Below are 140,983 nucleotides of genomic sequence, written 5' to 3'. Positions count from 1 at the left end.
GAAATACCTAGCTCATTTGAGGGCTTGTCTAGCCTACTGGTGTGCAATTTTTCATACAATGATCTCTCTGGCCCTTTACCGTCCGCGCCACTTTTTCAGCACATGCCCATCAGTAGCTTTATTGGGAACAAGGCACTCTGTGGTGAGCCGCTCGGCAATTGCAATGCGAACCCATCTTCTGAATCCATCCGACCTTTGACAAGTGTGGATATTCCAAAGGGTAAAATTATCACTATTGTTGCGGCTGTTGTAGGTGGCGTGTCTCTTTTGCTAATAGCTGTCATAATTTATTTCATGAGACGGCCATCGGAGACGGTTGCTTCCATGGAGGATAAGGAATCGCCTTATCCAGAGAACGATATTTATTTTCCTCCAAAGGAGGGATTTACATTCCAAGATCTGATTGAGGCTACGAATAATTTCCATGACAGCTATGTTGTTGGAAGAGGCGCTTGTGGAACAGTTTATAAGGCAGTCATGAATTCGGGACTAATAATCGCGGTGAAAAGGTTAGCCTCGGATAGGGATAGTAACAACATTGAGAACAGCTTTCGTGCAGAGATTTCAACTCTTGGAAAGATCCGGCATCGAAATATTGTGAAGCTGTTTGGTTTTTGCTATCACCAGGGCTCAAATCTGCTTCTGTACGAGTACATGGCGAAGGGTAGCTTGGGTGAATTGCTTCATGGTCCAACGTGTAGCTTGGACTGGCCAACTCGGTTCAGCATTGCTCTTGGCTCTGCTGAAGGCCTTGCCTACTTACATCATGACTGCAAACCTCGGATAATCCATCGCGATATAAAGTCCAATAACATTCTTCTTGATGAGAATTTTGAAGCCCATGTTGGTGATTTTGGTTTGGCGAAAGTCATTGACATGCCTCAGTCTAAATCAATGTCGGCTGTTGCAGGATCTTATGGATACATTGCACCTGGTAAACATTCTCTCACCAAAATCCAGTTTGAACTAACTCTCCTTCCCCTTTTCTTTGAAGAAATTTGAAATGCTCCGATATTCTTTTCTAATTATTTGCAATTGTCCATTTTGCAGAGTATGCATATACTATGAAGGTCACGGAGAAATGTGACACATACAGCTACGGAGTTGTTCTACTGGAGTTGCTCACTGGAAGGACTCCAGTTCAGCCGCTGGATCAAGGAGGCGATCTCGTCACCTGGGTAAGACAGTACATTCGGAATAACTCGTTTTCCTCTGGCATGCTTGATGCTCGGTTAGATCTGGAGGACAAAGCCACCATCGGCCACATGATTACCGTCCTTAAACTCGCTTTATGGTGCACAAATTTGTCTCCTCTTGAGCGGCCGTCAATGCGGGAAGTTGTCTCGATGCTTGTCGAGTCTAACGAGCAGGAGGGAAACCTTATTTTGTCTCCGACTTACAATTCTTGTTCAAAGGACAATCCTTCATGAAGGTATCTGATTCTCCACCATGGGGATTAGATGGAATGATTCTTTTCTCAGTATTTATTCTTCGTTTTTCTACGTGAATAGCTAAATGAGAATACCATGTAAATTTTACCAAGCAAATAGCATTGGTGAAGTCATTCAATGTTCACATCACATAATACGGGAGTTCCAGTGACATCTTCATTCCTGTGCTGCGTTTGCTCTCCCAGAACGTAACATCAGTGTACAGTTAGCTTCTGATTTCACATTGTTGAGATCTCCCTGGCAATATAAGGCATAACAAGCATTGTCGACTTATCATCCCTATTGAATTGCTTTGGTCCTTGATGTGCATAAATTTTGGAGATATATTTTGTCCAGGGATGCTCATGCCAAACTATGTCTTTTGACATCATTTTCTGTGATGCCTGGCAAGTTTATTCTTCGAGTAGGGCTCTCTTTATATGAGCAAGGGACCTCGAAGGGTCATTGCGATTGCCAATGCCTTTGGGTGTTTATGGTTATGGCAATTTCATTCTGTTAATATGCGTCGTGTGGATTATCTCCTGCATTCATGCTCGTTCTTTTCCATTTGGCAACCCGTTTATACTTAAACTGAGAGATAATCGGCTTAGTTGACTAATGTTGCTGCGAAAGGAAAATCTCTCCGTGGCTCTTGTTGACCGATGCGCTCTACACGATGATTTATGGGCGACATTTGGCATCCCGTCGCATGTGCATTCTAGCTGTATGCAACCAAGGTTTTCAAACGCTTGTGTATTGCTTTTTATTGCACTGATTTGCTCCATTTTAGCATTCGACCTTTGTGCTACTAGTATGTGAGAAAACATGCACTTGTATGGTTTTTTCTTTCTCCTTTCTTTCTTTCTTTCAAGTCTTTATTCGACATGCAGTGTTCCAATCCTTCGGCTTCCCTAATCCGATGAATGCTTACAAAACACGGTCCATGTGCATGTTGCATTGAATTGGAGCGTTCGGTGATTTTGCACGTAAGATCTGCGGCATCCCAACCAAAATGCTTAGTTATTTAGCCAAACTTCCTCGGAATTCTTATGTATTGCTGAAATACTAGTGTTTACTGTCTATTTGCATGGTCATCACCTGTTTAATTTGGCTGGCAAATGGTCCTTCAAGTAAAATCCTCTCTACTTTCCCTTCTCAAGCAGCGATCGCTTTTTGTTGCTTTCATCCTTGCTACTTTGTTGTCTCCTAAATAGTTCACCGAGCTATGAATTTATAACACATTGTGTGATTCAGTCAGTATGCCATATGCACTTAAATTGCCACAATCAAAGGACTCACTCATCACGGATTGACGAGATGAGCTCGGTTTCATTCATAGCTCATCTAGATTTCAGAATGATATGACTCGAGATTCTGCGAGTCAAATGGCGAATAAAAGAAGAAGGTTAAGTGTGTGTTTCGTATAGCCGTGATGGGTTTGTAATTTGCGCGCCTTCTAATTTTGTCGTAAAGCGTTGTAACTTGTATGCTTGACTATATTTCATAGAATTCTAGCATTTTAAAGTTGGGCGAAACAGCTTTCTAAAAGCGGACTAATGTATGAGCAAATTGACAAATATCTTGGAAGAACAACTCATTTTACACTTGTAGCTGTTGTGACAAAGCTTAATGAAGCAGGCTTTTTAAGTTAGGTTATGTTTAGTCACATCTAGCTAATAGATTGCGCCTTAAAATCTGAAAAGAGTACCCAGACAATTCGTGCCTTTTACTCAAGCCATATTACCAAATTTAAGAATTTATAGATTTCGCTAGTCAACTCACTTATGGATATATACACGTACAAATAAATAAAAAAAGAAATCTTACTTTAGTAAGATTATGGCTTGAGAGAGAGAGAGAGAGAGACTTATATCATTTCGATGTTCATCATAATCATGAATGAAAGAGACGCTAGATCATGTAGTACCCTTTTACCTATCTCATTCACCGAATCGCGAAAGGTGTCCATACCTCGGGGTGAGAAGTGAGGCTTACAAATCCTCATTTCTCTCACTTCTCTCTTTTAATACTTAGTAGCCCACTGATCACCGCCACGGCTCCGACCTACTATCGTGCCGCCGCTGCCGTCTACCCCTCTCTCATCGATGGAGCTTCTTGTTGTTGCCGAAGTAGTAAACTTTGCCCTTGCGCTTGCGCATTGGATATATTCATGTGAATATACCCGTCCACTTGATGGACTATGATCTTGAGAATTGCATGTTTCAAGCATTCATCATCCCTCACTGTTGATCCATGCCGATCTTATCTTCAAGTTGGTTCTCCTTGTGATTTCTTTGTGATTTTGTATGCTTCTAAGGCTACAAAAGTACAGCAGGAGTACCAATATTTATGTACGGCGCTCACTTAAGTGCCAAATCGAAGAAAAAACGATTACTTAAATGTCAATTCCAACAAAAAACGATCAATTAAGTGCCAATTCCGGTGAAACAATACACGTGGCATTTTTTTTATTAATTTTTTAATATTATGTGGAATTTTTTTTAAAAAAGTCTATCCACATGGCGTCCATGTGGCAATTTTTCTTTTAAAATTCAATCCATGTGGATTTTTAAACTAAAAATTAAGTTAATTTAAAAAAAATTAAAATTAAATTGAAAAATAACTTTAAAAAAAACATTGTAGTTGTAGCGGCGAGGGCTGTGAACCCCCACCACTGTCGCCTACCATCGCCAGCCAGCAATTGGTGGGGGAGTGCCCGGGGGGTCGCGGAGCCCCGGTGACCCCCACCGAGGCCTCACCCGGGGTCGGCGAGGCTTGGTCGTAGCTAGTCGAGGCCTTGCGGACCCCACCGCGAGGCCTCGGCGGGGCTTGGTGACCCCCTTGGGCACCCCCTCACCCATCGCCAACGAGGGCTCACGGCCCTTGACGCTGCAACTTAACTTTTTTTTTAGCTTATTTTTAGTTTTTTAGTTTATTTTTACTTTTTTTTTTAAATTATGTGGATTTTATTTTATTTTTAATTTGTTTGTTGACTAGGATGTTCCGGCGAGCCACGCAGATGCCATGTCAGATTTTTAGCAAAGCTCACTGGAATTGGCACTAAAATAACCGTTTTTCAAAAAAATTGACTTTTAAGTGGTAAAAAAAAAAATATTAGCACTAAAGTGAGCGCCGTATGGCACTCCTAGTGTATTTTTGCCCTTCTAAGGCTTTGTTTATTTTGCAAAAAATGAATGACTTCGAAAATATTTTCTTAAAAATTATCATCCGGTCTTTTTGCCTAGTACTAAGCGTGGAAATATTTAATTAGGGAGACAAAATTAGGCCCGAAAATATTTGAACTCATACCTCTTGCTCCAATATTTGTGAGACCACTATCAACTATTCTAAAAGATTAAGCTGTCGGATAAAGACGTGATTAAATATGTAATTATTCTATCAAATAATTATTGTCAATAATAAAAACATTTTTATTGACTAATCATTTCAATCGTTCATTTTAGGAAAATAATTTTCAGCTCATTCATTATTTGCGGAACCAAAAGAGCTTAAAAGCAGACAAAAATATCTAATTAGCACTTATATGATGCCCTGTCTATCTCTCTTAACGAAACCTTGCGAGAATAATGCACGGTATAGTTCTTCCAACATATCCGTACGAGGTGGCTGTCGCATAATTTCGATACCTCATAGATATAGTCTCAAGAATAGCTAATCAACTGTTTAGTTTCCATGCGAGCATTCTAATGGCATGATTGATAGCATTTTATTACTTCATTAGTACATTAAACTTGAAACACATTGGATTCATGAAATAGGATGTTACTACCAAACTTGTTTTAGAGGCTCTATATAGTCAAATGAATCCAAATATAATTCCCTCTGTCCCCCTTTTCCTTTTGGGTCTCGTGCTTATCAACATCATCTTTGAAATCATGGCAAAACGAAAGAGACTTGTGTTTCTATGGTGGGTGTGATTGTAATGCCCCTTATTTAGTTCTAAACTAGCTAGACATAGCCGAAACGAATTGGAAAGATGACTTATGCAGAGCGAAGTAGCAGATGATTCGGATTAAGCCGTTGAATTAATTAACGGGCCCGATAAGAGAATGGTGATCCAGTGGCAGGAGGTTGGGTCGGGCCCACTATAAAAAATTTCGGCCTAAATGAATCTAACTGTGTAGGACCCATCGAAGAACTACGGCCCAAATCCGATTTAAGACGGCGGAGCTGTACGGAGGACTTGCTCGGGCGAGAACCGACCTAGTTCAATAGGACGACCGGTCTATGATAAAAAAAAAAGAAAAAGAAAAAAAAGAAAGTGAGAGCTAGCTTGGACTTTTTATGTAGCCAGCAGCCGCATATTTCCCCAAATGTAAGGCCCAAACATTTCACTCTAGCAGTAAATACAAGCCCAATTTTTACAAACTTGAATAAGGACCCATGTGGGGCAACAAAAGCATAAGAATGTGAACCCATCCGCCCCTTCTCATTTTTTCCTCGGTGGTGTTGCTAGCCAGCATGCTTCTTTTCTCTTTGGCTCAACTTTCTCCTTCTAGTCGATCGTTCTGCGCACCGCAAGGGAACCAACTCGACAAGCTCAAGTTCAGGTGTGCGACAAAGACTAAGGCGAGTTGATTCTCTAACCCATTTACTAACTTTTTCCAATGTGAGTTGGGAATAGTGAGCTGAGTAGCGGATGAGCTACTGGTCGGCCTTGCCCTTAGAGTAGCGGGTAGTAGTTTATCGAAGCTAACCATATGTATGTCAAGGCGAGGCAATGGGTGTTGCGAATCGGGTATTTGGTTGCGAAAATGTGATGGCGTGACAGAGAATTGTAGCCCAGCTCATGTCCAGCAAGTCCAATTTTGAATTCTTCAATCGTTGGTAGTCGATCTTAGTTGCATGTCTTAGATTTTAGTAGAATAAATATCCTTGAGGCTTGGGCAAACTGGATGGGTAGTTGAATCGTCACAAAAAGCGACGTGTTTCGAAAGCGTAAGAACCGAGGTGGAAGTGTGGGTGTGCACGATCATAAACTTGTTGCATGTCACATATTATGACTAGATGAGATCCTTGTGGCGTCGGGTTTGTGGATTTGGAGGTTGGACCGTTGAAATTGAATAACGAATAGGTTGGCTGTGAGAGGACATATTCGGTTTTTTTTTTTGGGTGGTATAGATGTGCTATTGATATTGCTAGAATAGCCTACTTATAGTTCGGAACTGGTTGCATGAATGAGTTAATGAAGTACGACGGGTGATGATTTGCGAAGGTGTAGCAAAGGATTGGTGGCCGAGAAGCTCTAGGAGGTAGAATTCGAGTTAGGTGGTGAGGGTTAGCGTGGACAGCCCTCTAGGAGACTTGTGTTCCATTCGGTAGTCGATTGGTTTAATTTTGGTTAGTTATTTCTAACTAATGTTTAGGAATAACGTTACTATGCTAGATCGAATTAACCGATAGGCCCATATTCGCTTGATAGATGGTATTGCCATTATGGTAGTAAAAACTGTTATTGTGGGTACGGCATGTCATGACATAAAGCACGAATTGATACTACACACCGATATGGTTTTGCATATCATGAATTTGAACCGAATAATGTTCGTGGAGAGGGGCCTCGCGTTCAGTTTTATACACCCCATGGAGTTATGGGAAGATCCTGCTATGTGACTGGGTCGGTCTCCGAGGCGGTATGAGACAACATCGAAATTGCATATGGTCGAAATGGTCGGGTTACAATAATGCCCACCGACATGCTTCATGTGCATATAGTCATGATTGTCACTCATAGCATCACGTCCTATTATGCTACCACTCATGGCATGTTACCTAGCGAATACTAAGTTTGTGGTCGCTTAGACTACTTATGGTAATGTTTCCGTTCTCGGAACAACTTTCGAAACAGAAATACTTTTTTATGTTTCTGTTCTCGGTAACAATTTTTGGAAACAGAAACACGTTTGGTAACCGCAAAAAAATTCTGTTTCCGAAAAAAAAAAAAAACAGAAATGCGTTTTGTAACTACATAAAATTTCTATTCCCGGAACAAAAAAGAAGAAGAAAAGAAATCCGTTTGGTAACTGCAAAAAAATTGTTCCTAATTTTTTCATTTAATTAATGGGACTTTATATATTATAATTAAGATGTCTTTATCTATTTAACTTACTAAGTCAAATTAAATCTCATTTGTTCAATTTACTAAATCAAATTAGACCAATATCTATATAAGTAATTTATGCACGATTTATCAAATTACAATATGAACGAGATCAAATATAAAAAAAAAGAAAAAACTAAAAAAGAAGACGAATTGGAATTGGACAACGAGAACATCATATATGTTTTCTATAGATAGAAAAAATTACAATTATGAGTCACATGTAAATGTTCCCAAGTAGTTAAAAATATGATTACCTTTAAATGGGGACCCATAGAAAAATATTAATTGCACTTTGAGTGAAACCGGGGGCTAAAATGAAAAATATTTGTGCATTTAGGTCCTTTTAGTCCAATTGTGCAATTTTTTCCAAATATGAGGACTGAAATGAGATGTAGGGTATCAAAGTCTCATGTCATGACTCTAAAAGTAAACAAAAATTGGCTAAAATGATTTAAAATAAAATTTTTTAGTCAATTTAGCATTTTGTTCAATGAAGAGGCATGTGGTCTCAAACTGAATTTTTAAAAATTTAAGAGGCCAAAATGAAAAGGGAATTAAAATAAAAATATGGACTATTTTTGCGCATTTTTGTGACCATGAATACTATTTTTCCTGATTTTCGGCTATTTTTATAATTAAAATAAATCCCAAAAATGTCAAAAATTACGAAAAATAATTTTTTATTTAAAATTAATTCATAATGCTAGGCCAAAGCTTCCAAGGTTGATTTAGTAATTTTATGAATTTTGTTGGTATTTTTAATTACTTTTCTAAATAAAATGATAAAAAAACAAGTGTTAACATCGTGTAAGAACAAAAGAGAAGAGAGTGTCTTCAGAAACAAAATTATTCCCAATTGTTTCTAAAAATTATTCCAAATGTGTTTCTAAAAAATGTTCCAAGAACACATAAGCAATTTTTTTTTTGTTTCTTGTTTCTGCTAAAAAAATGTTTCTGTTTCCTAAAAGAGTTCTCGAAACACTTTGGGAACACTTTTTTACCATACGCGTTTTTGTTCCTAAAGTGTTGCGGGAACATTTTGGGAACAGAAATACTTTTTCTGGAGCATTACCATACGCAGCATTAGAACTTTGCTGTTTACTTGAATTATTGTTGCTCGTTCATTTCATTGGATAGATTACTCGGTGATTTAGAGAATTAACTTACTGAGTTTTATCTCACTCTTTTATTGTTGATATTATGTTTTTAGATAATTAACTATGGCCAACCTCCTCACTCTTCCCTCCGCCTCTTATGGCGTGCCCGTTCATCTTACGTGGGACCTTACTTCCTTCACTATTCTTGAGCCTCTGGGCCTCGAATTCGTGCGACTCACTTGCCTCCCGGGTCCACGGAGGGATAGATGTGGGAATTGTCCCACACCGTTTTATGACCATCTATGGCCGGTTGGAGAGTGGCCCCTTCGGTCCGTTACCTTATGATTATGTAGGCGATGGCAACAATGGAGGAGCAAGTGGCTGCTTGGTCTAGGAGGATCCCAAGCTACTTAGATGCGCGCACGCGCGCGCACACACACACACACACACACACATATATATATATATATATATATATATATGCATCTTATGTATATGCTGACCGACACTTTTGAACCATAGATCGACTGACTTTAGAGCTGGGGAGCTTTTGGGGTTTTTGATGTTGTATATATTTGTCTAGTTGGGTGTATCGGGGTAGAGGCGATAGGCACCTTTTTGAGGCCCTCCCGAGATTATTCCCCAGGATTGTACTTAAATCTGATTTGATTCTAGTCGATTATAAACTAGTGATGTACTAATCTATATATGACTATGGTACAGGAACTTTATGGTAGTTTGACCGTGATGACTTGTCTCCATCTCCATGTGATCTCTTTTGAGATTGGATCTCCCTTATCTCTAACCTGCTTCCCCTTTTAGATGCAATTTGTGGAGACATACTCCTTTGTTTTTCCTTATGTTAGATGCTTTTTTTCTTTTTCCTTTCTATTTCAATTTAATGGCGACCATTCGTTTTCAAATTGGATGTAGATTTTCCATCTAACGCCACTATTTTTGCTTGATGGATCGACGACTACCTCTGTTTGGCCTGCCACTCCATAGCGTGCGCTTCCTCTTGCCACTTCAAGCAGCTAAAAGGGAGCAATATTTACCTCGCAGGATAATTATCCAAAAGTCTGAAACCTATTACACAACATTCAAATCAGTCCTAAATCTTTTGGCGATTTGCCAGTTCGGTCTTAAACTTCTCGATTGTGTCAATTCAGTCTTAAATCGTATGAAATATCACTAATATAACGTCTTCTCTCCATGCGAGGGTAGACAAGGCTTACTTAATCCACTCTTTTCGTGAATTTAACTCGCGTTCTCTTGGAAGACAAAAATGGACGAGACAATAATTGGACCTGTCATGTTTGGTGGTTCATTCCTTGGCATCCTTCCAAAAGAATCATTATCATGCAATTGCTTGATGAAATGGGCGGGAAGGGATAATGCAAACGATCTTCTCTGTTGAGGCCATCTTTGGCGTTTTGTGATGTGGAAGATAATCTGGAGGAACACTAAGGTTGAACATGATTTATGATCGTATAAAATGTCACTAGACAGGGACAACACAAGACAAGACCATTTGGTTGTTGCTCCTCACGAGTCATTTTCTCTGTCAAAAGGTTCCCCAATTCTACACATAAATGGAAGTGAAATGGGGCAGGAATAGTAAAATGGTGAGTGGCTTGGTCCACAGTTTTTCAAGTTTGATGTTGTGTTTTCATTTTTGGTGGAGAGCTGGTAGGTGAGTTCTTCTTATAAGTTTAATAATTTGTTTTTCCTCTAGTATTTGAGCTCATAGGTTGTTGATTTTTTCGATTATATTTATTTTCAAATATCCACTGCAATTTTCAGAAAATAAAATTATGCTATTTTTTCCCCTTTAATTTAAAAGCTAAAGTTAACAAAATGATATGCATTTGATCATTCCAGAACGATTATCTAAACGTGACATGTTTGTCCACGTAGTCGTACCCCAATTTCCAAGCGTTAGAACTGACAATTTGCTCTTTCAATTTAACTTGAAAATGATTATTATTTGGTGCGGCAAAAAAGGACATCAGAAGTGTCAAAAGTTATGTACAGTGCTCACTTTAATGCGATAAGTTTTCGGCGATTCACTTAAGTACCAAATCGAAAAAGAAAAAAAACGATTACTTAAGTATCTCCGGGGAGAAATCCGACTAAAAAAATACATGACATTTGTAGTTAAATTTTTTAACTGACATGTCCTTTTAATTTCTTTTTCTTTTTTTTAAGTGACGTGTCGGTTAAACTTTTTTTCTTGTTTGTTCTTAACTCCTTCCTCGAGCTAGTTGCGAACTAGAGAAGGACTAGAGGGAAGGTGGAGGACCAGCAAGGGCGAGGCTGACCTCGCAACCTTGTCGGCCCTCCCTTTGGCTAGTCGGTGGCCAGAGGAAGAAGGGAAGAAAAAAATAAAATAAAATCAAGTAAATATGCCTTAACGACATCTTTTTATGCCTTAGATGCCGACTAGACCTCTGGCGAGCCACTTTGGCTTCAGATATCAACAAAAGAAAAGATCACGTAGGATTTCCAATCAAACATATCAGAATTAGCACCTAAGTGATCGTTTTTCAAAAAAATTGGTACTTAAGTGATCCAAAAAAAAAAAAAAAATGGGCAAAGTGAATGCCCTACACAACTTTTGGTATTCCTAGTGTCTTTTTGCCTATTTTGCACTATCGACTCCAGAATATTAAGAAATTAGTATGCAAAGCATCTTATGATGGATTTTAACTTTACTAAATACGAGACTATAAATAATACATCTAGTTACATGTTAATACAAATTTTGTAGTTCAAATGAACATGAAATATTGAATTTTCCGCTAGAGAGTTCGAAATAAGAAGTGTTTGATGAATCACTTGCTCAATAGAAAGAAATTGACTCTCTTATGATAGTCTGGTGGTCAATCTGACCAAGGATAAACTAGTGCACTTTCTTTTCAAAATTTTAAAACGCAATACCCTTGAGAACACCAATAATAAGTGATAATATCTACTACAGGATTAATATGCCAGCTTTTCTGTAGATATTTTCAGTCTTATCTAATGAGATCTTTACGACTATATTTTGATAATTTGACCAACATATATACGTATAATCCGTTGTAAGTATTTAACTATTGATCCTTAAGCATTGAGGGAAAAAAAAACGTAATGGATTTTGAAAGGAATCGATTAAAGATATCTAATTCTTTCAAATGTCAAATGGTATAAGTACGCTAGATTTGTTCATGCCACCTGAGCAATCCGCTTTTAATATCTTTCTTTTAGCACAATTTATTAATTGCTTTGATATGATCAAAGGAAAGTCATGATCAAGAGAAACTTTACTAGCACAAACACAAAAGAAATTTTACTGCAATTTTAATTTTTAAGACTGTAAAAAACTTATTAATCTCAACAGTCACGATAAAACTCCACCATACATCACGCCCACATGCATAATTTATGATTTACATTTTCAGAGATTTTTTTTTTTTTTTTTGCATTTTCCTGCTGTTCTGGCTGTATGTTCTTTTATTTTAAGTTTTTTTTATGTACTTTATGTGTTGTTTTTTTCTCTACTTATGAGAGAAATTCCAATATGAAAGAAATGGGTTGGCGAGTACTTTTATAATCAGTCTCGTGAATCTGTACAGCTTTAGTTCGACCGAAAAAAAAAAAAATCTGTACAGCTTTGGATATTTCCCGTGACATACTGACATGTATCAATTTTTCCTTGTGGCAGTGGTCCATTTGCAAATCTGAGAGAAATCTTAGTGATGAAATAATTAAGTCATAATTCATTGGATGATTGTATCATAATTTATTTTTTGCGGGAGGGGGGCGCGATTGCCATGGCGAAGGCAACCGCCACACGATGGTCGCTACCGGTTGAGGTTTGGCGAACGGGAGCGTGATCCCCTCTTTGTGATGGCCTTCTCTTTGTGCTAGCACACTAAAGCCGTCGTCACCTCCGGCTCATGAGATGATGACCACTGCCATGCAGCGCCACGCTATCTCGGAGGCTTGCAGCCACGACAACAGCGTGGTGGTGGCGGTCTTATGACATTCCAAATCCTATGTTGGATGGGAGAAGTCCTGTTAAGTTATTCACAACTTAACACTTGTTAAGAAATCATATTAGATTTTGAAGAAAACAAAATTACTATACTTTATTGAAAAGACTTTGTGACATAGTTATATAAATATATCTTTGCATCTTTTGTACTTAATATGCTTAAGGCTTTTATTCGAATAGAAACAAGATTCTTGAATAGAGGCGGACTCATACGATATATTTATGGTGAGATGTATTTCGATAATAAATTAATCTTTACTGTTAATTCAATCTTAATTTAATCTTATTCTTAATTGTTTAGCAAATTAAATTTTCCTAACTAAAGGCCAATTATCTTGTTAGGATTTCGTTCCTAATTTATATTGATTGATTAAAAATCACAAAAATATTCTCATAACTTTCTATATCACGACTCTTGATTGATTGGCAATCATCCCTAGATAATTTCCTTTATCGGAAGCTTGATTTAAGGATTCTAGGCTTTGATTGTTTGGGCAAGCAAATCCTCTCAAATCTCTAATTCCCCGTTGAGAGGATTTACTTGCCCAAACAATCAAAGCCTCGAATCTTCTGTGTGGTTCTATCTAGCGGGAAGCTTGATAGGAAAAAAAAGCTACGTGATCTTTGTTCGACAATCAACCAATGACTAGTTTTGGAGCTTGATTCTCCTTGTGGTTCTATCGAGCCGGAAGCTTGGAGATGAGGAGTATGTAAGAAGCATGAAGTTTGAAGTGAAGAGAGATCAACATTCATATTTCAAGAAATGTATACTTGTTCTTGAAATCTTGTGAGACGTGTAATATAGAGTTTTAGTGTGTAGAGTGAAATAGCTTTGGTAGAGGCAGCACTCACTTCTGTAAGAGTGCTTGTGGCAATTACATCTTTCTGTAATCTTTCATTTGATTACCTAGTAAAATCCAGTCAGTAGTCTATTAGTGTGAGAGAATTATAAACTGTTGTGCATTGTTTCCATTCTTTACTCGCATCTACGTAGCTTTTGATAGAAGTACTGCACAATTCTATTTCAATATATCCGATTCCATCAAATTTGAAGTTTTTATTGCTGCGTTATTTTATCAAGTCTGATTATAATTACCTATTCACCCCCCTATTTGATAGGGTTAGCAAACAACACTTATGTCTAAATGGTTATCACTTTGTGCGGTTATTTTGAATACTCTTTTTGAGGGTTTAGTTTAGGACGAGATCGTTACAGATCTTTGTTTCTACATCAAGGAGAGAGAGTCCACATCGATGGGCGACCTTATATTTCAAGCAAAGCAACAGTACAGAAACTACCAGTATTGTTATCCCCCTCTTTTCAAATAACGTGAACTATGGAGATAGATACCCTACCAATGAAATATCAGACTAATCTCATGGACTTGATAAGGCACAAGTGAAAATCCGAGGGAATGGTGACATCAGCATAAATCATAATTAGTCACAATAAGTAAAATTTTTAGGGTGATATATGAAAGGTTTCAACATATTGTCAAATATTTTTCACTGATTTGAATGAAAATTAGTGCCCCCTCTCGACTTTGGCATTATTTCCCAATAGCTCCAGCACTTTGAAAAGTTATATATTACCCGTATGATCTTTGGCATCGTTGCGCAATAGCTCTTGTACTTTACAAAAATGACAGATTGCCTCTTGAATTATTTTTATTTTCGTTAAAGCCGCTAGTTTTCCCATCTGCATTACTATTTGGCGTCACATCAAAATGAAACTCATTTTCCATTACGAATGTATCCTCAACTATAATATTGTTAATGACGAACAGTAAATCAAGAGTGTTGTGTGGTTAATGAAGTTAAGAAAATTTAGCAGAGGTTATTTTTTACAAGAAAAAAGGGAAAACTTATCAAAAAAGTTCTAAATCTATTATAATCGTGTCAATTCAGTCCTAAACATTTTGAATTTATGCCAATTCAATCTATTTAACCGGCCGGCACTAACAGGGCCAATTTTTAATATCATCTTAACATTTTTTTTAATTTTTTAATTTATTTTTATCTTTTTCCTTTTTGCTTTTATGGTTCTTTCTTTTTTGTTCTTCCTTCGGCTCGAGGAGCCGCTAGAGGAAGTAGAGAGAAAAAAAGGAAGTAGATAAAAAAAATTGAGAAGCTAATAAGATATTATTGAAATTGGCATAAATGCAAAAAATTTAAGACCGAATTGACACGATTATAATAGGTAGTTCATATTCATGTAATATTTAATGGATATGTACATGGAGAAACTAGAGGAGTAAAAAAAAAAAAAAAACTGAATTCAAATATGAGAAATCTTTTATTGCGGGTTCCACTCACTTTGCTGGACCCTTTTCTCCCTCCCACCCCTCTTTCTTCTTTTCTTTATTCTAATTGTAAGTCCTTTACATTAAAGGTTGGTTTTAGAAAGTTTTCTCTCGTGGAGAAAACATGACCCAACTTTTAAATAAAGAATTTCTGTCCTTTCACGTAATCATCAAGTTCTCAACTATTGACGTTTGCAATCATATACTCCAAGATAAATTATACCCATCTTGATGAATGATTATGGCCATTGAGTTTCGATATGAGAAAACTGAATGGAAAATAGAGGATCCCATCCATTTAAATCATTTCAACAGAATTTCTATCCAGCCAATTTTATCTGAAATTCACCGACGTGAATTTTTTATTTTTTATTTTTCTTTCTCTTTTTATTAAGGGAAGAAAATAAAAAGAAAGAGAAATAAAAAAATTCTAAAAAATATTAAAATATTATTAAAAAATTTCACATAAACTCTAATAACGTCACGTCGGCGTTCGGCCTAACTTGACCAAATAGACTGAATTGATACAAATACAAAAATTTTAGAACTCAATTAGCAAAAAAAAAAAAAAAAATTTATGACTAAATTGACGTAGTTGTAATAGGTTTATAAATTTTTTGGTAATCCTCCCCTAGCTAATATCTATGAAATGGGGCTAATACCACGGAAAATACCTACTCGCCCAAACTAATTTTTTGACCAATAAAAATCTCAAATTGGTACACTTGTGATAAATTTATCCTTCATTAGTTCTCGTTAAATTTTATCCTCAAATTGCTAAGTTAAATAATACATGACAATTGACGGATGTACTAGTTTGAGATTTTTACCATCCGTTTATCACATGTGTGCTACTTTGGGGTTGTTCGCGGTATTAATCCAATTTAACGGAAACTAACAGAGGGTAAATTTATCATAAGTATATCGGTTTGAGGTTTTTAGTAGTCAAAAAATTAATTTGTAGTAAATTTCTCACAAGTGTACCAGTTTGGATTTTTTTGAGGTCAAAAAATTAATTTGAGATAAATTTGTCACATGTGTATCAGTTTGAGTTTTTCGTGTATTAAACTTATGAACTACTTTAAATCACACTAATACTCCGATGCTGGAGTTTCTAACAAAAGTAACACGTGCATCTCAACAAATAACTTAATTTTTTGGATTGATAATTCTAATATGGTATCAAAGTAAGGTTCTACCCCAGTTTATTTCTTGTGATAGCCCCCATTCGTCAAATTCCAAGTGTTGTTGCTCATCCGATTTGGATGTAACAGGAGTAGCCCATATTGCTTGTCTATGAGATTTATGTATCATTTATATTTATATAATCTCCTTCCACTTGTTCGCTTAAAGTTTTTGACTGGACATTATAACATGAAGAGTCAGTGATTACAGTAGTTGGGTGTTCTAAAATTGATATGGAAACTAGCCGACCGTAGAAAAACGCAATGAACATTTCTTCATCATTTAGTAATTGCCGTGTTATAATTTATTTTTGCGCGCGCGTCACGATTAGACAATCACATGGGTGGGTCGGGTAAAACATCTTGTGACCCAAATTGACCTATTTTATTCATGTTGATTTATTTTCATACAATACAAATCTAGCGATCCATATCTAACCCGACTCATATCCAATCATATATCAGACCCGACCCGACCCGACCCATATTGTTAAAACACTTTCATATTTAATCAAATCTAACAAAACTCATATCCAAACTTAGATGAAAGCACAAAATAAGTGAATGCGAGATTAAGAAATCTCAAACGAGTCATAGATGTGAGTTGAGCCTAAATAAGTTACGAATTCATTTACCACCCACATTATTTATGACTTTATTATTCCAAACTAATGAATATAACTAACTCGTATAATAACTCATTCTGTTAAATATGTATTAACAAATGGTTCTAGGTTGAGTCACCATCGAGCGACAAGTGATCATGTTATCCATTCCAATCCCAGTTCAATTTCCCATCAGTGGACCTACTCACACAGCAACCTGTCGGACCCCCCCAACATTTTGCATGCCTAGTCCTATTCGAACTTATCTCTTACCATATGAACATCACATGAAATGGACAGACGTGAACATCACCCCCACAAAACCAAAGTCATTAATCTAATCAAACACTTAGATAAAAAAAAAACACTAATATCGTCCTTGCTCATATGGTACAAGCAACAACACAACCTTTCTAAAATTAAAAGAAAATTACGGCGCACGCTCAAACTCGACTCATAGAATTAATACACGAAAAAAATGCGAGACGAAGTTTTGTAAATATTAGCTTACAATCTGTCGCATCATTTAGTACACTCATTTTAATGTGCCGGTTTCCTCGTACTTAGGTGTTATTCTTAAATGGAATGAACCATACATAACCTGCCAAAACTCAGTCCTAAAACCACGAGAAGTCCTTCTTCCAGCTGACCTCATCGCTGCTGAAGTAAAACCCGTCTTCCCTCACGAGCCAGGAGCACTTCCTGAGGGGGCCGCACCGGCGGCCATCTCGCCCGGCCACAAACGCGTCGAACCGCTTCCTCATGCCGTCCCACTTGACGGTGCAGAGGAAGTGGGCCGCCGCCCCCCAGAAGTTGGCGCGGGCGACCCAGCCGAAGTCGTCGCCCTCCTGGAGGGCCCGTCCGCCGATGTCGCCGTGGTCATCGGAGGAGCACCAGATCACGAGGGGGAGGGAGGAGTTGGTACGGAAGCCGTTGATGACACGGACGTCGAACTCAGCGCTGGAGAAGTACTCGGGCTCGAGGAACTTGGACAGGAGCAAGCAACAGAGGGAGAGCGAGGAGGATACGAGGAGGAAGCCTGCGAGGGGTTTCATTTGTGGTTGATGAAGAAGATGGAGAAGGCAGGCGGTGGGAGAGAGAGAGAGAGAGAGAGAGAGAGAGGAGGGGGGGGGGGGAGGGGGATGGGAGGAATGAGAATTGGAGAAGAAGGTGAGTAATAAAGGAGCAAAATCTTATTCTCATTTCTCTGTTTTGGGAAGTACGTTTAAAGTGCAAACTCTAGTGCCACGAGATGTCCACTAGCGACACTGGTAAAATTTCACTGTGTTGCACGTGTTGCGTTGGTTTCATGCCACCATGGCATGCCCAAAAATTTGTGACCGAATTTTTTTTCACTTTTACATTTGATTTTTTCTGTTGGATTTTGAGGGGGTACAGACTTTTGATTTATATTCGACACAAAATCACCGGAACCTTTAAAAATGGTCTTATATGGACATGTTAAAACCGCATCATAACTTTTTCAAGGTCTCTTTTGAATTTCGATAATATATTGAATTTTAGGCTACGTTAATTTCGCGAAAAATTGTGGTATTTCTGAAAAATATTTTCCAACAAGTCATTTACCTAGAAAATGAATATATTTTCTGGTATTTGGCTAAAATCTGAAAATGAACTAGAAACTATTTTCCTCCATGCACTCATTTTAATAATTTCTTATTTTTATTTTATCTTTTCTTTTTTAAATCATTTTAAAACTATTTAAACAATTTTTTTATTTTTTATTTACTTTGTCTTTTCTTTTACTTTCTTTTTGATTTTCCTTCTTCGACCGGTTGCAGCAATGGCTAGAGATCACCCTCACGTGAGGCGTAGCCAATCGAGCGTCGTCATTCTCTGGGAGGGCTATCGGCGAGCTTCGAGCCTCACCTGATCGGCAAGGCTCTGCCTTGCATGAGTCTAGCAAGGTCGAGCTTGCATCAACCTCGAGCGAGGCTCAAGCTAGCCTTGCCGGTCGGATCCCTAGTTGGCTACAGAATGGGAGCCCTAACGCCGCCTCGAGGCAAGTGCTACTTCAGCTTCTCAAGCATCGGCACGAGAAACTACGGTCTTGCCGGATCCGGTCCTAGCCATGGCCACGATCTCGGCATCAGAGAGCATGAGAGGCATGGTCTTGTTGGATCTAGCGAGGCTCGAGCTCTCCAGCGAACTCAACCTCGAGGCCGGTCGCCATAACCGGGGACCAGCCGAAGAAGAAAGAATAGAAAAAAAAAACAAAAAAATAAATTAAAAAATAAAAGAATTAAAAATAAAAGAAGTGTGAAGTAGTGAAGGAAAGAATGAGAAAAACATTTTCTCCACTTTTGTAGAATTTTTTTTTATGGACGAAATATGTTTTCCTTGACTAGCTTATTCTCCATGAAACGAACGCTAAAAATCCGAAAAATATTTCCATAGAAGTTATTTTTCACGAAATAAATGGAATTTTAAATAAAAACTTGAAAAAAGAGAGAGTTATATTTTGACTTTTAAGAAGCACAAACAAATTAGTGAGCCATATTTGAAGATCATTTTGGGGGCTTTAATGAGGCGATCAATATTCTAAAGTGTCCAAAACACAAATATGGCATTTGCCGGCACATGGCAAACTTCCCAATTATGCAAATCCCAATCGAATCCTTCAATCTTGTCAAGCTCAAGCTCATTAGAAGGACTTTCCAATAGACAATAAAGCCAACTAGGTCAGTCATGAGTTTCTTTTTATCTTCGAGCCAACAAAAAAAAAAAAAAACCCACTTCCTTTTTATGCTTGCCTCCACAAAATATCCATTTTTTTGGCAGTGATGTATCTATTTTAATCACTGCTTTCTTAGGTGCTTTGATATGGGAATGAGATGGGGCCGGTTGGTGGAGAGGCATGTTCCCTCCTTTATTGTTTGCCGTAGAGAATGTCTTTGATAAATCTTTATCACTTCAGCTTCTCTTTTCCTTTCAATTTTTTATTATTTTTTTGGAAGATTATCTCCAGATCATTCCACCGCAATCATTAGGGTTTGTGGGCGAGGCACGTCTAGTCCTGTTACGATGTTAAGAGTCGAGCGCATGATTATTTTCTTCTTTTTCCATAAAGAACAGAATTCTAAATGCTGAATTCTAACGGCACGATTTGCGTTTTCATTTTCTCATATGTCGTTCATCTAAGAGCAATTGCGTGTGCGGATATATTGCGAAATCGGAATGACCTCGTATCTATTGCGAAATCGGAATGACCTCGTATCTTTCACCAATCCTAATTCCGATGAGGAAAGGAATGTGGGCGCCGTTATCTTATGTCCTACATGGATTGCATTTACTTTGTTTTTAGTACACAAAGGTCGGCCTCTAAGACCACTTCATAGGAGAATCCACACTTTTGTCTGTGAGAAAAGAAGGGAATAGAACGAAAGAACACTAGAATAGCTTACCTTTTGCGGCGTGCTGAAATGATTAGGACCTCTTATAAAGAGGAGAGATCATTACGATAATCTCAACTTGGGTAATAATGAAGATCAAGACTGGCCACTACTTGCCCTGTCTGCTGTCTTTATAAAAACAAAGAAAGATAGGCGAATAAATTAATAAAACCTGGAACTCCCCTCGATCGCCAAAAGCAGCATCGAAATCTATGGACTTTATTCTTCGGGATCAAGAAAAAGTCGATTGGAATGTTGAGATATTTTCAGTTCAGAAATAGGAAATTATTAAAAATTGCTCTAGGTTATGACTATTTGTTTCGGATTAGGTTCATGCTCCTCTCGTTAGGAAGGCACGCAAGTCCTACTCCCCGGTGAGCGAGCGGGGCTCGAAAGTGGAAGTGCCCAGATAAATTTTATAATTTGGATCCGCATTTATTGGTAGTTTGAGCTTGGTCCAATAAGTAGCTCCTGTGTAACCTATAGAGAGGAGGGAGGTGTATAGGAGAACCTTCCGTTGGTATCGGGATAAATCTTGTGTTTCGATTTCTCTTTCTCGCCTTTACTCTCTTTTTCTTTATGTCTGTTCATAGATCAAATGTATACACCTAATCGATTCATGAGGCTTACGAGGTGTTCCGTGGGCTCATCACGGGTCTTCATGTTCGTGCTCCGGGATTATAAGTAGAACAAGGAAATCCATGGAATTTGAACAGAAAATCATTGCAGAAAGAGAGAGCGATGATATAAAGTTGTTGTCTAAGCCGAAATAGTCTTTGATAAAAAGCATCGGTTCAGGGTGCCCCTCTTTTTAATAGCTCTTTTATAACAGATGGGCGGTTCTTCTTGATCTCGGAACGATGCCAAAGCAAAGTTAAGGCGAAGGATAAATGTGATGTCAGTGGTGACTAGTGGTTGCCACGCCTCCACTTGCCCATTCCCTTTTGTGGGCTTTGCAAATACAAATGAGTACATCGAAAAGGCAACCCCACCACTTGGCACTAGGGCAGGGGTGAGTCTGATTTTAAGGAAGTATCGAAAAATCAGATCGGTGGCCGGTTCTATTCCAAATTTCAGGTGATGCAAGGTAGATGTCAGATTTTAAAAAATTGGAGAATTGATTTCGATGAGTAGGTTACGACAAGACTTTATATTTTTCTTTTTTCATGTCTTCGCGCAATCTTATAGCATTTCATGGCATCCAAATGATCTTTCATTTCCGGGGCTATTCGAATCGAAAACTTTTATTTTATTAATATTTGATATTTTTAATGTGTCGAAATAATGAGTTAGGGCTAATAGATTGTAGCAGTAAATGGTGATTCACAGCAATCATTCAATTAAGAATATAGATAAAACCTATGCTGACCTTAGAATCGACTCTAGAATCCATGAGAGAATAAGTTCCAGGTTCCAAAAACTTGAGAATCGTTTATAACAAGTAGACTCCAGGTGGAACCTGGACCGATCCTCGAACCACTCACCACTACACTAGAGGTCATCTTTGACAGGGTTGGACGAGGCCGGTTCCTTGGGTCAAGCTCGACTAGTTGTCTAGATTTGTTATAGAATAGAAAAAAATGTTCTCCGAGCTCGACCAACTTGATCTACGCTATGAGGTTGACGATGGTGATCAATCATAGATCGTCCGGAGTCGTACCATTGGTCGGTTAGAGATAATTAGTAATTATTTAGGATAATTTCCTATTTTCGAGATATTTGATTATTCTGTTGATTCTTTGTATTTTTCAAGATTGTGGGTATATCTCCTTTGATTGTGCGTATCTTGATGGGTAGGATGGCGTCGAGAGATTTGCACAAGTTTGACGATTGAGTAATGGGCTGGACCTGATGTGGCCTAATCTATTGGGCTTTTTCTCCTTTTCTTTGTTGAATTGCAGACTTGGGCTTCAAAAATTGGTGACATCTCTAAGCCCCAATTCGAGTTGACGAGTGGAAATCCTTCAGGCTAGGGCAGTTGTAGTTGTAAAGTTGTGGACAACAGTAATTTAATTTCTGATTTGGGGGTGGAAATGAGGGCACTTTGGAGGCAAGCTTGGGGACATTTGAAATTGGGCCTAGTGGGCTGAGGCCTGGTTTTTGAAGAATATCTCAAGTGAAATGGGCCTTTCGAGACGGTTCCAGCCATTCGGGTTGCTTGTGACCCGGGCGCGCCCTAGAAAGCCCAATGGAGGAATTATTCTAATCAATTTTTGGGAAATGCGATCATCAAAATAGATAGAGGATTTCAAAACTAATGGAGGAATTTCTTCATTAATCGAGTAACAATAACCATCATGTAGCCACGGTTGACATCAATAGAGAAAGCGCTACGACTCAAACTCAAACCCGCTTTCACTCAGATTCCCAAACGGCCTTCCTGACCCAACCCGTCCCATTCACACCGAGGAAGAACCCTTCCTCCCTCACCAGCCAGACCACACGGCGCAGGCCCACGTCGCGGCGGGGCTGGAACGCGTGCCAGGCTGCAAACATCCTCGTCCAGACCGCCTCGCACCGGTACAAGGCCTTCTCCCGGGCCGTCCAGCTGCATCCCCGCCCCGCGCTCAGCGCCTGATCGATCACCGCAGCCGAGCCCTCGGACCCGCAACGGATCTGCATGGCTCCCGTGCCGTTCGGCAGCGCACTGACCACACTGACGACGGGCTCATCGGCGGTTGCTCCTTGGACGTTTCCGACAAGTTTCTGCGCACCTGTGATCGTCGTTGTGAGCAAGACTAAGAGGAGAGCAATGCCAAGAGAAGTCATTGTGGCTTTTCTTGACTTTGGTTTGTATGGATTCGGTTAATATAGGCGAACGGAAATCAAGAAGATGGTACCGAAAATTGAGGCGATCGTAGGGGCACCTTCCGTAACTGGTGGATAACTGCGAGTTCCGTGGGGGACATAGCTACTAAAGTATTTATTTTGTTTATTTTTTAGTATAATTTTTAATTTTTTTATATATATTATATTGATTGGTGTACGAGTTGATTGAATTTCCTTGTTAAGTTAGGCCTAATCCTCTAAAAAACCCTCAACCCTCAACTTTATGTTCAGTTCCAAATTTACCCAGGACTTTTTTTTGTCTCAGAAAAACCCTCAACTTTCATTCTAGTCTTAAATCTACCTCGAACTTTCTTTTTATCTAAAAAAAACCCCAAACTTTAGGTTCATTATCAAATCCCCCCTCAATATTTTTTGTCTAAAAAAAAAAACAAACTTTAGGTCAAGTCCAAAACAATCTCACTAATTTTTACTCTAATCTAAAAATTAGTGATTTTTCTCTTAGAAAAAAAAATGTTCAAGGTAGATTTTAGACTGAAATTAAAGTTTGGGGCTTTTTTTGAGACAAAAAAAAATCGGGACAAATTTGGGACTGGATTGAAAGTATGGGTTTTTCTTTTAGACAAAAAAAGTTCAAAGTAAATTTGGGACTGGACCTAAAGTTGAGGGTTTTTCTAAGACATAAAAAGTTCGGGATAGATGCGGAACTAAACCTAAAGTTAAGGGTTTTTTAGGGAATTAGGCCAAAGCTAGTAAACCATTTCGGCTGGTTGAGTGCGCGTTCAAGATTTCATTACCTACTTTCAACTCCAACATCCTTCTTTTTTTCTTTTTTTTTCTTTTTTGTCTTTCTATGTACTTTGTTTGTCTTTATTATTTAATTATCAAAAAAACGTATCCCCATTTTCATGTTAGGCTTAAGAAAAGAAGTAGTCGTTATAAAAGGTTGCTAACCAAGACAAATGAAAATTGGTCACTCAATAAAGGAGTTAGAATGAATGATTAAATGTTGATAAGTAACTCAGATGAGAGATGAGAGATGAGAGATGGTAATCCAAAACTAGCCAATAGATTAATCTGATAAAAAATAGTAATCACTTTAATTTAGGGAAATTATTTAAAAAGTCCTAAACCTATTGTATTTTTGTCAATTCAGTGCTAAACATTTTAAGTTTACCGATTAAGTCTAAAACTTTTCACATTTTGTCAACTCGGTCCTATTGTCCAAAAATCGCCGACGTGGATGTCGACCGTCTAATATGACAACGCCGGTAATGACGTGAACAATTTTAGTTATACTCTAATATTTTATTGAATATTTTTTTTCTCGTTTTTATTATTTTCTGTTTTTCTTCTCTTTTTTCCCTTTTGTCCTTTTATGTTTTCCTTTGTCGGCCATCGTTAGGGCCTCAACCTCTGCTGAGACCAAGCGAGGGGCTGCCATCTCCATTAGGCGGGGGCTGCTCATACCCATTAAGGCAAAGGTGACCTCGCCAAGGGCCAACGAGGGCGGCCCCCACCAGATTGAGTGACGGCTGTTCGTACCGAGGGCAAGCAAGTGCGGCCCTCACCTGACGCCGGCGGAGGTCGATGCTAGGTGATGGCCCGAAAAAAAAAAAAAAAGAGAAAAAGGGGGAAAAAAAGAAAATAAAAAAAACAAAAAGGGAAAAAGGGAAAAATAAAAATATTTGAAAAAATATTATTAAAAATTGCCGACATCGGTGCCGGTAGTGGCACATAGGATCGCTAGCGTTCACGTCGGTGATTTTCAACCAATAGAACTAAATTGGCAAAAGGTGAAAATGTTTAGAACTGAATGAGCAAACTCAAAAGGTTTAGAACTAGAGTGAGAAAAAACGCAAAAGGTTTATGGCTTTTTGACAATCTTCTCCTTTAATTTAAGATGGTAATTTCATGTTATAGTTGGTAAATTCAAAGAATTTGGTAATTCATGCAAATAAAAGTTAGTAAATTAGTAAACAGAAATGCTAATTCGTAAAATATCAAAGGAGTTGGTAATTTTCTAGTGGTGTTAATAAGTTACCAACATTTTTGCTGGAAAAAAAAATGCGAGTCATTTTGGTTTATCAAAAGTTTTTCGACACTTACAAAGACTTACCAGAGTTTATCAGCAGGCAATGAATTCGTATTTTTAGATAACAGAACAATGCAATTTTGCTTATATAACAAGAGATGATATCATCACATGACTACATTCAATTTGTTAGTTTACACATTTATCCTTCCATCAAGATATATTTTTAAATAAATCGGTATCGCTTTTCGAAAAGAAAGAATCAAAAGATCCCTTGAGAATAAGAAGTGTCTCTTCTCATAATACAATGCTCCATTCGTTTTGGGAGAATGTACTAAAAAATGTTTTTCAGGAAATCATTTTCCAAGATAAATCGGCTAAAATCTAAAAAAGATCCGGAAAATATTTCCCGTCGTTTATTATGGAAAATTGAATTTGATTTTCCTCTATGCACTTCTTCTAATAATTTAATTTATTTTCTTTTTTATTCTTATTTTTTCCCTTCTAACTTAGTCGGTCAAAGTCCGGCTACAGGTGAGCTAGCTCGAGGCTAACAAGCTTGAGCTTGCTTGAGGTCGGCGAGGCTAGAGCTCTCTTAGATTTGGCAATCCCCAAGCTCGTAGGGATTGGCCGAGCCTCGAGCTCGCCGACCCGTATCATGGGTAATCATCAAGCTGTCGATCGTAGCGAGGCAAAGGCGGCCGGCACGAAAGAAGGAGAAAGGAAAAGAAAAAAATTAATATAAATATAAATATAAATAAATGTAAAGGAATCCATAGAGGAAAGCGAAGGGAAAATGTTTTCCTCATTTTGAAGAGGAAATCATTTTTTCCTTGATGGAAAATATTTTCTTTGACTCATTTATTTTCTGTGAACCGAACGCCGAGAAATCTAAACTTCATTTTCTTATAAGTTGCTTTCTACGAAAGGAATGGAACCTAAGTGTTGCATTTGTTTTATTGAAAAGGGAAAATATTTCTCATGAAATCATTCAAAAAAAAAAAAATACTTAGTTTTTATTTGTTTGGCGGTGTAAGGAAAATGATTCCTTTTTGTTAGAAGGTAAGTCGTTTTCGCCTTATCTAAAATTATTGTTGTCAGTTCATGAAAAATATTTTCAGTAAATCAATTAGTATTTTTTCATCCAAACACTGAAAAGTCGAAAAACAATTTCTCCAAAACAGCCTTTCTTTAAACAAATGAACCCTCCAATCTCATCTATTTCGCCCGACCCCCTTTAAGGATCGGAAGTGTATCTTCTCCTCTTTTGATCTCGTGCTTGATAACATCAAAAGAGGAATCCATCTTTTCTTACCCGGCCGTGCAATCTAGCACACCAATTACTGATCAATAGCGAAAGAGAAATGAACAGCAGTGCCTTTCCATCAAAAGCAGAACGACTGGACCCAAAAAAAAATCATCACTCCCCTTTATTCATGTTGCAGTCAATTCTAAATCCCCAAGAACCAACTCAACAAATTCAACTAAGGCCAGCGAAATTGTAACTCGTAATCATCATCCCTTTTGATGTAGAGGTACAAGCCATCCCTATCGATGCGCCAATAGCACTTCTCGTCGCCACACCTTACGGCATCCCTCGGCTCGTAGAACACCTGAAAATCTCCATGGGAGCTGGCCCAGCTCATGTCGCACCAGTACTCGGCCACATGCCCGATCGGGACATCGGTGTCCCAATCGAAAGCCGCTCCGAATTCCAAGACCCGAGTGCCCAAATCGATCTCCTTCGATCGGCAATGCGCGGTCAGATTTGTGTCGTCTCCCAAGTTGTTTATGACATAAACATGGAAGGCCGTCGCCATGTGAATCTTGAAAAGGGTAAGTGCCAGGAAGAGGAGAAGATTTGTCTTGGGCGTTCTCATGCTCTTCGTCACTCTGTTTTTTTTTTTCCCCACCTTGCTAGTGATGGAGAAGATGCAAGACCAAGGTTTTACGCAGCAATTATATGGAGTTGTCATTCGGAGATCGTGTTTTATGTCATGACCATAAATGCTAGATTCTTCATACCCCCATCCATTAACAACTGACCTGTATTTCTTTGCAAGAGTTTTTTGCTACTGTTTTTTTTTTTTTTCAATACTTTTTTGGGACAAGTTTTTTGCCTTTTCAAGATTTTTTTTTTTGCCACTCTTTTCTTTTTCTTAATAGTTTTATTGGGCCAAGCTTTTCCTTTTCAGGATTAATTGGGCAAACACAAGCCATAAGCAAAAGTCCCTTAAGTCATAAATTAGCTTTGGCTAGTTCAGGGTGGCAAACTTGGTAGTACATGCATTCTTAAAATCAAAATTGAGGGGGAAAAGCAATAAAAAAAATTGTAAACTTATTGCATTGGAATCAATTTAGTCATAAACTTTTCAATTGTGACGATTTAATCCATCCTTCAGAATTATTTCCGTCATAAACCTTTCAATTGTGACAATTTAATCCATCCGGCCAATTTAGGTCGGATGGATTGAATTGGTATCGCAAACGGCCAATTTAGTCCCACACATGTTCCTATCGGTACAATTCAATCAATCTTGCTAATTTAGGTTGAAAATCATCGACGCGAATACCGGCAGTCTTACATGGCACAACCGACGCTAACGTGGATATTTTTAACAATTTTTTTCTCTTTTTCTTGCCATTGGGCATAGGCCATGGTCGGTCGCCGGCCATCGGCCTCTTCGGGCCACGCTTGGGTGACGATGCAAATTTGGTAGAGCCACCCTTGCTGGCCATTGATTGTTGCCAAGGGAAAGAAAAAGAGAATAAAAAAAAGGAAATTTTTTGAAAATTATAAAGAAATGCCACGTCGTTGTCGGTCGTGCAACGTAGGGCAGCCGGCTTCTGCATTAGCAATTTCCGGCCGAAATTAACCAGCTGAACTGTATTGGTATCAATATGAAAAGGTTTGAGACTAATTGACCCAATTGAAAGATTTAAGATTAAATTGGTATCAATGCAATAAATTTAAGACTTTTTTTTTTAATAGTTATCCCAAAATTAAGGCCTAGAAGTACTAAGCCTATTGCTAGGAAGACAAGACCGTGATAGCTGTGCTCGCACCGAGGTCGAACCCAAAATGTGATTTCTAGAGTTTAGACGACAGTGGATGAAACAAAACTCTTCATTTGGAAAGACAAGTTGTAGTAAGAGATTCTAACCTACTAGGCAATGGAGAATACCTCCCACTAAATGACGACGGAATAGAAAACTATACGTGAAGACTATCATTTAGAAACAAAATGTAAAAGCACCTTATGGAACGCTCGTTCACGATTAGACGTTGAAACATCCAATCATCCTGAAAGCAAAACACCAAGACCTGCCAGATATTTTTAGAAACTGGGATCGAAGTGCTTGTCCCAAATACTCCCAAATGGATCTCAACCTCGGCCCCTCCACAAAGGGGAAGGACAAAATCTCGACCCTTGCTTTGTTTTTTACTTGCACGACTTTGACCTTTCAACGAGCGCACATGAGATCCCTCCGCGCCTCATTTATATATTAAGCATATACCCGTCAATGTCGATGCAGATTTGGGCCAGGTCGAGATGCACGACTCGTTCAAGGCCGAGTACCGTGGAGACTCTCTGATTTCACGACCTGCGTGATGAACAGGACCGGTCGCGACATAGTTAACACGCTCAGGTTTGATTGTTTCATCGCACGCAAAGAGACTCAGTCTTGTTTCAAGAGTGTTATCGAGTGCCCGAAAAAAGTTGAATGTCAAAGCCTCTTAAACAACCCGACTAGTCCCGTGGTCCGTCGGTGAGATTAGAAATTATTGAGTACTGGCCGCATAAGGCGCTGTCCACACCCGTGACCCAGCCTGTTGTAGATATTGAATATTGACCATATCAAGGAGCCAAACGATGACCAAGACCAAGCTCGTGGACATTTCATATTATCGTTCGCAATGCTCGGAAACAACGTTTCGGTTCATCTGGTTTCCTCCTCTTCGCCTGCAAAGCAACCACATTGGTGGATTTTCTCTGTTAGTGCCTCTTCGGAAGATCCGACCCGACAGAAGCACAACAATGGAAGAGCATGTAGGCAAGAAATCAAATCAACTGGCGCCTTTCGTCGTTCTTGCAGCCGTCACAGTCCTAGCATTTGCTTTTATGTGGGGCGTGTTGTTTAAGAGGAAGAAAACAAGCACAGAGCACAATCTGGATGAGTCGTGCGCTGCTACGGACGACCCGCCACCGGCTGCACCGAGGCAAGGGATCAATTACGAGGTGTTCTTGAGTTTTAGAGGACCCGACACTCGCAAAAGCTTCACCGATTGCCTCTACCAGGACCTGGTTCATTCCGGGATTCGCACCTTCAGAGATGCAGAAGAGCTCCGAGTTGGAGAACACATCGGTGACAAGCTTCATCAAGTGATCCAAAACTCGAGGATCTACATACCCGTTTTGTCCAAGAACTATGCCGATAGCGAATGGTGCCTGAGCGAGCTTGCACAGATGGTGAAAAGCAAGAGAACGTTGGCTCAACGACAGATATTTCCCATCTTTTATGACGTGAAAGCCTCCGATGTTAAGCTCAAGACTGGCACATACAAGAGAGCTCTCCACCAACACGAGAAAAAGTATGGCTCTAGAACAGTCCTGGAATGGAGGGAGGCTCTTATGGAAGTATCGAAATTGAAAGCATGGGAAGCAAAATCTAGAGGGTAATTCCTGATCGACTCTTGTTTAGCCTTTTTCTCAGTGATCAGGCTTGCGAATTTTTTTTATAGTTTTGCGTCACTGCATTATACAACTGATGATTCTGTTAATTCATCCTTGCTTTTAGCCTATGTTAAATCAAAGATGTCGATTACAGCATTTTAAAACGACACACCCCATAGTAGCCTCTTGCAACTGTAATTTTATCTACCATTGTAACAAGAAACCATTCGGATTGATGGATTTATATCAGGATCTGGAAAGAGTAGTTCAGGGCCGTACTTTGACAAAACTCAACACGGCATGTTTTGGGCAGAATTATAGGCACAAATGACAGAACTAATGTACCTTATGCGTTACAACCTAAATGTATAATCTCCCTTTCTGACTTATTCTTCTGTTACAAATTTCATGTTTGTTGCAGACATGGAGAACTCATAAAGTTGATTGTTCAGAAGGTTTTGACTGAATTGAAGATCAATTATCTAAATGTGAGTGATCATATAGTGGGAATTGATGATCCCGTTGAACAAGTAACCAGGTTGCTAGAGGCTGGTTCAGAGGGTGTACGTATGGTTGGAATTTGTGGAATGGGAGGGATCGGCAAGACGACTCTAGCCAAGGTTGTCTACAACCGCCTTTCTTCTCATTTTGAAAATTGCAGTTTCATCGCTGATGTCCGGGAAACAACAAAATCCCGTGGTCTTCCAACTTTACAGAAACAACTAACATGTGACATCCTCAGTTCTAAATGCATAGAACCTCTTAATGTAGACGAAGGGATCAACATGATCAGAAAAAGATTTCAGAATAAGAGAGTTCTCATTCTTCTCGACGATGTTGACCACAGGGATCAACTCAAGGCACTAGCAGGAAAACATGATTGGTTTGGTTCAGGAAGTAGAATTCTAGTTACAACAAGAGACAGGAGCATCTTTAGCGCTAGAAGGGAAGGTACCCCTGAAGTTCCAGATCACTATGAAGGTGACTGGATCTATGAAGTCCCCGAATTAAACCGTGCACAAGCTTTGCAACTATTCAGTAGACACGCCTTCAGAACAATCTCTCCTCCAGAAGACTACATGACCCTGTCAAAAGAGGTAGCCCTCACCACTGGAGGGCTTCCTTTGGCAATTGAGGTCATAGGTTCCTTTTTGTGTGACAAAAGCAAGGCAGTATGGGAAGGTACTTTGAAAAGGTTGAAAGATATCCCACATAAGGAAGTTGAGAAGAAACTGATGATAAGTTATGAAGCATTGGAAGACGAGCAAAAACAAATATTTCTCGATATTGCGTGTTTCTTTAACAAAAGCAACAGAACAAATGCTTTTTATATGTGGGATGACTGTAAATTATATCCAGAGTATGGTATAGAAGTTCTTCTCCTAATGTCGTTAGTTAAAATTGGAGATAATGATGAGCTATCCATGCACGATCAACTTAAAGACCTTGGTAAGGAGCTCGTTCGCCGTGAGAATCGCAAAGATCCCGGGAGACGTAGTAGGTTGTGGATTGACAAGGAAGCACTAGATGTGCTAAAAAGTAAGAAGGTAATATTTGACTTCATCCTCAATGCTATTTACTGGATAAGCTACTTGTCTTCCTTCCTTAACCGTGAGTTCTCTTTCTCATCATGAGACATACTCCATGTTCACAGGGAACAGACGCCGTCGAAGCACTTGTTTTGAACAATTATACTCACGGTTCTGATACTGCCTTGAAGATTCATAATTTCACTTGTGGAGACTTTTCAAGCCTCTCAAATCTAAGATTTCTCCAAATGCATAGTGTGAACTTTGTTGGAGACTTCGAGCACCAATTCTCAAATCTAAGATGGCTTTCCTGGAAAAATTGTCCTCCAGATTTTCTAGCTACTAATTTTCATCCTAGAAATCTAGTGGTCCTTGACCTGTCATGGAGCAAAATAACAGAAAAGTGGAAAGGCTGGAAGCAGATTGATGTAAGTTGTTCAGGAATAAATTTTGCTGTCTATTTTTGCTATGTTTCATATATTCTCTCTGCTTCATCCATTTTAATAAAATTTATATGCAGATGGCCAAGAAACTGAAAGTTCTGAATCTTTCCCATTGCAACAACTTGAGGAAAACTCCAGACTTATCAGCTTATAAAAGTCTGCAAAGATTGATTCTCCAAGGGTGTTCGCGTTTGTTTTATATTGATCCATCAATTATTCACTTGAAATGCCTCACTCATTTGAATATCCGAGGATGCTATTCTCTGAAACACAACTCCCGGCATAACCTAAGCTTTCTGGAGAATCTTGAAGAGTTCATCATGGATGGACCTTCTCAGAAAGATGACCCTATGCCGGAAAGTATGGAGAAGCTAGATACTCTAGATGCTACCCGTTGGAATCCAAGAGTATCAACGGTCTCACAAGTGAATCACAAGATCAACCCGAGAGAGTACACATCAAAGTGCGCTCTTCATCGACTGTCAACTAATTCCACATACCCAAGTAAGTATAGAACGTAACAACAATTTTAGAGTTTTATATGGTGAAGAAAATGATTATGGGTTGAAGATAAACTCTGATTGTCTGCTAAGCATATATTAACCTCTGAAAGTTTACTGTAGGCACAGGAATGACACAGTCTAGAGGTTTGCCAGGAGTGAAAGCGGAACATGAAGATTCGTCTTCAAACCAAGTAGAGTGGGTGGAGAGACTTCCAGAATCAGTGGGGTATTTGGAATCACTAGTTGAGCTGGATTTGTCAAGCACAGGGATTACCGAATTACCTGATTCGCTAGGTAACCTGAAGAATTTGAAAGTGCTGAGAATTGATGGAAGTTGCATAAGAAAGTTACCTGATGCTCTAGGAATGGCAGAGAAACTCGAGGAACTACATGCCTTAGAGAGTGAGAGCTTAGAGGAAATCCCTAGTAATTTTGAGTGCCTTCCCTCTTTGAGAATCTTGAGATTATCAGGAATTGCCATAACTAGAATACCTAAACTTCCAGCAAGCCTAACCAGTCTACAGATTGAATCAGGATCAACAAACACTATTCCTGATCTGTCGAACCTCGTCAATTTAAAAGAATTGGACTTGAATTTGAGGATATTTTCCTCTACAGAACCATCTCACCTTCTACAAACTCCCAACCCCGGTTGGATTGGAAACTTATCCAAATTGGAGAACTTAAAATTGTCCCTTTCAAATATTACCTCCCTGCCTACATCTTTAGGCTCACTTTCAGGTCTCAAGAAACTTGAGCTCTGGTCCTGTGTAAACCTCAAATCCCTTCCACTGCTTCCCACTAGTTTGACAGAGCTATCCATCAGAAATTGTGTATCAGTAAAAACATTACCATCACTTTCAAATTTGGAGAACCTGTTAATATTTTCTCTCATCGACACACAGGTGACCAAGATTGAAGGATTTCGGGGTTTAGTATCACTCAAACATTTGGATATACAAAGATGCAAAATAGATAATCTCAAAGGGCTCGAACAACTGACAAATTTATCCACACTGAAAGTTTCGACCTGTGAGTTCCTCCAGAGAGTGCCAAATTTGTCAAACTTGCTGAAATTAAGGGAGTTGAGGCTACTTCATTGCACAAATATGTTTGAGATTCAAGGTCTTGAAGAATTAGGATCCCTGGAAGAGTTGTGGATTCAGCATTGCATGTCTTTGCAAAGATTGCCAAACCTATCAAATTTGAAGAAGCTGAAAGTTTTGAATGTATCCAAATGTGAGAAGATTCACAGCATTTATGGAGTAGAGACATTGAATTTGCTGAAGGATCTAACTGTGTATGGATGTGAGGCAGAATTTTCGCCTAATGTGTGTCTGGCAAAAGACAGAGTTCTCCAACAGCATTGGCAAGTCAGGGGGCTTTTCAAGAATCTGAGTTGGTAATGGCATGAACACCAAAGGAATCTCAGTTAACAAGGCTATTTGGAACCTTACATGGTACTTCTTTCTTGCCCTCGCCCTTAGTGAGCATTATCATTTTTATCTTCAATTAATTGTTACAGTCTTGCGTGTAGTTTCCTAAAATTACTCAAATGCTAGACCTGGAAAGTCAGGTTCTCATCTTGATAATGGGCTAAACTAACGTAGATAAGGAGTTTGCACAGCACAGGATGGGTTGGGTATCTCCCTGTGGCTAACAGTTTCTCACATTTTGAACTGGAAACCCACCTTGTCTCTTTTCAACCAGAATTGACTGCGACTGCATAAATTTTGGGTTATTGTGCTTTTTGTTATTAAAAATCTATGTGAACAAGAAAAAATTTAATATACCTACTAACTACTGACATAATCGATATACAAAGTAAATAACAGAGTAGAGCACATCTCATTTGTTGATGACAACAAATCAGTAAGACACAATTCAAAACGTGACATCAAGAGATATAAAACTACAGCAAAACTGCTTGAACTCAATTTCGAAGTTTCTCAAGTTCATTTCTCTTATCCTTGAGCTCAATTTCAGTCAAATTGGTTCAAGTGTAGTACACGAGAACTAACATAAAGAGATTTGGTCCTAGGTATAAAATTCTGAATGCTCTTAACATTTGCAACATTGTTTCACTACTAAGGGTTTTTGATGCTTCTTTACCTGAGTTTATAAAATCAAACTTGTATAGTGAGATGTTCACATTTATGAAAATTAAGTCATACGGCGAGCATCAAAATCAGAACTCGAGTGGCTAATACCTATTGCTATTCTGGTAACTTGACATGGATTAGGATAATTTGAGGGGTCAGGGTTTTGTGTGCTGTTTCATAAAGTCCGAAAAGTTTTTGCTTAAAGCTTCCACTTGCTAAATGGTACTTGACAATTAAACACGATAGTTACACAACCATCAATTTTGAGTCCAAAAGACGAACCATGGAATAAACCATGAGTATTTATTTGACTGAAACAAGAGCCATAGCTTCAACAGCTACTTGTGTTTCATGTATTCTTCTTCTCCACTTTTCCCGTATACTAAGCAAATAGAGTTACAAAAATCTGACATCAAGAAGAAAATCTGAGTCCTGTTTCGAAAAGCTGTTTTTGTTTTCACTCTCTTCTACAACACTTCATTGTTTTCACTTCGCATCTACATCAAAACGTGTTTAAAAGTGTTAATGAAACTTTTCCAGGAACGAGAAGTTGTGAAGATATGCTTCTATCAACATCAAAATTATAAAGGCTATTCTTTTGATATTCCAACTGTCTATGTTCTCATTTGAAATAAAACACTGAAACACCAATAAGATTTGTTCAATTTCATATCATTTTTGGAGACATTTTCCCATGATTTCGCATGAAAACTATTTGGTGTTTAACATATTTTCTAAGCCATTTTCATTCTCGATGTAAATTAAATAGAACATTTATGTGATGCAGGAACTAAACAGGGTTTAAGACATTGGTTGGTGAATTCTCACATGTCATTGACAAAGATGTTAATTTTCAAGTACCAAGTACTACAGGCAAGACAATAATCTGATTGAAATCAAGCTCAGGAATTTAGAAAAGTAATAACAAAAATCTAGAGTTGGGGATCAAAGTGCTCAACTTCAAACTTCAGAGACTGACTACCTCATGTTCCATTCAAAATAGTTCAATGGTTAAATAAAAGGAGATTTGACAGAGTTTTACTTTACATACTCAACCATTCAAGACATGAGCATTTTAAATTTGATTTTAGCTTTGAAATTTCGATTATGTTTTTACAGTTTTCTCAATGTAAATAAAAGGAAGAGCTACTAATATGTTGTCTGTCTATAAAAGGTGATACAAGGACAAGGGAAAGGGCACCCCACCACAAGTTAAGGGGCACACCAGAACAAGCCACAATAGTAGGCTAGACCTACCATGAAAGCCACTCACTGTAATAATTCCACACAACATATACAATGCTACAAGAAGAGCCTCCATATAATCCTAGTAAATATACTCACCAGGAAATGCCTTCTGGTTCCCTGATGGAGTGGATGACTTCTCTTGTTCTGTCTCCAAGAGTCCAACACTCTATCACATATGCTGATAGACAGAAGAGAGAATCTTGTGACATTGTACCCACAAGATGCCAACTGTAAAAAGCCACTCAAAAAAACATCCCCATGGTTGGCACACTCCCAGCCAAATGAAATTAAAATGATGTATCTAAGCGGAATTTGCGGAACATGGACCAGAAAAATTACTGCCCCATCCCAGCATGTCTCGTTGAAACATTGGTTTCTTTCTTTCCAAAATGAGCAATTGAGTAGTCAATTTCGCTTCTGAAACAGAAGACTGAACTGGTCTAACACTGAATTATACAGGGTATGATCTTTTCTATGCAAAAAGTGAAGGAGAATGAGACCTTGTGTTAGTCTGTTTATGAAGTATTTCTAGCAGGCAGTACTAATCCACAAAATTAATCAATACTAGCAAGGCCAGCTAAGTGAGTAATCACATCCTCGAGGCTAGAAAAATGAACTAAAAACTTATCATGAAGTTCTAAGGAGCTAGCCTCGGCCTTCTCCCACAGGGAAAGACCATCAGAAATGGCCTTCAAACCACTCTGCAGCAATTCAACACCCTTGCTGATCTCATCAGGAACCTTCCTCTTCTTGTTTGACCTATTTTCACAAATCACATCTGTTCTTTCGTGCCTAGTAGCTTCCATGTCAATATTTTGACTCTTTTGAGTTGTGACCTTAAGGATTAAAGCCTCTTTCCTGAGCATCTGAAGCTGCTCAGTGCAGGGAAAAGTTTTAAGAAGGGCAACTTCTTTCTCGAGAAATTTCTTGAATTCAGACATAAACCTTTCCTCATTTGCATCATTTCCTCGCGATAAATCGTATGATAGAGCAGCATTTTGTGGCACAAATCTCCAAAGCTGATTGCAGGAGGTTCTAGCAGCAAAATGTCCAAATGCTTTAATTGCCAAATGCGTGAGAGCCCAGTGCTGTTCTCTTAGTAACATATGATACAGCTCCCAAATAGCACAGCTCTTCGGAAATTCATCTCTTTCTTCCATTTCTATATGACCAAGTCCTGCCATGAAAAGAGCCAAATCAACTTTGCACTGGTACAACTTGGCATCAGCTGCCAATGGCCTTGTGATAAACAGGTTTTGCAGCTTCATGATGACTTCGTCCATGCCATTACATGCATATAGATGTGTCATGTTCGAAACTATCGCCAGTGTTTGACCCAAAAGCTTAAGGCAAATGTCACTTGCCACATTCTCTGGAGAACGGGTGCAGCTCTGTAGAATATCGGCTAGGAACTTGAGTGTCTTCTCATCAATGTCAGATTCGGCAATCTGGCTAAAGAATGGAAGAAAGTTCATTCAGATTTCAATGACAGTGACAATTGCTACTTAACCTGAATTCTCCAGGTCAAAAGGTGTTGTTAGAGTTCAGTGATCATGCAGAGCTGGAAACCAATTGACAAAATTTGTGTTTCGCTGCAAAGGGGAAAAACCTCATAAAATGAACTAAAAGAATCTTCCATTGAACCAAAAAGGAAATAAAGTAATACTAAGCAAACATTTAAAATTGAGCCCAATGAGGAAAATAGGAGAACAGATTTGTCAAGAATTGAAGAATGATTTTGTGAAACAGCCCTTCCTAACTCATAGAAAAGGATCAACTCCCATTGCATCCTGGTACTAATTGTATATAGAATAGATCTGCTTCTCTTTGTTAATACAAATGAGTCTCATTGATTTAATTAGCCATTCCTTGCCCTTGCATGATCGACTATCTCAGGGGCAGGCAAGGAAGGACGTGAAATTCTGAAATTCTTTTTCCTTTCCACAGGACTAGGAGATTAGATCTGGCCATAAGAAGAATGCCTGGCTAATAAATAACTCCAGATGCCCATTAGGTTTAGGGAGCTCGGCGATAATAGCTCCTCTGCAAACCTTGTGATTGGAGTTAAAAGGGCCAACCAATAATGGCCTACAGGCCTTTATGGGAAGAGACCTGGGAATAGTTGTGGAACAAAATAAAAATTGCAAATTCATGTAATGGATGCCACCGTTTTAGTTATTATTCCATAAACATTGGCAATATAGTTGATGCATGTTTTTCTTATGATCGGAACTTCTCTTCCAAAATGCAAAGGGACTTACAGAGATGGCAAAGAAGCACACAACACAAAGAGTGGAGCCCCCAGCAGCCTAGAAGGGCAAGTGCTGATGAGTGTGCCGCTAAAACCTCCAATGAATTCATCATAGTCACTGGTTATCCTTTGTTTAGCGATGCCTCTCAAGTTGTCCGAAAGCAAATTCAGCGAAAAACCTTCCGCGAGCAAGGCTACAGTCATGACTGATGAAGACAGAGATACACCACCACTAGTAACAAATTTATAAACCCTGTCTGCCACAGATGTTGTACCACAAGAAACCAGCATACTTATTGATCTGGCCATTCTTCTGAGGGAAGAATCATCAACAAAAACAGCTTCGACAGAAGCCACGGATTTGAGACATGAGCAGAGTTTATCAATAACATCATTTACCACATAGGTTTCAGCATAGCGCATCATAAAGCACCACAGCTCCATTATAATCTCCCAACAAAGAACGTGAGGATGGAAGAAGTTGTCAAGCAAGAAAGCCTCCACTTCTCCCCATGCTGTACTTGAGGAGGCCACAATCATGAAAGACTTGAGGGAATGTATAAGAGAAGCAAAAACAGTCTCCCATACCAACTCCGGGGTCTTCTTAGTACCATATAGTTGGGGTACTGACATTGAGAGGATGCAAGGATATACTTCTTCATGGACAAGTACGTCGAAAAGCCATCCGAGCTTTCTGGTTATCCCGAGTCGTACATCTCCTTCGATATCGCGAGAAGATCTCATGAGACAAGCAAGTAACAGAATCCGGCCAAGCGAAGGTAGTCTTGTCCCAAACATAACCTTGGAGTTCGCAGAAAAGATTTTATCCACTGCCTTTGTGCAATAAACATTATTTGAGTTCTCATCGATATAGATCTCTTCACTGAACAAACAATCCAGTATTTCAAACTTCATCTCCTGGCTTACTTCATCAGAATTCAGCAAGGAGTTGAACAAATTCATGGATGTTTGATCCAACAGTTCGGACAATACCTCACTAGCGATATTTAGGTGCTCTTCATGGCACATTTGAATTTTCAAACTTGCGATCATCAGGGCACAGTGTGTTAACTGCCTGTGAACACTGTGTGAATGACATGGATACAGGGAGGCTATTTTCACAACATTAACAAGGTAAAACTTTACAGGAACAAATGACCGTCTAGCTTCTGCTTGAGAAATAGATTCCTTCAGCAAAGACCAATTCTCAGCTGCACATCTCAGAGATTCATTGGCTAGTGAAATAAGAGTCAAAATAATATCCGCTACATTAAAATTGATTTCTAGTGCTGCTTTTCCTATCTGAAGAAGTGTGACAACACCTTTCCAAGTGACATTCAGAATGCTTACCAGAGTTCCACCACCACTTGCTGCAATAGTTCCCAATTCGCACAGCTTTTCTACTGTATGTTTAGCCATGTTAGCAACATAATTTATATCACCTGCCCCTTCTGCATCCATGGTACTCTGTTCTTTCTCAGATCTTGCTCGCAAATGGTTCCCAGATTGGCAATAATCTTCGCATAATTTTACAACCCAGTTGATGACTGTATGTGCAACCTTCACTATTTCTGAGCTAACGGATTGGATTCTCTGTATCAAACATGAACAAAAACATTTTATAAAAAATGGAAAAATAAAGGCATATGCTTCCCCTGTTCCACATGAAAAGAATAAAGAGAAGAAATCCATGTTTTCAAAGTTTAACCTATCCGAGAATTTGGAAATAAGCCCCCAAAGTATATAATCTGCAGTTGTTGAATTAAGAATAGAAACAAGATATGAAAGAGATGACTGGAAGGCAATACTTAATACCGTAAATAAGTACCTCAATTTCCAACAATGAATCTTTTGTTAAATTCAGTTGTTCCAATAATGAACTCTCCACAACGTTCATTAGTGTATCGTCCATTAGCGAAGGATGCTGCACCAAAGCAGTGAAGCTTGCACTGCAGAAAGTAAGTACGTCTAGAAGCAGCTGCACTAGAGAAGTTAAGAATGTCAAAAATAGAGAAAAGCATTTGACCAGAACGTAAAGATACATGATAGCATCCAACAGTAATACATGAAGCATATTTTTCCCCAATTTCATTTAAGGTCTTTTACCTAATGAGAGAATTATTAATGCAGAATTTCTCCTTCCTTCCACTGCACACAGGTTTCAGTTGCCAGAGCCATTCACAGTTATTCAAGCAGGGATTTCCTACTATAAGTTTAAGATAAGATGATACTGAAGTAAGATAATCTACTCAACATAAAGTCAGTCAAACTTTTAGCCTCATCTTGTACTTTGTCTAAGCTCCCAACCCAATCCCAAACAATACAAGCGCAATGACGAGACAAGAGCCAGCCTCGACTGCCACTTACCCCTGCTTGCAATTCCCAACTCCAGCCCTCCCCACTCCCCACTCCTCACACCAAAAAATAGAGAAAGCTGTCTTCTACGCCTAGCAGTATTGCATCTTTGGTAAGGAAGATGCTAAAGAGAATCAAGTAGCAACAAGAGATAAGTTACCCCATAAAACATCTTGCAATGTTCTTCTTCTTGAGACTCCTCCATTGACATAATTGTCATCTGTAGATGCTTTTTACACCAAACGCTTGCCTGTCATGACATTAATAACATCACTCACTATACAAAATTTCAAAGAAGTGTTCACTCGTGTGCACTCACTCACACCATGCTGGTTTGTGACAGCATGCAAGGCATTCTTTACTTCCTAGGTGGGAGTTGGGTTAGGAGCATCATAAGAAAATAAAACTACCTGGGCCCCAAGAGTAAGGAATGGTGTCAGGCCGCCACATAAAGTAGGCTTAAGGAACTTTGTTGCCACCTGTATGATTGCTTTGTGTAATATGCACTGGGTAACATCCAAACAAGTGTAGTCCTCCCAAAATGTCCAGATTGTTGTCAAGGTAAAGATCATGATTTCACAAAGACAAGCATGAAAATATTCCCATCTGTTTTCTTAAAGAATTCCAGTGGATCAAAATAGTCATAATGCTTGAAGGAAAAACAGCTTGCACATGCTTTAGTCCTTCAGTCCTTCCATAATCCAAGCACTTCTCAAGTTAAAGGCAAAAAAGGCATTAAGATAGTTTACTGGAATCAGTCAGATGCACTGAAAGACTGACTAGTCCTTTGGAATATCACGCGTATAAGGACTAAATGGATGTTGACATATTCATCTGCGAGTTCTTTGATTTTTTGTTTGGAGACGGGGAGGAAAATATGGGGTGGGTGAGGAAAAATCACATTTTCCCTCCAATCTCTCCGCATAAAATATTTAAATTTTCTGAAATTTTCTACAACCACCTCTCATTTTCTCTCCCTCCCTTCTGTTCCAAACAAAGGAATGTCAAAAATACAAAGGAACATTTTAAAAAGGGGTTGAATGTCAGTGGGATATTTTAGTCCTAAGCCACTAAGCAAAGAGAAATAGAAGTTTCATTTACTCTTTTGCTCATACCACAGACAACTAAAGTGCTATGTCATTGGATCAGCTGAAGAATAGACTAATAATAATGTTTTTTTTTTTAGAATATAAAAGTAGAGAACCGGGTCAAGCGAGAAGAGCTGAGTCGTGAAAACTTACAACAGTGGCTTAAAAGCACCTTTCACTCTACAAGCTAAAAAGCATTGATTTTTTTAAAATTCTCATTGACCGGCTGAATAACACAATCTAATATAGCCTCCATGTACAATTTGAAGCATGGAGATTTACTCGATGGCTCTTGATATCGCATTGGTTGAAAACAGATAAAATCTTCACTAAAATAACAAATCCCATATCAACTAGATCACTCTCTGCTAAGTACTCTTTGAGAACCGCAGGTACAGCAATTAACTAATGAAGTCCTTTATTTCTTTCTTCCAATTCGAAACATTAACTTTGAGATGTTCACTATGTGCAAGCTATAAAGAGGAAAAGACACATCAGTGGCCTTGCGAGTACTGTATTTTCCTTCTCCCAAATATGCACGCTAAAGTGCTTATCCAAAAAAGAAAGGTGTCTATCAATGTACACAAGAAGTGGTATACTGAAAGATACTACAGCACTTTTGTTCTTACTCCCTTTTAGTGATCATGTCTTCTGCACTCTCAGACAACTTATTGTACCAGACAGTAGCAACAAACACATTGGCGCCTCACCATAGTAGCTTTTCTTTTGTAATTAAATTAATCTGTATTGCTCAGAACCAAGGAAACATGGGTTGACTAGACCCATCACAAGCCAGCTAGCACCATAGTTGTTAATAATACTTCTAATAATGCAAATACAAACTGGTCAATGAATATCCAATATAATCTATCACACACATGGCTCATTTCAGAAAATCGACTCTGCACATAATTTTCTGATCAACCCGGAAGCTTTTACTTGAGCAATGAGTAAAAGTAGAGCAAAAGGAAAAGAAGCAGCAGAAAACTGCAATGAACAAGGCGTAGCGCGCTACCTATACAAAACTAAAATTACCAGAAGAATGCACTCGATTTATCGACACAGAGGAAAAGCATTCCGAGAGGGAGCTCTTCTGGATCTCATATTCATCCCCAAGACATTCACCCAAATGTGCAAAATAATACATCATACCAGACGTCCAAATTTGCTAATTCAAGAAGAGCACTACATCATTCATTGGGATTTGCTACCAATCAACTCACTCGAATAAAGGACAAACGGCACTGTGCAGATAGTTTTCGATATAGATAATAAACGATTTGATATTACAGCCACAGCTTCATATTGCAGTTTATTCCAATTCCCCTTATTCTCTCAACATCACTAAGCAAAATGACTGAAAAGAAAAGAAGAACACTTGGTTCAGAGGATACAACTAGGCTTTCGACAACGAAAGCTATGTCAGATCTCTCACGTATTTCCAGTTCACCGAGCCCAGTGATAAGCTGAACCCGAGTCTCGACGACCTGCAAATGCATCAGTATTAAATTATACACGAGAAACAGTTGCAATCGCTAAAAAAAACAAAGTCTATGCGGCTTCCCAAGGAGTAATTAAGTTCAACATTCCATTTCTCACTTAGTTCCCACAACAATTCGGAGAATCACTAAAAGGTGCTTCCGAAAATCAAACGATGTTCAAACCGCTCCAAGTTCAACCATTCATAACCCTCGCTCGCGACACACATAACCTTCGAACTTGCCGATTTTCAAACCGACCAGCATTGACTGAACGAGACAACAATCACGTAACCAAATGACCGCAAAAGAAGGGAGAAAAGTACTAATCGGTGCGAAAAATGAGATCGATGACAGAGTTCGGACGCAGAGAGCTTACATCGTAGGATTTGATGGCTTCGATGGAGCGTAGCAACTCGGCTCTCGAGATCTCTCTCTCCATTCTCTCTCAGGCTTGCTTGCTCACTGCGTCTCTTCTCCGCAATCACATCACTGCGTCTCTCCTCTCAGCCATATTTCATTTTCCCGCCATTGGGAACTGGGAAGCGCCTTCGTGTGGATTGACCCGACTCCCGCCGACAGACTCGAACCGGTCGCCCATCCGGGTCGGCTAACCCAAGGCGAGATTGTTTATTAAGAAATACCATTCTTATAAAAAAAAAAAATTGTCGAAAAATGCCATTCTTGTTGTAAAAGTAAGCGGCGATCTTTGGAATCAACTCAAAAACATAACACCAGCTTGAAATATGAGATAAGAGATAAGTGGGGAGCAAATGTTAACTCTTTTTCATTGCCTCAACAAGTTTACAAAAGCCTCTATTTATAGGCTAGAGGGTATATTACATTGGGAGAGGAAAAACCGCTCATGAAATGTGAAAAGTGCAACATCAATCCATATCAATGTACATCAATGTATATCAATGTATTTGTAACATACATTGAAAAAGGAAATGGTGAAAGGTGAAACATCTACATATTATTAATATATTTATAACACTCCCCCTTGGATGTTCACCCTTTTATTATATACTGTTTAAACCGCCTCATTAAAAACATTGCCAAGAAAAACCCAGTGGGACAAAAAACTCGGCGAAAGGAAAAAGAGTACAGTGTGTATAATACTCCACCTCATTGTAATAGTCATTGCACGTAGGTCGCCTCATTAAAAACCTTTAGCAAGTAAAAACCTTATGGGAAAAAAAAACTTACAGAGGGAAAAAGAGTACAGCCATAAACCTTCCGGGTTCCATCCTTCGAGGATGGTTAATTTACTCCCCCTGATTGAAGTAATCGCCTAAGTCGACGCATCCCTATTCCATATACAAGTTTTTCAAATGTAGAAGTAGGTAGGAATTTAGTGAACAAATCTGCAAGATTGTCACTAGAGCGAATTTGATGAATATATATTTCACCTTTTTCTTGAAGCTCATGTGGATAAAATAACTTAGGTGAAATATATTTAGTTCTATCACTTTTGACAAATCCATCACGCACTTGTGCAATACAAGCCGCATTATCCTCAAAAAGTATAGTGGGGGCATCATGAATTGAGGATAAGCCACATGAATCTTGAATGTGGTGTATCAAAGTTCTTAACCAAACACATTCTTTGGCGCTTTCAAATAATGCAATAATCTCAGAATGATTTGAGGAAGTAGCAACTACACTTTGTTTTACTGACTTCCATGAAACTGTCGTACCTCCACGGAGAAAAACATAACCAGTCCGTGACTTGGCATTATGAGGATCAGACATATATCCAGCATCCGAATATCCCACCAATGTTAAATCTTTGTTTTTTTGGTAAAATAAACCAAGATCAACAGTTCCTTGAAGGTAACATAGAATATGTTTAATGCCATTCCAATGTCTTCGGGTTGGATTGGCACCGTATCTAGCTAGAACATTTACTGCAAATGCAATATCGTGTCCGGTGCAATTTGCAAGATATAACAATGTTCCTATGGCGCTAAGGTAAGGAACTTCGGGTCCCAACCTATCCTTGTTTTTTTCTTTAGGCCTAAATGGGTCTTTGTCCACTTTAAGTGAACGTACCACCATTGGTGTGCTGAGAGGATGAGATTTATCCATGTAAAATGTCTCTAAAATCCTTTTTGTATAATTAGACCGATGCAATAAAACTCCTTTTGGGAGGTGCTCGATATGCGAGCCAAGACAATACTTGGTTTGACCCAAGTCTTTCATTTCAAATTCCTTCTTTAGGCAAGAACGAGCTTCTTCAAGCTCTTTTGGAGTTCCAATTATATTCAGGTCATCCACATATACGGATATGATGGCAAAACCATTTGATAACATTTTTATGAACACACAAGGATATATTACATTATTTACATATCTCCGCTTCAGGAGATAATCACTTAATCGATTGTACCACATACAACCCGATTGTTTAAGACCATATAATGATCTTTGCAATTTGATACAGTACATGTTGCGATTTTCATTCTTTCCCATCCGGGGAATTGAAAATCCTTCAGGGACTTTCATATATATATCGGTGTCAAGTGATCCATATAAATATGCAGTCACAACATCCATTAAGTGCATATCTAGATTCATACTTACTGCCATGCTGATCAAATAACGAAACGTAATATTATCCATTACGGGAGAATAAGTGACATCAAAGTCTAGACCGGGTCTCTGCGAAAACCCTTGGGCAACTAGTCTCGCTTTATATCTTACCACCTCATTCTTTTCATTGTATTTTCTTACAAACACCTATTTATATCCAACGGGGATAACATCTTTGGGTGTTTGGACAACAGGTCCAAAAACACAACGTTTATTTAGCGAGTCTAGTTCTGCCTTAATTGCCTCCTTCCATGTATTCCAATCTGAAAGCTTCTGGCATTCAAGAATGGATTTTGATTCTGGATCCATATTATCTTTTGAGACAATCGGCGCTGCTGAGGAGGCAAATGAGTCGTCGACGACGCTTGTAATTCTATCATATCTCACTCCCGTGTTCATATAATTTACTGCAACCTCTATATTAACATCAACCAAATCCTCATCGTTTCCCAAATCAATAGGATTTGACCGTTCCGTATTATAGGAATTGTTATTTGGGGCAGCTGCACTAATTTCACCGGGATTGCTTTCCTCCGCAAGAGGCGCATTGGGTGACTGAATGTTTTTTCTTTTCCGCGGATTTATGTCTTTAGCCCCCGTGGGTCATCCACGCTTCCGGCATTGACTAGGCTCATCAGACATTTTTGGTCCTAAGGGGATCTCCACTTTAGGTGGTGCGTTTTCTGCATGAATATGGGACTTAATCACCCCTTTATGATCGGTAAATGCATCGGCGAGTTTACTTGCTAAATGTTGCAAGTTAATAATCTTTTGAACTTCAAGTTCAGTCATGCTTGTATGTGGATCAAGATAATTCAATTGATCTTCTTTCCGGGAAATTTCACGGCATTCTTTAAGCTTCAGGCTTTCTCCCCCTAATGCCGGGAAATGTGCCTCATCAAATATACAATTAGCAAACCGGACAAGAAACAAATCGCCCGTCCGGGGCTCCAAGTATTTTATAATAGATGGAGCTTCATATCCCACATAAATACTAAGTCGACGTTGAGGCCCCATTTTGGAACACTGTGGAGGTGGTATAGGAACATATACGGCACAACCAAATATTCGCATATGAGAAATATCAAGTTCACATCCACGTACAAGTTGAATCGGGGAGTATTCATGATATGCAGTGGGTCGAATTCTAATCAATGATGCAGCGTGTAATATCGCATGTCCCCATAAACTAAAAGGTAATTTAGCCCTCAACAACAACAGTCTAGCAATCATTCTCAAGCGTTTAATTAAAGATTATGCTAGGCCGTTTTGTGTATGAGTATGTGGCACTGGATGCTCCACGTCCATTCCAATGGCCATACAATAGTCATCAAAAGCCTTAGACGTAAATTCACCAGCATTATTTAACCGAATCTTCTGAATCGGGTAATTAGGGAATTGTGCACGTAATTTAATTAGCTGAGTGAGTAATTTTGCGAAAGCCATATTACGTGTTGACAACGGGGCAACATATGTCCATCTCGTTGAAGCATCAATCGGGACTATGAAGTACCCGAAAGGTCCACATGTAGGGTGGATAGGCCCACAGATATTTCCTTGAATTCTATGCAAAAATATAGAAGATTTTACCCTTACTTTAGTATGAGACGGCCGTATAATTAATTTACCCTCAACGCACGCATTACATACATAATCAGTGGGTGAAGGGAGCCCACGATTTGTTAATGAATGTCTAACTGAATGTGTTAATATTCGGCGCATCATATTCGACCCTGGATGACCCAAACGGTCATGTCATGATTGGAAACCTTCTGGGTTTGTGAACTTCAGGTTCATCGCAACATGTTTATTACTCACATTTATGTAAGTATAATACAACCCGGAGGAGAATGATGGTAACTTTTCCATAATTTATTTTCTGTATCCACTCATCTGAGTTAGATACAAGTATTCTTTACCACCTTCGGTCTCGGTTTCAACGTGAAACCCATTGGAACGAATATCTTTAAAGCTAAGTAGGTTCCTTTTAGACTGTGGGCAAAATAAAGCATCATTAATAAAAATTTCTGTGTCCATTGGTAATATTACACGAGCTCTTCCGGAGCCTATAATTATATTACTATCGCCTGAAATAGTGGTAATATTCCCTTCGCATTTTTTTAATGCCTCAAAGAACTTTCTCTGCTGGAGGATAGTATGTGTAGTACCACTGTCTACAAGACAAAGAATACCATTGTTCTCCTCGAGATAATTGCTCAGCATCATTGATGACTAACATAAAAGAATATGGAATGAAATTATAATATTAAACGTGAATATTATTCAAGAACTAAGAGAATACATGTGAATAAACATAAACTTATATATATTGCTTAATCTAAATCCAAAAAATGATCAATATCAAAAGATGTATTGTCAAGAGATGATTCTTTATCATCCATAAAGGGCTTGGTTGCAACATTGGCTTCCATTTTTCTCTCATCTTGTTCCCTTTGATAGAGGTCAACCATGTGCTTTGGGGTGTGACAAGTGCGAGACCAATGACCTGTAGAACCACATCTATGACAAACATTGCACCAACCTGGTTAGGTACTTCTGGACCTTCTTTTCTTTGTGGACCACGTTTAGGTCCTTGTGAACCTCTATCTCGGCTCTTATAAGGTTGATTTTTCAAGTTACGCCCTTTGCCCTTCCAATGCCAGCGACTCTTATTTTTATGACGTGCGACATGTGCTTCAGGCATAGGTGCAGATCCAGAGGGACGAGAATTATGATTTTGCATCAACAACTGGTTGTGCTTTTTTGCTACAAGTAGTGCAGAAATTAATTCTGAATGTTTTGAATAATTCTTTGCCCTATACTGCTGCTGGAGTACAAGGTTATTGGCATGAAAGGTAGATAATGTTTTTTCTAACATTTCAATCTCTGTGATCTGCTGGCCACAAAGTATTAATTGTGATACAATTCGGTGAATAGAAGAATTATATTCTGCTACTGATTTAAAGTCCTAAAAGCGTAAATTGATCCATTGAAACCTGGCATGAGGAAGGACCACTTCTTGTTGATGATCAAAGCGATCCTTCGGGGATTGCCATAGAATTGCAGGGTCCTCCTCGCTTAGATACTCGGCCTTTAAATCTTCATGTAAATGGTGGCGAATGAAGATAAGAGCCTTAGCCTTCCTGGGTGGGGTATAATTAGATTCTGGGAGAATAGATCGACTAAGATCTAATGATGTTAAGTGTATCTTGACATCAAAAACCCATGTTAGATAATTACTTCCGGTAATATCTAATGTTACAAATTCTCTCTTGGTAATGTTTGACATACTTAAAAAGAAAATGTAGAGATGTTAGATAATGAAGAGGTAAAGATGTGTTACCTCGAGTGATATCCAAGATTCTAATCGGTTCGTGCGGATAACGTGTTATAAAAGTAAACGGCGATCTTTGGAATCAACTCAAAAACATAACACCAACTTGAAATATGAGAGAAGAGATAAGAGAGAAGTGGGGAGCAAATGTTAACTCTTTTTCATTGCCTCAACAAGTTTAAAAAAGCCTCTATTTATAGGCTAGAGGGTATATTTCATTGGGAGAAGAAAAACCGCTCATGGAATGTGAAAGGTGCAACATCAATCCATATCAATGTACATGAATGTATATCAATGTATTTGTAATATACATTGGAAGAGGAAATGGTGAAAGGTGAAACATCCACATATTATTAATATATTTATAACAATTCTTATATTTTGCTTCGCAATTAAGCCAATAATTGTTTGTACCGGTTACACATATGAACAGATAAAAAATATCTTTTTCGTGAGTGGCAATCTTTAGGTATTCATTGGCCGACTCTTTCAAGCGATGTAAAGAAGCATTTTTGTTAAAATATTATTCAAATTGCTTATTTTTCACTAAACAAGCAGAACTATATCAACAATTAGTGTGTGACTTGTAAAAGAAAAAAATTAAAAATTTCAAATAAGAACTTGAAGTGCCCTTATTTTCTCAAATAAGAAGGACTTGAAGTGGACAAATAAATTATGATCAATGGCATTTTCATCATTTACTTGTCGTTTATATTTTTTCCTTTTTTTTTACCCTCCCTTCTCGTCGTTAGCCGGTCTCGGGCAAGGGCTGCCCAGTGCTTGGAGGGCGAGGCTGGCCTTAGCCAAGCCCTCATAGATGGAGGCCATCGCCTAGGACTGGCAATAGGCGAAAAGGAAGGGAAAAAAGGAAAAAAAAAAAAAATGGAAAAATGGAAATAATATAAAAAAAAAACGAAAATATCCTTGATTAGGCGTTTCTTTGCAATAATGATGACACTTTAAGCTCTTATTTGAAACAAAGTTCACTTCATGCCCTTATTTGAAATATTTTTTAGAAAAAAAGATAGATGGTTAATTTGCACGGAATTCGACAAATTTCAATATTCAATTTTAGTTTGCATATTATTTAATATACCAACTTTTTCTATTTAGTCTTTTCTTTTTGTAAAAAGACAAATTAGTTTTACTAATACCTACCATTGCTCTTGCTCTTTTTGATTCCCTCGCTTTTCTACTTTTGACTACTCTTAGATTTTGTGGAACTTAACACAAAACACTTAAAAATAGATTGCAATACTCAAATGTCAACGGTACAAATCTATGTAGTTTATTAATAACCTTGTTAAATTTAATTTTTTGTTCATTTTTATATTTTCCACCATCGCTAATCCTTTATATCATTTCCCTTATCAATAATCTCCATGTTTGGCAAAAGTTCAATAACCCTCACCGTCGTGCGCACCCCGACCACGAGAGGGCTGGCGTTTGGGCACAACCGGGCGGCCGAGCACCGCTTCTAACTTACATTTCTTAACTTTTGTCGTTAATTAATTTTTTCCACATGGCATCGCATGATCTCTAAACATATAAAATTTATGTCATATCGATGATAACATCGTATCAGCAATTTAGCGGTATTAATGATAAATAATCGGAGGCCTTTTCTTGTGTTAATTAAGTAGGTCTAGAAAGAAAATAAGTCATCGAAAATGATTTCAAAAGTTCATCAGAAAAGAAAACATGATTCGATTCCCTTTCCGTGAGAAACTACTTTATCCAATAACATAAAGCCTCAAAAAGGCACATCTCAAAGGTTCACTTCACTCCGTATTCCAAATAGCCATCTTGACCCACTCAGTGCCATCCCAGCTAAGGTAGCACCCATCCTCTTTCGCCAACCAAAGCACCTTACCGTGGCCCGCGTCCCGGCTCGGCTCGAACGCCACCCACCACGCGATCTTCCCCGTCCACCCGGCCGCGCAGTAGGAGGGCGTATTCTCCTCGGTGGTCCAGCCGCAGCTCTGGCCCGCGCTCAGCGCCTGATCGATCACGACCGAGTCCTTCGAGGTGCAGTGTACGTGCATCGCGCTCGTGTTGCCGGGTAGTTCGCTCGTCACACGAACGACGGGCTTGGCCTGCGCTTCGGTTTTGGAGATGGTCATCGATGCCGATAAGAGGGAAAGGAACAGGACGAGGGACGAAGTGGTCATCGCGGTCGCCGCCATGTTTGTCGTGGTCTCTCGCTAGTAAATTAGGTTCGGTCACGCTGGTTTATATAGCGCTCTGAAAGAATCAAATGGAAAAAAGCAAAGATTTTCCAAGGGTGGCTGCGAAAGGATTTGTTTCTCTTTCGGACTTTGAAATTGCATTTTTTGGTTGGTTTGTTTCCATGTCCCGCCGGTCTTACCCTCAGGGCAATAATTTTAGAGCAAAGATGGAGTTATATCCCTATGTTTAGTGAGAGATGTGGCAAGTAATTCATTAGGTGTTAGAGGACACAGCTTGTTTTAAGTTCAATGCTAACCAAAATTTGCCATATCTTTTGGTAAGCAAAACGTTTAGTAACGAGTCTTGACACGCCTAGCATTGTCGATATTGTGTGCATCAACTTGTCGAGCGTGTTGATGTTAGGACGATGTCTCGAATGTCGATAAATCCTGTAAATGGGCTTCATGTACTCTTTTCCGAATATGTAGAAATACATAAAAAAAAAAATTCTCTAATTCACTTTTCCGCATTCTTCTCAACCGGCTCTTAGAACATGAAATCTGGAACTATCGATTTGGTAGATTCCACGGTACCCTATACGATCCTCCCATTTTTTCATGAGCATGTTCCTGTCTAATTGTAGCAAAATCCTTATAATAAATCAGCTTTTACCCATCATTTACATGTATGAGGATGCGGTCCTTGATTTTCCTTTTTCCTTACGGTGATTTTCTAGCCAAAAAAGGAAAATTTTTCCCAAAAGCCTTAAAACTATTTTAATTTTGTCAATTCAATCTTAAATCTTTTTCTTGTTTTATCAATTAATCCCATCCGATCATTTGTGGGCGAAAATAGCCGACGTGGATGCTCGCCTGTCTTCGATCTTGATGTAGATAATATTTAATAATACTTACAAAAAAAAATTCGAATGCTTGCCGGCAAATGATCGATGTCCACATGAGTGATTTTCTGGCCACAATTAGTTAGATGAACTCAATTGGTAAAACGTGAGAATATTTAAGACTAAATTGACAAAATTAAAAAGTAAATGACCAAAATGACCTTTCTGTGTCGAAGAAAGAAAGAAAGATCCACAAAAGGAGAGTAACGAGAGAGAGAGAGATGATTCCTCTTCCGCCGCCGGGCGCGAGTTCTTGCTTCCCCAGCGCGGCGGCTCAAGGGCTTCAGATGTACGGCGCGGCCGCCGGCCACCACGAGGACATTGGCGTCGTGGCCAACTCCTCCATGGACGACGACAACAACCCGGCTGCTGCGTCGACCTCGGCTGCGGATGCGCACTCCAACTCTCTCCTATACAGCCTCTCGCTCCTCAAAGAGAAGGTCCACCAAGTCCAGTCCCTCATCTCCGTCCTCGTGTCTCCCCCGCAGATTGCCGGCCAATCGGCTGCCACGGCCTCGATGGCCATGGCGAGCATGGTCACTACAATCCAAGAGCTCATCGTCGCCGCCTCTTCCATGATGTACGCTTGCCAACAGATGAGCAACGCCTCCGCTTCTTCGGCAGACAACGCGACCGCCCATCAAGAACTGATTCAGCAGCAGCAGCAACACCGAGTCAAACCCGTCGGCCACCACGGAGGGCTATTGTCCCATCACCACTCTCAGCCCACCGGTATTTATGCTTGCCGGCAAATGATCGATGTCCACATGAGTGATTTTCTGGCCACAATTAGTTGGATGAACTCAATTGGTAAAACGTGAGAATATTTAAGACTAAATTGACAAAATTAAAAAGTAAATGACCAAAATGACCTTCCCCAAACGCTAGCCGCCAGTAACATTTTATAAGGGAGAGAGAGGGACTCCCTACCCCTCACCATTTTCTTATGTTGCTTTGATCTTCTTCTTTTTCCTTTTCTTTGCTTTTCACCCATTTGGGAGCTTTTCTATTCCGATTTAGCCTAGATTTGAAAGTTTTTCTCTCTCACTTTGGGAGATTTCTATTCTAATCTAATTTAGATTTGGGATTTTCTGCTTGTATATTTTTGAGGATTTCGGTCTTTTCGGGTTTCGTTGGTGAACAAGTTCAGTTTCAAAAGAGATAAAAAAAGGTTTCGTGAAGATTTCGCTCGTGTCAAATCGACGCCCATTTAATCTTTTTACTCTGCTTAATGATGGTGTTGGGGACGCCAAACCTAAGCACATATCGCCGAAAGGCAAAGCCATAGCAATGGATGGAGTTCTCGGTGTATGCTCATTACTAAAGACATATTTGATGATCGACCGCCAATTATGGTGTGAAGAAATCAAAGATCTGCTCTTTGAGTGTATAACCCTTAAGCTTGTTTGTTCCGATAATTTCTCTTGCTATTTGGAGTTTGTTTCGTTCTGAAGTTACTTGAGATGTATTTTAGTTTGCAGTTGAATTGCGATATTTCTCGCTTGTATCCCGAAAAAATGAATGAAATGAAATGTTACTTTTAATAATAATAAAAAAGCCATTATTTAATAAAATGATAGCACTTCAGGCTATTATTTGAAACTTTCCCAAGAAAAAAAGACATATAGTTAATTTGCAGTGAATAAGACTAATTTGAATATTCAGTTTTGATTTGGACATTATTTAATATACCAACTTACTAATTTCTTTTTGTAAAAAGATAAATTAGTTTTACTGATACCTACCACTGCTCTTGCTCTTTTTGATTCCCTTGCTTTTCTACTTTTGACTACTCTTGGATTTTGTGGAACTTAACACAAAACACTTAAAAACCGACTGCAATACTCAAATGTCAATACTACAAATCTATGTAGTTTATTAATAACCTATTTAAATTTATTTTTTTGTCATTTTTATATTTTCTGCCATCGCTAATTTTTTATATCATTTTCCTTATCAATAATCTCCATGTGTGGCAAAAGTTCGATAACCCTCACCGTCGTGCGGACCACAATCACGAGAGGGCTATTGTTTGGGCATGGCTGGGAGGCCGAGCACCGCTCCTAACTCGCCTTTCTTAAGGTTTGTTGCTAATTAATTTTTTTTCACGTGGCATCCCATAATCTCTAAAAATATAAAATTTATGTCATATCGATGATAATATCGTATCAGCAATTTAGTTGTATTAATGATAAATAATCGGAGGCATTTTCTTGTGTTAAGTAGGTCTAAAAAAAATTACACATTGAAGATGATTTCAAAAATTCATCATAAAAGACAACAAGGTGCGATTCCTTTTTCATGAGAAATTATATTATTCAACAACATAAAACCTCAAAAAAAGACACTGTCAAAGGTTCACTTCACAGCTAATTCCAAACAGCCTCCTTGACCCACCGACTGCCATCCCGGCTAAGGTAGAACCCATCCTCTTTCACCAACCAAAGCACCTTACCGTGGCCCGCGTCGCGGCTCGGCTCAAACGCTGGCCATGTTGCCATCTTCCCCGTCCACCCGGCCGTGCAGTAGGAGGGCGTCTTCTCCTCGGCAGTCCAGCTGCAGCTCTGGCCGGCCCTCAGCTCCCGATAGATCACGACCAAGTCCTTCGAGGTGCAGTGTATGTGCATCGCGTCCGTGTTGCCTGGTAGTTTGCTCGTCACATGAACGATGGACTCCGCCTGCGCTTGGGTTTCGGAGATGGTCGATGCCGATAAGAGGGAAAGGAAGAGGACCAGGGACAAAGTGGTTGTCGCGGTCGCCGCCATGTTTGTCGTGAGTCTCTCGCTAGTTAATTCGGTTCGGTCTCGCTGGTTTATATGGCGCTCTGAAAGAATCAAACGCAGAAAGCGAAGAGATTTTCTAAGGGTGGCTGCGATTTTGGGGAGACGAAAGGATTTCTTTCTCTTTCGGACTTTGAAATTGCATTGTTTTTGGTTGAGTTTCCATGTCCCGCCATTCTTACCCTTGGGGCATTTATTTTAGATCGAAGACGGGGTTATATCCCTATGAACACAGCTTGTTTTAGGTTCAATACTAACCAAAATTTGCGATATCTTTTTGTAAGCAAAAGGTTTAGTAACGAGTCTTGACACGCCTAGCATTGTCGATATTGTGTGCATCAATTTGTTGACCGTGTTGATGTCTTAGGATGATGTTTCGAATGTCGACAAATGCACTTTGTGAAGGGTTGTGCCGGTTTCAAGTTAAGTAGCATATTTACCCTATCCTGGGGCCTCTTTATAGGTACAAAGTTCCCAATTTTCGGACCACGAAAGCAATCCTTAGCAATGTTTAGTCGATTCAGTACATCTTTCAGGATTATGCATATAACTCATGATTTTGCATATATCTCATTTAATGATGCATATCCTTTATTAATATTATATTTGATATTATATTTACTGTATTATATTACCTAGTTAGTCTTCTAAGGTTACAGATAAGTTTCATGCACTCTTTTCTAGATACATTGAAATATACAAAAAATTCTCTAATTCGCTTTTCTGTTTGAGGAAACTTAAGTGCACCACGGTGCACCCCCATCCACCATATGCACTCCGTTGTAATATAAATCCATCTCGCCACTCGACAATGCACCACATGCACTTCGTAGCAAAATACGTTCATCTTGTCGCTAGACAATGTTCATCCCAGTGCCTCATTCATGTCTAACTAAGCGCCACAATAGTCGTGTCACGATGTCGACATGTCGCCTTGTCAAGCCTTTTTCACGAAGGTCGCTCTTCTTTCGATGCCAGCGACACAAGCCGCATCTCTCAGCAACAATTTTTCCAAGCCAGTCACGTGGGCCACTCGATACTATCACGTCGGCCATATAGGACTTGTCACTCAATTACTATTTCACAAGCTAGCCGCATTGGCCACTTGCTTTTCCCCTCCGATTCTCGACGTTTCACATGTCATTTTAAGAAGCCAACACCACAACTAGACACGGCGCCATCAGACAATTAACTTATTGAAATCTCGTCGTCAATGGAAGCCTGAAGCCACCACGCGTGTCCTACACGTAATCGCGCCACAGATCCATCATGCCCAATGATGTGCAATGCCAATTTTGACCATTTTCGCTATCTCATTTCAAGGCAATCGAAGATTTTTTGGACAAGATTATTTTTTAAACACAAGTTAGTGCATGTTCTTGATTGATTATATTTGATATTATCTTTATTTTATTACTTTAGTTATTCTTCTAATAAATCTTATAAATATGCTCCATGTACTTTCTTTTTAATATATAGAAATACATATAAAATTTTCTAACTCACTTTTACGCATTCTTCTCAACTGGCTCGTAGAACATGAAATCTAGAACTATCGATGTCGTAGATTCCACGGTACCCTATACCATCCTCCCATTTTTTCATAAGCATGTTCATGTCTACTAGTAACAAAATCCTTACAATTAATCAGTTTTTACCCATCATTTACATGTATGAGGATGCGATCCTTGATTTTCCTTTATCCTTATGTTGATTTTCTAGCCAAAAAAAGAAAAAATTTCCAAAAAGTCTTAAATCTATTTTATTTTTGTCTATTCAATCCTAAATTTTTCTCGTTTTACCAATTGAGTCCATCCGATCATTTGTGGCCGAAAATCACGAATGTGAATGCCGGCCGGTCGTCGGTGCTGACATGGATAATTATTAATAATACTCAAAGAAAATTTCGAATGTCCGCCAATGAATGGTCGGCGTTCACGTTAGTGATTTTCTGGCCACAATTGATCGAGTGGAATCAATTGGTAAAACGTGAGAATATTTATGACTGAATTGACAAAATTAAAACGTGTATGATTAAATTGGCAAAAGTGAAATAGTAGCACTTTTTGGATAATTTTCCCGCCAAATAGTAGAGCCAGGCTAAATATAAGGTAAAAAAAAAAATGATTCATGTAAACGGAAGCCCGTCACAAAAGAACCTTAACTTTGATTAGAACTACATCTTTGTGTTTTTTTTTTTAATTGTACAAATTGCTCTTTACACTTTTCGTAAGGTAAGAAAGTCACCTTTTTTTGTGATCATAGTGTATATTTCGTGCTATAACTCCATTATCATTTTAAAAATTGAGATTCATATGTGTTTAAAGACAATGCAATAAGATGATTGATCACAAGTTATTATACACCTCAGCAATATCCATACGAGGAGTTTCGTGGACAGTAATTTACACAGCTTAAACGATGAAAGAAGGCTTTTCTGTGAATTCCTTTTCATAATTGGTGAGACAAGGATTTTTCTTCCTGAGAAATTCAGTACAACAAGATTATTGCTTACGCGGATGTTGACCGGACTATGTGGCACGGCCAATACCGATTAGGGTAGTTTTCAATTTTTTAATTTGATTTAATTTTGCTTTTCTTTTTTTATTGTTAAGGGCGAACATGGTGCCGCCAGCCACCGGTCGAGGCCCGGTAACCCCGCCGACCATAGGCGCACCGCCCTCGCCGGCATTGCTCGTATCCAACCCTCGCCAGCCTCGTCTCGATCTAGCCCTCGTCGCCCACAAGCAAGGGTTGTGGCTCTCGCCCATTGGCCGACCGGGGCACAATAAAAAATAAAAAAGATCATCCACGTCAACGCCGACCAACGTCCTCGTAGTTAATTTTCAATCATAGTCGGTCGAAATGACTAAATTGACAAATCGTCAGAAATGTTTAGGACTAAATTGATATAATTGAAAGGTTTTAAGTTTTTTCAATTATAATATCATATAATTATAAACTCCTTTTCGATGACAAATTAGATTAGTCGATTACATAAAGCCCAAAAAAGGCACTCTCAAAGGTTCGCTTCACCCCGTATCCCAAACAGCCTTCTTGACCCAGCCAGTGCCATCACAGCTAGGGTAGAACCCATCCTCTTTCCCCAACCAAAGCAACTTACCCTGCCCCGCGTCCCGGCTCGGCTCGAACGCGTGCCACGACGCGATCTTCCTCGTCAACACGGCCGAGCAGTAGCACAACGTCTCCCCGCAGGCGATCCAGCCGCAGTTCTGGCCCGCGCTCAGCGACTGATCGATCACGATGGAGCCCTTCGAGCTGCAGTGTATGTGCATCGCGTCATGTCTTGCTGGGTAGTTCGCTCGTCACACGAACCTAGATCTGTAAGTTATTATTATTTTTTGTCAAAGCAGCTCTAGTTATTAACAGAATGAACATTGAACATAAAACACAAACAAATGACATGATAAAGTGCGTGTGTATGTCTAATAGTAATAGTAACTGAATCCTAACCATGAAAAAGAGACGTAGTTCTAATAAAAGTTAAAGTTCTTATCCCATAAATCATCAGTTTGCCTTGCTTATTAGTCTGGCTTTATTGTTTGGCTAGAAAATCACCATAAGACAAAAGAATATCACGGAACGCATACTCATAGGTAAATGATGGGTAAAAGCTAATTCATTTTTTTTTTACCTTAGAGTTATTTTTGCAAATTACTGCTTTCACTTTTTCTTTAAGTAAGAAAGTCAGAATCAGAATATACCCACGTTATGATATTTTGATTTCACCTTATCTAAATACAAGCACTTATCATATTTCTTCATGAACTGTACAATAGATCTTCGTGATCATAGTGTGTGTGTATATATATTGTACTATTACTCCTTCAACATTTATAATTGTCCGACCAAAAAAAAAAAACATTTGTAATTGAGCTTTGTAAGGTCATAGATACAATGCAATAATATGATTGATTGGTGTCAAGTTATTTTGCACTTTAGCACTGTCTACACGAAGAGCTTCGCGAACGATAATTTACACAGCTTAAACTACGAAAGACGGCTTTTTTAATAAATTTCTTTTCATAAATGGGAAGACTATTTTATTTTTAATGTGGTACATCAAGATTATCAAGATAAAGAAAGATTACGAGTATCGATTTCGACCGATTGCCGTACGTACACTTTTTTAAGATCAAAATAAAATGTAAAAGGCATTAGACGGATTTGCTATTGTTTAGCTAGATGATTTAATGTTTGCCATCAACATTGTCATTGCACAACTTTCTTTATTCATTACATACCATGTAACATCATCCTTGCACGCTTTCTCTCCGCATGCAATGTTTTATTTTTTCCTTCTCCCCATATTTTCAACGAGTACCGGCCGGGGAAGTCTTCCTAACTTGCCAACGTCCCCCGCCATCTCCACCACATTCACCACCACCACCACCACCATCTCCACCACAGTCACCATCACCAGACCGTCCGCCACCGAAACCTCGACCAGATCCATATCCATAGCCACGCCCACCATCTCTTCCTCTTCCACCTCCACCTCCTCCTCCTCCTCCTCCTCCGCCTCCCCCACCACCCCATCCTCCCCTACCACCCCCACCGGCGCCTCTTCCCCACCCATATCCATAGTCGAAGCCATCGCGACCTGTGTCGCCGCCGCCGCCACCTCCGCCGCCGCCGCCGCCACCTCCACCTTCACGTTGGCCACCACCTCCTCCTCCTCCTCCTCCGCCGCCGCCGCCTCCTCCACTTTGACCACCACCTGCGCCTATGTTGTCATCAAAAGGTTGTGGGGCAGGCTGTTGTGGTGACGGGGGCGGTTGAGGGGAGAGAAAAGGCGGAGAAGTTGGCGGAGGAGGGCTGTCGTTTGCGAAATCATAGGAAGCTGAGCAAACCCAAAACAACAGGAATGAGCAAAGCGTGAGCGAGCGAGATGCCATGTTTTTTGAAGGGCTCTCTGTATGGATCGAGTGGAAGGGCACTCGGTTTATATAGAGGGAAAAATAGTTTTCCCATCACGCCATATCGTATTAACTATTAAGTACATTCAGCCCGTTCTTGTATTGTCTAAAAGCCCCCTTACAAAACTGAAAAAAAGCCTTAAAATTTGTTTATTTTCAAAAGGGTAGCTCATGAGGTTCAGGAATTTCAGGATGCGTTTTCAGACCTCACGAGACATCCAATGTATACAACTTTCTGAGGAAGATGATCATCTTTAGAGTGACCTATGCTACCCTGCTTCTGCTGCTTTCTTTGGGGGAAAAAAGTTCATTTCCGAGGGACTTTGGAATTTTAAAATGAAGCTTGAAATGAAGCAAAGGACGGTGGTTTTGTAAGCATCTCACGGCAAAACAGGAAAAGATATGTATATGAAATTGAAGGGTTGGATGATGGACGTGTTGTTGGGAAATTTAATGATCGGTAGGAAATAAATGAATTCAGACTTTGAAGATAATAACATTCTCTTTAAGGATTTATTTGCCCTACAATATTGCTAATGGTTATTGACAAAAATATTCTCGAAATCAACAAAGTATCGGAATTAAAATATCATATAGCAATTATGATATTCCTTCAAGAACTCTCAATGGGAAACAATTGAAAGAAGATTGTACCTCTTTTGATAGAAATGAAATATATGGAAGTTATGAATGAACAGAAACGTTTAGTAATTTATAGCGAAAATGTTTAAATAGGTACAATTTGTCAAAGATTAAGAAGTTATGTCCGAATAGACACAACCTTCTAAAAGTTAAAAAGCTATGTCTGAATAGAAACAACATTTTAAAGGTTGTAAGAGCGCCTAATAATAGTTAGGTAGAAAAATAAAACTTGAAATTAAAAATATAAATTAACTATAAATCTTTTGTAAACTATCGCACTATTTCGCTAAGAATAATCGTTGATTAGTGCCAATTGTGATCCGCCAATAATTGTTAAGTGCTAATCGTGCACCCGCACGAAGATAAAGTAAGGTCCAGCCCACTACATCCGTTATTTCATTTTGTAACTACACATATATTGGGCCACACTCTCCCATTTTTCCTATATGGAACAAGGAAATGCACCAAGGTTGTAAAGTTCAATTTTCTATTCCACTATCTTTTCTCCCCAAGGTTGTAAAATTCTATAGGCAGAGTCAACATTCTACTGAAACGAACTTGAAAAAAAAAAAATTATCGCATTACTTAGGCATCGTTTGACATAATTAATAAGTAAGCGACGAAAATTTACGCACTAAATTTTAACTGTTGGCAATTTTAAATAGTGAATATGCAAATTAAAATTCGTTTGATAATAACTGAAAATTGATGTTTGAATATTTATTTTGTTAATTTCTAGCCGTACATGGAATTGTGAGTGCTATTAATATGTTTTAGTAGTGTAATTTGTAAAATTTAAATTGCCATTAATTATTTTTCCCACCGAAAGAATTAAGTAACCCCTTTCCTCAGTTAAAGGCGATTGCATTGCTATGCAGGGGGCCGACGAAATTGTTCTTTCTACTTCTCGAGGTAAAATGACAGCAGAAGAACTAATCCTTAATTGCTTGAAAAGTATTTAAGGAGGTCTTACCTCGACGACAGGGTACAAATATCTAAATTGGATCTTTTTAGATACTTTTTTAGCCTTTGATTATGTCTCGACGAAAATTATTCCAAGACAAAAATGCAACAATCACATTGCCAAAATCGAGGAACTATTCGCAAGGATTATTTTTAACGATGACATGTAATATTCAAAATCGCAAGTAAACCTTCCTCTTTACTAGAAAATTTGGTTTTCCTACATCAAGGGTTGCCGGATAAATCTCTCTTGTCCGCTCTCCTGCCGAATTCGAATGAAGAAGGGAACTATCATAACTTACCCATTTGATAACTTAATTTCTAAGCTGAATGTTAATATTATTTATCTTTCTCCTATTAATCCATAATTTATATTATCACTTAAAATTTATTTTTTTTTAAAAATTTCCCCTTATATTGATGAAGTTTGAAAACAAAGCTCTTAATTTGTTGGAGAGCTTCCCAATCATAAGCGTGAGCCAATCCAAGTTCGTACGAAAAGAAAATTTATTCTAGAGACTGCAAAATCAAAAGCATGAACTACAAATTCAGCGGCTCAAACACATAGAAAGGCACCCTCGAAGCAAGCACCAAAAGTTCGAAAACACAAACAAAACTGAAAACACCGCCACACCAACGTGGAAAGAAAGCTTCGAAACACATAAACCCCTAGCACCTTGTATGCTCAATCCATGGCCTTGATTGAGCTCTAGGCAAGACTTCCCACCTAAGGAAGAGGAAGAGGAACACCGGTTCCACCAGGGCCGACGCCAAGGCTGCCGAGCCCTCCCAGCGGACCGGTGCCCATACCCCCCATGCCACCAACACCGGCACCACCTCCTGCCCCAAAACCGCCGCCCATACCAAAGCCACTGCCGACCCCGCCGAGATAACCACCCATGCCGGCATAGCCACCCATTCCGGCACCCATCCCAACCCCGCCGAGCGGCGGGAAGTTCTTCTGATTGCCAACCCCATTCCCTCCAGCCCCCATCAGTCCTGCCGCCGCCACCGCCGCCACCGCAGCATCTGGCGCATGAGCTTGCAGTTCATTTCGCTCTTTTGGCATCCCATCACAGCCGCTCCTCACAGGACGTGCGGCTCCACCATGCGCAACGAAGACGACGAGAAGCACCGTGAACACGACCCAAGTCCTCGCCGTCCTTCGGTTCTCCATTAGGCTTGATCGATCGGGGTGAGGTTGGAGGCTGTAGAAGATGGTCTCTCCTGATTGATCTAGGTCTTTGCATGCATGCTATGGAGTCTCTAGCTCGAGGCTTTTTATAGAGGGTGAAGGATGAATGGTTGGTGACATCAATCAATGGAATGTTTCTTGTAAATGAAAGATCGATCGAAGGTCTCAACAAACAGAGCTGTCTCGTGAAGGAAAATGTCTTTTAATTTCTGCTCGGATTTGGGAAATTGGAAACAAGAGAAGAAATCTATGTCCCTTCATGCCAAAACCAAAGAGCATTGGGGGAGTTTTCCGAGGCTTTACATTTCCAATTTCTGATGCTGTTAGATTCGTAGGATTCTTGGACCAAAAAAAAAAAAAATTCGTAGGGTTCAATTGAGATATGAAAAAGAGAAGCTTCTGACAACAAAAAGGTTTTTTAGTTACGATATGTCTGAAAGTGTCGATGATTGTCAAAATTTTGTTGGTTAAAAAAAAAGTTACCCTCACTCACTTTTTCCGATAACTTTTTGGTTATTCACCGACGATCTTACAATTTTTTTTTTACGATTTTTAACAAATTATTAACTTTTTTTTCTCTCTTTTACTTAATTATACTTATCTTTTATCAATTCATAACTAAGACAGATAAAACTTTGGAAATGACAAAAAAGTTGGCAAGTTTGTATATATATATATATATTGGTAATTAGTTCAGACGAGAGTTGATATCCCGACATTATGTAGTAATTTTTTTTCTTTTGATCAGACGACATTATGTAGTAGTTAAATGGTAGAAAAGTTGCAAGCCATGCTAATTTAGGTTGGTAATCTCAAAAAAGAATTTGTAACTATAAGGGTTGCTAAACAAGGTGAATAAAAATAGGTAATTCAACATAACAGATGGCAAGCCAGAATTAAATAATTAAATGCTGGTTAGCAAATCAAATACAGTTGACAACCCACAACTAGTTAACAATGTAATCTCAAGAAAAGAAAATTGATAAATCATTTTTATTTGAGTTAGCGATTTCACATTAAAATTAGAAAATTCACAGTGCTGCTAATTATGTAAATAAATATAGGTGTAAGTTTGTGTAGAAATTGTTACCTCACAACACGATTGCCGAGTCCTCGTGCACAAGCACCAGGGACCAAGGTTCGACCACAAGACATAGGACCCAGGACCGGGTGGTGTCTCGGGCTCGGTCTCGGGGGTCTTGGGTCCGGCCCCGAGGGGCATACTCAAGGGATCTAGACCTGGTCTCCGACCCGGTCAATATAGAGCACCGGCATTGTGATATACTTAATAAAGATAGATCGAAGTATACTTAACAAGTATTTCTGAGGAACTCGTTATTAAGACTCTTAAAAATATTACAATTTTCAAGATAATAACTATACATATAGAAAAAATGCATCGAAAACTATAAAATTTCCTTGATTGCTTAAAGAGTCACCGTGACATTCATTAACAAATCTAGGACTAATCTGAGTAATAATTATTGGGAGATGAAAAACTAAGTGGGGCAAAAGGTAAGAAGAAAAAGGTTGAGTCGTGAGTGAGAAAACTCTCACTCAAAAGGCACTCTGTCCATAAGACAAGATACCAAAATCTTTAATTCCGTTAATTCATTAGTCCCAATTTACATGTATCGAATAAAACTTAATTCATAAGAGTTGTTCGCAGTGTGACAGAGTGGACAAGTGCTTAAAACCACTCATGTTCCTCATTCCCTTGCTACTACTCATGTTTCTCCGCAAATTTTTGTCCATCACTTAGGATTTCATTACAACGATTGGACAACATCAATCTAATCCGATCGTATAGTTTTCTTTTAAACAAACTTAACATGGTAGATTCGACAAAAGTTATTGTGATCAAAATAAAATTTATATTTCCCTCTTGCAAATTACATCCCTATCTAGCTAAGTACGAATTTAATCCTTGGTTTTGAATTTGATAAGATCCTTCTGAAAATATTTCCCTCATGCTGTTTTTTTTTTTTCCTTTCAGCTTTCCCTAGCGGGAACTACGCCGAACAAACACTACTGAAGTGCCATTTATGCATCTGAATTTATTGCTCTGCAGCATTTTTAGGACCCATTCGTTTTTAATGCACCATTCAAAATTTTCAGCTGTATGCCTTAATTGCTTGAAGGGACATAAATTCTACACCACCTGAGACCTTCGTACAGATGGTGGGCATGCAAAAAGGAAGTTTCAGGTCATTTATCAGTAGCTCTTTTAATTTTCTGTGATATATTTAAAATATATCATATTTAACATGATTTAGGTTTCGTTTGTTTCGTGAATAATTCGAAAAGTATTTTTTAAGAAATGATCATTCATATGATTTGAAATAACTAATTAATAAAATTTATTTTTATTTTCGACAAAAAATTATTTTTAAATACTTTTTTTTTGGTAAGTTTAAATACTTTCGTGTATGATGAAATTATTATAAACGATATAAGCGATCATTTTGTGGAAAAAAATTTCAAATCATTTACTTTTCGCAAAACAAATGAAGCCTTAGATAAATCGTTTTTCATTAAAAATACGACCAGTAAGAAAATAGGTCAAAATAAATATGTTTATAGCATATTAATTAACACTCTCAACTTGTAAAACAGGAGGTGGACCGAAAATTGAGAGGGGTGCTAGAGTTTATACTCCTAAGTTGTGTTCTGATACAGGACAAACCATATATACATATGTCATTATATACTTTTAAAAGCTTTCAATTCGGGTTGCAGATACTCACAACTAAGAGTGCGTATAAATCCTAGTAAATACGACACTTCCCGTGTTTGACACTTGCCCTGTTTTATAATTTTTTCTTTTGGTCGAACCCTGTTTTGTAATTAGAAAGTCACTCTATGTTCCAATTATTTGAGGAAACAATCTTTAGAAAAGTACCAAAGAAGTGTTGAGGTGTGGTTCATATGAAATACTTTTTTAGGAAAATTTCAAATAAGAATCTAAAGTGCTCTCATTTTCTAAAATAAGAACATGAACTGAACATTGTTTCAAATAAAGACATGAAGTACCTATTTGTTTCAAAGAAGCGTTGGGGTGTGGTTCGTACTCCCCATCAATAGGAAAGTACAGGATTTCCACTCCCTGGTAAGCTGGTGGGAGTCTGAAGTGCCGCCCGGCGGGGTTGCGGGGCAACTCCATCGAATCTCCAAAGGGCTTTTATAGTTTAAGCCAATATTTTTCATTGACAGTTTGAGCTTAGATCCACGAATAGCTACTGCTACATATACTCTTTTTCGCTTATAATTGAGTGATGTAACGAGATATGCTGGGTACTAATTATAATGAAATTCTCTATTGAACATAACCCTAGTTTAAGGGTTGACCATGATAAAACCTCATGTCTTGATTTTCCTTTCTTACTTTTATACTTTACTTTGTTGTGATTGTACGCCGAATTCAAACAAAATGGCCTAACCAAAGGCATTTTCGTCATTTTTAACGATCTTTCCTTTTCTTCCTTATTTCTATTTTTCTTTTTTCCTTTTCTTTTATTTCTTTCCCATCCATTTTTCCGGTGGGGAAAAAGGAAAAAAGGAAAAAGAAAAAAAGAAAACAAAAAAGAAAAGCATGAAAAGGCCCTTAAATGGGCTCTTTTTTGAAATAAAAAGGGCATTTTAAGCTCTTATTTGAAATAATGTCCACTTCGGATTTTTATTTGAAAAAATGAGGACACTTCATGCCCTTATTTAAAATTTTCCCTATTTCTCCAGTCTACTTATTTTATCTGTCAAATTCTAATTAGCTCTCACCCTACAGCCTTTGAATTTTAGGCTAAATGCGAATTTACACGTGTAGGACAGTATTTAGAATATTTTTCAAATATTAGAAACCACCTCTTTGTTTTAAGTTTCTAGATCAAGTGGATTTGCTTACAAAGTATTTTGCTGACAAAATCTTCCAAAATCGTCCCCTTGAAGGTCAGTGCAACAAAAGAAGCTTTTCATCTCAGCCCCCTTGAACACGATCTGATGTTTATACAGAAAGTCAAATGGCTGAAACTTAAGCTTCGTTTGTATCGTGAAAAATGTGTAATTTGAAAAATATTATTCTGAAAACAGCCGCTTGCATAGTTTAAAATAATTATCCAAAAAAGTATTTTTATCATCGATAATAATTTATATCTAAAATATTTTCATTATCGATAATAATTTATATCTAAAATATTTTCATCATCCATGAAAATATTTTTTGTTTATTCATTTTTTTTAAGCGATACAAGCAACTGTTTTTTTATTAGTTTTCAAATCATTAATTTTTCCCGAAACAAATAAACCCTTACTCAATCTACTATAAGTCTGAATCTCCCATTCGTAGGGTTGTCCAAGGTGTACAATTGAATCATTAACAAACGAAGTAGATATGGCCCTTCTCATTTGTTCCATGTGCAAGAACTCACTTTGTATTCTTCATTTTCTCGAAAAGAAAATACCATAAAAACTCCAATTTTTTTTGAAGATGCTCACTTGTGAAATCCATTGAAAAAAGCTACCATCTCCATGCGGGCGTTGAATATACCGAAGTACAATGGCAAAATGCAACAGACCCTAAATGATGATGGAAAACAAAAGGGACTTCACTTACAACCTCGAATAAGGAACACAATGTCCTCCACGCTCCTAATCAACGACCTTAGCCTAACACTAGTCCTAAACTTCTTTATTTGACAAATGACCCACATTCAAAGACCACAACACTAAACTTAGTTTTCAAGAAGATTAAATGTGACAATCCACCTAGGAATGCTCGAATTTAATCAAGGACAAACACCTGGGAGACCCCCCAATCCACCAACTCCGCCGGTCCCACCACCTAGCCCACCGGCCCCGCCGCCGGCGGGATCGCCTAAACCGCCAGCCCCGCCTCCGAGGCCTCCTAAACCTCCAACCCCACCTCCAAGGCCGCCTAAACCACCAGCCCCGCCTCCGAGGCCTCCTAAACCGCCAGCCCCGCCTCCGAGGCCGCCTAAACCGCCAGCCCCGCCTCCGACGCCTCCTAAACCGCCAACCCCGCCGGCCCCACCTCCGACGCCGCCCACGCCTCCCACGCCGCCGAGGGGCACAAGCCCGCCAATGCCACCGATTCCTGCAGCTCCCCCGATCCCACCAAACTTGCCGATCCCGCCAACACCACCGAGAGTCGGCATGATGCCGCCCAACCCGGCGTACCCGCCAACTCCTGAAAACCCGCCGATGCCGCCGTAGGCGATGAAGTTCTTCTTGTCACCCACACCGCCGCCCGGCGCCTCTGCTGCAGCCACAGTTTCCGGGGCACTCGCGTGCACTGTGGCCGTCTGCTCCTTGGCAACCTCACCGCTCGGCTTTTTACATGCAGTTGCATGCACCGACGCGTCGTCGTTCGGACCAGCGTCGCTTGGAACCTTACGCGCACTCGCTTGCGTCATTGCCACGAGAGCAAGCACCAGAAACGCACACACCCACCTCGCCATCTCTCTCTCTCTCTCTCTCAAAGATCGAGTGTTGCTGTTTGTTCCAGTGCGTGAGAGTGTGGGTTATTTATAGAGAAAGAGAGAGAGAGTGAGACGATGGGAGCGTACGGTTGAGGGTATTGAAGGTGTTTGAGTACATGACGACGAAACTGCAGAGCTGGGGGGTTTGAATGAAGATGGCAGAGAGTTGGTTGAACCCTGTGAAAAGAAGAGAGCCATTTATGGGAGCTGCGTCTCGCTGTTCAATGTCAATGTAGAGGGACGTGCATGCCATGCACAGGAGAGACCGCCAACCTCTCTCTCTCTCGCACTCCCACTGGTGTCCAAATTCCAGGCGGTCGAAAAGATCGGATTAAATTGTTAAAACGCATTAAATACTCTTTAATCCTGACTGAGTTGAGCTTTCGGCATTTTCGGAAACGCTGGTTTGAAATTTTAATGAAAAAGTCCTTCCAACTTTGCTCACTAATATTTGCATATTCTAGCTTTGCCATCAAACTCATTCATCTTCTTCTCGCGAGCCAACCGACGATCGCTGAGAGTCACCAACTGTCTGGGTTTCGCGCGTCTGGGTCTGGCTCTGCTCGCTTGATGTCGTGCGGTGTCGCCTCACCTGGCATCATTGACATTCGGTCGTTGCCGGTGATGGATTTGCTTCCGATCTGGATTCTCCGAGGTTTGATTCGGCAATAGATATCTTGAAGACCTCCATTCTCTGGTTTTCTTCAAAACTGGATCCTCTTCTTCTTCTTGAAGAGCTGATTCCCACTCAACCGCCATAGCCTTCGTTTGTTGCGAGTAGGGAGTGTTGAGAAAATTATATTTGATTTTGAAAGAAACAAAACTATCATACTTTATTAAAAAGATTTTGTTGTATACTTTGAATATTTTATAAATGTATCTCTATACCTTTTTATACTCAATGTGTTTAACTCTTTTATTTTGATAGAAGTAGGATACATGGGTTGCTGTAGACTTATACGAGATACTAATGGCAAGATAGATTTTGATCTTCAATTAATCCTTAATGTTTATTGGATCTTATTACTGATTCTTTAGCAGATTAAGTTTCCCTCATTAACTGTCAATTATCTAGTTAGGACTTCGTTCTCAATTTATATTAATTGTCCAACAATCACAAAGATATTCTCATAACTTTCCATATGAGGACTCTTGATTGATTGACAATCACCCCTACATAATTTCCTTTGTTAGAATCTTGATTTATGGTCTCAAGGATTTGATTGTATGGGCAAGTAAATCCTCTCAAATCTTGTATTCCTCTTACCTCAACGGCTATGTGATCTTTATTAGACAATCGACCAACAACTATTTTTTGAGATTGATCCTCAAAATGGTTCTATCTAGAGGGAAGCTTGGAGACGAGGAGTATATAAGGAGCACAAAGTTCGAAGAGAAGTAAGAGATCAAGAGATCATCATCCATATTTCAAGATAGTTTGATCTGTTTCAATTATCTACTCAAGCTTAAATGAGATCTTATGAGAGGTGTTATACGGAGTGTAAGTGTGTAGAGTGAGGCAGTCTTGGTAAAGGCAACACTCACTTCTATGGAAATGCTTGTGGCTATCACATTTTTTTTTGTAATCTCTCATTCAATTACATAGTAAAATCCAGCCAATAGGTTGTTAGTGTGGGAAAGTGGATGTAAGCTTTACCAAAAGCCGAACCACTATAAACTGTTGTGCTTTGTCTTCTATTCTCTACTTGCCTCTATTAATTGTCCGATACAATCATTGCACAAGTTTTGTTCACTACATCCGCTCCTATCGAACTTGAAATTTTAATTTCCACATTATTTATCAAGTTTGATTATATTTACATATTCACTTCCTATAGGTGATAGTTCTAGCTAAATGACTTGGAAAAAACGCATGGAACAAACCTGAAGCAAACACGATGGAGTATCGTCAAGATCTCCACATGTATTTATTAAGGGTGAATTTGAAAATACGATCAGAAGGCAACTTAACGCAGGACCATTGTTTCTTTGAAGCAAGTTTCTTGGAGATCTTGAAGTTTCTTTGCTTCCATGATCGGGTGTTCTCTGTTTTTCCTCCTCCTCCTCCTTCTTCTTCTTTTTTTGAAAATAATAATAATTAACCAAAAAGTATTTACTTTGAGCAAATGTATCTTCAGTCAAAGATCTTTGGACAAATGACATTGAGTTTACTCAAAACGGAACCAAACGCTCCCTACATCTATCATTCAAAAAGCATACAAAAAATTACTTGACCAAACAGTATTTACTTTGATCAAATGGGACCTTGAGTCAAGGATATTAAGAAAAATGACATTGAATTCACTCAAAGCTGAACCAAGCACGCCCGACATTTTGCATAGTTTGTAGTTCGCTGTGGCTGGGGAAGAAAGAAAGGTAAAATATGGGGAAATTATCAAAAAAGCCCTAAACCTTTCATATTTTTGCCAATTCAATCATAAAGATTTTAATTTTGCTGATTCAATGCTAAATCTGTTCACATTTTGCCAATTCAGTCTTGCTGATTGGAAATCGCTGACGTGGATGTCGGTCGTCCTACGTGGCACCCCCGGCTCTGACGTGGACAATTCTTAATAATTTTACAAAAGAAAATCTATCTTGTTATTTTTTTCATTTTTTTTTTCAATCTAGCTTCAGAGGCCGGTGGCCTTGGGCGAGAGTCGACGACCATTGCCGACCTCTAAACCTAGAAACAAAAAAAGGGAAGAAAAAGATTAAAAAAAATTTAAAAATTATCCACGTCAATGCTGGCGGTGCCACGTAGAGCTGCCGGTGAGCACGTTAGCAATTTTTGACTAATATGATTGAATCGATAAACTTAAAAGGGTATAACTGAATTGACAAAAGTACGAAAGGTTTAGGAACTTTATGATAATTTTCCCATAAAATATGTCACTAAAGAGGATAAAGTCATGGAAATATTTGAGCTCAAGAACTCTGCTTTGATATCATGACAAATTTTATAAGACCACCATCACCGATACTAAAATCTTAAGCATTCGATGATTGCATATTTTTCAATATAAAAATATTCGTGTGTGTCAATTGTTGAGATTTATCAAGGCACCAAGCACCTTGTCCAGCAGAAGTCCTTCACCCTACCTATTCGTTCAACAATTAGAGTATGCACTTTGGCTTTGCGCTCATACACACACATACACAGGTGGATAGGCGAGCGAACGACCGATGACTTGATGATCTCACTTTGCATCATCATTGCTTGGTCCAAAACTTTTCCCCAATCAACATCAGCAGGATGCTAGAGAGACAAGAGACCCAGAATGTATTCGGTTTATGTATAAGGTTTATAAAGTGACGTGACCGACTTTTACTTTGGCTCCATTTGTTTCGTGAAAAGTAACTTTAAAAAAAGAAATTCTGAATTTTCCGGCCTTTTAGTTCACAGAAAATAAACTAGTCAATAAAAACATTTTCTACCATTGAAAAAAACACCTTCAAAAGTAGGAAAATCATTTTCCCCATCTTTCCCCCCAACATTCCTTCATATTTCTTTTCTTTTTATTCATTTTTTATTTATTATCATTACCATTATTTTTATTTTTTATTTTTATTTTCTTTCTTCCTCTTCTGGTCGTCGACCACGAAGATGGCAAATGACCGGTCACATGTGATGGAAACCTCGCTCAAGGTCGGCGAGCTTGAGCCTCGCCAGCCTCGACCTCATCGACTTTGGGTGAGCTCGTCCCTGGCCGATGGTCAGTCATTAGCTGTAGTTGTGAGCGGTGACCAACGAGAGGAAGAAAGAAAATAAAAAAAAATGAAGAAGAGAAAAATATATTTGAAAAAATAAAAATGTGTTAAAATTCTTTACATATTCAAAAATAAAAAAATAATTTTTTAAAAATAACATAAATTGTCCGTGTTACGTCGATCGTGCCACGTCAACAATTTCCAACCAAACGACAAAAAAAATATATACATTGAAATTTTCCTTACAAAATGACTGAAAATATTTTCTAGTTTATTTTTAGGTCTTAGCTAAACACTGGAAAATGACTTTCCGAAAAAATATTTTCTAAAAACATCACATTTTTCACGAAACAAATGAATCCTTAGTATTTAAATACCAACTCGATTGCATCTACACTATTCAACGCCTCATTTATGACAAGATATGGCAAACCGATTTGAGCAATCACTGCATAATATTTCAATGTCATGAATGCTTCGTTCATCAATCCAATTTGATAGTAAATAGCAGTAATTAATAGTCTCCTTCGAGCCTTTGCCTCCACATACAAAAACATGCGTGATGCAGCTTCCATCTGAAGGCGTGCACGCTGAAGAAGATGGCTTCTGGACTTGTCATCAAAACTATTATGTTTACAATTTTCCATGCCATCTTACTGGCCATTCTCTTCTCTTTAGGTAATTTTCCATGATTATTCTTGTGCTTTTTTATAATGATATAATTCAGCATCTTCTGAGCTCATCCATTCTTTCCTTATGTAATTGTGAAGGGAAAAATTGCCCAAAAGATCCTAAATTTATGGTACTAATATCAATTCAGTCTTAAATTTTTTAATTTTATCAATAGAGTCTTAAATCTTTTCAAGTTTTGTCAATTGAGTCCATCCGATCAATTTTAGCCGAAAATCGTTGACATGGATGCATGCCGTCTTACATGGCACAGCCGGTAATGTCGTGAACAATTGGACAAACGTTAAAAAGGTTTAAGATTTTATTGGCAAAGTTAAAAGGTTTATGATTGAATTAGCAACAATGCAATAAGTCTATAATTTTTTGGACAATTTCCTGAACTACGGGTTTTTAAACGGATGAAAACAGCTTCGGAAATGAGAATGAAAATGAAATACAAAGACTCTTTCTATTTCTTATCTATTATGTTCCAATTTATATGCGCTCATAATTGCATCCTATCAAATGTTTTCTTAGATAGAATCACAATAATATTATTTTCTTCTTTTCTTTCTTTCTTTTTTTTTGGGTTTGTAGGGGATGCAAAGTACATCTGCCAAGGGAAATGTGAAGATCTGCCCGATTGTGACGCCTCTTGCCGACTTTGGGGATACAAAGGAGGGAGATGTGTTGAGCCACTTTACCAATACTGTTGCTGCTTTACCTAAACTCTTATTCCCTCCTCCGTTTGATTAGTGAATAGTGATCTAATATGGTATTTAAATATAAAAAAAAATTGAAATAGTTCTTTGCATTTGAGTTGCATTATTCATAAGATATGGTCTTAATGGGGCTCTGGCTTACACCTAGTGAAATTAGATGAATTTCTGCACGTTTTTGAATCCTCATTTTCAAATTCGATTGAACCATCAAATGGACATTTTATTTTATGGGGATGTGTAGATATTGCAAAGAGGCCAGGTATGAGAATCATTTGAATGTTGGTTTACATTTTAGGGAGCTGATCGGTCAATATATGGTGTTTCGGAAATAAATGATTGAGTACAATAATAAATAGAATCCGAAATAAATCGAATGCCGGGTGTGCATGGTTCAATCGAGGTGACCCTAGAAAGGCACCATGACGTTTCACATTAAATCAGACGCCATAACGGTGAATATAATCATACTCGAGTCACTCAAACAATTTTGGTGTTTCTTAGGCCTCGTTTACACTCATTAACTCATAATATTTAATCTCATGAAACCCTTTCATGCAATAACCAGTCAATCACAGAGGAATTACATGAATGTTATCAAGATTTTAACGCCTATCAAATGCTAACTATTATTTTTGTCCCGGTGTAATTCACTAACTTATGCACAACCTTGTAAAGTTGTCACTCTCGCGAACTGAAAATTCTCACGATTAAAGATCAAACAACATTGAAGATTCTCCCTCTTCCTCGAAGTCTGATGTTATTAGAAGCTTAGAACTCGGCTGTTAGTTCAACACTATGAGTTGGTTCTGCCAATATGCTCATCACTTGCCACTTTATGAATCTTGTGGATTAGAAAGTTTCTTGAGTTCGGTTTTTGACTACTAAAAGGCAATTTCTTTCCCTGATTTGCTCGACTTCCTTGTTGACATAAAAAGCTTCACATGCCTATTCTTTTGAGCATTCTCGAAGTCCAAGTTGGACTTCTATTTTTATTTTCTTGACCGGCTTCAACTTCAAGATTCTGACTTCAATATGAAACTATATGTTACCGCTTCAACATGGGCTAGGCTTGATTCAACAGGTTAAGTTCGAGACATGTTCCCAACACTTCTACCGGAAGAAGCTACTCATTTTCCCAAAACTTCTCAACTTCCCGTCCACATCTTTTAAGTCTTTATTTATGTAGCACGAACACTCTCTTGAAGAAGTTTTTCGCATGTTCGACACGCACCCGACATGTTGGGACACACTCGAACACTTGATCAATGCGTGTCCGAGCTTCCGACATGTCATCAATGAAAGGGACACACTGGGACTCGCATGTCCAAGGTAATTGGGAAATTTTTAATTTTTAGGGGCAAAAAGGTAAGTAAAACCAAAATCTGGAAAGCCCAAATTGCTAACCTAATTTCATCGAAGATTTCTTTGTCCCTTTGCTCTCATCGTCTCGTCTCTCGCTCTCTGTCTCTCTCGCTCGCGTCCTCTCTCACTCTCGGCTCCGCCTCGGCTTTGAGGGACTTGGTATCGGTCCGCTTGGCCTGAGACCGAGGCTCGATGGAAGAGGACATGAGGTGGGGGATTAGGGTTTCGAAGTCGGAGAGGTCGGAGCCGAGGACCATCTCGGAACTAGGCTTTGATTTTTTTAGTGATATATTTTTTAATTTATTTTATTTTAATCGGGCTTTGATTTGTGCAAGGGGTGGGGGCTAATTGGGGGAAATTAGGGATAATTGGATGCTTAGCTATGAAATGTGAGTAATAATTGGTGCCTTTGGCTTCTTTTTGTATATTCATTATCTTTTTATTAGAAATTGTCATTGCAGTAAAAATGATGGATCATTATTTTTAATGTAAATTCATTTTATGCTCTTTTTATTTATTTATTTATTTTTAATATCATAAAAACGTTATTTTATCAAATATACATTTGATATATAATGTGTTAGGGTTTTTTCCAATTTATTTTTTTTTTAAATATTTACGAAATTATTTTTTTTTAAAAAGTATTTACGAGTTTGGGCCTCGCTCGGCGGTTGGGTTGCCGAGCGAGGCTTGCTTGGCAGCCCAACCGTCGAGCAACTACGCTGGGCCCAGACCCAGGCCGCTCGGCAACCCAACTGTCGAGCGGGGCTGGGCCTTTTTTTTTTAATTTCATTTTTTTAAGTGTTTTAATTATTTATACTTATAATATTTAGTTTATTTCATATTTTTTTAACATGTTTATATTTGTTTTATTTATAATTTTTTTCTTGCGAAGCTTATCTTTATAACATAATTTAGTAATAATTAATATTAAAAAATTATTAAGATCTATAATTCATAAATAATATTGTAATTATGTAATTGATTGAAAATATTCATAAAATAAAATTGGTAAAATATATGAAATTAAGGAGGACGAGGATCTAGATGTCTAGATGTCATTTCGTAAATATTTTTTTTTAAATTAAATTGGAAAAAAAAAACCCTTCTTTTTGCCCTTTTCCCTACATTTCATAAATGACAAATTTTATCATCTTTTTTAGCTTTGCCAGAGTGATGCGGAATGTATTAGTAGTGCATTTCTAGATCGATTGGACCGATTTAAATCCAATCGGAAGGCGAAACAATGATGTGTTAAGAACCGGCGGATCGGGTCGACGACATCGGATCGGACTCAAATTTGGTCGGCTAAAGTGAAACGGCGTCCTAATCAATATTCAATGCCGTTGGCGGTGATGAACAATGGATTTTTGCAATTCGAGATCGTCTAGATGGGTTTTTCTATTTTTTTTAGTATTTTTGGAATTTATTAATGGCAATTTTTGATATTCGGGATTGTCTAGATAGGCTTTCGATTGATTATGTTATAAAGATATTGAATTAAGAAGGGGGTTCCTTCATTTCATATATCTTATCAACTTTATTTTATGAATATTTTTAATTAATCACATAATTACAACATTATTTATTAATTATATATCTTAATAATTTTTATATTAATTATTACTAATTATGTTATAAAGATAAGCTTCACAAGAAAAAAAAACTATAAAGAAAATAAATATAAATATGTTAAAAAATACGAAATAAACTAAATATTATAAGTATAAATAATTAAAACACTTTAAAAAATGAATTTAAAAAAAAAAAAGGCTCGGCCTCGCTCGGTAGCAGGGCTGCCGAGCAAGTGGGCTGCTCGGCGGTTGGGCTACCGAGCGAAGCCCAAACTCGTAAATATTTTTTTTTAAATGATTTCGTAAATATTGTTTATAAAAAAAATTAAATTGGAAAAAAACCCAATGTGTTACTAGCGTATTGAAATTATCTATTTCTTGAAAAATCACGTGTTGACATGTTGCGTCGTACCTCATGTCGATGCTACGTGAGATCTTTATCATGCTTAATTTTTGCACAATAACACGATTTTGGCTAACTCACAAGATTTCTCTCCGACACAAATTGATCAATTGCAGATAAAATACAACTAATGTTGTTTCAAGTATTACAGAGAGTGCGGAAGTGAAAGGGAACTTCGCAATCTTAAGCCAATTCGATCGTCCCTATAACCAACCCTCCAGGACCTCGAGACTTTCTCGCGGCGAGAAAACTAGGCGGGAAAACATGGCGGCCGTGAAAGCCTCTGGTCTGGTGCTGTCGCGGCCGGTGACCTTCGTGACCGGCAACGCCAAGAAGCTCGAAGAAGTCCGCTCCATATTGGGTCAATCCATCCCCTTTCAGTCCCTCAAGCTCGACTGTATACTCTCTCTCTCTCTCTCTCTCTCTCTCTCTCTCTCTCTCTCTCTCTCTCTCTCTCTCTCTCATCTTGTATTACTCGCCTTCCTCTTAAAATCTCTAACTGGGTGTTTTTGTTTTCTCGTTCTAAGTGCCTGAATTGCAGGGAGAGCCTGAAGACATATCCAGAGAGAAGGCTCGATTGGCTGCGATTGAGGTACCCTCTCTTTTCTCATTTTTTGTTTCTGTGACAGCTTTCGCGTATTTGCCCAGTGGACTTAGTTGTCTCTTTGAATTGGAAGGTCAATGGACCTTTACTGGTTGAAGACACTTGCCTCTGCTTCAATGCCCTAAAGGGTCTTCCGGGTAGGTGTCAATTTTTTGAGTACTTGATGCCTTGGTGGGTAATTCACGTATGACAGATTGTTCTGATTGATTTGCTTTCGAATTGATGCGCAGGGCCTTATATGTAAGTCGCTTTCTTTTGCTGTGGCTCTGCTACGTGAGGTCTTGTTTCTTATTCTTCTTTTCTAAGTATCCGGTTGTTTTGGTGCCCTGTTTGATTTTTTCTTGTTCTTTTTTTTTTTTTTTGCTCTATTGCTTCCTTTTTTAATTAGCAATGATGAATTAGCTTTAAAAATTTCTTGAATAATCTGCGAATAGTGGTAATGGTACATTGGGTCTGTAAATCAGCACCTGTTTGGTGCTTTTTTTTTTCCCCTTGATTTTAAGTCAATGACTATGTACCTGTGGACTGCTTTGGAGTTAGTTATTTTGAGTAGGGCATTGGAACAAATTGAGGGGTCATACTACTGATCAGTTTATTGTAGGATCAAATTTTCACATTGTTTTAAAATGAGATACTCGGTATGATAGGTTTATACTTGATTTCATATCCAATTAGGTCATCATTGTTAATAATTGCTACTGCAGTAGTCATTTCTGCAAAGTAGTGTTTACATATTGATGGAGAAGCAAACTATTGTAAGGATGAAACAATCAATCTGATCAGAAAGAGATAGAGAGAAATTGAAAGTTCAAAGCTACCTTGACCTTCTGACAGACATTGAGAACCGGCTGAAGGGCTGCAGATTTGGATACATTCTATTCCCTTCCCGAGACCAGTCTGAACTATCTCAACATCTGGGCAAATATTAACTATTTGGGAGCTTTAGCTAGTTTCTCTCTGAACCAGAATTTCCTGTTGTCACTCTGTCTATGGTTGTTCTATGGAGGACAATACCCAAACAGAACAGGTCCTGGAAGAGGGTCATATTTAGAGAGTAGTGAAAAAGGTGTTGTAGTGCTACTCAGGAAAGGTGGTGGTCTATATGATTAGTTGTGAGGTCATGCACTTCATATTATACACCAAGCATCAATTGAGTCTCAGTCTTATGCTGTCAGAACGAGTTTCAAAAGCAGTTTCTGCTATCATCTGAAAGAATTCTGTCCAACATTGACCTATTAATTCTTTCACCTCGATAACTTTCTATCCTACAAAGAAAGTAATAACCCCTTCTAGAGTATTTAAGGACCGAGGACATAACATATTCATACTCGATTGGTGTATAAACTACCATCAAATTTGTATCCTTGCCCTTAAATTTAGGCAACTTCTCTCAGAAATCTTTTTTTGTTATGGGTCTGGGACTGAGTTGGTGTGGGCAACGGTTGTATGAGGACTGAGGGATATTTTATCTTCTAGCAAATGTCAATATCTAACACAAAGGTGTATTCTGACTTCTTCATGCCAAAAGCTCCCAAGTGACAAACTAGAGCGAAAGAGCGAAATGGTTGGCTGTAGTTGTTGACTGTAGTTGTCTTTAGGTTCCAAGTTTTTCCACTAAGTAATGTTCACCTCAGAGTTTGAAATGACTTTTTATCAAATGTTCAGGATCACTGGAAACTATAAACCTGATTATAATCAAAGAAGAACAAGTCAAAATTCTCCAGATACACTGATAAATCAGGATGAGTGCATCGAAAGGTCGCGAGCGCATTGGTTGAGAGTTGAAGAAAATGACATTGATGTCCTAATGCCTATTATGAGTTGTAAATGGTGTTTCATGAATATCCTTTGCCTTTATAGTTTATACAAGTGTGATGATGGTAAAATCTCGTACTATGCTTGTAAAGAGCTTTGCAGTTTGCACTCGCATAGTTATCCTAACTCATAATGATGGATGTAGAAAATCTGTCCTTCACTTTCCAGGTGTCTATTTGTCTATTGCTCAGGCAGTCTCCAGCAACATTCCTAAGAAGAGAGAGGGAAGTGAAAATGCCGGGGCTCGTTAGGATGATTGAACTTTGTTCACCTGTTTCATAGCTCCTTTGGATAATATTTATAAGGCCTTGAGCCCAAAATTTTGAATTGGATTTGACAGGAATGCTATGATTGAGTTCTACCCAAAGCTAAGGCATGAATATAGAAAATATATCAATAAATTCCTGAAGCAAGGGTCAAAGAGACGCTTCAGTTTACTTGTTGGCTGGTGTATAGACTATGAAGTACTGATACAGGACTGCTGCATAATTTCTTTAGTCTTCACGACTAGCATGACCGATGAGCTTGAGTGTTTCTCTCTCAATGTTGCCTTCCCCTTCCAGAATCACTGATCCATTTGGGAGGATAATTTAAATTCTTGACATTTGACGAGATGGCCTATATGACCCCCCCTCCCCAAACACACACACACGTACACATCATGGACTAATTTTGAACCCTCAACTCTGCTAACCTCGATCCAACCTCAATCAGTGCACTTGCATTCTCAAGTATAGGTTGCTTAAGCCACTCAGATTCTATGTGGTGTACTAACTACCACCATGCACTTAGAGGAATTGTCACTTCTGGTATGGGGGTCTAAGAAGCTACATGCACTTCTGTCCTTAATTGAAATTGTGATTGGCCTCTCATGCACGTTTAGCGTGATTAATAACCTTCAAAAGCATGGTTTCTACATTTTCACTTCTTTCTTCCCTTCTTCTTCACACATATATACTAGCTTCTTCTGGCCAGCTAACTTGTCAGAAGAAGAAAAGTGGTTGTCTGTAGTCTTACTCTGACATATTAGGGTTTGCTTCTGGTAAACATACTGGGGAAGCTGTTAGTTATTCTACTAAGTACTTAGACAAGTTGGAAGTGATGCGGCGTAAGATGCTGTTCACTCTCAACCTCAATCAGAATTGGAATTGGCCCTGGATGCATTGAGTAGGGTTACCATGAAGAGTGTCAATTTTAGATGTTCACTTCCTTCTTTCCCCCTGTCTGCGCACATTCGATCTAGCTGACATTTTTATATGTTACTAGTCTTTCTCCTACCACTGAGGGCCACTTCTCCGATAAATCTAGCTGAGAAAAGTTGTTTGTTATTCTTTTAGCTTTTTTCTCCTTCCTTTCTAATCAGGCAGGTTATGTGAATGGCTGATTAAGTGAAAAATTTTTATTCCTTTCATAGGTTGCTGACTTCGTTCTCTGAAAATTAATTAAACTTAGGAGTTACCCTGTTCTTGTTTCAACAGTAAACCGGATTGAAGATACAAATTTTTTCAACAATTGAATTTTGAATGGTTGAGAGTAAATCAACTAGTTGCTGCTGATATGCCTCGTCTTCTTGCATGAGATGCTCTACAAATGGATAAATCTTCACCAGCCAACAAAAATGGTTCAACCAATTTTTAAGTCATTAAATTGATGCTTCAATCAGATTTAAGAGGGCCTTGCCTGCCTCCCTCAATTTTGTCTATCTTGGTGAAGCTCCCCCATCCAGGCACTTATTTTATTTTTCTTTTTTTCTGAGCTCTTCCATATGTAGACGCAGAATTTTCTAAAGTTCTACTTGAACAATTAACTATTTTCATATGATTTCCAATGCCAGTAAATTCCAGATTTTTAATGCTTTAATCTATGTAACATATATATGTGTTATAATTAATTGTTCTTTGATTGGGCTTCTAATTATCTTATTTTCTTTCTTTTGATAATATGTAATTTATTATAAAAATCACGCAGCAAGTGGTTTCTGCAGAAGCTTGGTCATGAAGGTATCTTTTTTCCTTTGCTCTTTTTCTGAATTATTTTGCCCCTGTTCTCTCGGAAGTGCTCATACGTTTATTTTATGCACCCTTTGCCTCACTGCTATAGGTCTCAACAATTTGTTGCTGGCATATGAGGATAAATCAGCTTATGCTTTGTGCGCATTTTCTTTCATGAAAGGACCCGATGCTGAACCAATCACTTTTCTTGGAAAAACTCCAGTAAGTTTTTCTTGTAGAAGACACCATCATACTTTAGATTTCCTTTTTCCCATTTTTTCCCGTGCCTTTACTTTAGTCCTCTTATCGTAGCTACTTGACAGAATATGGAGAACTTAGTTATTCTACTACAACAGTTTGTGACTTCCCTTGTTTTCGGTAATTGAAAGGATTCTGTGATGAGATTAAGTCCAGTTTTATGTTTATTCGAGTGATATCCTTAGTTTTTGCAAGGTAAACCTGGGATTGCAAAGTTGCTGATAAAAATTCAACATTCTCTATAATCTTTTGTCAGAATAATGTTTAGAAGTGCTTTTTGCATGAGAAGAATGAGCTCGGGATTTTTGATGATATGCATAGTTAATTCCGAATCGATTGGTTTCGTTGATCAATTACCATGTATCTCTTCATATGCATTGATTGCTGGCTTTTGTCTGCCCCACTCGGTAGGAAGAAATTTTAGTTGTGGATTGGTTGATTGCACTGATATCTGACTTTTGTGGCCATCTCAGGGGAAGATAGTACCCGCAAGGGGACCCACTGATTTTGGATGGGATCCGATCTTCCAACCAGACGGCTACGAGCAAACGTAAGTGTTATGTCTGAGTCCTCTTCGGTTCCTGCAGTTTTGCCTATGTTAACTGTCATATTATGTTACCGTACTTTGGTATGTTGTTTCTGTTTGTTATAGGTATGCAGAGATGCCCAAGGAAGAGAAGAATAAGATCTCTCACCGTTACAAGGCTCTCGCACAAGTAAAATCCCATTTCGCTGAGGCTGGTTACATTTTCCAGTCCGATCCATAAGAGTAAGCTTTCTATACTTCTGTAATGGCTGTTTCTTGGACATCGTCTACTCCGTGCTAGCAATATCAGTACTGTGCAATAATTTCTCTACAGGGGATGCTCAAGTGGTGATGGAGGAGGAGAAAGAACAAAAAGGCCAGAGAAAATGTCGGGATCAAGTGCTAGTGTTGCTTTTACTGCAACTTTGTTAGGTGAAGAAAATCAGCAAACTAGGCTGTCATAGACAACATCTCTAAGTAGGTTCTAAAAGAGATTGATCATATCTGCGATTGAACAAATTATGCAAAAGTTGCTTAATTGCTTGCATAGCAAGCATCATATGTTGTCAAACATTTTTGAAATGCTTGACAAAACCCTGAAGCATCGTTCATATAAAGTAACGAATTATGAGCATAAAAAGTCTATATTCATGCTGGTGTGGTGGACTGCATCACCTGGCAGTACATGAACAACATGAAGTGTTGTGCTATTCCGGATTCGTTTCGAATTTGTCTCTAGATTCAATATTCAATACTGCCTTACTCGAGCAAAACGTTGAGAGCATGTGTGGCTGCTTGTGGTTTGAGAACAATCTTATTTCTACCAATACAGGAGCCACAAAACATTCCTGCGCCAAACGGGGTTGGTCGTATAGACCCTCGACGTCTTCATGTTCAGTTTTGATGGTGAGAACATTTCCTTGCGAACCCAATTTGTATATTAATTATATAACTTCGGAACCTAGAAAGACTTGCAAATAGGACTGTAGTCTTCTTCTTCTTCTTTTCCCCTTTCCTGTCATCTTTTTTATGGCAAAATAGATCCTGAACTGTGTCCTCTCAAGTGGGGCTGAGCATAATTGACATACCGAACCAGGAACTGCTCGGACCGGACCAACCGGTTTGGTCCGGTTCCGGGTTTCATAAAATTGGAACCAGTTACAATCAGTCCTATTCTCAATTCGAAGGGACCCTATAATATATATATTTAAAAAGTTCTTAAATGTAAACGTAAACCTAAGATGCTTGTAAACGTAAACCTAAGATGTTTAGGATACTTAGTATGACTTTTAGATTTAGCGACAAAGCGGTGTAATTAACGAGAGGTGGTTCGGTAAATAATTTGTTAACGAAAAAAATTTAACAGCAAATCACAAACAAACAAAAGAAATGCCACCGGTTCAATGATTGGACTGCCTGAGAATCCCCTTGATATGATTCTTGATTTCAAGATGGGACTGGACCAAGAGAATTGGGAACCGATCACCCCTACTCTCAAGTAACAACTTATTCCTCCTTTTTGTACCGTTTTGACAACTATTGGTTCTTAAGCAAATTCTTGTAAGGAACAAGGACGCAATTGAATTGATTAAGAGAAGGAAAAGAGAAAGATGTCGGCAAGAAGTTGCTGACAAGCTGTTTCTGTCTTTGGTCCAATTGAGATTCGTATCCTTCGGAAATCTTCAGTGCCAAACCTAATGATGCAAGCCAACTTTTTTGTCAAGCAAAATCACTTATTACACACCATTTTTTATACCTTTTCTTTGGCTCTTCTGGATATGTACATTGGTTATTTCTCAAAGCTTCATGAACTTACTATGCTTATATATTGGGGGAAAATTACCCAAAAAGTACTAAACCTCTTATATTTGTGTCAATATAGTTCTAAACATTTTAATTATACTAATCCAATCTCAATCCTTTTTAAGTTTTACCAATTGAGTCCATTCGGCTAATTTTGACTAGGAATTATTGATGTGGACGTCGGCCGTCATACATGACTCGGCCGGCGCTAATGTGCACAATTTACGATAATCTTTTGATTTTTTATATTCTTTTTTTTTCTTTTCTTGTCTGCATTTTTTATTTTCGTTTTTTCCCCTGCTGGCCACACTGGCCGACCCTTAGTTTAGGGGACAAAGAAAAGATAGAGAAAATAAAATTAAAAAAATTATTTTTTTGGTCGAAAAAGAAAAAACTATTTAAAAAGTTCAAAAAAATTATTAAAACATTATTAGAAATGTCCGTTGACGGTGCCACATAGAAGGTTTGGCGTCCATGTGAGTGATTTCATGCCAAAATTAGCTGGATTGATCGAATTGGCAAAATGTGAAAATATTTAGGATTAAATTAGCACATTTGAAAGATTTGAAATTAAATTGACACAAGTGCAATGTGTGTTCATTGAATCGGATAAGTAGGTATTTATTGAATAGAAGCATGGAGGGGGCCCTCCAATGGTCCCTCGAGGGATCAATTTCTATCGCAACGAGTCGGAACCAAATGCATTTTATCGCAATTTCTTTATGCACAACTTTTGTAAAAATAAAATCACTTAAAAGATTTTAACTGACTGCATAGACTTGTTAGTTTCCATGTAGTGTTTCAATTTTTTCGTAGCAAACATCGAGAGTGGAAAAAATAGATAGCGGCCGCAATTTCTTACGCGACAAAATCGCTAGGGCAAAATCTAAAGTCGGCGAGATACGGTCAAGAATAAGTTAGAAACCGACGTGATTCGAATACTAGTCATTGGTAAGCAAGTAAGATTCCCGTCATAATGGACAAACCTCAAAAGCAATTTAGCCGCTATATCCTAGCGAGTAAAATAACTCGACACGACACGACATGAACCATTACCCTAGAAACATTATCTCCTTAGTATTGAGGGACAGAAGACATGTACATCCATTTGGGTAATTGCTGAATAACTTAATTAGTTCATGGGTAGTTGGGAAAATTAACACACGAGATGACTCCATGTAGGATGTTGGCCCATGCAACATGCCATCATAAATGCATGACGCATGATGCTGGGGCTAGAAAAGCTCTCAAAAAGTTATGAAGCTTTGAGGTCCACGTCCATCCCCCACACCACCGACTTTGCATATGTGTGGTGGGTGGGGATGGGGACCATGTCATGCAGGTACAGAAACCCCTCACATGCCATGTGGGCCACATGGTCACATGCATGGCCATGTGGCATCAACATCTTCCACGTCAACTAGGGCTTTACCCCCCTTACGGATCTCATCCTCCTTGTTCATATTGATGTGCCAGATTCAATCCCAATGGGCATGATAGGAGCATTGTCCATCTCATAGCGTTTGGCTCGGAATGGCAAAGACCTTTTCTTAGAATTTGAAAATGGTAGATAATTGTCGACGCTAGCACCGTTCGTGCTACGTAGGATGGCTAACGTCCACGTCGAGGATTTTTCGGCCAAAATTTGGTCGAAATGACTATATTGGCAAATCGTTGGAAGATTTAAGATTGAAATGACATTCATACAATAAATTTAGTAATTTTTTTAACGAACCTGTACATCATCTAGTTCTATTGGGCAAATCGATAATCCTTGTGAAGCACAACAACACAAAGTGTGAGAGAACCAGAATAGTGCAATCAGAAGGAGAATTACTATTAAAGTCCTAACATAGTATGTTTGATGTTAATTCAGTCCTAAACTTTTTTAATTTGACCAATTTAATCTAAAATCTTTTTACAATTTGCAAATTTAGTTACTTTATCTAATTTTGGAAAGAAATTGCTAACGTGGACGAGCAATGCCACATAGGACGGCCATCACTAACGTGAAAAATTCTTATAATTTGTTAATTTTTTTATATTTCCAAAATTTTTTTTTTTATATTTTTTTTTCTATGAAGCTCGGCCAATCCTTGCCCGACACTAGGCGAGGACCGCAAAGAGGGCTTCTCGACCCTCGCTAGATCCGGGCGAGGGTCGTTTGGCCCTTGCCTGTGATCGGCAAGGGTTGGCCAGGCTTCATAGAAAAAAAGAAAAAATAAAGAAAGGAAAAGAGAAAAAAGTAACAAAATTTAGTTTTTTTTTAATTATAAAAATCATCTACTTCAGCTCTGCCATATCACGTAAGACGGCTAGCGTCCACGTCAGTGATTTTCGGTCAAAATTGGACGGAATGACTAAATTGGTAAATTGTCAAAAAGTTTAGGATTAAATTGGCCAAATCAAAAGATTTAGGATTGAATTGGCACAAATACAGTATACTTATGAATTATTATTTTTTTTGGCAATTTCTCCTGCAATCAGCCATATCAGCCTTCAGTGCTCGGACAGTTCAATTTGCCCTATTTTGGTCCCCAGTTGCTAGTTGGTCAAGTGAAGTAACGTCCACTCTTTTGTGTTTCTTTGCATAGCCAAATGAAACTACACGTGGCTTGTGGGACCCCAAAGAATTAAAATAAATAAAAGACAGCCTCTATTTCTTTTTGCGCTTCATAAGTCTTTCATGGGTTTTTTAAGTTGTCTAGCCAATTTTGCGGTTTCCCATTACCGATTTAGACACATCGATGCCGTAGATTGTTGTCATAACCTTTACAATTAAGCTTAAACGACATCGTATCCTTTCTACCCTAAAGTTACATAATCTAGAGCTCAAGATTCGTAGAATTTAGGGATGCCTCGAATTTCCGAGATTCATACTTGAAGTGCCCTTGAATCTTTGAAGTTTCTAATCTTGCGATTAAATACAATTTGTAAAATATTGTCGCGAGCGAGTATTTCCATTAGACTTGTAGATGGGTTATTTTTCTTTTTGATCCTCTGCCGTTTCATATTATCTCGAGGACAATTGGCGCACCTTATGAAAATTTTGCGATTTTATTGCACCGTGAATATAAGTTTTAGGATTTATTGTACGGCATTCGACAAATTTCTTGGGATTGTAGATTTGATGGGCATGAAGAAAGATTGCTGAAATAGTATAGCTTGCTTTTGCTAATTGCGGCATTACCTGTAAATCACATTGTTTTACAAGGCTCTAACTCACACTTGCATTTTGCATACAATTGATCGTACTTATGAACGACAAACACTACAGGACTCTTGAGCACACTCACTGTAAGAAAAGCTTTAGTATCTGACGGTCGCGGCCGAGGGACGCGGATAGCGCCGAACATGGCACGTGCGCACGAACGGGTCGACCCGCTTCCGCACCTGCTCCAAATGTGGGGCTCGCTTTCCCTTCCGGTTGAAGCGGGCCGAGGTTGAGGTTGCGATCGCCGGCACCATGGCGACGGACTAGGTGTGAATCGTTACACTCAGTCTGGTAACATTCGAAACGAATGTGAACTCTTTTCGGTATCTTTTGTGGGTATAGACAACGGGTGTGTTCTGTGACTGCACTGTGAAGAGTATGACTATGTATACCAAGAATTGGAAAAAGTGCCCCTTTTGAGGCTAGCAAGAGCGGCCGGGCCGGCAGGGGAGAGGGCCAGCGCCGGAGGTTATGGACCCGACCATGGAAGAAGGCTTGGCCCCGAGGCTGGAGGCTCGGGCGTAGCTGCCCGATGCCCCGGCCCCTGACGGAGTGAAATAGGCGCCGTTCAGCAGGAGATCTCCCTCCGACCTCCAGTTCCAGCTCTTCCACTGGCCCGCAGCAGTGTCCACCCTCTTGGTCACCTGCATGATACGGCCATTACAACTCGCTTATCGCCTATGTTTCGTCCACAATTTGCGACGTCATTTCGAAGCGACCGCATATATCGCATTAACTAGCGAAAGGCATTTCCGAAGATCAAGATCCTAGAGTCTCTAGCTCTGTGGACTAACCTAAACATTGTTACACTAAGACTAAGGAATTACGACACGGCCGGCTTGATCTATGTTCATAAATGCATGTTAAATTGGCCTCTCGACTAGCTAGCGGGTAGATATTGTACCTCCTTCGCGAAGGGGTTGCCCGGGGCGGCATATCGGTTGCCCTGGCTGTTGATGGTGGGTTCGGCGCTTCCGCCGATTGCGTACATTTCCCAGTGAGTGTAGTCATTGTTCACCACATGAAAGTAGCCATGTCTACACCTGCATATCGGAGATCATTTAGATCTTCTGTCAAAATCGAAACTGCTCTGCCCGTAATGGCGGCCATCGAAGAAAACCGGAGGAAAAGCTAGCCAAACGCAAGGCCCTGGTCCTCAAGGGTTGTATCGATCTTTTACCTTGGCATTCTCTGGATCAGTCCTTCGCCGAAATGGTTGTAAGCGATAGTCACTTGCATCAACTTGTCTCTCGTGTAGGAATCGCTATGTCCGAGCAGCATCACCTTCATCCATGAGAACAAGAATTCGTTAACAAGCCCCGCGATCGTATGTAAAATGTGTCGATCATTATGCGAATGCAAGATGCTAAACAACTCAACGCACCTCGTTGTGGTGGGTGAAATGGTTGTTGGAAACAGTGATTGCAGTCGAGCCCATCACGGCATCAACAAGGCCATCCGCGCAGCTGGAGAGAGAGTTGTGGTCGACCCAGATGTGGCTCGACCCGAAAATGGATACAGCATCACCATCAGCGATGGTCCGCCAACCGTAGTGGCTCGGCGAGCTCCTGACCATGGCATTGCCGGTGGGCTTGCAGTCGTGGATGTGAAGGCCGTGGATGATCACATTGGTGATGAACTGGATCGTGATGCACGCCCCGTTCGCGATGTGGACGTTAGACCCGCGCCCGTCGATGGTCTTGAAGCTGTTCATGATCAGCTCCTGCTTCAACTGTATCACCATGTCGCGCTGGAACATGATCCACAGGGGCTCATCCTGGATAACAGCGTGCCTCAGCGTGCCAGGCCTCGGGTTAACCGGGTCGTCGTCGCCGGGGTCAGTCACCACATAGAATCGCCCATCGCGGCCGCCGATGGCATTCCTGCCGAAACCGATGCCACAGTCGGCGAGACGCTTGCGGTTGAGGTGCCACTTCGGGTCGCAGCGCCAGCAGTCATCGATCGGATTGCCAGTACCGCAAGAGAAGAAGCCCAAGTTCCTCCTTTCTGTGCTGTTCCTGATGATCCTATCAAAACTAAACCAAGTCAGCTTCTTTCCAATTACTCCAATCAATCAATTTTTCACTCACAGCTTCTTATATATCAATGGGGAATCACCCTTTCACGGATTCTGCATTTACAATTTCGCTATTTCAGCCCAAATCGCCGACAGAAAACAAGCAAGAGAAATTCTTCCCTTCACGGAAACAAATCGGTTTTCGACTTGACCAGCCCAATGAATTGAAGAAACTCTGGCTTCGTTCTGCAATCTCAGCAGAAACAAACAGGGCGCTTTCAATGGTCCTTTGGAAACACATCGCCTAAATTGTCACGTATAATCACATATGAACAAAGAATACGATAGAGAAACTTCGGTGCCAAAGCTCTCACATGGCATTCGACTGTTTGGTATCGCATTGATGGCCCCCCGCGAAAAACTTGAGCGGTTTTTAAGTGTCCGAAACATACGATATTGACGAACGATTGTGAGAGAATGGAATGAAACTCACATGTCGACCATGGAAGCGACCTTCTCCGGGTCATCAACCGTTTGCTCGTTCAGGTGATCGGCCTCTTTAGAGCTGCGAAAGCAAGTCCGGAAATGGCAAATCTAGAACATGAGAATTGCTAGTTGATGTCCATGTTCATCAAGCAAGCACTGAATAATGTACTCTGTTTTGTACTGACATCTTCCCGTTTTGGTTGCTTCCAAGGACAAACCGTCAAAGTAAGAAAATTTTCAAATCTATTGTGAAAAAAGAACAGATCTTGAAAATCAAGTTCCTATTTTGTCGGTGAACCTACTGTTTTGTACTGGAAGGCAAGAAGGAAAGTTCTAACAGCACAAGAATTTTAGCTGAACAAACTTATGCAAGCCATTGAGGTGGAAATCAAAAGATTAATTTCTCGTGTGAATGGTATTATCGAGTCATCGAAACTGCGAATTGGTGTCTAGATTGTGGAAGTTTCCTAAAGCCTGGTTGAGCGAGTACAATGCAGTTACCGTGAAGACGCCATGGATGAGTAGTTCGAGCTTGAGCTCCGAAGCGCTCCAGTCTCGACGTTCCTGCAATTTAGAAATTTGACAAAAAAAAAGATTAAGTGTTCCGGAATTCGAGTTTCACTGATTGAGGAATCGTTGGGAGTTAGGCTCTGCCATTAAAGCACTATGCAATGCAATGCAAGTCATTTTCACGGCTAGCTTCCGTTTGACAAGGGGGGAGTAAAAAAGGGAAGAATCTCAGGTGGTCCAGAGAAACAAAGTAAGTAAAGAAAGTAGTCGAATGAAGACAATGCCCTGTTGAAGCTCGCCCGAGAGCCATTAATGGAGTCGGTCGAGCACTGAATGTGCACACCTGCTTGCTTAAAAAAGGAAACTTTTCTTGAAAAAGTACAGTAATACCGGTTACAAATCCTTTAATGCATTATAAATTCTTTTGGTCAGGTCGTGTCAATCTCGGGTTCTTGATCAAACGTGTTGGGGTTGGGGATGTCTCTTTCCAGCAATTCCCGGGTCGTATGATCGTGTTGCGTAAGAACAGAACTCTTGTGCGTGTTAAGATAGAGCACAACGGACATTGTTCTCCTGGAAGAAGGGTCTAGGAATCGCAAAAGGCCGGGCTTTTCGTGGGTTTTCCGAAGCTTCTCTCGTCCATGAAAACGAATCTGACGCAGATGAACTCCTCCAATATCTCTAGGAGGAAATCAACAGCCAGAGTGCAGATGAAATACCCTGTTTCTACATGCATATGCGGGAATGCAGAAGAAGAAGAAGAAGAAGAAGAAGTACTTGGATCGAGACGAGTCGCGGTTCACCGATCTGGACATTGCTCCGACAACCAGAAAGACAAGAACCAACGTACTCAGGCGACACAAGATCCGACATGGCGTGACCATTTTCGCTCAGCTCTGTCCCTGCGTGTAGTGAAGATGCAGAGGAGAAAGAAGTGGATGAAGGAGGAGGAGGAGGAGGAATGAGCGGGAGGAGGACAGACGCAACTAAAAGAGCGCTTTTTATAATACTTTTTCCACACACACAAAAAAAAATCTCACCGTTCCAAAAAGAAAGTTTTAAAAATTCTTCCTTTTCTTTTATTTTCTTTTCATACTTTTTCTGGAAAATTTTGGGTCTTTGGTTGTAATCTTGATTCGAATTACATTTACATAAGATGCTTCGCCTTCTGTCCGAGCAAGGCTAAATATTCCCCCGTCGCCACGTGGCTAACTCGACTCATTATATCTAGTCATGGAAATCACGAGTTGTGAATAAATAAAAAAATCATAAATTAAGATCCTGGACGGAAGCCGAGCATTTTATTATGTCCGGCTTTAAAAGTGTAAAAATCGTAAATATACATCTTGATATAATGGTCATATTTAGTGAATAATTAATCATTAGTGGGATGCTCTCGGGAATACTCGTTAACAAAAAATTCCTTTTAATTTTGTGGAATTGCAAAGTACCCTTTTTTTAGTGGACGAATTGGGCATTTTTGTTTTGTATTTTTTTTTTTTTTGCATTTTTAATAATTAGAATAAAATTGTGTAATTTCTTTTTATTTGGTGGTATTGGTAAGTGAAAGTCAGTGACCCTAACGCCCTTAACCACCCCCATTAACCTCCACAACCGCCGTCAACCTCTCCCATTTTCAATTCCCACTTCACCGTTTCAGGTCAACATCGGACACGCTGGGCAGGAGGATTTTTAAGGGTCGCTTTTGGCGTAACGAGAGCCGATTGCGATGTCCACTCCACGCGATATGAATCGCAACGAATCTTGCATTCGGATCCTGAAAGGAGATTTGATGACCATTAACTTGTTTCTCTAGGCATTATTGCCATTTGTTATGGTTGCGGCCCCTTAATGCACTCTCAACAATTACCTTAAATAAGAGCTTGAAGCGAAACCGAATCGAGCCGCTCGGTGAGGAGCTCGAACTCGGACTCTACAATTACTCGAGATAGATTCGCCTGATCCGAAGCTTCGTAGTGTTTAATAAGACTCAAAAAATCTTTCGGATTATATGATTGATTTATGTAAGAAATCGTTCGAGCTTATTGAACTTGAGTTGAGTTGACTGTAGTGAAGATTTGGTTTTCTATCCGGGTAAAGCTTGAGCAGGAGATTGAAAAATCGATCGAGCTCCAATCAAGTATTAAAAACTGAATATGCGATTCGAGTGGAATTCGAGCTTGACGCTGTATGGGATCGAATCGGCCCAACTAGGAGCTGCATGGGAGAGATTGCGCAAAACTTGTGCCCAAATTCGAGCCAAAACCTTTCGTTCGAATTAACTATTTGGAGATTAAACCCGGCACCAGTTTTTGCTTTCGATTTACACGAATCCCTCCAAGACTTTCCAAAATCTCCCTCGATCCCGCTCACTTAAAAAAAAAAAACTTACTATTACCAAAACAATCGCCCGGAGATCGTTACATAATTGATTTCCAAACAGGAAAGTGAAAGAAAGATAAAAAAAGAAATTACTTTTTGCCGGAAAATAGAAAGATGAAATTGATTGTAATCACTTACTATATATATATATATATATATATATATATATATATATAAACACCCCCCACATAAAAAGGGGTGCTATCAAGGATGGCATGGATTGGATCATTGTCCAATGTAGCATGAACACTCTAGCTAACTTCTTAGGCTTGTGCTCAAAAACTTGCATACATCAAATGTCATGGTGGGTGACCCCATGTTCCCCAACCATCCAAATCGGGCACATGCAAATAGACTAGAACCACGCAATGTACATGCAAATGGGTTCATCACCAAAGCCATCTCGACACTCAAAAATACCAAATTATTTTTGGGAATATTCCATTTGAATTTATATTTATATTTTTTGTATTTCATCTTTGCTTTTTTTCTTTTTGTGAGTACTCTTCTCACATGGTTTGTGGATTAGGCCTCATCTTCTCCAAATGCCAAGCTGGGGTTTTTGCCAATTTGTTTGGACAATGACTATCCATCAACCGAGCCATGTGAGAATCCATGTGCTTGTTGTAGACTTGTCTGGCTGCAATCAATCACATCACTCCTTCTCTTTTGTACATCACATTTGAAAGTTCGTTCCTCTTCTCTGTCCTATTTATGCACTTTCAATTCCCTATCGTGCTTCGTTCCCTTGAGCCTTGAGGTACTATGAACGTACTTCGGTCGTAGTGTGGAATGCCGTAATAGTTCAATTAAATTAAATAAATTAACTTAACCACGGTTAATGGTACCCGGGGCACAGTAGAATTCTCTCGACAAAGGACATGGAAAAGCTCGAGCTTTTTCAATTTTAATTACTCATTAGGTAAGGTTTTCCTAATGTGCCCCGAGACCTTATTTTACGGTAGAGGTAGCATATTCGCGATCCGATACTTTTGATGTGGTAAATGGGTGTCCCGCTTCGTGGTGACACGGTTCGAAAGACATGTGCCACAAAGGAAAAACGTGTGCTTCTATTTGTGAGGCATGGAGCAAGTATCATCACATGGATGTTTGGGCGAAAACAAAAGGTACGTAGTACTCTGGGTATTGATTGTGGGTGTTCTCCATGTGGTGACGGTGGTGGTGGGGGTGGTGGTTGGCGGCAGCGAAGCAACTGCTGTTTCCCATAAACAAAAGACAGTTCAATGCCACGTACAACTAATTAAAAGGAAATTGAAAATCGAAAAAGCTAACTCATTACATTTTAATTAATTTAATTATAAACCTTTTTGTTGTGTCAATTAAGTATTGAACCTTTTGACTATTTGCCATTTTAGTCATTCCGATCAATTTTGATCGGAAATTACCGACGTGGATACCAACCGTTCTACATGAGACGATCAACGCCGACGTGAATTTCTTTGTGTGTTATTTTTGTTTATATTTTTTGAATTGTTCTCTTTTTGGGCAATTTCAAACAACAAATTTCGAAAATTCCCTAACCCTTGAAATTGATTCCTTATGACCGGTGGTGCAGATGAGAGGAAAGGAACTTCTACTTTTGATAAAAGCTCGCGATGGAAATCATAAGTAGATGAAGAACTATAGGGCAAAAAAAGATATATGTCTAATTTAGTATTGTTTAGTAATTTTCCCACGTTAAAGACCGCCACAACCCTTCAGATATTTAGTTTCAAAATTTCAATAACTATCACCTATGATAAATCAATTCTGTATTTGGTCCATTTATTTTATAGTTACCACTTACAAATTTCAACAGATATACACGATTTTTTTGTCCTCATTTTTACGCGCCATATATTGACCTTAATGTTGGTACGTTCTCGCTTATGAACCTTAGACAATTCTTGCCTTATTCTTGCTTAGGACATTTATATGAAGTAAGCCCGATAGATCCGACAATCCGGATGAATTTTGGTTCATATAGCAAATTACCTCCCCGAAGTGTTCCTGCGTACAAGAGATTATTATTAGACAAAGACATAGAGACAATATTGCTCATAAGCACAGGAACAAATTGAAGTATCCAAAAAATACATATTTGTTAACACCTAAATTTTGATTTTTAGAAAATCATTTACATAAGTATAAAATGAGAATTAGACATTGTTCTCACAAAAATGATTTCTCATGCATTGCATATTCAATTTTTGTCAGTCATTACATTTAGAATCAGAGGTAAGTCAATTGAGCTTAGTTTTAGCGTTCACCAAGATCATATTCAGTTTGAAAAAATTTTGTTCGGGCAGAGGGTGTGCCAAATTTATTAAGCTAATTGAACTTAACTTCAAGCCAATTTTATTTCGTTCAAGCTTAAATTATTCAAATAAGGCTTTCGGTTAAATGTCCGTTATTTAGAAAAGCCTTAGTTGAGTTCAAGAATGTGAGACAAGCCCATGGATTGATTAGAAAATTCGAATGAGGCATTACAAAGGCTGGTTGAAATTCCATGATGGGTTCGGTCCTTAATTTGACTCCAAATTAGCCCATCGTGAAGTGAAGCCCCTAGTTAATTAGTCATTAATCATCTAGAACCCAATTAGGCCTAAAATTGCATTCTAAACCCACAAAAGAGGCCATTTTCAGCCATTTCTTTCACCATTACCCCCTTTGGCCGAGATTCATAGAGTCCTAGTGGATTAGGACTCCTCGAAGTTCAAATAATTCAAGAGTTCTAATGATTTGGGGATCCTATCTAGCTAGAGTTTTATCGGATTCAGAAACCTAAATCTAACGGTTCATAATAAATCCTATTCTAGCTAGGGTTGATAATCCGACGGTTTCCAACAACTCCTGCTCCTACTAGGACTCTGGCTCAGGACTCTATATAAACAAGAGCTCATTCACGTTCAAAAAAAAAAAAAAAATTCTGCACACAAAAGTTCACGTGAGAGGTAAAGCAACAAGAGGTAAGGAGAGGAGGAAGGGAAAGCTTCTTGGCCGAGTCCAACCACCCGTGGCATCCTTGTTTCCTCCGCCCAATACCTATAGCTCTAACGGTCTTTGTTCTTCGTTCCGACGCTCACCATCGATGAAGGAGCCGCCGCACGCGTGTGCCGACCCGTTTGTGCCGTTGTAGTACCTCCCTCATGCTGTGTTAGTTCAAGTCTGAAGCTGCTTTCCAGAAGTGTTTACCTTGCTATTTGGTGCCAAAGCAAGCTGCGGACGCCGTAGATCGAAGCGGTTACCTGGGCGGGGTTTTGGTTGCTGTCCAGTGGTGTCTTATTGTTATTCGAGGTCCAAAACAGCCTGTTTTGGACCTTCTTTTTGTTCACTGATTAGTGCAGGTTTTTTAGCTTGCCGTTTGGACTCATCTACCACACCGTTTCATGCAAAACTTCACTGCCGGGGCTGATTAGTTGCGAGCTTAGCTGTTGTCCATCATCGAGTTCTATATCTGTGGATTGATTTTTACTCCAAGGAGGGATAAACTTGACGAGTCGGGTAACATTGCTCTAACTTTGGATATTCTCACGTTATTGTTATCAATGTGATTTGCTCAACTTGGTGATTTGTTCTAGTGCTAAAAGAAATTATCTTGTCGCTAAGAGATTTAACCATTGATCAATTACCTGCAAAGGACCATCATGTTAAATTCCCTTTCCTCAGTTTTCGAAATCTCTAATATACCTTGGCTAGATGTTTGTCTTGTTTAATTTCTGAACTAGTTCACACGCTTCAAAAGTTCATTGGATAATTCTGTGCTTGAACAAGATGATACTCAACCGGCAAGATATTATTGTTTTGAAATTCGCGAGTAGATTGCCAGATTTGATATGTTCATAGATTGAATTGGGGATTTGATAAGTTCATAGATTGAATTGGGATTTATACTAGCCTTTTGAAATCTCCATGAGATAAAGCTCCTCATCCAAAAAAGAAATTGAATTTTGACACATTAGGCAAGATAATCTCTTTTGAAATCCTCGAGTACAATCTCATGATTTTCGAAATTTTTGAGATAACTCTCCGATAGACCTTGCCTTATTGACTTTGTGGATAATTGTATATATCTTGAGCATATCTTTGGACTTGTAGCATATCTTTGGATATTTTCGACCATATCGGATAAGTCTATATATTTGAATTAAATATATCTTTTAAGATTTGGAGAATTATCTGGATACACTTCAAAATTTTAAGAGATAAATTTTCCTAAAATTGAAATATATGAATATCCTTTGTGGATAGGGGCCTATCCCCTTTAAAATTTCGGCACCTACCCTTAGTTGGCCGAACATCATTTTTTTTAATACTTTATTCTAATTCAAATATTTTTATAATCCACCTTGAGTATAATACATGCTCCCCTGTGCCTTGTCCCTCGGAATATATGCATTGTGGATGACTATCCGACTTCACCCCCGAAGTACGACGTCATCCGCACAATGAAATTGTCTAACCTATCCCACAACTTTGGGACCGGACCGACAAATTTCATAATATATAAATTCACTATCCGACCCCACCCCCGGGGTACGACGTGAATAAATCACCTTCTGACCCCACCTCCCGGGTACGAAGTGAACTCATCGGAAAAATTCGAATTATAAGGTGTATTATGCTCAAGGTTTATTATATTCTTATTTGATTCTTTTTTTTTTCATTAAAAAAATCATAAAAATCATAAAAAATCATCATATCTTGACCTTAAATGAATTTTTTTTTCGGAAATTACATCTTAAGAAGACTCTTAATATAAATTGGATTTTGACTAATTAATTTGTGTTAATTGTCGGAACAAAAATCATAAAACCGAAAATTCATTAAAAGGTTATGACATTCCATGTGCATTTCATATAGTCTAATTTGTCATGCATTATTATAAGTCATTCATGCAATTTTTTTTACTATACTACATGTAAATAAATCATCTTGCATGTCATATAGGTTAGTTTTTATGTTGCACATCATGTAGTTAGAATTCACTTTCCTTTATATGCATCAAAATACATTTTCTCAATATCATCATCACTCATTTCATATAGTTGCATAGCATTCATCTAATCAAGAAAACCCAAAAATAAATTGCACCTAAATTCATTCATTGAAATCAATTGGATTTGCCAATCAAGAAAATTTTCACAAGAATGGTATCGAAAGGGTGTTAATTGAAAAATTAACATAATCAAGTCTCCGAACCTAAAACTCTGGTTAGCAGAAAATAAAGTATTCTCCCATACTTTATTTAGGTATCTAATCTACCTTCCGAAAAAGATTAGTGGCGGCTCCAAAACTCGAAAATCCTTTGATTGAAATCATGTGAACCTAAGTTGCGAATTGGTAGAGCTTGGGAGAGCTCGGGCTAGGTTAATTAATTCATTTAATTAATTTGGTAATCCATTAACCCGAAGTTCGATCAAGAATTTTAGGTCGCGACAATATTAGATGAAACCTTGGACAATTGTGTACACCTTGATGTCCTACCTTAGTGCAGTTGAACATTCAATAGGGATATAATTAAAGAGGGCCCAAAACAAAAGTAACTCAAGTAACAATGTTCTTGGGCTTATTATAAGGTTCCTAGCTTCGTTAGATTAGGCCATTCCACTGGGCAAAGGCCCAACCTTTAAAAAACAAAAAAAGAACAGAAAAGAAAAGAAGAAATTTGCAGCCTTTCTTTAGACATGTATCCACTTTACTTTCCAAAGTATGCATCTCATGTCAAATTTATTATGTTGTTCCTAATTGTGTATTTTGTAAACAAAGATGTCATATTACTACTTCCACAACAATCTTTGTACATATGGGGAGAATGCATATGAAATGGGCCATCCATTCGGCTTAACTATGAAAGGAGCGAGGTTTAGCTGTTGTCGAGCGATAGCATCCGCGTTGTTTTCTGAGACATGGTGAACTAAATAACGAGTCAGTGAAAATTTGTCCTTTTTGGCAATGCTAACACAATTTGTTCACCCCTAGTCAATAACAATGATTTAAATGACATATTTAGATTGCGTTAAACTAGATAAGCCTGCCCTCCAATTAGATTCGAACCACTTTAAAAGCTTGTTTTTAGTATAGCTATTCTAAGTCATTCGAGATCATTGTCCAAAAAGTCCTAAATTTGTTGTGTGGCTTCTAATTTTAGCCTTAAACCTTTAAAATTATGCAAATTTAGTTCTAAATCTTTCAACAATTTGTCCATATAATCGGTTTGGCCAATCTTGGCTGGAAATTCATTGATGTAGACGTCATGTCATCCTACATGGCACAGATGGCGGTGACGTGGATAAATTTCGCATTTTTAATTTTTTTTACTAGTTTTTTTTTTATGTCTTATTTTTATTATTTTTCTTCTTTTTTTTACAGGGGGTTGCCAAATCCTGAACAAGGATTATGAAGTAGTAGCCGTGGCTTGTGAGGGCCTAGGCAATGGCTCGTAAGCCCTTGCCTAGATACAGCGAGGACTACCGCCCTTGCTCATGGTCGGCAAGGGCTTTGCAGCACTCTCCAAGGGTCGGGGAGGGTTGCTGGCCCTCGCCTACTGGCCGACAACCCTCTGTTGGTTTTGTGTTAAAAGAAGGGAAAAAAAAAGGAAACAAAAGATAAAAAAAGAAGAAGAAGAAGAAGAAGAAGAAGAAGAAGAGAAAATCAATAAAAATTCAAAGAAATTTATAAACAAAGATGCCATATTACTACTTCCACAACAATCTTCGTACATATGGGGAGAATGCATATGAAATGGGCCATCCATTCAACTTAACTATGAAAGGAGCGAGGTTTAGTTGTTGTTGAGCGATAGGATCGGTGTTGTTGTCTAAGACATGGTGACCTAAATAACGAGCCAGTGAAAATTTTTCCTTTTTGGCAATGCTAACGCAATTTGCTCGCCCCTAGTCAATAACAATGATTTAGATGACATATTTAGATTGTGTTAAACTAGATAAGCCTGCCCTACAATCAAATTCAAACCACTTTAAAAGCTTGTTTTTAGTACAGCTATTATAAATAGCATAATCGTCTAAAAAGTCCTAAATTTGTTGTATGGCGCCTAATTTTAGTCTTAAACCTTTCAATTATGTTAATTTAATTCTAAATCTTTTAACGATTTATCAATATAATCATTTTGGCCCATTTTGGCTGATGTGGACATCTGCCATCCTACATGGCACCGATGGCGATAACGTGGATAAATTTTTCATTTTTAATTGCTTTATGTTTTATTTTATTATTTTTCTTCTTATTTTTGTGGGGGTTGCCAAACCTTGGGCAAGGGTGACAAAGCAGTAGTTGTGGCTTGTGAGGGCCTAGGCAATGGCTCGCAAGCCCTTGCCGAGATACAGCGAGGACTACCAACCTTGCTCGTGGTTGACAAGGGCTTTGGGCACTCTCCAAGGGCCGGTGAGGATTGCTGGCTCTCGCCCAAGAGCCGACGACCCTCTATCAGTTTTGTGTTAAAAGAAGGGGGAAAAAAAAAAGGAAAGAAAGAAAAGATTAAAAAAAAAAGAGAAAATCAATAAAAATTCAAACAAGTTTAAAAAATCACAAAAACTGTTAACGTTAGCATTGAACATGTCACGCAAGATGCCTAGAGTCCATATTAACGGTTTCCCACTAAAATTGGCATAAAAGATTATGGGTGCTCATGGTAACACTTTTGAAACAAAATTTTTGCTCTAGAAATGCTTTTGGAATAGAAATCCACTTAGTAATGTAACTTTTGAAGCATAAATCTATTTGATTATGTAACTTCATTTGTCTACTTCTTAAGCAATTTTTGCTTCATAAGTTATTTTTTAACAACTTTCAAAAGTAAAAAAAAAAGTTTCTTCTCTCAAGAAATTAAAATCGAAAAGAGACAATCTGCTACTGGTGAGTAAGAAAGATAGACTCTTCTCAATGGAACTCATCTTAAGCTTAGTTAGCCTCTTATCTAGGAAGACAGTAGTAGATTGATCCGGAAAGTCGGACACTTAACCAGATGAGAATGCCTTTTGGTCAACAAGGAAAAAAACATACATTGCCTAAACCACATCATTGAATTGTCACTACTACTTAAAATGGAACTCTCAAAACCTTTTTTTTTAAATTAAAATAAGGCAGGTTATTTAAATTTTAACCATTAGAACCCACAGTCTAAGGAATTCTTCTATAAGCCAGTTCGTAACTAGGTTGCGAAAAGAGCCTGTTCGTTCATTATCGACCTACCTAAGTTTTTACTAGTCATTCGCCAGACTAGCCGGTGGAAGTCCAGTTTGGTGGTAGTTTGTCCACAAGGTGCTTTATGAAAGCCGGTCCACCGCAATGAAAGTATGACTGACGCATTAAATGTGGAAAGTGGCCTATCAACTAGCTCTACAGTCCGAGGAAAAGCTAAATAGGGGAAAGACTACATATTAGGCGCGTGTCATGCCTCTTGTTGCGCCTTTCGATGGCTTTATATTCTTTTGCAACGAGAAGGAAGTAGAAGCGTTTGAGTAAATCTGATGCGCTTTAAAAAAAATGTTTTTCTTATCTTATGAAAGTCAAGTAGGACATCACTTTCTGCTAGCGCTTTGCCGTCTGCTTCCGTTGATCTCCTCAGGCCATTAAATAAAAAAATAATGAAAATATTTTAGCAATTTCATTTTTTTAACAAATTATAAGAAAAAATGTTTCATGATTTGGTTAAATGGCATCCCACAAAGACACAATCATGACAAAGTAGATTGAGTAATTGACCCAAATTAGTTAAATGGCATCCCACAACTATTTTAAAGTGGATCAAGTAATCTCACAAGGACACAAGTATACTATTGTTGTAGTCGTCTTTGAATTTCTCAAGTCATTTATTTTGTTTCTCAAATTCTTAAAAGCAAGAAAAATTGATGTTAAGAGGGTAAAATACATGTATGTTTCTGTTTGTCGATACTCTTCACACCCTTCAAAGCACTATGCAGGTTTTGTGAATGTTATTTTCAAATACACTCACTTGGAATTTTTCTTTAAGTTCTCAACATGTACCGGACCAAATTATTGAAAAGAATTGTTGCCTGTCATAAACCAATTCATCAAATGATATGATTTACTGAATGTATCATGATGCACCTCCGAACTAAAGACGGTTTAGGTACGAAGAAGGTTTATATACTATGTACATTGCGACAGAAGCCACGTTAGAGGCACAGGCGAGGAAACACCGGAACTACCCATGCTTTTAGCGTGGATATATCAGCTCGCTCATCATATTCATTAATAGAATTTTTCCCATATAATCGATCCCCATTTACATAAAATAATTAAATGACAAATTACACGTAAATTTGTCGGTATTTATATTTCATTTTTCTCAAATAACACGCGTTTTAGGTTATGATCTATAATTTTTCGTAGAAAACTTTGTGTTAATAATGTTCCAGAAGTAGAAACTTTCAATTATTATCGAATGAGTTTCTATTCCAAAAGAGGAAATTTTGTCCTACTATCAAACGACTTCATCTGATCGTAAATCAACTTTTAGAGCAAAAGTAGAGAAATTAACTTCTTGCCAAAAGTTAATTTTTAAAGTTGAAGTGTTATCACGCGTGCCCACGTTGGCAAATCGTCAAAATGTTTAGAACTAAATTGACAACGTTAAAAGGTTTAAGACTGAATGAACCGCCGGACAATAAATCATAGTACTTTTTTGGAAATTTTTTTCCCTTAATCATGTTATCAATGTGGTAGGTAGTTTAATTGTTTTTTTTTTCCTTCAAATTCACAAACAGTTATATTACAAATCCAATGAAGCAATTTTTCCTATTAGCAATTGGTTAAATTTGGGATCGGACCGGACTGATAATATAGAAATTTAATTACTTTAATCGCATGTGTTATATTACAAAACGTTATCGGAAACAACTATATATATATATATATATATATATATATATATATATATAATATTACGTACCCACGTAAACTGATTAACGTTGTACTAGATGAAAACTCAAAAAAATAAAAATTTATAGTCAACTTTCCCATCGATTTCGTCATCCTCTCCTCGGCCATTCCTCGCCATTCAAATCTCCTATGCGCGTCCCACGTCCACGCCTTCGGCTTTCACACGTGCACTCTTTGTCCTTCCAAACAACGCTGACAACTGCTGAAAAATAAAAATAAAAAATAAAATCACGTACCGAGTTTCATAATTCTAAGAATTACTTAAAATGCATTTGATGGCCGTTACGCATTCGTGATCAATCCCTAGATAGCATAGTTTGGGTTTCATAATTCTAAATGTATTCCTTCCGGTCAATTACTTTGGTAGATCCCGACGTGGGAGCTGCGGAAAACCGCCGACCCGACGTCCGATCGTCGCCACCGGTCCTGCGCATTATGCCGGCGTAGACAACTTCTACCTCACAAAGACGTCCCTTATGGATCTCATGTTAGCAATTTCCGGCAGTATACGGTTGAAAGGCTATGTCGAAATTTTGAGTAACAGTTTAAGAATATATTGACAAAATCGAAAAGCGTAGATCCGAATTGATATCTACGTCATAAGTTTAGTACTGGTCCCGTAATTATTCTCGGTATATCTTGTTGGAGTACATAGGTCTTATGGCGGTTCAACCATGTGAGCAACCACGTTCTACACGTTACGATAACTGCAGGTAGTCAATTTTGAAACGCGAAGAAAGTCACTTCTTTTGGAAAAGACGCGGCTTCCTCTCTCCTTCAATCTATCGTTTATTACACGGAACAAAGAGACACAGTGAAAAACAATGTTTATCCTCTCTGCTCTCCAAAACGAGCGATCGAAGCGAATGAACTCTCGGAATTGCAAAGGCGGCATCTAATTTTTGGTTGTTGCGGCACGTCCTCGTGATTTATTCATTTATCGATTAGCGATGTAAGTTAGGTTAAAGTATGTTTTCGCACGTTTACTGTTAAGAATCAAGGATTTAGTATGTCAAAGAAGCTACCCTATCCTTCGTTTTCCCACCTAAGCAAGTCAAATTTATGTCCCCCTTTCCCATTGACGCAATGCATGCTATCATCGTAATTTCTTCTTTAATAAAGAGAGAGAGAAATCATTTCCGAAGACCGACCGCGACCGTGACCGCAATAGTGCTTTGTCCTGAACAGGACAAGGAGAAAGCTCTAGGCTTAGGCTTAGGCTCTAGGCTCAACCGAGTCGTCCTCTCCTGAGAAGCAGAGATCTATCGTGGCACGAGAGCCAGAATTCGCCTCACGCGCCCCTCTCCGCGCTTTCACTCGCGTACTCGCCCCCGCGGCGGTCCATCTGGCGCGTGCCGTGCCATCCTAGGATTCTCCTCACGACCAGCGACAAACGCGAAGCACACAAAAACCGAAATATACGGGGACGCGCGCAGATTACTTCCACGCGTGCAAAAATAGCAATTCCCACTTTTCATTCTTTTTTTTTTCTCACCTTGACAGCCATTTAAATTCATTTTCTAGAGTTATTTAAACACATAAATGATTTTGTTCTTGACATATTCACGTTTTTTTATTTCTTCCGACATGCATGAGCATGTGTTTTTGGGACAGAAAAGAATTTCGAATAAAGGATAATGACACAAATGATCTTCTAATTTTAACATATAATATAAAGTAGTTCTTATGTTTTAAATTTATTCACTAAGTTTTTGAATTTTAACTTAATATGTAATACTGTTTATGAATTTTTAATTTATTCGATATAATTTTTAAATTTTTATACATATTTAATTCAGCCCTCAGACTGCATTGAATAATCTTAAATTAAAAATCTAATAAAACAAAAGTCTGAAGATCGCATAAAAAAATTAAAAATCTAGAAATTATATTATATATTAAGTTAAATTTTATAGATTTTACTGAATAAATTAAAAATTTATGTATCAACGTACGTGAGCTCCGAATCCAAAGACCATGTACTTTAGACAACGTAGGAGCACGTAGACCCCACGCGCCAACGCCAATTCCCTCATCATTTCTTCCGCTTCCCCCGGTCGCTCTCTTGAGTATAAATTGCTTCTCCCCCTCTCCATCTCCGTCCGATTCACGCGGTCTCTCTCTCTCTCTCTCTCTCTCTCTCTCTCTCTCTCAGTCTCTCTGTTCGATCGGACCTCAGCGGCAGGCATTGCTCGCTCGCTCGCTCGCTCGCTGAGTCAAGATGCAGTACAAGAACTTGGGACCGTCGGGGCTGAGGGTGAGCCAGCTCTCGTACGGGGCGTGGGTAAGCTTCGGGAACCAGCTCGACGTGAAGGAGGCCAAGTCCCTCCTCCAGTGCTGTCGCGACCACGGCGTCAACTTCTTCGACAACGCCGAGGTCTACGCCAACGGCCGCGCCGAGGAGATCATGGGCCAGGCCATCCGCGAGCTCGGCTGGAAGCGATCCGACATCGTCGTCTCCACCAAGATCTTCTGGGGTGGTTCCGGCCCCAACGACAAGGGCTTGTCCCGCAAGCACATAGTCGAGGGCACTAAAGCCTCGCTCAAGAGGCTCGACATGGACTACGTCGACTTGATTTATTGCCACAGGTGTGTTCGTTTGGTGTTTTGGATTTTGCTTGGTCGATTCCGTTTAGGCTTTCGAATTCCCTGCGTTTCGTGGTTTGGCATTGTCGATAGAATTGATCAGTTGGTCTTTGTAGTTCGTCTCCTGGTGCTGGTGGTGTTAAAGTTCGTTCTTTGCTCCGTTAGAGCTGCGTGTGGGATAAATTTTTGCTTATATCTGCTGTCTTTAGCTCCGAAAGGTGAGGAAATGTGGTTTTGTGTAGGTTGAAGCTTATCTTTATAGATGTGGTCGGTTCTGAATTGTATTATTCAATTCCTCTCATCTGAATGTGTTGATCTTTCGATGGTTTGATTGGGCTTTGATCTTGCTTTTTGGTTGCTTGATTGCTTGACTTTATTGTTCTCCTGATAGAATTGATTGTTCAGTTTGTAGAGCTCATATCTCGGCGGTGGCGAGTTTTTTTTCACGTGAATGGGTTTTTATGCAGGCCTGATACTTCTACGCCTATTGAAGAGACAGTTAGAGCAATGAACTATGTCATTGACAAAGGGTGGGCCTTTTACTGGGGAACTAGTGAATGGTCGGCACAGCAGATTACTGAGGCTTGGGGGATTGCACAGAGGTTGGATATGGTGGGGCCGATTGGGGAGCAGCCAGAGTACAATTTATTCTCTAGGCATAAGGTGAGTGTTCTCCTTGCATTGTTACTGCTGGAACTGGGGGATGCTGTTTGCTCTTTTGGACATGAATTCTGCTAGTGAGATTCTGATTTTGATTGTTAGTATGATATTGTTGTGCTTTGATACCTCACTTCCCTTTGCTCTGAATGCTTAGCACAATGTGAGAAATCGGACTTGCATCCTCAAATGAAGATAGTGCTAAGTTTGCAGTAGTCTTTTTTGTGGTTCTAATTTGTTGGTCAACGTTTTGGGTGGTTGGGAAAATGTGAGAAATTGAACCATTTGCATCTGCTGATGAAAAGCTGTTCCTTTGAGGGGGCCAAAGCTGATGAAAGAACTGACAAATTTGTAGGTTGACATTTCAGTAGTTTTATTTGTCTCGAGTCCATGATATGCCGTGTAACATGGAAAAGGAAAAACAATAATGCTTCTGGGTTCTCACTTCATCGGGTGTGCAATCCAATTAGGGATGGTCCTCCACAAAAATTGTAGATTTGAACCATCTCGGCTTCAGAGCTGAGCAAGCAATCTTGCTCCTTCATTTTAACGACCACAGTAATTGCCTCCGAGACAATCATGGTACAGATAATGGGAATGAGACATCTTTACTCCAACTTTGACTAGCTTTCTCTGTATTTGCAGTAGCTGAAGCTCTGTAGATGCCTTCTTGCATTCCCAGTTGTGACATCCATGAACTGTTTGTCGCCTTATTTTAATTTTGGTCTAAGTTGCTATGATGCTGTTGATGCAAACCATTTCATTCATCAATGGCATGGAAGTTAGGCATGTTCATGATTGGCTTAGTCAATTTATTCAAGTTAAGTGAGAGGAATAAATACCGGGTAAAGATCGTTGGGTTTAACCAGCTGCTATGGGTCATTTGTTCAACACATAGTCCTCTGTAACTTCATGCCGGTTTTATCTATTATCCTCATGTAAGTTTAGAAGTACATCATGAGTTCATTTAATCCTACCATGTCATGCACTTGTTATCCATTTACAGCCTAAGATGATTTTTTTTGTTGAATCAAGTGGAAATGTTTGATATGATAATTTTAGGATGGTCTAGCAAAAGTGTATACTTTGTCTATGTAAAAAACAATATGGTTGTCCAACTTGCTTAAGAAGAATTGTGTTGCAATGTCAAAAGGGGACTTTTGTGCAGTTCTGTGAAAGGAAACGGCCCCAATGAGTTCGATATCGTGCTTTGGAAATGTCAAATAAGGAATTATTGAAAGGACATATTTATGTCGGTTGTCTTGGTTCTGATTTTATAATCTGGATACTGGATGCAGGTCGAGTCGGAATATGTTCCCCTCTATACCAACTATGGCTTGGGTCTGACTACGTGGAGTCCACTTTCTTCTGGAGTGCTCACTGGGAAATACAACAAGGGAACTATACCTCCTGATAGTCGCTTTGCTTTGGAAAACTATAAAGTAAGTTTTTCTGAAATTCAATTCCGATTAGTGATATTTCCTAAAACCTACTTTTCATAATTTCCTGGGTTGGCTGTTTAAGATCTGTATAGGCCTCATTGTTCTTTAGAGCGGATTGATCGATTAGGTCTGTTCTTGTTGACTTAACTTCTGAATTGATGTTCCCCTGCCCAGGAGCAATTTACAACTCGGTGCCTTCTATTCTGATGTTGTTTGATTAAATAAACCTTCATCCATGATTGTGTTAGTGTAGCCTTAATAGCATAAAAGAGAGTGATTTTGGCCTTTTCTCTGCTTGGATAATCTGATAATTTTGACGAGCCTTCTCATTATGTGCTTTTTAAGTATTAGATTACTAGACACCATATACCTGGTCCTAATCGACTTAGGAACCATTCAACTTGGGGAAAAAGATCTATTTTTGGTCTTGTAAATTGTCATTGTTCTGGTTTTGCTTATGAGAGACTATAGGCTTGTGGTATGATTGTCAGCAATTTACAAGCTTGTTGTGCTACTTTAAACCATCCCATGGTTTGTAAAATAATTTTGATTATGCTTTCTATTATTCCTTCTTATTCTGAATAATTGCAGTAATACATCCGCTCTAGTTATTTTTTTAAGACAATGCGACACACCTGTAGTTAACTAGTCTTTAAGATACCTTTCACCAATAGATACTGACCTTAGATGACCCAATTGGCCCAAAAAATTTTGGTAATATATTATTCTGAACAATCATTGGGGACGTGCCTCTTCCTTTTTTTTAAGGAAGATGCATGTTATGAATGTAATCTCATCATTGTTAATCTAAATGTTAACTCTATCACCAGTTAGTTTTTTGATGAATACTTCACTTTAAGTCAATATGAGAATTAATGCCTTTTTCTTGTATTAGAATCTTGCTAGTCGTTCCTTGGTTGATGATGTGTTGAGGAAGGTCAATGGACTGAAACCAATTGCGGATGAACTTGGGGTGCCATTAGCTCAACTTGCTATTGCGTGGTGTGCTGCAAATCCTAATGTGTCATCAGTTATTACCGGTGCAACCAAGGAGTCCCAGGTTGGTTTTCAAATGCAAAATATCTTTGAATAATCTTATTTTTATCATCTGAGTGATCTTTGTGTTATTAATTCTTTTAAGATCTTTGGAACTTTTTTTTTTTTTGGTAAGGTAAGAAATTTATTAACCAAGCAAAGCGCGAAAAACAAAACGAAACCCGACCACACACCATAAAGTGTCACTCCGAGTGCAAGGGTGAACTGGGTGAGAATACAAAGAAAAGGGGTAGAGCCCTAATAGAGAAATACACAAGGAAATCAAAAGGCCAAAACAATCGGCCTATAAACAAAGACAAGCTAGGCTGAAAAATAGCAGCCGAGAATCAGTCAGAAACTGATGGAGTGATGCCCAGCTGCCTTGCATCCACCGGTTTCTAGGGGAGTTGTCCACATGTTTAAATGTCAAAGTCTTGTCCCTGACAACCTTCTCGAGGTGCTTCTTAAGAGCTGGCAGGAAAAGCCTCTTATTGCGAAAGAGAATGTGATTCCTTTCGGTCCAAATCATATGACACAATGCGCTGAAAGAAAGCCGAGCAATAATCTGATAAAAATGTTGGCCACGCATACGCTGCATAGCCCACTGAAGATTGTCACGCTAAGGAAGATTTTGCCAAGCCAGATTGCATTTTGGCAGCCCAAAAAAGAGCAAATGCAGTAATGTAGCAGCCAAAGAAAAGTTGGTCAATAGAATCCGGGCAGTAATAACAGAAGGCACACACCATCCGGAATTCTATGGTAGTTGAGCAAGAGAACTTGAGTTGGCAGCATCTTAAGAGTGATAAGCCAAAGATGAAAGGAGTGCTGAGGAGCGATATAGCAATCCCAAATAAAAGAGCCCATGGCATAGCCTGCCCTTTGCAGCGAATAAGGTCCCAAGCCGCAGTAATGGAAAAGACTCCTGCAGGATGACCAAGCCATAAAAAACCATCACCACTCTCGGGAACAAGAGATGGAAGAGGCTCTGACCAAGAGCAAATGGTGGCCGTCACCTGAGAAGGGTGAGGAGTTGGAGAGAAAAACACCGTAGCCTTCCGAGAAATACCAGAGTGATAAATATCCATATTAGAGAAAAGCTTGTAAAGAGGCCCTCTCTGGTGCCAGAAGTCAAACCAGAAAGAAACGGTACAACCATTGCCAACCCACCAATGAAAGAGATGCTGGAAATCCGGGCGGAGATGAAGGATTCTCTTCCAAGCCCAAGAACAAAAGGTCGGTTTACTGGCGACCCAGAAATTCCTATTTTTTCAGAAAAGTTGTATGAATGCATTTACACCACAAGGATTTCTTATCGGTAAAGAGGATCCAACTATTCTTGGGCCTAGCCGCTCAGTTGCAATCAGAAAGCCTGCGAATGCCAAGACCACCTTCCTCCTTTGGGAGACAAACATCGTCCCAAGAAACTTCAACGCCACCAACGCCCAAGTCCGGGCCTTTCCAAAGAAATTGCTTGAGGACCTGCTTAATACGAGATAAAACTGATTTGGGAAGGATAAAAACACTTGCCCAAAAAACATGAAGAGCATGAAGAATCAATTTAATAAGTTGCAAGCGGCCGGCAAAAGAGAGAAACCGTTGAGACCAAGATTGGGCTCTAGCAGTGATTGAGTTAACCAAAGAATTGCGATCCACCTTGCTAAGCCTTAAGGCAATAATGGGAACTCTAAGATACCAATCTGGCAAGTAGTCTTCTTGGAACCCGAGAGAAGAGAGAAGCTGCCCCAGAAGCTCTTCCGAGCCCCCCCAAAAAGAAAATCTCGCTCTTGGTCACATTAGGCCTATGCTCAGACCAATTGGAAAATTTATCAAGCCCTACCTTTAGCAAAGAGATAGAAACTGGGTTTGCCTCAGCGAAAAAAATAACATCATTTGCAAAGAACAGGTGAGAGAGCTGAGTAGCTTTACATCTCCAAAAAAACTTAAAGCCTGGCTGCCGAGGTTGTTCAAGGGTAAAGAGATAAGATGACATAAGATCTCCTTGTCGGATGCCTCTTCCACTAGAAAAAAAACCCATGAAGTTCTCCATTAATAGAAATAGAAAATTTCGGAGTATGAACACAAGTCACAATAAGCTTAGTAAACATATCGGGAAACCCAAAAGCTTGCAAAACTATTGCCAGAAAATCCCAATCCGCGGTATTATAAGTCTTTTGGAAGTCTACTTTGATGGCACGTTTGGGCAAATAGGGCTCATGGTGGAACCCACAGAAAAGTTCTTGAGCAAGAAGTATGTTGTTACTAACACAACGGCTTTTAACAAAGGCATTTTGATGAGGGCTAATAAGAGCAGGAAGAACACAAGCAAGCCTATTAGCCATAATCTTCGTAATACACTTGTAAATGGTATTGCAGGAAGCAATAGGCCTAAAATCATTTGTAGCAATAGCGTTAGGGACTTTAGGTACCAAAGAAAGAATGGTAGCATTAGTTTCCCGAAGCAGGTATCCAGACCCAAAGAAATCATTAACTGCCAAAATCACTGTTGGGCCAACAATATCCCAAGTGCCTTTGAAAAATTCAACATTAATACCATCATGCCCTAGAGCCTTGCCAGCGGCTAAAGCAAACATAGTGTTACGAACCTCAGTATCAGAAATAGGTAGAGATAAAAACCGGTACTGATTGGAATCAAGAGAATGCTCAATAATTGACCGAATCTCTTGAACAGATGGCTAAGCAGGTAAACTAGAGGGAGCAATCAGGCCCTCAAAATGAGAGACAATATGCTGCTGGATAGAAGCCGGATTGGTCAAGAGAGCTGCAGAACTATCAACAACAGAGAGAATTCTATTACCAAGCTGCCTCTTATTAACAAAATGATGGAAATACTTGGTATTTAGGTCCCCTTCCTTAAGCCACTGAACCCAAGACTTCTGCTTATAGAAAGCTTCCTCTTGGAGACGGAGGACAGAGAAAATCCTGAGCTAATTCCTTTTCTGATTAGCCAACACCTGATTAAAAGGATCCATAACAAGAGAGTCCTGGATAGAAATTAATGTAGCCTTGGCTTCGGACGTACGGGCCGATATATCAGAAAAAAAAAAAAAATCCTTGTTAAGCTGCTTAAGCCGGTCCTTGAGTAACTTGAGCTTTTGGCAGGGATGGAACATAGGATTCCTATAAATTTCAAGATCCCAGACTTGAGAGACCATAGTCAAAAAGGAAGGGTGAGACATCAAAAAATTAAAGAACTTAAAACTTGTTTGTAGCTTACCAATCTCATAATGGTCAAATATTTAGAAAATGATTCTTTTTTGTGGGTAATATTCCAATTTGCCAGTTGCTAGTTTCAAGCTTATTACGGTCATCTCTCCCTGAGGTTAATGGTTTTGTGGATCTAAGGTATTAAAAACATTTGTTATGTATTGGTGTTCTCTGGATTCAGGCTTTTACAGGACATATCAGGGAATAAAGTTAGGGTATTACATTTTTTTTTGGGCACACATTTTTATTACTGAGAAAACCATAAACCTTTGGCACATTGCAATCATTAGACTCCCATCAATCGTTAGGAGTGGCGGATGTGCATAACTTCGGGTTATGTGTAGGTTGGGGTTTGTATCAGGAATTCAAAAGCTGTCCATATGTGTCGTTCATTAGCAGTTAGGACTGAGGTCTTCCTTTGAGGCATTAACTAGGAGTAAGAACTCTAGGGTACTTCTTTTTGAAAGTAGATGCTATAAACTGGAGAACAGCTGAACTTTTCTGCCGAAACCTGTGGAATCTAAAGCCCCCATCTTGTGGTAGGGGTACTTGAGTTCTCATGGATGTTGCTCAGGTTAGAAATATATTCAATTAAGTGGAGGAAAGACCAATAAGAAGGCAGTTCTTGCTGCTCGTCAAAATGTTACTTGAATAGGTCAGTCAAGAAGAGTTATTATCTGCACAGTTATCCATTTTCGTTGAAGTTCCTCCAAAAGGAGCCCCTATAAAGTTAAACTACAATATGATCTGCAAAATTTTTCTCTAGCTGAGTAGATTGGATATCGTGATAAAATATATTTTTCTAAGATAGTACACTAGTCTGCTTTGGATCTGTACATTTAGTACGTATTGTGAAACAGACTGAACTTTGAACAGTATAATACAATCATGTAGTCTCCCTGATTACTGCCCTTAGAAAACTCAGAAGTCATCATATATCCTTTACATGGTTAATCATGCTGCCTGTTTTCTTTCAGATTCAAGAGAACATGAAGGCTATTGATGTCATCCCCTTACTGACTCCTGCTGTGATGGAAAAGATCGAAGCCGTTGTGCAAAGTAAGCCAAAGCGTCCTGATTCATTTAGGTAGACAACGGATATCCATCCGATAGCTGCCTATGTGCAGCCAACTCAATTGTTTGGACACGCTTAGAGCCAATTCATTCCCATACGGGGCTTTGTGTGTGTTGTACTCTGGACCGTGGTTATGGTGTATTTGGACCCGGGTGTGGTGTTCTTTTCATTTCTGGGAGCATGAGGATTGGTTGATGGTGGACATGTTTACATCTTCAGGAACATGACGATGTTGGGTTGTTGTAGAACACTTTTATTTTGACTTTGGCTATTAGAAACCATGTGGTTCGTTTGCATTTTTGTGGCCTGAGTTTGCTTCCTTCTCGAACTTACGAAGTTCATGCTCCTGTACATTTTAGTGTGAAAGGGTATAAGACGTAAATGAGGAGAATATGCTGTCTTGTGTAGAAGCCACCTCTTTTATAATGAACAATGGTGACACTAGACATGCTAAAGCTGATGCATAAATATGTTCTCTGTAAGATTGCACCATCATCGATTTCGACACGCATGCACGTCAGTTTTGAAGGACATCGAGCACACCATTAGACTGTTCTTAGAAATGAGATACGACAAGCGAAGCAATGGTATTGGTATGATCTTCTAGCCCAAACGCCTTGATGGATAATTTATGGGCGCGTATGGTAACACTTCTCTACGAGAAATCAACTTCTAATTAGAAGTTGATTTCTCTACTTCTCCTCAAAAGTAGAAGTTGATTTTTCTACTTTTATTCTAGATTGACTTTTGATTAGAAAAATTCGTTTGGTAACGGTTAAAAATTTCTACTTTTGAAACATTATTAACAAAATCTTCGGTGGCGGCGGCGACGGTGGCGGCGGCGGTGGTGGTCGGCGGTGGTCGGCAATGGCGGTTAGCGGTGGTCGGCAGCAGTGGCGGTGGGCGGCGGCGGTGGTCGGGCGGCGACAAGGGGGGGTGGGGGGCATCGGCGGAGGCAAGCGATCGCGGTGGTTGGCGGCCACGGTAGGCGGCGGAGGTGGTCGGCGACCGACAGCGGTGGGTGGTTGGTGGTTGGCGGCCGCAGCGGCCGTGGTCCACAGCCGGCGGTCGCAAGAACGGTAGTCGGCGGAGGCAGGTGTGGTCCAAGAAGTGATTTTGGAGCCGAGAAGTTATACTTCTCAAAATTGGCTAAAAATCCTATCAGAAGTGAAAAATATTACCAGAAGTGATAAAAATCCTACCATAAGTCAATTTTTTTACCAAACGGATTTCTACTTTGATCGGGTTTTTATCAAATGCATTTTTTTGCCGGATGGGCTTCTAGCAAAGAAATGAAATTTCTGAAGTGTTTTCATGCGGGCCCTATATGATCGGGAAATTGTTAAAAAGTTTCTAAATTTATTGCAAGTTTGTCAATTCAGTCTTAAATTTTTTAATTTTGTCAATTTTGACCTAAACCATTTGTATTTTTGCCTATTCAATTTTAAATCTTTTTTTTATGTCAATTTAGTGTTAAATCTTTTATATTCGTATCAATTTAGTCCATTCATTCAATTATGGCTAGCCAGTGCTGACGTGAACAATTTTAAATAATATTATTATTTTTTCAAATTTTTCTTTTTTTCCTTTTTTTTTTTCTATTTTTTTCCTTCCTTTTTCCTCCAATTGGTCACTATCGACGGGAGTGGTCTGTCTCTTTCCTCTTTCTTTTCTAGAGGCTAGGACCTCACCGACCTCATGGGAAGCTTGCCCTTGCTGGCGGCCACCAGTTGGAGGAAAGGAAAAGAAAAAGGAAAGAGAAAGAAATAATAATAATAATAATAAAAGTAAAACCAAAAAAATATTTTGAAGAATTATTAAAATATTATTAAAAATTATCTACGTCGGTGCTAGTCGGCATCTATGCCGGTTTCGATCTGTCAAAGTTGGCTGGAAGAACCGAATTGACACAAAGTAAAAGGTTTAGGATTGAATTGGCATAAATATAAAAGTCTTATGACTGGATTGACAAAATTAAAAGGTTTATAACTGAATTAATAATAGTACAATAGGTTTAAGACTTTTTTTTTACAATGTTCCCTTATATGATCCTGTTTCTACTTCATCGACTTGGTTATGCACCCATTTTATGTTCATTAATTCTTGAACTAAAGCTACGCTTGTTTTGTTGAAAATTTCATGATAAAGCAAATTACTTTCCATAAAAATCATTTTTATGAAAAATTATTAGTTTTCATTTGTTTGGTGATTTAGAAATAGTAATTTTCTTTTTGGCAGAAGGAGAAGTCATTTTCCACCTATCTAAACTTATTATTTTTAGTCCATGGAAAATGTTTTTCTTAGATCGATTAATTTTTTATCATTCAAATACCGAAAAGTTGAAAAATAATTTCTCGAAAGCAGTTTACCTTCAAATAAAAGGACACCAAATCAAAGAAAGATTAGGAATTAAACTCGACAACTTGAAAGGGCACCTTAATGAATTCCTCCTTCATGAAAGTACCCAACTATCCTTATGGACAATATAAAGAAACAGACACTCAATGGTCCGACGAGGTACTCTTACCTTACACCAATTGTATTGGTTCTTTGGAGAGAAACTTCATCTTGCAGTTTGGGTCCTGAGGCTATATCCTTCCTCTTTTTCCTACTTTATTGCCGAACTATTCTGAGACTTGTCTTCTCACAGCCACTCCATTTTACCTCTCTCTCTCTCTCTCTGCATTACTCATTCTGAATTCGACCATCTCTAACCTTTTCTTGTCTCTCAGCTTTCGACAGACTATCCTGGGATTCCAAAAGGCAAGAACTTGAATAAGCAAGTAGGCACCATTCTTTCTGCTTTTGTATTGTTTTTGCTGATCATTTGTGACAGTTTTGTTTTTGCCCTTTATGTGCTCCTTTGTCCTAAATTGATGATCTCATCAGCAAATACTTTCACCATTCTTCAGATCTTCTTGTCCCGAGGATTGACATTGGAGATGATCATGAGCATCGGTTTTCCCAATGACCGAGGGATGACACATTGATGCCGGTATCGTCTCAAAGGTTACTTGCATAAGTATATGGCTCTTCCTGGGGCGTGCTTGAGGAAGCATTCATTGACGGGATTCTGATTCTTGATGAGTGTCGAATGTTAAGGGTCGGAGAATGTTCATGTGGGTCGAAAAGCAGATGAGGGTCCAGTTGAGACCATGATGAGTGAGGCTAGGGAAGATCCAAGCCAGAAATTCAGGATTGACAGAGCCGACCGGAACTTTGGCGATGTATGTTCTCAGACCGGTGAGGAGTTTTCGGTTGAGTTCTTAAGGGATCGGATGGGCGTCCGGAGAATCCAGGCGATGCCTAATGCGGATCATTTCCTGCCACAGAGTCCGAGCTTCAACTTCATAAAGGATCAACATGTGGTTTACGAGGATGCGAGCGGCCCGCTCCGGCACGTGAGAGGGAATTCGTACGGCAATGCAGATTTCTCCAATGTTGTGGCTAAACCTATGCCGAGTCCATACATGGAGAGCCCCACTCATTTGGATTATGGAGCAAGGCCTCCAGGAGAATACGATTTTTTCGGGCAACGGTCGAACATATATTATGACGAAGCCGCTCATACTCGAGGCGCCATGGATCCGCTTTATTCCTCGGGGTCTCCTCAATCGTACTATCATCATGGGCTAGGAATCATCGCGCCAGGCTCTTCCCATTGCAAGATGAAGTTCCTTTGTAGCTACGGTGGACGGATTTTTCCGAGGCCTAGTGATGGGAAGCTTCGGTACGTCGGCGGCGAAACCCGCATCATATCCATAAGGAGGAACCTCTCTTGGGAAGAACTCGTGAAGAAGACCTTGGCGATCTGCAACCAGCCTCACACCATCAAATATCAGCTACCCGGCGAGGATCTCGATGCGCTGATATCGGTTTGTTCCGATGAGGACCTACATCACATGATAGAGGAATATCAGGAGCTCGAAAAAGTCGGTACTTGTCAGAGACTCCGGTTATTTCTTGTCCCCTTGACTGAGATAGAGAGCCCGAATTCCTTCGAAGCTAGATTAGCGGCCGAGCAGCAAGATGTCGATTATCAGTACGTCGTCGCTGTTAACGGGATATTGGATCGGAGCCCGCAAAAGAGCGCGAAAGTACAGACTCCGTCCAGCCAAGTAATGCATCAGGGCACGACGTCCTCAGACAACAGCCCGAGTTGTCATAAGGACTCTCCAACGTTCGCTCAAGCTCTAGATATCAACGATTATAGCCCGAGTTACTCGAACTTGGCAAGAACAAGTTCGAATCCTTCCGCTCAATTAGTGACGACGAGACCGATCCCCAACAGTCTTCTTGACCATTCGCCCCCGATGACTCCGGTTCCATTACAGCAGAGGGATTTTACGAATCATAGTCATGTGAATGAAGGCAATATGCATTTTGTGCTGGACAAGTATCCTAGTGATAAGTCCTACTGTTATGACAATTCCAATCATCAAAATCCGACATCTACTCAGCCTCTTCAACTGATTGACTCGCAAATGGCGAACTTGTTTGAAGCCGAACAAACATATAGACAAAGAGGCTTTCACGTTCATGATCAGAACATGACAGAAGATTGCGTGCCAGGGTCGTGCTATGGTTTGTTCGACATCAATTTCGGTAGGCCTATAGTCAAGGAGAGGTTGTTCCATTCAGATAAACTCGCAACTCGTCCTGAAGGCCCGGCGTGTCAGCTTCTGGGATCTCTTGAACTGGACGGCCCTCATTACGGATTGATGCACACGCTATCGGACTCACAGTTGCAAGGACTTAACAGGGGATCGATGCATTCTACTGAGGATGGAACAATTTCATGTTCATTGAATTGTTCGACAGAGAAGGTCCCTTTGCTGGCAACTTCGACCCATTCTTCGCAGGAATGGAAGATGAAGTCACAGGATCCAACTGCCGCAAAATATCAGGAAAGCACATCTGGTTTGCGCTCGAATGAGGAGGTGCGAGTGATCAGGGACGAAAGCATACTGGAGTGGCAAGACAACAAAGATTTCAATTCCCTTCAAGAGAAGAAACAATTTAGAGGTGAAATTCGATTGATCATACCTTATAACATTGTGAAATTCTATATGAACTATCTTAGTTTCCCAAAATGACATCTGTTTTAGTAGTCATTGTTGACGAAGATTGCGCGAACATGCTACAAGAGCACAAGGCAAGTTCCAACGTTGAAGTAAACGTTTCCTCAGAGAGCCAAAAATATACCATCGCACCTCTTGAAGACGCAAAACGAATGGTATGTATCAAATCAGCTGTCAAAGATCAGCGGGGACATAATCCTGCGTGGACTCAGGGATCGCTTAAGCAAGTTCCTGAACTCGCCAGGCCTTCAGTCTCTGTATGTATGAGACCCCCTAATGAATCATGAAATCAATTCAAATTTCACAAGTATTCTCCATACTTATATTTCCTATTTTCTGAAAATCTTCAGCCTAGCACTTCATGCAAAGAGAGAGAATCCCATGAAGAAGGTTCAGTGGACCGTGCGGGAGAAGTCCGCTATGAGGGAGGATCCAATAAGGGATTGAAGCCTGTAAATGTGTTGCCTCCGTGCGAAGAAAATCATCGGAACGTTGTCCAGCCAATACCAGTGATCGTTGAGGATGTAACCGATAATACATCTCTCGACATCCCCATTTCCTCAAGAATAGTGGCGCATATACAGGATGACCCTAGTGATAGCATCTCATCTGCTAGAGAAACGGAAGGCGAAAGCATTGCTGCTGATACCGACTATGAGGTACCACAACTCGATTCAAGTCATCGCTATATGTCCGATCAAGTCATGATGGTCCTTAAAAATTTCTCTCGCTTCACGTTGTCCAGGATGTGAAAAGCGATGGCCATGATGCAGATGACCCCATATCTGATGCAGCGATAGCTGAAATCGAAGCCGGCATCTATGGTTTGCAGGTTCTAATGAATTTCCCGTCGAAAATCGCTCTCTATTAGTCGTGAACTAGAACGGGTAGCATTTATTTTACTAAGCTAAACCTTGAAACAAGTTTGGAAGTCTATTTGATATCATATCTACCTCGAATAGACTTCCAAACTTTTTCCTTAAATCATAATGTCAATCTAGATTTGACATGGCAATAGTTGATATTTGCCATGCAAACTATTCGATTTGTCTCTCTCGTTTTATACTTGCTTTAACATATAAACAATATTCGCACTGTTAAATGCGGTGTGTGCTGTCGCAGATCATAAAGAACGCCGACCTGGAAGAACTACAAGAATTAGGATCCGGCACATTCGGGACAGTTTATCATGGCAAATGGAGAGGAACAGATGTAGCCATCAAAAGAATTAAGAAGAGTTGTTTTGCAGGAAGATCGTCCGAGCAAGAGCGCATAGTAAGTCTCAGAGCTACATAGTTGCAGATACGAAATTAGCGCTCATGTAATTCGACTTACATGACGACCGTTTAACGACGCAAAAGATGATTCCAAATAATAGCAGAATCATCTTACAGTGTTGATGAAGCAATTCTTTGATCAAACTGACGCGTTTGCGACAAGATGATAGGGAAATCAACTTCTCCATTTTTACTATGCGACGATATCTAAACTCATTCCGTACATCAAGTTTTAAGTTTAGGACTTTCGGTGAAGTTCCTTTTCCTGGATTAACAGCTCCTAAACAAAGTAGATGTCATGTTTAATCTCTCTGTTTGATGACATTAACGACTTACAGACAAAAGATTTCTGGAGAGAGGCGAAGATCTTATCGAATCTCCATCATCCCAATGTCGTGGCGTTCTACGGAGTTGTTCCTGATGGTCCTGGTGGGACATTGGCGACGGTGGCTGAGTTCATGGTTAACGGCTCACTCAGACATAATCTAGTCAGAAACAGCAGGTCAGTTTTCTTACACTATAGTCTTGTTAATCGCACTTCATTTCATGTTACGAAAATGAGGAAGCGCATCTTTAATACGCAAAAGCCTGGACGTACGAGTAGTGAAAAACTATCTATCTTGCAGAGCTTTGGACCGTCGCAAAAAGCTTATGATAGCGATGGACGCGGCTTTCGGGATGGAGTATCTGCATTTCAAGAACATCGTCCATTTCGACTTGAAGTGCGACAATCTGCTCGTCAATTTGAAGGATCCCCGCCGACCGATTTGCAAGGTACTTGCATGACGTACCCTGGAGCTCGAATCTACTCTCTCGATCACATTGTTAATCACATAACGAACAATTTGAAAGGAAATCTGAAGTCTCTTTGTTCTTCCGGTGAAAGGTTGCAGATTTCGGCTTGTCGAGAATCAAACAGAACACGTTCGTGTCGGGTGGCATCCGGGGTACGCTTCCCTGGATGGCTCCCGAGCTCTTGAATGGTACCAACAACCGGGTCTCGGAGAAGGTTAGTGAATAATCCATCATTTTTTTTTTTGGTAAGGAGTGAATAATCCATCATTAATCATCATATAAAACAACATAATCTATCAAAACTTGTGACACAATGCTGCGTCTCTCAGGTGGATATCTTCTCGTTCGGGATCGCGATGTGGGAGATGCTGACCGGCGAAGAACCTTATGCCAACATGCACTGCGGTGCAATCATAGGTGATCTTCTTTAAACGCTTGCAGCTCTTAATTATCGATCAGTGCAGTTCGAAAAAGACTGAATCTTTTCTCCTTTGCTTCGATAAATTCTCTTGAAGGGGGCATCGTGAGCAACACGCTGAGGCCGCCGATACCGGAGCGGTGCGATCCAGAGTGGAGGGAACTGATGGAGGAGTGCTGGTCCGCCGACCCCTCGAACCGGCCAACGTTCACGCAGATCACCATGAGGCTGCAGACCATGCTGAAGACGCTCCAGACCAAGCGATACCCGGACAAGCCCAAGTACTGATCGCGCCGAAGTCGTTCTTGTTCTTGCTTTTGTAAATATAGTCCATTAGCGAATGTTCGCAGCACGGAAGAAGAAAAGAAGATGATTCGAACATGTTAGCAGGTTCAAAGATCGCTTAGCGCGCCGACAAACTTTGGTTTGTTTTTTCGGGGGCCTTGTCCCCCGGTGGGAACTGACCCGCGAGGGACCGCCTCGTCCGACATGGACCGGCTCAATCGCCTGATCATGGGCGCCAGGGCCGGTGCTGCCGCCGCCACCGCCGTCGACGGGATGCGGTCTATTTTCCACGTGGGGACGCGTCCTTTTTAGTTATTATCGTTGGCCTTGAGGGCATTATGGACCTTTCGGTAAAGACGCATTTGATGCGTCCATGCGCGCTTTCTATTCTGAAGTTACCTTAGGGCCTCGATCTCCGCGGCAATTTTTCTGTAAGAAAATTGGAGAAATTAAAAAAAAAAAAAGGAAAAAAGAGAGAAACAATATTAAAAGGGAAAAGAAAAACAGGGCGTGTAGGAAATTCCGGCAGGAAAATCGTTATCCGGATGGCACGCATTCCGAGACAACTTTCAAACTAAATCTACCACGCGAACCCACGCGCGTGAGTTCAAACCCTTCATTTTCTTTTTTCTAAAAAGGCGTCCTCTCAATTATACATTATATTTCTTCGACCAAAAAAAATAAAAATAAAATGCACATAATGCAATTTCTTGAATGATAAATAGGTTCTTGTTGTAATTAGCAAAGAAAAATAAAAAGCGAAGATTGCCAATAAGGAGATAGGAGTATCCAAACATCGATGTGGATTTACCTCGAAAATGGATTACACTTGAAAAACGCATAAGGCAAATTTCAAATGAAAGTTTAAAGTACTTTCATTTTCTCAAATAAGGCCTTGAAGTATTCCTATTATTTCAAAGAATGGCCTGACCGAATGACATTTTGGTCTTTTACATTTTAAATTTTTTTTTTCAATTTTCTTTCCTATTTTGTTTTCTTTTTCCTTTTTCTTTTTCCTCTCCCACCGGCTCGGCCATTGTCGCCTCAGGCGAGCGAAACAGCCCTGGTGGAGGGTGAGGCTCGTCCCGGCTCGCCCAGGCAAGGGTGATCCTTGCTTGATGGTGGTGATGGCTTGGGGAGGGGGAGGGGAAGAAGAAAAAGAAAAGGAAAAGGAAATATAAAATAAAAGGAAAATAAAAAAAATAAAAGTGTAAAGGACGAAAATACCCTTCAATTAGGTCATTCTTTGAAATAATTAGAGTACTTCAGACTATTATTTCAAACAATGTTCACTTTAAACCCTTATGAGAAAATTAATATACTTCAAATCTTTATTTGAAATTTTTTCAAAAATATATTTGTATATTTTGAAAAATTCGCATCGCAAAAATAATCACATATATATATCCTTCGTTTATATTATCCCTTATAATGAAATAGAGACAAGTGGGTCCTTTTAGGAGCCTAGCCTTATGAAATTAGGCCATTGTCAAAATTTTCTCATAGGAGAAAATAAAATCAAAGGAGGATAATCCATGGTAATCAACAATCACTTTTATCTAGAAATATGTGTATAGAGAGAGAGAGTCAAAGCAAAGGAAATATATGTATTTGCCTTTGGCCTCAAAAGTAGGATTGAGCGGTTCTCAATTCGATTCAGTTCTCTTCAAGAATATAAATCTACCGGTTCGGTTCGGTCCGGTCATGTACCTCCGGAATCGGAAGCCAGACCCTATCGCCGATTCTAATTTTAAGGATCGAAAATTGGACCGCAGCTCTCTAAAATCGGGAATTGGATTACTTGTCCTGTCCGGCCCGGTCGGTTCGACATGCTCAAAAGTAATTATCTGGGAGCATCGTGGGGGGGCCACGCGCTTGAGGCGAGTGAGTAGGGGCAAAGAAAGAGGAGGCGAAGCAAAATTGTCGCCATCATCGCATCATTATCATCGTCCATTTACCATTAACAGATACAGCACCGCTGCTCCCTCATAGCATATTAAAGTATTGCTATTTGAAAGAACATTAAAAATATATAAAAATAAAATAAAATAAACCGGAGGAAAATAAATTTAAAAAAATTATGATTTTTCCGAGCTCTCGATATAATGGCGTCGTCCTCTTGACGCTCCGTCGCTCCCTGCTGTTTCATCTTTTGCACGCAAACACTACAGAAGAGACTGAAAGTATCCTAGAGAGAGAGAGAGAGAGAGAGAGAGAGAGAGAGATGGAAAAGGCAATCGAGAGGCAGAGAGTTCTCCTCCAACACCTGCGACCTCCTTCCTCTTCTTCTGGTCACGGCGATGAATCTTCGCTCTCGGTGAGTAGCTGGAGTCTCGGTTTCGTTTCGGATTCCGTGCTGCTGCTGCTGCTTCCTTTTCTTTTGTGTGTGTGTGTGTGTGTGTGTGTGTGTGTGTGTGTGTGTTTAATTACGCTGGTTTGATTGGGGAATTCGAGTTCTTCGCGCTCCTCTTCGATCCTATCGCGAGTAAGTTCTAGTTTTGTCCGTTGTGCGGTTAGCTCTGAATTGGTTTGGCTTGGTTGGATCGCCGATTTGCGATTTGCGCCTCCCTCTAGCTCGGTCGTCGTCGCTCCCTCTAGTTTCGCTTGGGATCACGGTTGTTGCTTCCTTTGCTTGTGTTGTGATTTTGCTGATCGTTTGAGCTCTGCGGGGCTTATGTTTCTGGGATTGCTAGCTCAGAAAGTCGGCCAGCTTTTGATTTTACTGTTTGGGTAATTGGTTTTTTGCAAATTCGAGACGAAGATCGAATTTTGAGCTGTGGGTCGGTGTATCGAGTTCTAATTCGGCTCGTCGCTGATATTTTCCTCATGCCTGCTTACTCTGTCGGTATACATCTGTTAGACATTTCTTACCCGATAAGTAAGGCCTGCACATGTTGAATATACGTTGTTTCCTTATGACAGTGTATCGATGTGTATCATACTAGTGTTCTCTTTTTTTCTTTGACTGTGATTACTTTCATTTGTCTTCTTGTTAGCGTCCTTACAATTTTTCGGTCTGTTCTGGGATTGGAATGTAGGCATCTATATGTTCAGCAGGTGATAGCGCTGCATATCAAAGATCCTCTGGCTTTGGGGACGACGTAGTGATAGTAGCGTAAGTATTGTTGTTTTTAACTGATAAAACTTGGTCTTTTTATGTGTACGTGTTCATTGTTGACAGTGACCTGTAATCCTTCTACAGTGCATACAGGACAGCACTCTGCAAATCGAAGCGCGGTGGCTTCAAGGACACTTACGCAGACGATCTGCTTGCACCTGTTCTGAGGGTAAGTCATCTCCCCTGGCTCATGTGATTGCTGGGCTTATTTCGGAGACGCATGAATGTATTGTGGAAGGTGCACTTTCGACAACCCCTACTTTGAATGGATGGTGATTATTCTTTCATTTAATTTGTAATTCAGAGTAGCAATTGATCCTCTCGGATATGACAAATTTCAGAAAAACTTGGATGCCAACTATGTGTGTCACTTTTTGAAGTGCCATGGTCTCTTCTGTAAATTAATCACTCTCAAACTGAGAGTATTGGTGCCTTATTTGAAACTCATAAATAAGTACTTGAAACTGTCACCGACGCAGGCATTGATTGAGAAAACAAAGCTAAATCCAAGTGAAGTTGGAGATATTGTTGTGGGCACGGTATTGGCACCTGGTTCACAAAGAGCAAGTGAATGCAGAATGGCTGCATTCTACGCTGGTTTCCCTGGTAATTTTTGTTAATTGCTTCTTTGGTTTATGGTTTATGATGTTGTGTTGCGATCTTCATTTTCAATTGTGCTTCCCTTCATCCATCATTAGCTATTTTAGTTGACTTTTTCTCTGTTGGTTGAATGGCTTAGAAACCGTGCCTGTTCGAACTGTCAACAGACAATGTTCATCTGGGCTTCAAGCAGTTGCTGATGTAGCTGCAGCTATAAAAGCTGGATTTTATGATATTGGTATGTTGGACACGCTTTGTGAGAACTTGTGTATATTGTGGCTGCTGTAATTAGGATCACTCATACAACCTTGTTGACAGGCATTGGGGCAGGGCTTGAATCTATGACAGCCACTCCAATGGCTTGGGAAGGATCAGTCAACCCAAAGGTACACTTTCTCTCTCGCACTCGAAGAGAAGCATGCATGTGCGAGCAGGGGCACAAAGCTTGTGTGGTCCAATATGCCGAACTGTGTTTTGCTCTGACTTTCAGTTTCATGGATTCGTTTTGTGGGCTCATTCTCCCTTCTGAAATGACAACAGGTCAAGAGCTTTGCTCAAGCTCAAAATTGCCTGCTTCCGATGGGTATCACTTCTGAAAATGTCGCACAACGTTTTGGCGTTACAAGGCAGGAGCAAGATCAAGCTGCCGTGAGTATAAAAGATGACATCTACAGTTAATGCTGCTTCGCATTAACAATTCAGTTACATTTTCATGGGTTATATCTACAGGTCGAGTCTCACAGGAAGGCTGCTGCTGCTACGGCTGCCGGTAGATTTAAAGATGAAATAGTCCCTGTAGCCACCAAGGTAATAGCAATTGATTTATAGTACGAGAATACCTCTGCAAGCTTTGAGCACAGCCACGTTGGCCTCTGACATACTCACCCTTCTAGATTGTTGACCCAAAAACTGGTGATGAGAAGCCTGTAATCGTAGCAGTGGATGATGGTATTCGGGCTAGCACAACAATGTCAGATCTGGCTAAACTGAAGCCTGTGTTCAAGAAAGATGGTTCTACAACTGCTGGTAATAAATGATCGGAAAGACGTGGAAATACACTCTGTTTATGGTTCAGGACTTTATTTTTATTTTTTCTGCGGTCATATAGGTAATTCAAGCCAGGTGAGTGATGGCGCTGGTGCTGTTCTCCTCATGAAGAGAAGTCTTGCAATGCAGAAAGGCCTACCCATTCTTGGTGTCTTCAGGTATACTGTTGCAGCATGCTTGGTCTGGCTAAATCCTGTGGGTGTATTGTATGGAGAAATTAAGGAAGGTTTCTTACAAAATACCCGATACTTCTCATGGTGATGCAGGACTTTCGCTGCTGTTGGTGTGGATCCTGCTATTATGGGTGTTGGGCCTGCCGTTGCAATCCCAGCTGCAGTTAAAGCTGCTGGTCTTGAACTCGAAGACATCGATCTTTTTGAGATAAATGAGGTAAGTGAGGGTCTCTAATATTGGTTTTTCTCATTCAAGCCACTAGGAATCTCAAAACATGGCTGTCCCTTCAGGCTTTTGCATCCCAGTTTGTCTACTGTCGGAACAAGCTAGGTCTTGATCCAGAAAAGATCAATGTTAATGGAGGAGCTATGGCCATTGGACATCCTTTGGGTGCAACTGGTAATTCCTACTGATTTAAGTGTTGCATTGGTATTGGCTTGTAAGAGATTTTTTACTTGTCACTGTTCAGTAGGATCAAGAAAAACTATTTTTAATCTAAAACCAATACAATTTACGCAATATCACTTGGTAGACTGATTATGATACATTTCACAGAAGTTGCTGCGACTGACCTAAAGTCCTGCTTATTATTGTAATGTTACGACTCTCTGGCCGACTATGGAGGACTATGGAAAGATTTTAATGATCCATCTTAAACAACTTAATGCAATCTGTTTGCCATGGAGTAAGGGTGAATAAAGCTAAACGATTTAGTTGGAGGTTTTGATGATTAGCTAGCAACAGTTTCATGAAATGTCAGTGACTAACCTAAAGGTCAGCTATTTGGAATGTCATAGCCTAAAGTTTTGGTCACTCAGGCAACAATTTTTCAGAGAATTTGTTTGGGTCATTGAAGCTGGAAGAGTGAAAGGATTTAGGAACTGAATCTACACATGAGGGAGAAACCGCTTTTTATTAGCACCTATATAGTGAAAATACTGATGATTTGGTAAATAGAATTTCTTTGTCATTAGAGATTAGACAAAGTTGATAGTGCAGCGGCACTCCACTTGCTTCTGCAGGCTTTAGTGCCTTCTGACATGTTCTTAGTTGTATTGAAAACTCTTTAAGACTGTCAGTTACATGTTTTTCTGAGAATATTATCCCACTGTCTCAGGGGCACGTTGTGTTGCTACGCTGTTGCATGAGATGAAACGCCGTGGCAAAGATTGCCGGTTCGGTGTGATATCAATGTGTATAGGTACTCTCTCTCTCCCCTCTCCCCTCTCACCACACACCCCCGCCGCCCCCTCCCCTCCCTTTGTGTAACCAGGTGAACATCAAAAATTGCTTAACATGCAGGCACGGGGATGGGCGCTGCAGCTGTTTTGGAAAGAGGGGACTCTGTCGACGAGCTTTCCAACGCCAGAATAGTGGAAGCCCAGCATCTTTTGTCCAAGGATGCCCGATAGATTTGATATGAGCTTGCTTTTCATCTCCTCTTGCCATTTCACCAAATAATGTCATATCCTAGTGTTCACAAATTTGGTCAAGGCATTGCAATAAGACGTCCATCGTTTATACTGCGAAACTCAATACTGAATCAGGGGTTTCACATAACATTTCTCTTATATTCCACACCCTTTTGCCTCCAGGGATCTTTGTTACTACTTGGATCTTTATGTCTGATATTTTCTTTTCAATTCTGTCGCAAGAAAGTAGATTTGTATAACGCGATTGTTGTGGATTGGCTGAATTAAGAACCACAGGTTCACACACATTCACCTGTGATGGGCATACTAAACATGGTTACCCTAAGAGTGTGTTCATTTTCTTTGCGTACTAGAATGATGATTACTTCTCACGGAAGGAAATTGTCATAGATGCAAAAACAGGAGGAAAAGTGTCAACAAAGTCTTAAATCTACTGCATTAATATCAATTCAATTCTAAATTTTTTATCGGTGTCAATTAAATTCTAAACTCTTTACATTAGTGTCAATTTAGTCCTAAATATTTTACATTTATGTCAATTCAGTCATAAATATTTCGCATTTATATTAACTGAGTCAATCTGGCCAATTTGGGTTGAAAATTCGCTAATGTGGATGTCAATTGTCTTTAATGACATGCTGGCGTGAATAATTTTTAATATTTTTTTAATAATTGAGAGAAGAAAAAGAAGAAAAAATTATTAAAAATATTAAAATAATACAGTAAAAGAATCAAACAGAGGTAAAACATACAAAAGGCGATATTGCTTGGGAGTGCGAAGCAAGAGCGGACATCCGCAGCGCAGACGACTTCCAAGTGCTCATGAGATTGATATACATAACCTGTATTCCTGCGAAACCTTAAGACAACCTCTCGATATTAATCCCCAAAAAAGTACGAGGCAAAGATTAGTATTCAGTTGACCACAACCGAATTTGCTTTTCTAATTGTTCGGAACGAGACAAAATCTCCCTGACGAGTAGGGGAGGCCGATATCTTGACAATTCTTCGTCCCTGAAGATAACTGCAAAAGCATCCGCATGGCTCATCATATTGCTGTGCCGATTTCCCAACAATTAGATTGGAGCTCATTGGATAAGGATCACAAAACTATCTTAATTGCGAACTTCTTCCTGCCCATATCATTGGACTGTAACAATCTCAAAGCAGCTCCACCAATGCACCATCACCGACCCTAAAGGGTGGCCAAGAAAAAGGCTGCTCATACACAAAATAGATACCTTAGCCACATGGCCACAAAAAGATGCCTGCACCACAGTAGTACAAAAGCAAGCTTCATTTTGATACAAACCCAAAATTACTTGGGCAGCTAGGTCACTAATACAACCCATACAAAGAACCGTTTATCCAGACTCCCAAATAGGAAATCCATGGGAAGCCAATTCCCAAGAAAATGTACCATAAGAACTGGGTGTGCTTCAATTAGATCAACCTACACGAAACAAGAAAGACAGTCTTATATCCACCACAAGCCTAGAAAAGAACAAATGAAGCCATAAATTCTCACTCACAGCCCATATGGTAAGCTTTTCGCAACTGTTAATAAACTTAAGATAGTGAATTATATGCGGGGAAAGTAATCTATCATTACCATCAAATAGAGTACGCTTTAGTTTTTGCATAACCAGCTGCACTATAATTAATGCCTTCTGCGTTTCACGGCAATCACGTTATCGACGACTTACAGACAGGGCAAGATGTACTTCTGCGGAGCCAGGGATCAATACACTGCCGAATGAAGTAAAAAAGTTGTCAGACATGTTACAGCTCTCTCAAAAAGAAATCTATGACACAATTGAATGAAGCACTCACATCTTTATGAAATTTGTGCAAGCAAGGAAGGTGCCGTATTGCATCCCCAATTGTAGGGGTGTCCAGACATATTGCACACGCTTCTTCATAGACATTGGTCTGCCAGAAACATAAATGAATGCTTAACAAATGGGAGATAATACTCCAGGCAAAAATGCTATCCCACCCCCAAGACACCCCTCCTACCAAATTACAGATAGAATGACATGGACATAGCAAAATAAATAATTCCGTGTATAAAAATATTCACCTGCACTTTCGACTCCGGCAAACTATTAATATGATTATCAGAGGTGCCAACATTATGGTTGTTCTCATCAAGTGCCAGCAGCATTTCATAGTCATTTCTGCACGACAACAAAGGACCCCATAGTTGTTATTCTGTGCTTTACAACATAGTTTTCTGGAACAAGCGAAAGCCAGAATCATGTGCGGTACCATCTGAAACCTCAGAAAGAATGAAAATCCATTCTAGATAACAAATGAAGATACAAAATTTACATAATCACAAAATCCTCAGAACACATCAGTAGACTGTTTAAAAAGCAATATCATGCCACTTCAGGCAAGTAGTGAAAAATTCGATCCAAAAGTTTCTGGGGCACATCTTTCTGAGATGTGCTAACAACAAGGTGCATGATGGTTGCTGAATATGCCCAAAACTAAAAGGTGGATGTCCATTGCAGGCTGCTGAATTCTTTCCATGGCGTCAGGAAGAGCTCAGATGACTAACTCAAATTGACCACATAGAAACCCTTTCCAAAATTATTTTCAACCACTCTCAAATCTTCAACTCTAGATACATAACACCCTCCAAAGCTCATTGACTGTTGAGGTATATATATATATGTGCACATTACAGCAGTTTGCTTCACTATTTTGAAAAGGCTCTGTAACATGCTTCCAACATGGCATTCCGCAATTTATATGAGTTCACTTAACAACAATTTTTTAACATTCCTGCAACCACATAATCTAGAAGAACAACAAAAATCTGTCTAAAAAAAAATTGGATAGCCTCTTTTATCTGCATTATCATTCATAGTGATATCTTTGATAAGATCAAAAGCTCCATCAGAAGAAAGACAGACAAATGTTCTTGTTGCTGCCTGCCGGATATGTAAATATAAATTAAGAAATTTTGACAATTGATGACCAGTATATACTAAAATAAACTTAACGGTCACAAAGCTCAATAGGTGATCTTTGACATATCCACACACTGCTTTATTCCTAAATCAACACATAGACTAAGCACGAACAGTAATGCAAAAAACTGTACGCACATTAAAAAGAAATGGTTTTATCATATCTTAAATTTCATTCTTCAGTTGAAGAAACTTTATATTTATGCCTCAAACAAAGAGACTTTAGGAGAATTTTAACATTACTTCAGTCAAATGTAGTTTTCCAGGTAAAAAGGATCAATTTTTTCTACAATACCAATCACAGAAAGAAACCAAGTTCAGGCAGCACTTACGTTAGTATGAAAATATCCTGATGCACATCATTTAACACAATGAATGGCAAAGGCCTGGGTTCAACCTAAGTATCCCATATTGATCAAGTAAGTCACTTGCATAAACAAGATGTTCAGTCAAGAACCATAAATAACCAATCTGAATACTCAGATGACGAAGATATGCAGGAAAAAAAAAATCAACCACCAGCTTTAAATAACAAATAGATGAAAGTCCACGTGAGTGGATAAATAGATAGAGATCTTACTCATTAAAATCACGCTGAGTTTGAAAATTGGTACTGGATAATCCTATGTCACTGACATCTCCCAATGCAGCTTCCAGTGCTTCCAATATATCCATCCTCTGCAACACAAAGGCCAATTTTCAATTGGTCGTGACAAACTCAGCCTATGTAAAATAGCCAGCAGGCAAACATAACCAGATCACAAACTACACAAAAAGAACCTTTTCCAAAGAAATGAACTATATAGTGCGACCAGAATTTGCAGTGCAACCAAAAGGCAGTGACAGATTCAACAAAAGAAAGGAATTGAAAAGAACAGACACTAAAGACATAAATCAAATATCCCGCACCGAATGACTTGCATTCCATATTTATATCTTTCAACAAACCAACAACCCGAAGTGAAACCCAATTGACATTCTGAGCAACATGTTTTAGCAATGGGAAGTGAAAACCATTAAAGCCAGTAAAGTATTCATGTCTAAGGTTTACTTCCCGACTTTCCTAGGGGAGGTTCAAAAGGTTGGGATTGCTTTTCTTTCAGAAGTTGTGTTTGGCTTGGTTTAGTACAGTAATTGATAGAGATTCCAACCGGGATGGGAAGGCTACTCTATTCATCACACGTCATCCACATAAGAAACATATTTACCTAAACATCAGATGTAACTTCATAGAATCAAATGTCACTGCTCACAACGGAAGATACAAGAAAAGAAACTTAAACAATAAATAAAGACACACAGGAGGTACCATGTCGAGATCCATATTTAATGGAAAATGAAGAGTCCTCTCCCCAGATAAAAATGATGAGGGCGATCTAGAAATGGGCCTCCTAGACCGCTGAAGTCTTGCATGTACAGGAACTCGTGCCTCGGTACCTCTCCTATTTGAAAGGTTTCGAAAAGACCGTGGCAGGGGTTGCCTTCGTGAATGAGTTTGGGATGAATTTCCCTGCATTGACATACATGAAAAAAAACGATGTTTACATAGCATCAACATTTCATTGCCAAGTAGATGCAACTCCACAAGTTAAAAAATCCTATGAATTGCTAGATTAACATGTTCAATCCATTTGACATAATTTTGTCCAAGCTCAACAAGCTTGAATAAGCTCAGGATTCTCAAAATAAGCCATTTCCAAGATTGAACATTTCGCCAATAAGCTTAGGTGTACTTTGGTTTAAGGAAAAAAAAGATAACTGTTATAAATAGAGGGCACCCTAAACCAGAGATCAAATCAGCAATCTACATAGAGCCAATAGCCCTCAGGTAATGCCTACATTGGATAGATCAATATCGGGAGAGCAATCTCGTGAGATGAAGTTATTTCTTAAGCACAAAATAGATAGCATGGCAACAGTTCTTTTCATGAAAGAAGAATTGGAAATGCAACTTTGAGGCATTAAGTCAAAAGAAGCTCCATATGACAAATTAATTATTCTCAAATCTCTGAGGTGATTCTCAAATTGCCATAGCTCCACCAAGCACTGGAATAAGAATCTTCATGCATATAGCAGAAGCTAAGCATCCAATCAAGTGTAAGTTTTAGAAAACCAAGAGTCGCGGGAAAGGCCATAGTTGGAACTTAAACTAAGGAGAGAAATAAAGTTGTAACACACTTTTTCATGTTCTTTGGAAAAACGAGGTCCCACACCTTTAATGGTGCAATCATAACCGATCAAGCAGTTTTGACTTACCTGAAAATTTCTAAGCATAGCTTTACTTCTTGGCTTACTATACACGGTAGACTATCAAAATGATCACGTGGACGCTTGATATCAAGCCTTTCTATGTCTTGACAGTTGAGCTTTACTTATAAGCCTTACTATACAAAATAGACTATCAAAATGATCACGAAGAAGCTTGATACTAAGCATTTCTGTGCCTTGACAGTTGAGTGATGAAAACAGAGATCATCTTTTCTTTGGTTGTCATTTTTCAAAGCAAGTTTAAGGAAGCATCAGGCTGGAATCAGAAGTTCGATTGGGTTGCAGAACATCTTAAAGGGAAAGCTTTGGCTACTTTAATACTTACACTAGCTTGTTGTGCCAATCTCTATCGTATATGGGCTGTAACGAATAATAAAATTCATAATGTATGTGATGCAAACATTCGTCGTAATATAAATACAATCTTTTAGTCAATTGTATGTGATGCAAACAGATTGTCATCCAATGATGTTGGAATGATTACAAGTTCATATATAAGATCTTCGGCTACTAAATGGGGAGTGAATGTGGAACCATGGCTGATGTAAGGTGTTCATAGTTTGTAATATTGCAGGAAGCAATCCGCCCTGCCATTTGGATGATTGACGTTTTTTACTTACCACCCAAAGGAAAAGAGAATGGTAACTCTACTTGAATGAGCAATGAAGGAAAGATTGAACTTTACGATTGCACTTACATGACCAGTTCGACGACGACTTCTGACAGAAGCAGATGCATTTCCCCCTACATTCTCCTCTTGCTGGAGTAATCTAGCCAGGTATTCATCCATCTGCTCAAATGCCAACAAACAAAATAATTGGCAAACAATTCATAAGCTAAACACATTCATGCTACAATCTCAACATTAGAAAAAAAAATAGTACAACCTCCCCAGTTCCAAGCATCGGTGAATCGTTATATAGTTGTTCTTGAAGTTCACGAGCCAGAATCTCGTCTGCTTCCAGTTGTCTCGCCCTAGAATCTGACTCAAAACTATTGAGAGTATCTAGAATAGTAGTACCAGATTGACTCATTCCAGGAGAAGCGTCATCAATTTCAATAACTGAAGAAGAAGCTCCTTGATGTTGACGCCTTTGTCTAGCAGATGATCGATTTCTAGAATCCCCAGGGGAGCTCAGGCAGATAACTTCTGAGTTATAAGAATTGCCATCCCCAAAACATATTTCCCTACTGTTTTGCCTTCTAGTCGAAGTTCGTGTAGGTATTGGCCGTCCACGTGTTTGGCCTCCCTCAGAAACAATCTCGGAAATTCTTTGATGTGTATTCATGTTTGCAATACTGCCAGAACTACTGCTCTGATGACGATAGCTGCTTGTTCTTTTCCCCACTATATTATCACGATTGTGGAATAAGTTTCCAGCACTATCAGTTCCCCCAGATAGCAAAACGTCAGCTTCGGAGCCATGGCGTGCTTTCTTAGCATGGACATGTGTAGTCCTCCATCCACCAAGGCTCTCACATCCTTGATTCAAATTAACAGTGGCATCATTTGTTCCCTTATCCTCCCCATGAATAATAGGTCTCCTGCACAGTGAACGACCATGTGAGTTGACAGTCTGCAAATAAAGAGCTGACACAATGGATGACATCTAATTCGCCCATTGAGACTCTTGGGGTCAATACAAAAGCAACACAAGATCATTGATTCTAAACTAGACCAGTTCTTCAAATTAATTGCAGCAAAACCTATTTAAAATCAGTCCAAGCAACCAAACACTCTTTATTCAAAAGAAATTCTTCCATTGCGTGAAACCCAAACACATAGGGAGATATGCCAGAACCACAGGTATGTTTATCAAATCCAACAATTCTTTTTGAGAATATTCATGATTGTCAGATATATGGGGTCAGTACGAACAAAAACTCATTCTCTGGAAATTCTCTATAAGAAAGAGGCAAAGATTGCAGATTTAGCCCTAACACTAGCATTGAAGAATTTATAGACGCAAATTGTACCTATTTCAAGGTACAATGATTAAAAAGGTTATGCATAAGGAGACTAGAAAAAATGTTGCATCTGCAATGCAAAGCAAGATATCATCTGGACAATTGAATAAAAGTTCCTTAATGCAATTCATATAGCATCTGAATATACTACCTGGTCAAGATATCTGAAAGTTTTCCCTCTGGCTTCTCTGATGTACATGGATGCATCAATATCCCTTTTCCTTTATTTCTATCAGGAATACTATCTTCAGCATTACCACTCTTTTTTTCAGCTATTTCTTTTTCCCTTGTTGCTATGTTAAGTGGAGAGATACAACCATTTCTGACCAACCTTTTCTTCCCAATATGTCTCGGAGAAGAAACACTTATAGGAGACTGAGATACGTGTTTTGAAGATTTTTCACGCACATCAATTGCTTTCTCACCAAACTTGACTGAACTGGCATATTTGCATGCACTTTCATCTAGCTTCTCTTTGCCCTTACCGAACCTGTTCAACGTCTGAAAAGACTCAGAACAAGGGTAAGAATGTTCATTATCAGTTTTTATTTCGAATCTTCTAAAATCATCGGCTAGAAAACCTTCTGAATTACCAAACGGCTCAGATGTTTTAACAAATCCATTGTGCCCATTGCGTTGAATCGCATTCAAAGCAGCGCCTTTTTCTGAGGAAGCAAATGACATAGGAACTCCGATAGAAGCAGCCTTCCCTCTCTCCATATTGTCAGCGCCAGAAGAATGTCTGGAGTCAGGTTTAACGTGCCCATTTCCAGCTGCTCTTCTAAATAAGTGATGCTGCGAAGCGTTCGAATTATCCAATGACAAGTCACCAACAGGGTCACCGCGGCGGCGACCGAATTCAACGGCATTCAGAATCCTTTTAGGAGGGCAAATCTGCAACCTTGGGTTCTGCCGCCCCATCCCATTCACCGCTCGCCCACCCTTCCCGAGCCAATTCGGGGATTCCTGATCCAAAGACCCAGAACACCTTGAAGAACCAGGCGCTAGCGAGTTAACTTTCGTCTCGATTCCATTCTTGCTACACCGCGCGATTAATCTATCGGGCGTATCGGGAACCTCAGCTGCTTGGTGAACGTCCACATTCACATCCTCCATAATCTGGCATAAGACGTCCGGAATCAGCCGCAGCGTTCAAACAAGCAGCAAACACCAGGCGAAGACGGAACTAATAAAGACCTAAAAGTGAAGCATTTCTCACCGACCGCGACGGGAAATCGAAGGAATCTACATCGAACGCTGGAAGAGAGTAGCGGAGACATGAAAGAAGACGAACTCACCGTGCGATTGCCTCGGAGCGATGATCGCGAGGGCCAACGCAGTGGGATCAGGAGAAGGAATGGATGGAGACCGACCTTCACAGAGCCACCGTCGTCGAAGGTGATGACAGACGAAGAAGAAGAGACTGAGAAACAAAGGGCAAATTCCAATTATTCCAATTTATTTTTTAAAAAAAGACCTATTTTTTTTTTTGGTAAAAAAAAAAACCTAATTAAATGTCTCAAAATTGCCGAATCTTCCCGATTCCAATTATGCCAATTAAAATCCGACCAAAAACCAAATCAATTCTCAAATTAAGACAAAAGAATACTGGAAAAATTCAAATATAACATACGATTGACATAACGAAATCCACTAGAGGTCGTCGGCTAATTTTGTAATCAAGCCATTTAGGCTTTAATTTTAATCATATGATAAACCCTTCGAGTATTGTCTTTATAAATCTTTTGCGATTACCAATTGAGCTTCATATCTTTATCGATTGATCACATTCTTTTATGATGTACATTTGCTAATATTATGAATTCCCATTGATGTCGGGAGAGAGTGCAGAGAGATAGGAGGTAACACAAGTGAAAATGTAAAAGGATAAGATACTCGCAACTCGTAAGAATCCATCGAAGGGATAAGAGTAAAAGGAAAGAGTATTCGCCATCCGTAGGAATCCGGCATCACCCATCATGTGCGAAAATATAGCCATATAGAGATATGGCATCATAGGCCAAACCACCCGGGCTAGTGCTCAGTAAGTGTCTCGATCTGGGCTTCTCTAAAGCGTTTTCGCTTATTGTCGCTTGGGTCGAACGGACGTCAAATGTTATTTTAAACATTTTTATAATGTTCTTGCATTTCATAATTACTTAGATGGTACAATTTCAAGCACCTATAACTTCTCCTCGTGTCAAAATAAATAATGAAGGCGTAGAAACTTTTTTTTTTAAGGGGTTCAACTACTCAAACTTCTTACCTCCGATAATCCCTCTTTTAAGTGTGCAGAGTGGCAGATTAATGGCAAAATCACACGGGCCATGGTTGATTCGGGTGCATCCCACAACTTGGTGGATGCAATTTCTATATGGCGCTATCTCAAACGCTGGTAATGCCTAATCGTGCTAGTATGGACAGTATCTATAAACCTCTTCAGGGGTTTAACTAGTCAAATTCTCGGGAAAAGTGTAAAAAATATCCTAAATTTATTGTATTTGTATCAATTTAGTCCTAAACATTTTATTAGTATCAATTCAGTTCTAAACCTTTTGTATTTATGCCAGTTGAGTCAATCCGATCAATTTTAACCGGAAATATTTAACGTGGATGTCAATTGTCCTACATGAAAAGACCGGCGCTGAAGTTGACATTTTTAAGCATTTTTTAATAATTTTTTTGGTTTTTTCTTCTTCTTTTTTTCGTTTCTTGCACTTTTTCTTATTGGAGGGTTGCCAACCCTCAGCTCAGGCCGGTAGGGGTCGAACGGTGACCCTCACCGAGTTTGGGCAAGGGCTGTGACGCCCTCACCTGTGGCTAGGCGAGGGACGTGGTGGCCCCGGCCGTCCATAGTGAGGGGCCGGCGACCTTATCACCCCCCCAATAAAAAAAAAGGGCAAGAAAAGAAATAGAAGACAAAAAGAAAAAATAATTACAAATAATTACAAATAATTACAAATAATATGGTAGTATTACAAATTGTTCACGTCAACGCCAGCCGTACCATGTAGGATAATCAACGTCCACGTTAGCGATTTTTTATCAAAATTGATCGAATCGCCTTGATTGACACAATGCAAAAGGTTTAGAACTGAATTGGTATTGGAAAAATATTAAATAACATGAAAAACAAGAATTGTTAGAAATCTATTTAGAAAAGACGAGAAACGAAGAACAATTATCTAAGGCATGCAAGCACCGTCCTCAAGGATAATTCCGCCCCTCGGAGTATGAAACTCGATGTGTAAAGCTTCTAGCAGCTATCCTTCCAAGATACAACATACATTCTTTTATATTTCGCACTGAATATTAGAAGAAATAGGAACAACTTTATGTTTATAACCCAGCAAGGATAAGTGACATAAGGAAAGGAAATTCTCTCGGTAATTTGAAATCACATAGGATTGTCTTTTAAAGTTCAATTTATATTCAAAACAAAAAAAGAGCTGTTGGAAAACAGTTATAAAATCGTTGTAGAATAATGGATGATTTATAAAGAAATAAATCACACGTTACAAAGCCGTTATATGATCATTAGAAAGCCGTTAGAGAATCATTATATGACTGTTGTAAAGCCGTTATATAACCATTAAAAAGCCGTTGTAAAACCATTACAAAATAAAACTTTATCGTTGATCATAACTATAATCAAAGCCTTTAAAAATATTTCAAAACTGTCGAAATATCCAATCCCCTACATATTTCAAAAAGTTTTGAACAATAAAAATAGAATATTGTTGGGTTATTGGCGCGTAATGCATCAGAACTGTTGCTTATTAAGCTATGAACCAGCCCTAAAAAGAATAAAATATAATTCACGAAATCGTTGTTGAAGTTGAAACTTCTATGAACCAAGAATTTCTTTTTGTGAATTATAATTTTCACCCATCACATTACACTCCTGCAAGGTTTGTTGTTCACGATTTTGCGCTAATAGGCCATGCGCATGCTTGGTTTATTCATAAGTGCTCTACAGGTTTTTCACAAAAAATTCTCATAGGAGCGGCCTCACTCCACACTTATATAGATAATTCCATCAAGTGTATTATGCAGCTTAATATACCACCAATAACAGTTATGGAATTTATTAAGAGCTTAGCTCAACCTTTTTTTTTTTTTTTTTTTTTGCAGTCTTGCACTATTCTCACCTTAGAGGGGCATAAATTTTAATAGTACATCATTATATCAACAAGTGACTTGTTATTACCTATATAAATCTAATTCATGGGATCACTAATCACATAGGTTGGATTACCATCACTGTTAATTTTCTTCGACTGGCTTATCTCATTCCCCTTGATATATAGTCGGAGGATTGGCCAAATCCACTTCCGATTTCATATAACCAATGGACATAATTCCATTTTTAAGCAATTGCTTTACCACATCGTCTCAATCAGACGTGTCTCTTTTAACCATTGAAATTTTCATTCTTTACAATGGCTAGTATCTCTTGGCAATCACAATGCCTATGGCATATCTGTTTCATTCACTTTCTCAAGAACTTAAGTAGCTCTTGAATCATCAAGATGAATATATTTTTCTCCTTCCCCTACTAGAACGTAGGATGATAAAGCAGTATGTTTTTACATATATGCTTGGTAGCACGCTGAGTCTACCACCCATTTTTTATTCCGCATTGGCCACAATGTTAGCTTAGGAAATAACCGTAGCAATCACGTTATCAGATCATCTGCTTCAACCAAGTCGATTTTTAATTTAGCAAAATGGTCGGTTCCCCCACAATTTTTTCAATACAACATCTTCACTAGGGGTGAACACATATCTTATATTGATCTCATCTAAATCTGAGATTTAGTAAACATCATTGTATCATTCTAACACAACAGGAAATCCACTATGTAAATTTTCCTAATTGTCCATTCACATGGCTGCAAAATTACAAATTAGAAGTCCATATTTTACAAGTAACCTCTCCAAATAATGCTCTTGAGTAAGCATTAGGTCACTATAACTTCTTATCAATTTAACACATCAAATACATGCTAGTGAATGCACTAACAATGTTCATAAGATGCACTTGCAACTCAGTATATTTACAGATTACACATACACACGTGCAATGAACACATAAGCACTGTTCACGATATGCTTGTAAGTCACAAATCAAATAAAGCAAGATGCAATATCTCTTATATATAGATGAACCAAAGCAAACGGCAAGTCCAAGCTCCGGTCCAGCGAATTCAAGCACGTCGTCAACATATAAGCTTATAGTTAAAGATTCACCAAATGAGAAAGAAGCTATTTGAGCAATTTTCAATTTGTTAGGCTCACATACCTACGCCTATAGACTGCATCACAGAGGACAACATCCATGAGAGAAAGACGTAAATAAGTAACACAAATCTCAGGGTAACTGGATGTAATTAGAGAGCAATGTCTGCCTTGCCTTAACAGAAGAAAAACAAAGAAAGAAAAAGGATCGAAATGAAGTAGTTCATGTCTAAGTCTACACATAATGTAGTTGTAGCCCCTCCATTATTTTACATGAAAGCCATATTAACTTGGACACCAGAAATCGCACGCTCAGACTCATTGCATAGCCTCATGAGACTATCCACTAACACGTATTCTACAAGTTGAACAATGGAATGCACATATGCCTCACCGACAAACAAGATGTATACGCCTTATGTGGAGAATAACCTTATATGTCATTTATTTCCTCATCCATCGTCTTCAACCGCTACGGAATCCACACCACCACTCTCCTGTCACCGAACATGCACGACGCAGAGAGTATCCAGAGTAGAGAAGCAAAAAGGTAACAAAACAATGACAGCGGATAAGAAAAACGAATTCCTAAACAACTTGGTTTATCAATTCTATTCCTGGCGACGTCATTGTTTCCATTTCATGAATTGAATCGAGTATGATAGACTTCTACAAGCCAAGTTCTAATTAGATTGATGCGCCAATACCTTTCGAATCAAGCATGAATAGAAAACGTGAACACTTCAAATGACTCAGATATGATCATGTGAAGCATAACATTTAATAATATTATTGAACTCACTTTCTCTTACAGGCATGCATTTTCTAATGGAACGCTTCACCATGGAAATATAATATGAAGAGCACCGTCTTTCAAAGAAAGCAACACGAGCATAAGTGTGCTCAATATGCATACATACCACGGACGGACATTATCCATCAGAACCTAAAACTCTACATGGAATCAGACACGCCATCACTGAAATCGAAAAGGATCTCGAAAAAACAAACATAGGTATCAAAGCTCCAAGAAATGATTTTACCTGATACTTAATAACCTTACCAAAACGACATAAAGCTCTTTGTATTGATGCTCGATAAAGTCCCACTAATATGCGATACTTGTCTTTTGTCATCTTTTTTTCATTTCTTTTTTTCCTTTGTTTCTACCGGCGAGCTCTTGTCAGCCACGGGCAAGGCCGACCCTCGCCAAATCGGGGCGAGGGTTGCCTTGCCACAGCCAGTGAGGATCGCCTTGCCACGAGAGTCGCCAGTCCTCGCTGATTGAAACAAAGGAAAAAAAAAAGAAATGACGAAAATGTCATTGGTCAAGTCATTCTTTGAAACAAAGAGAGCACGTCAAGCTCTTATTTAGAATTTTTTCCTCAAATTTTTAATGCTCTATTATAGTCAATTGAGTTAAAACTTTTGAAAGGTTGCAATGAAGTCCTAGTCCCATCGTCGGTAATTATTTGGTTGCCTCACAATTCTATATTCAAATTTTGTTCTCACAAATTCAAGTGTGATTGATTGTAGATGAATTTGGTTAATTATTGAACAGTGACCAAGATCTCTAAAATCATCTTAGAACTAGTTATGGTTTCAGTTTGCCTTCCGATCAAAATCAGCGTAACCAAGATGAGAATGCTCAATTGATTAGGAGGACCACTGAAGAACAAGGGGTCAATATCACAAAAAATCCAACCTGGTACATTAGTGTCACATTTACCCCAACCAATTCATGTAACAAAAAATCTCAAATTGGTACATCCGTACCACAATTAGCTCAAACTAATTTTCGTGTCACTAAAAATCTTTAATTGATACATTTGTATTTCATTACCTCAAACTAATTTTCGTGTGAAAAAAATTTCAAACTAGTACATTCGTGACAAATATATTACAATTTTAGGGCAAAGTTGGCAACTTTAGTAGATTTGCGAAATGTAAGGGAGCTCCTAGAAAAAAATTAGCAAATTTTAGCAGGTTTCCTAATCTCAGTTCATTCTCCTCAAATCTGGCTTCGCAATTCGATAATATTTGGGAGACCCAATTGTGTTGAACTTCCATGTTGGATCCACATCACAGGCCGACTAACCGATTTGCTTATCACGTGTGTTTCCATGTCAACGTTATAATCGGAATATTATATGGAAGCTAACAAAGCTTGATTTATCGCGAATGTATCAGTTTGAAATTTTTGGTAGTAGCAACCCTTGAAAATAAGGTAATTTTTGTTAGGATATTTGAATATGAAGCACGCATTCATCAAACATATTCAGCTTTTTCGGTTGGACATTCAACACGGTATCGAGTCATATTCTACCCCCATTTATTTCACGCATGTGTCCACCTCGCAAATTCCACATGTCATTCATAATCCAGCTTGCACGTGAGATGGAGTATTGAAATATTCCGCATAGCTTAACTATGAAGTTTATATACTCTTTATAAACACGTGGTCTTTCTTCCATCTATGAAAAATATTGCTACGCATTATACTTGGCCAAGGCTGTGGAATGAACTTTCTAATTATCTTTATTTTTATTTTTTTATTTTTTTTTATTTTGTGTTTGATGCAAAAGCTCACGTGTTTTTCGGGGTT

The 140,983-nt window shown here is 39.2% G+C and overlaps 14 protein-coding genes across 28 annotated transcripts in view; 6 read left to right on the top strand and 8 right to left on the bottom strand.

The window, feature by feature from the left end:
* The window catches only part of LOC115743424 (probable leucine-rich repeat receptor-like protein kinase At2g33170), a 4,956-nt gene extending 3,181 nt beyond the window's left edge, over positions 1-1,775 (top strand). For both annotated transcript variants that reach the window (XM_048271434.1, XM_030678188.2), the window contains exons 2-3: positions 1-934; positions 1,051-1,775. The exon at positions 1-934 is cut by the window's left edge. In XM_048271434.1, the coding sequence (XP_048127391.1) occupies positions 1-934; positions 1,051-1,430 (1,314 nt within the window). In that variant the 3' untranslated portion in view covers positions 1,431-1,775. The remainder of the gene's footprint in view (positions 935-1,050) is intronic.
* A 15,458-nt stretch (positions 1,776-17,233) lies between these two features.
* Positions 17,234-17,882, bottom strand: LOC115743388 (S-protein homolog 6-like). Its single transcript, XM_030678142.2, has one exon. It carries the CDS (start codon positions 17,835-17,837, stop codon positions 17,400-17,402), a length of 438 nt encoding a protein of 145 aa, XP_030534002.1. The 5' UTR covers positions 17,838-17,882; the 3' UTR covers positions 17,234-17,399.
* Positions 17,883-26,501: 8,619 nt separating this feature from the next.
* On the bottom strand, positions 26,502-26,837 carry LOC115743284 (S-protein homolog 1-like). The gene has a single exon (XM_030678009.1). The coding sequence runs from the start codon at positions 26,835-26,837 to the stop codon at positions 26,502-26,504; it is 336 nt and encodes a 111-aa protein (XP_030533869.1).
* A 2,064-nt stretch (positions 26,838-28,901) lies between these two features.
* On the top strand, positions 28,902-37,571 carry LOC115743368 (disease resistance protein L6-like). 3 transcript variants are annotated; one of them, XR_004015674.2, is made up of 6 exons: positions 28,902-29,695; positions 30,115-31,240; positions 31,348-31,650; positions 31,743-32,169; positions 32,289-33,628; positions 37,466-37,571. XR_004015674.2 is itself a non-coding variant. In XM_030678115.2 (5 exons), the coding sequence occupies exons 1-5, from the start codon at positions 29,058-29,060 to the stop codon at positions 33,572-33,574; spliced, it is 3,780 nt and encodes a 1,259-aa protein (XP_030533975.1). In that variant the 5' UTR covers positions 28,902-29,057; the 3' UTR covers positions 33,575-34,385. The 3 variants fall into 3 exon arrangements, 1 of the variants encoding a protein (XP_030533975.1); XR_004015673.2 differs by lacking the exon at positions 37,466-37,571 and adding an exon at positions 35,059-35,707; XM_030678115.2 differs by lacking the exon at positions 37,466-37,571 and having other exon boundaries at positions 32,289-34,385.
* LOC115743370 lies at positions 35,900-43,293 on the bottom strand. Of its 3 annotated transcripts, none has more exons than XM_030678116.2 (7): positions 43,070-43,293; positions 42,607-42,699; positions 40,535-40,669; positions 40,285-40,374; positions 39,598-39,747; positions 37,780-39,362; positions 35,900-36,970 (listed from the first exon to the last, which is right to left on the bottom strand). In XM_030678116.2, exons 1-7 carry the CDS (start codon positions 43,130-43,132, stop codon positions 36,073-36,075), a joined length of 3,012 nt encoding a protein of 1,003 aa, XP_030533976.1. In that variant the 5' UTR covers positions 43,133-43,293; the 3' UTR covers positions 35,900-36,072. The 3 variants fall into 3 exon arrangements, with proteins under 3 accessions (XP_030533976.1, XP_030533977.1, XP_030533978.1); XM_030678117.2 differs by having other exon boundaries at positions 40,535-40,657; XM_030678118.2 differs by lacking the exons at positions 40,535-40,669; positions 42,607-42,699; positions 43,070-43,293 and having other exon boundaries at positions 39,598-39,752.
* Positions 43,294-54,058: 10,765 nt separating this feature from the next.
* Positions 54,059-54,454, bottom strand: LOC115743286. The gene has a single exon (XM_030678010.1). The coding sequence runs from the start codon at positions 54,452-54,454 to the stop codon at positions 54,059-54,061; it is 396 nt and encodes a 131-aa protein (XP_030533870.1).
* A 7,287-nt stretch (positions 54,455-61,741) lies between these two features.
* Positions 61,742-62,191, bottom strand: LOC115743287 (glycine-rich protein 23-like). Its single transcript, XM_030678011.1, has one exon. It carries the CDS (start codon positions 62,189-62,191, stop codon positions 61,742-61,744), a length of 450 nt encoding a protein of 149 aa, XP_030533871.1.
* Positions 62,192-66,736: 4,545 nt separating this feature from the next.
* LOC115743288 (glycine-rich protein 5) lies at positions 66,737-67,984 on the bottom strand. Its single transcript, XM_030678012.2, has 2 exons — positions 67,975-67,984; positions 66,737-67,696 (listed from the first exon to the last, which is right to left on the bottom strand). The coding sequence occupies exon 2, from the start codon at positions 67,678-67,680 to the stop codon at positions 66,988-66,990; it is 693 nt and encodes a 230-aa protein (XP_030533872.2). The 5' UTR covers positions 67,681-67,696; positions 67,975-67,984; the 3' UTR covers positions 66,737-66,987.
* An 8,297-nt stretch (positions 67,985-76,281) lies between these two features.
* LOC115743364 (inosine triphosphate pyrophosphatase) lies at positions 76,282-82,255 on the top strand. Of its 5 annotated transcripts, none has more exons than XM_048278825.1 (9): positions 76,282-76,539; positions 76,670-76,734; positions 76,820-76,883; positions 76,977-76,986; positions 80,530-80,561; positions 80,662-80,774; positions 81,284-81,360; positions 81,463-81,526; positions 82,169-82,255. In XM_048278825.1, the coding sequence occupies exons 1-9, from the start codon at positions 76,407-76,409 to the stop codon at positions 82,238-82,240; spliced, it is 630 nt and encodes a 209-aa protein (XP_048134782.1). In that variant the 5' UTR covers positions 76,282-76,406; the 3' UTR covers positions 82,241-82,255. The 5 variants fall into 5 exon arrangements, with proteins under 5 accessions (XP_048134782.1, XP_030533970.1, XP_048134792.1 ...); XM_030678110.2 differs by having other exon boundaries at positions 81,463-81,579; positions 82,169-82,214; XM_048278835.1 differs by lacking the exon at positions 82,169-82,255 and adding an exon at positions 81,671-81,987.
* Positions 82,256-86,308: 4,053 nt separating this feature from the next.
* On the bottom strand, positions 86,309-90,350 carry LOC115743363 (probable pectate lyase 8). Its single transcript, XM_030678106.2, has 7 exons — positions 90,144-90,350; positions 89,358-89,420; positions 88,864-88,935; positions 87,738-88,380; positions 87,534-87,637; positions 87,258-87,396; positions 86,309-86,997 (listed from the first exon to the last, which is right to left on the bottom strand). The coding sequence occupies exons 1-7, from the start codon at positions 90,248-90,250 to the stop codon at positions 86,776-86,778; spliced, it is 1,350 nt and encodes a 449-aa protein (XP_030533966.1). The 5' UTR covers positions 90,251-90,350; the 3' UTR covers positions 86,309-86,775.
* A 13,461-nt stretch (positions 90,351-103,811) lies between these two features.
* Positions 103,812-111,988, top strand: LOC115743392 (probable voltage-gated potassium channel subunit beta). Its single transcript, XM_030678151.2, has 5 exons — positions 103,812-104,261; positions 104,726-104,921; positions 106,214-106,357; positions 107,253-107,417; positions 111,595-111,988. Exons 1-5 carry the CDS (start codon positions 103,894-103,896, stop codon positions 111,706-111,708), a joined length of 987 nt encoding a protein of 328 aa, XP_030534011.1. The 5' UTR covers positions 103,812-103,893; the 3' UTR covers positions 111,709-111,988.
* Positions 111,989-114,568: 2,580 nt separating this feature from the next.
* Positions 114,569-119,644, top strand: LOC115743289. Of its 2 annotated transcripts, XM_030678013.2 has the most exons (11): positions 114,569-114,701; positions 114,795-116,717; positions 116,801-117,030; positions 117,124-117,432; positions 117,519-117,605; positions 117,896-118,048; positions 118,389-118,552; positions 118,677-118,824; positions 118,937-119,059; positions 119,175-119,262; positions 119,361-119,644. In XM_030678013.2, exons 2-11 carry the CDS (start codon positions 114,848-114,850, stop codon positions 119,549-119,551), a joined length of 3,363 nt encoding a protein of 1,120 aa, XP_030533873.1. In that variant the 5' UTR covers positions 114,569-114,701; positions 114,795-114,847; the 3' UTR covers positions 119,552-119,644. The 2 variants fall into 2 exon arrangements, with proteins under 2 accessions (XP_030533873.1, XP_048129082.1); XM_048273125.1 differs by having other exon boundaries at positions 114,569-116,717; positions 116,804-117,030.
* A 2,052-nt stretch (positions 119,645-121,696) lies between these two features.
* On the top strand, positions 121,697-126,058 carry LOC115743399 (3-ketoacyl-CoA thiolase 2, peroxisomal). Of its 2 annotated transcripts, XM_030678159.2 has the most exons (14): positions 121,697-121,865; positions 122,587-122,663; positions 122,751-122,835; positions 123,146-123,272; positions 123,406-123,504; positions 123,585-123,652; positions 123,807-123,914; positions 123,996-124,073; positions 124,160-124,292; positions 124,375-124,471; positions 124,580-124,703; positions 124,778-124,886; positions 125,605-125,688; positions 125,790-126,058. In XM_030678159.2, exons 1-14 carry the CDS (start codon positions 121,773-121,775, stop codon positions 125,897-125,899), a joined length of 1,392 nt encoding a protein of 463 aa, XP_030534019.1. In that variant the 5' UTR covers positions 121,697-121,772; the 3' UTR covers positions 125,900-126,058. The 2 variants fall into 2 exon arrangements, with proteins under 2 accessions (XP_030534019.1, XP_048137874.1); XM_048281917.1 differs by lacking the exon at positions 125,605-125,688.
* Positions 126,059-126,975: 917 nt separating this feature from the next.
* LOC115743390 (E3 ubiquitin-protein ligase RLIM) lies at positions 126,976-134,581 on the bottom strand. Of its 4 annotated transcripts, none has more exons than XM_048280879.1 (10): positions 134,357-134,581; positions 133,289-134,256; positions 132,057-132,714; positions 131,867-131,959; positions 130,211-130,411; positions 129,482-129,579; positions 128,004-128,100; positions 127,754-127,852; positions 127,533-127,669; positions 126,976-127,373 (listed from the first exon to the last, which is right to left on the bottom strand). In XM_048280879.1, the coding sequence occupies exons 2-9, from the start codon at positions 134,251-134,253 to the stop codon at positions 127,607-127,609; spliced, it is 2,274 nt and encodes a 757-aa protein (XP_048136836.1). In that variant the 5' UTR covers positions 134,254-134,256; positions 134,357-134,581; the 3' UTR covers positions 126,976-127,373; positions 127,533-127,606. The 4 variants fall into 4 exon arrangements, with proteins under 4 accessions (XP_048136836.1, XP_030534006.1, XP_030534005.1 ...); XM_030678146.2 differs by having other exon boundaries at positions 133,289-134,334; positions 134,436-134,581; XM_030678145.2 differs by having other exon boundaries at positions 134,436-134,581.
* Between the last annotated feature and the right edge of the window lie 6,402 nt (positions 134,582-140,983).

This window comes from Rhodamnia argentea, chromosome 1, assembly GCF_020921035.1.
Source record: "Rhodamnia argentea isolate NSW1041297 chromosome 1, ASM2092103v1, whole genome shotgun sequence".
Classification (NCBI taxonomy): Eukaryota; Viridiplantae; Streptophyta; class Magnoliopsida; order Myrtales; family Myrtaceae; genus Rhodamnia; species Rhodamnia argentea.
This window is presented reverse-complemented; position numbering and strand designations above follow the sequence as displayed.

Coding starts and splice junctions, on each gene's coding strand:
- LOC115743287 (XM_030678011.1), bottom strand. CDS start 62,191: ATGGAGAACCGAAGGACGGCGAGGACTTGGGTCGTGTTCACGGTGCTT.
- LOC115743370 (XM_030678116.2), bottom strand. CDS start 43,132: ATGGAGAGAGAGATCTCGAGAGCCGAGTTGCTACGCTCCATCGAAGCC. Junction 39,748..40,284: donor ATTGCAAGATGTTTTATGGG/GTAACTTATCTC, acceptor TCTCTAGTGCAG/CTGCTTCTAGACGTACTTAC. Junction 36,971..37,779: donor TGTGCTTCTTTGCCATCTCT/GTAAGTCCCTTT, acceptor TCCATTCTTTAG/CCAGATTGCCGAATCTGACA.
- LOC115743288 (XM_030678012.2), bottom strand. CDS start 67,680: ATGGCGAGGTGGGTGTGTGCGTTTCTGGTGCTTGCTCTCGTGGCAATG.
- LOC115743286 (XM_030678010.1), bottom strand. CDS start 54,454: ATGGCGGCGACCGCGACAACCACTTTGTCCCTGGTCCTCTTCCTTTCC.
- LOC115743390 (XM_048280879.1), bottom strand. CDS start 134,253: ATGGAGGATGTGAATGTGGACGTTCACCAAGCAGCTGAGGTTCCCGAT. Junction 132,715..133,288: donor CTTTCAGATATCTTGACCAG/GTAGTATATTCA, acceptor TTCACTGTGCAG/GAGACCTATTATTCATGGGG. Junction 127,853..128,003: donor TGCCGGAGTCGAAAGTGCAG/GTGAATATTTTT, acceptor TGTTTCTGGCAG/ACCAATGTCTATGAAGAAGC.
- LOC115743284 (XM_030678009.1), bottom strand. CDS start 26,837: ATGGCGACGGCCTTCCATGTTTATGTCATAAACAACTTGGGAGACGAC.
- LOC115743399 (XM_030678159.2), top strand. CDS start 121,773: ATGGAAAAGGCAATCGAGAGGCAGAGAGTTCTCCTCCAACACCTGCGA. Junction 124,472..124,579: donor CCCATTCTTGGTGTCTTCAG/GTATACTGTTGC, acceptor ATGGTGATGCAG/GACTTTCGCTGCTGTTGGTG. Junction 125,689..125,789: donor TGTGATATCAATGTGTATAG/GTACTCTCTCTC, acceptor CTTAACATGCAG/GCACGGGGATGGGCGCTGCA.
- LOC115743392 (XM_030678151.2), top strand. CDS start 103,894: ATGCAGTACAAGAACTTGGGACCGTCGGGGCTGAGGGTGAGCCAGCTC. Junction 104,262..104,725: donor GACTTGATTTATTGCCACAG/GTGTGTTCGTTT, acceptor GTTTTTATGCAG/GCCTGATACTTCTACGCCTA. Junction 104,922..106,213: donor ATTTATTCTCTAGGCATAAG/GTGAGTGTTCTC, acceptor TACTGGATGCAG/GTCGAGTCGGAATATGTTCC.
- LOC115743363 (XM_030678106.2), bottom strand. CDS start 90,250: ATGGTCACGCCATGTCGGATCTTGTGTCGCCTGAGTACGTTGGTTCTT. Junction 88,936..89,357: donor TCATCCATGGCGTCTTCACG/GTAACTGCATTG, acceptor TTGCTTTCGCAG/CTCTAAAGAGGCCGATCACC. Junction 87,397..87,533: donor CTGATCCAGAGAATGCCAAG/GTAAAAGATCGA, acceptor TCCGATATGCAG/GTGTAGACATGGCTACTTTC.
- LOC115743289 (XM_030678013.2), top strand. CDS start 114,848: ATGATGAGTGAGGCTAGGGAAGATCCAAGCCAGAAATTCAGGATTGAC. Junction 118,825..118,936: donor CCCGCCGACCGATTTGCAAG/GTACTTGCATGA, acceptor TTCCGGTGAAAG/GTTGCAGATTTCGGCTTGTC. Junction 119,263..119,360: donor GCACTGCGGTGCAATCATAG/GTGATCTTCTTT, acceptor ATTCTCTTGAAG/GGGGCATCGTGAGCAACACG.
- LOC115743364 (XM_048278825.1), top strand. CDS start 76,407: ATGGCGGCCGTGAAAGCCTCTGGTCTGGTGCTGTCGCGGCCGGTGACC. Junction 80,775..81,283: donor CTTTTCTTGGAAAAACTCCA/GTAAGTTTTTCT, acceptor TGGCCATCTCAG/GGGAAGATAGTACCCGCAAG. Junction 81,527..82,168: donor GTTACAAGGCTCTCGCACAA/GTAAAATCCCAT, acceptor CTACCAATACAG/GAGCCACAAAACATTCCTGC.
- LOC115743388 (XM_030678142.2), bottom strand. CDS start 17,837: ATGAAACCCCTCGCAGGCTTCCTCCTCGTATCCTCCTCGCTCTCCCTC.
- LOC115743368 (XM_030678115.2), top strand. CDS start 29,058: ATGGAAGAGCATGTAGGCAAGAAATCAAATCAACTGGCGCCTTTCGTC. Junction 31,241..31,347: donor ATGTGCTAAAAAGTAAGAAG/GTAATATTTGAC, acceptor CCATGTTCACAG/GGAACAGACGCCGTCGAAGC. Junction 32,170..32,288: donor AACTAATTCCACATACCCAA/GTAAGTATAGAA, acceptor AGTTTACTGTAG/GCACAGGAATGACACAGTCT.